This window comes from Pyrgilauda ruficollis, unplaced genomic scaffold (genome assembly GCF_017590135.1).
Source record: "Pyrgilauda ruficollis isolate IOZ18807 unplaced genomic scaffold, ASM1759013v1 scaffold2, whole genome shotgun sequence".
NCBI classification, from domain to species: Eukaryota; Metazoa; Chordata; class Aves; order Passeriformes; family Passeridae; genus Pyrgilauda; species Pyrgilauda ruficollis.
In genome coordinates, this window is record NW_024519206.1 from 32,095,113 (window position 1) to 32,219,291 (window position 124,179).

Consider the following 124,179-nt stretch of genomic DNA (forward strand, 5'->3'; position numbering starts at 1 on the left):
CTGTAACTTCTGCTGTTATTTAATTGCATTTTAATATTAGACTTTTCATTTTAGTGCTTGATTAAGATTTTGGGAGGTGGTTTTTGTTGAAGTTTTTAAAGCAGTTTTTCAGACTTAAAATTATTTTTATATGAATATCAGCATACGTGTGCCTACTTCCTTTTCATACTTCCCTGCTTTTATAAAGTACATACAACTCTTCTACTGTTTCAGTTACCAAGCAATAGACTGTAAAAAAGTCATGCAAAACTTCCACAAACAGGTAATTGCACAATTCTGAAGAGAAACATACTTTAGGGCAGTAAAAAACACTGAGATTACCAGATTTAAAACACACAATTTGTAAACTGATTCAGTAAAACTGCTGGGAGAGTTAAAAAAAAAAAAAAGAAATCTCAGTTTTCAGCTAGTTTAAAGCAGAATCCAAGGAGGTCAGCCCATCCTGGCTCCTTTGAAATCAATAGGAACATGCCAAGCTGGTGCGGCAATGACACTGAACAGCTACTAAGATGTTGACGTGGTTGCTTCCTTAAAAGTTTTCTATACATGTTTTTGAATTGAACTCACTTTAACTCTCAATTTATTTTAACTGACATCAAAGTAACATACTTCTATACAATCACATGACTTTTATAACACTTTGACTGAAATAAAGGAAATAAGGAACATAAAGAATTGAAAATAAAATACCTGTTATTGAACAGTACACTATGTGAGGAGCAATCTTTTTAATGTCTTCATAACCTAGACCCATTTCAGCCAGCTTCCCAGGGACAAAGTTTTCCACAAAAACATCAGATGCTGCTGCAAGCTTTAGAAAAGAAAAGGATGAGTAAAATCTGTTAATTAGCTCCCAAAAGTTGAATAAATTCCTATGTAATTTAATTTTAAAATCTTGCTAATCAAAATGGCTCTAGTCTTCATAAAAGAAAAGCCTATAGAGATATTTTTTGTCTGTCAGATTGTGCATTTCTGCAGACTACATATTAGAGATGCTGCATATCTAGAAAGAAGACTGTCAAAAATCCTAAAGTGATTAGACAAAACCATGGTATTATCAGTATCACATCAATTTCCTAAGGCTTGACAACTGTTTACAGAACAATCTTCATGAAAATTCTTTCTACCCCATTTTTCTTAAGAAAAATGAAGTGATATATCTCCATTATTCATGTTTTCTTCATAATAGAAATAATTCTTAAATTATTTTTCATTTTTAAGTCATTGATTAGAATTACCATAACAAGGCCATATATCCAACTTCCTATATGTAGAAATAGAATAGGGAGCCCAACAACACTTAAAATTTTAAAAATTAAAATTAAGATCTTAAAGTCACATTAAATACAATAGTGCTGTCAAGTTCTGCGATATTACTTTTTTCATTACTTTCAAATGAATGACCTAGTCCAAAAATCTATTGATGTTGAGATTAACATACAACCTTGATTTGCTTTAAATTCCATCCTTTCTTATAAAAATTAGAAGCAGATATACATTTGCAAATTTCACTAAGACTAACACAAGTTGACTCCTGAAGCATGAGAACTACATGTTAAAAGACAGATGTATGCCTTGATGTAGGCTTTCTGCCTGGTAAATTGTGTGAATGCACAGGAATTTAAGAAATGCTCCCTAACAGGTACACATGTTTGTGCACCCATTTTTAAGCATAATTGATATATCAATTGTTTAATGCTATTTGCAGCCAATCAAGGAGTCACAGTCTCTGAAACTGCCATGTCACAGTGTAATTAAATATACAGTGTCTTAAAAAAGCTCCTATAAACTAGTGTTATCATAACAGAAATCACAATGCCTGCATGGAAGATAAAGTTAAGGAAGTATAATTTTCTATTTCAATCCATCACAGTTTATACATAAATACTTTTCAAACTGGTAATGCTACAACTTTAGCCTAATTGACTTAAGAGATGAAATTGGTTACAACTTCTGTATTGCTTTCACTGTGATTTTATAATCTGTAAAAATTACAGTGATTGGATGGGCTAAAACAGTTGAAAGTTGTTGTCCATGTTATATTGAAGAACTATCATCTCCTACAAGCCACTGAGGAAGAAAGCATGACAGTACTGCAACATGAAAAGCACTATACTTCTGGACTGGGCAACATACGTGGAGTGACAAAAATGCTAAGTGAGGATATAATGACTTGGGCCCAGTTTAGCAGGGTATATGCTCTCAGAGAAAGGAGTCTGCAAGACACATTACAAGATTTGTGCCAGTTCTGCATCTAAAGTTTTCATTGGAAATAGTTTTTCATGTATAAAGTTGGCAGTCTACACGTAGCTCTGATGGTCACTGAACCAACAATTCTGCCATTGTGGAAAACTGGATACATAGTCTGATCCAAACTGATGCCTTAAATTTTAGCTTTCATATTTTCCAGATTCTGTACAGCATTAGCATATAACTCTGAACTTCATATAAAGTGTTAGCAAGTTCTCTTCACAGTATAGTTAGACAAAACAATCATTTTCCAGCCCAAGAACCAAAGACACCGTTGCAGCTTCAGGCCCAAAAACTAAAAACAAAGAATTGAAGAGAGCAATCTGGGAGGATGGGACTTCATAACCTGAAGCTGTAATTGGACAATTAACCCCATTATGTAAATGGACCAAAACTTATAAAAGTATTAAAATGTGTGACCTGTTTTCCATCTTGGGTGTAGCCACAGCTGGGCTCTTGTACTGCCCAAGGTGTATCCTTCAAAGGCCTTTTAATAAACGCCTACTTTAATCCTTTAACACTGTTTAGCCTCTGTGCTAGGCAGCCTCTCAAGGCATCAAAACAAACTGTGTTCTTAAAATACACAGAGATTTTCAGTCTTAATGGGGTCTTAAGTCCAATGTCAACTAAAATTTCATACTTCATGCCCTAAAATTCTCTAAACATCACTTGTATTTTAACACCTACTAACACAGCAATACAACACAGACCTGCCTTGGTCTATCTTAGAACTATCTGTTCCAGAGAGGACACTGATAGGCTCAATGTCTATGCCTCAGTAAATAATGAACAGCACAGTTCATGCCAAAGTAATCATTAAGCTGAATAACAAAGAATGATGCTACTAAGTTTATAAAGGAAACCATGCATGCCTTTTGGAAGTTTTGTTTGGTGTATTTTGGTTTGTTGTTTGTTTGGGGATTTTTTTGTGTTTTGTTTGCTTTGGTTTTTACAGGAAATCTACAGAGAAGAATCTGCACAACACACACATATATAAAAATACATTTAAACATATATGTGAGTAGCTTGCTTTATCAAGTAAGAGAGCAATGCATGGGACATATTAACCTTTCAGCTAAAAATAGTGGAAGAGAAGAAGTGCCATCGGCTCCCAGCCCATTAAGTCCCAAGTTCTTCATGAATAAAAAAATTTAAAAGTTCACTAGTTAAGGGTAAATAATTCACAAGAGAGAAGTATACTCAAGGTTCTTAAAATTAATTTCTGGCAATAACCAATAAATAATGTTCTAAAGAGATACTACAAAAAGATATCAGAGCATGGGACTGGCACATACAATCACTGAAGAGAAAAAATTAATTTTTATTCAGAAAGACAGACAAACATCTGGAATGCAAATTAACAGCCAGCCAAAAACACTAGAAGGGAAGAAAGGTCTATAAGTGACATAGAAAGAAATAAAGAAATCACAGGAATAATTTTGTGGAATTCAAGTCATCATGTATGAAAGAATAGATCCTTGAAAAAATGTTTTGTAGTGCTGTGCCAAAGGATGAAAAGCAGCCAGGACTCCTGATTAATAAATTTCTTCAGCTCACTTGATACTACTGACTAATTGTCAAGTCTGTGTTCTTGTCATCTACCTGAAGACTCTCTACTCCTGTTTTTCTAACATGATTCTAAATTGAGAATTGCCCTCTTCCAGCTGTACAAAATATATGTGGGAAATAAAACCTATTCTAACCATGATACCTTGCTTAATAAAGGTGAAAAATTTATAACATTGTTACATTTCTTTGTAGCTTTTACACTGGTGACACAACTCATATTTATGTAGGAGTAAGCAGTGTCACAAACTTCAATTTATACTTTTCATCAGCTACTTTAAAGACATGGACACTCCTTGTCATAGTACCAAATACAATGCTGAACAATGCTCAATTCCATACACATCTGTCCTGATGATAGCAGAAGACAACTGAAAACAAAAGCCTGTTATAAATATCTTCCCTTTACACATACTTTTTTACAAAACTCCAAACAGAAGTTTCATTTGAGATGAATAATGGAATGTCAAGACCTATGCACCAAATGCTTTCAAAATATATCATTCAAAATCAAGCAGAAGGATGAACAACTCCACAAGAAGCTTGATAAACAGAGCTTCATCAGTTTTCAATGTTGCTATATCACAGATAAGAATGGCATTGATTTAAGGAACAGAAAGCTATAGTGGTTATTAAAGCCACTTTTAAAAAGGATTGAAAATATAAGAAATTACTTTGTCACAGGCAGTCTCCTCATTTTTATAGCTAGTGTGGTAAATATTTAACAGATGATGCCACTTTTTCCTTCACCTCATCTTGGCTCATAGGCTCAGGCTTTTAATTCTTCAAGCACCTTCAGCCCACACATGTGGAATCAGTGGACACTCTGAGTAGTTTCTCTTTCACCATTTTTAAAGGTGAAATAATAGATTAATCTTCTTCCATGAGAGGAAAAATTTTTATAGCACTTAATTAGTAGGTAACCAAAAAGATGTCTGTGTTATACTGTGCAAAATTTTTCCAAATGAAAATTTTTGCTTCCAAATTTTTTAGAAGTTAAACATACAAATTAACAATAAACACCTCTGTTCTGCACTGTGGAATTATATCTATATATAATCTCCAGAGTATTTCTGTATGAAGCACCTTTGCATACCTAACATATCAAAAGCATCAGAAAACTTAATCTGTTTCCATTTTATGCAATATTCCCAACAAAAAGTACTACCAGACAAATTCCACCTACTGCATGACACACAGTGTCACTGTGAAAAAGGGATTGGAACTGATACTGAAACAAGCAGTAACAGAAGTCAGCTGCTACTACTGCAGGGCTTAAAACACAGCACTAGCAAGTAGCAGATCTTGCATTTCTCAACAAATAATAAATAAAAGGATAACAAAACTCAGGTTTGACGAAATGTGAGATTTGATGCTTTTACTATTTTTAGATAGAGAAATGGATCACCTTAAAAGATGTTGGAAGTCAAATACTGAAAAAGAAACAAACACTAAGTTTCACCTACAGGACAATGGTTTTCAGGAAGATGTACAGCAACTGAGCACTGTAACATTCAAAAAACTGCATTTACTGGAGCACAGCATCTCCTCCTAACTGCTCACTGACTTCATCCAATCAGTCCATCTTGAATTGTTCTACTGCAGTATTACAGCAAGATTAGTAGTAGTACAGCAGCAGCAACAGGAAAGGAATAGGCTATTAGACCATTTCCTCACAATATTTCATTTGAAGATTTTGATGACATTTTCATGTCATCATGTAAATCTAAAGTCATTACAAGTTACACTGAACACTGAGTCCAAAAGCACAGAGTACAGAAGTATATAGTGTAATTTACAAATTTTGCTGCATACACAGATTTTTTAAATTATCAAATTAATACTTGAAATGCACAGTTTAATCCTTATTACTTAGTGTCACTTGTGAATCACTTAGGATCACAACAATACAAAATAAGGACACCTCGCATGCTATTAAAACCTACCTCTTTGATTAGCTTTACTCCTTTTGAATCCTTCATGTTGATGGCTATACTCTGGGGATTAAAAATAAATACAACAGTAATTTATGTGGAAAAAATATGCAAAAGGTATTATTAGCCTATTCTAAACAAAACCAACAGTCAAATTGCACACTATGGCTAATTTGGGTAAATAAATTTTAACACATAGCCCATCTCCTCCTGCAAAAAAAAAAAAATTCTCTCAGCAAAACAAGCTGAACTATATCTCATTAATGAATCAGACATGCACCAAAACCAGACTGACAGATGGGCAGCCTAGTCACTATATATTTACACAGGACCCACTACTGCAAGTACACAGGCAGACACCAGAAACATTTGTTTCAATGGTAACAAGCCATTAAACAATTCAGGTATGTCATGAAACTTCACATTAAGTTTCAAAAGCTAGATTTAGCCACATGGTATAATGGCAGCACTCTTCCTGCCAGCTGACACAGGGCAACTGAGCTGACGCACCTGAAAAATACGATCACTCAAATAAAATACCCCTTGCTTTCAGCAGGTTTTTTTTTCAGTTAATTAGCACCAGCAACTGAAGACCATCAGGAGCATTCTTGCTTTTTCATTTTGCCTCAGCTGCCCACAGCACAGTACCAGAGATTTGCAACCTTTGTTGTTCTAAAAACGTATGGATTTTCTCCTGAAATTCATTCATCAGAACATTAGGTCAATATAAGTATTGCTCCATTATATATATTAAGAATCAAACTAAGAAGTGTTATATATTCAGTTATAATTACAGAAAACATAGGCTCATGTTCTGTTCCACACCTCATTTACCTTTTTATTTCTATTGACACTGAGAAAATAAACGCTTTCTGTCCCAGCAAAAGGTGGGCCCCAGGCTCTTGTGTCATCACCAGCTCCTGAAAGAAATTCCATCACATATTCATAGCTGCCAAATATCACACACCCAACAAATAAGAATAAAAAGCTTTTCTCCAATATCACATTAAAGTCACCTAAGCTTCATCTAGCAGGTAGAACAAATATTAGTTTAATATATTTATTTTAGGATATTTATATCAAAAAAACACCTAAAAGTTAATGCAATTAAGCAAAGTGAACAAAGTTTTTGCTGGTGTTGGGATTCCATTTAGTCTTGAAAATACTAATACAACCACACACCACTAGTGTATATGCAGGTTTTTTGATTGTTTTTCACTTGTGGGTTGGTATTTTGGTTGTTTTCTTGGGGGAGTCTGGGGAAAGGGGAATTGCAGTTCTTTTGGTAGTTTGTTTGTTTTAACTTAATATAGATCTACAGTGCAATGTTTTTAGTCAATCTTAAAGAATTTAGTAGAGTCTCTTGCCTGCACCAAGTCACACAGTTCATGTGGTCAGTAATCTATTCCTGAAACACGCCAGATATAACATCAAGATACCACTGACAGACAACAACTGATTAAGTCCCATGCTGCACAGCACCAACTAAAAGAAGTGCTTGTTATAGCTGGTGCAGGGCCCCACCTTCAGCTCTTCCAGAAATCCTGCCTTTAATGTGTTGCAAACACTGATATTACTGTATCATTTATGCTTAATTTCTATTTTTTAACCTTTCTTAAACATCATGAAGACTAGAAATCTATTTTAAATAGAATTAAAGCTAAATTCAACATCAGATAGAATCACTGTCCTGAGTGTTAGCAAGCATGTGCATTCCTGCATCTATTTCAATATCTAGATTTCATCTACTTGTTAACTTCACATAACTGAAACTTTCCTTAGTGAGGCAGCAGGGAAGACTGATACAGAAACACAGATACAAAAACAAGCTGAAGAACCTTAGGCGGCATATTACATAGCCACTGCCACAATAATGCTATACACTATGGTAACACAAAAGTCTACAGCCATCTAACATCTACAGATGCAAACATAAGTTGCTTACCAACATTTCTACTGTTTATTATCCCAAAAGACTATTTTGGTTCAAGCAGGATGCTTAGGAGGGCAGGGGTAATCTCTTCTCTGTGTACTTTAAGTGATTCAAAGCAAAACATTTCAGTAATACTTTCCCTATAGAGCACCAGTGGGGCTACTGTTCTTTCGGATTAATACTCCTGTGAAAGTAGACATCCTCTCACAGAAAGAGAGGATTGCTCACCTTCTAAAATATTTGAAATTTAGAATTCTGAAGCTGCCCTTCTTCTTTGATCACAAAAAAATGCAAAGCTCCAAAATCATTACTTCATGCTTAATTGTTGACATTACTCTGTTCCTACTACCTAGATGTTTGGAATACCATCAGTGTTGGTCAAATCTGATACTGCAAAATTGATGTACCTTTGCCTGGTTACAGAAGTGAAAACCTTTATAACAGTGGTCAGTAAATAAAGGATGACCCATAGACTGATGTGGCAAAACATTTGTCAAACATACATTGTTTCATTAAATGTCCAAACATTCGATATTTCCTATTACAAATAACATATAGAGAATGTAGTATGTTTAGTATCTCAATTTATAAATTATTATAAACACTTACATTATAAAATATAGGGAGTGTAATATTGTTTATTATTGCAACTATTTTCACCAACTAGTTTCAAGATAAGTAATACCAAAAGAGAGAAACATAAAATATGGAAATGTAAAGGAAAAAATACATTATAAAATGTGCAGCTGCTATGGTATAATTACACACCTCAAACGCGTAACGATGCATAAAACTTAGAGCCAAGTGAGGGGACTATTTCTAAAAAAGACCCAAATGCCATGCAATTTCTTATTCCTCTTATATGGTCTTCCAAACTAAAAAGTGTAGCTATACCGTAAGAATGAAGCATTTTTTTATCATTCCCCAATTCTTAGAAACTCTTTGGATAAGAAGAACATGTGCTGAGTGGAAGAAGAAAACCATAGTGTTAAGCTAAAAAATATGCAAAATTTAATTAGAAGCTAATTACCCAATGTCCTTACATTGTATATATATACACACACTTAATAGACAGTTTTTATTATATCTAAAATAAACAAATAAAAATCTTACCTGGTCTTTCCACTTTGATAACTTCAGCCCCTAGATCTCCCAAATTCATTGTGGCAAATGGTCCTGCAAGAACCCTTCAATACGAAAAAAACATATTGTTTTCTTAGTTTTTCCAATCAGAATATTTGCATTTAGACACACTTACAAATGATAGACAAAACACAAACCTTGTTAAATCAAGAATTTTGACACCATCCAATGGCTTTACATTACTAACACCTGACAAGAAACAAAAAACAGTGATTTCAATCTAAAAAAAACCAAACACATTGTTTTTAGAACACTCATCATTCTCCCTCATCTCCCTTCCCTAATAAGTGATAATAAAGCTTTCTGAACAAGCTGGTTATTAGGTGCATACTACATTAGTAATGCCTTTCAAAGTTGGAAAACCTTAAGTATGACATTTCAGAACCTATTCTAATTCCCTAGCAAGTGTCCAATAAAGCTACTTTATAGTGATAGTTTATGTGTGCCTTCCACAAACACTCAAACAGCTTTTAAAGGCTAATCTGAAGAGAGATACAACAAAAACAAGCAACATCAGAATGACATAACATCAGAATGACATAAAAGGACACCAGACCAATGGGAAGTATAGTAGAATTCACCAAGTGTTTTGACCTGTGTAGACCTAACCACTTGCATCACACACACAAAAAGAATATCCCCTTTACAAAACTTAAGGTAGAATACATGAGCCAAGGAAACAGCTTCAATGGCAGCTGCACACGCAAGATAATTATTAAGAAATCACAATGCTTTCTTCCTTTCCCTCACCCTTTCCAACCTGACCAGGTCTAAGGAACAAAGGTAATGGCAATAAACATCACGGACAGAGCAAGTAATCTCACAGTCTAGTCCACAGGTTGGCCAACTATTTCTTTGGTGGCATTAGGTTATCTTCTTCTCCCTCAGTCTTTAATTGAAGGAAACACAACACTTCATGACCCTGTGAGGACAGTCATTCTGAGTTACTGTTTGGAAGGTGGTCTCATATCACACACAAACCAAAGCACCTGGCCAGCCACACCACTAAAGTGATACATACCAGCTTGTGGCAAGTATCTCTCTTTGAAGCTTGTCCTTGTAAGAGAAACATGTAAAATGTAACATGTTGGGGGAGGGGGAATCAAACAAACCACATTCATTCAAAGTCTGCAGGGCAGTGTGGTGCATCTCCTATATAATGCAGCAGTGCATGCCTGTATTACCTGCTCCACATTCCCCCCATTAGACCTGAACCACCATTCAGTCACCCTCAAAACTCTCCTTCCTACATATGGGAAGAAGATTTATATCAAAAGAGAGATAAAAAAAAGCTATAGAGAAGCAGCTGTAGAAATTCAAGGTTTCTGCTAAAATATTTTCATTAACTGTACTGCCTTTAACCAGGACACTTGTATCCCATTGTTCATCTTTAAGAAATTTTCCTCCATTATTACCACTTAATCCAGAGAGATTTCCATTTAACAGGTTTTGTGCTTTAATACAATACGCAGACTAAGCAGCATGTTGAAAACACGTACATCTAGGAATGGCCATGTGTTTTGCACTGTCAAAGCCTTTAGGAAAATCACAGGTTGCTACTCCTCTTCAGTGCTCCACACCTCTATGATTCCAGATGTGGGAAAACAGTTGTGCCAGGTAAACACCACAGACCCTCCAGTATAACTTCAGTTTTATTGAAAGCACAACTGTAGGCCGTTAGACTTTGGTAACTTTACAAAAAGATCGGGCCTGGAACACGGCGTGCTATTAGCCAGGGCTGCCAGGAGAGCCGACACGCCCCGTGTCCCAAGCGGCGCTCTTGCCGGCGAAGTCCGAGCCCCATGGCTGTCCAGGGGCTGCGCCCAGCGCGGCACGGCCGCGCAGGGACCCCCTTGGCCAGCGCCTCGCAGGAACCTCCCGCAGCTGTTCCGCGCCCGCCTCCCCAGAGAAGCAGCACCGACTCAGAGCCCGGCGGGATCACACGGACAGAGGAGCCCGACGCGGCGAGAGGGAAAGCAAAGGAGGAAGAGGAGGAGGAAGGTGCGGCACGGCTCTGTACCTGCCGGGGGAGCGCCTCCGCTCCGCGCCCCGACGCCGCAGCCCGGAGAAGGGCAGGCAGAGGCAGCGCTGAGGGCTCTGGCACTGCCGCCGGCAGCTTCGGGGCAGGGGCTCCTCCAGAGCCCTCCGCAACATCGGCTCCTTCTTCCCAGCCCGGCGCGCAGCATCCTCGCCACTCGAGACAGCACCGACCGCTCGGCGCAGGCGCCGCCGCCGCCCCCTTTCCCTCCCGCTCCCGGGACAGCCTTGGAGCTGCCGGGACGGGGGGCGCGCAGGCGCGGGCGGCCTCGAGCCCAGCGCCGCTGTCGGCCGGCTGCCGCGCTGCGCTCTCCGCGGCACGGCGCGCCTCTCCTGTGCTAGGAACCACTCCCGCCTGCACTTCATAAGGCAGGCAGGCGTCCTGCAGATGTTCGCGGCGGGAATTCCGCTGTTTGATGGCTGGGAATTTGCCCTTCCAGCTCGGCTTACAGACCGTGACGTACAACATTGCCCAGGTGGAATAAAAGTAGAAACCCTCCCACCACCCCGAAGGGTTTTCCGCGCTTACCAAGGCAGGCAGCCGCACTGGAGCACTCAGCGGCACGAGGGAGATCCTTCCCCTCATTGAAGGTGCAATATCACGTACCCTGTAAGCTGTATCTTCAGCTGGGTGTACTTATGGAAGGGTTAGCTTGAACTGACCTTTGAGCAAGTCTTCCCTGAACGAAGTACCCTCAGGCTACTTTTAGTCTGTGTTAGGACAGAGCAGAAGGCTTGTTACAGGAACACCATGGTGTCGTGCCTCTCTAACAAGATAAAAAAGCCTGCACAGAGGTTCGGCATTTGTTTGTCAGAAATATGTGAGGATAAAACAACTCTTGTATCTCAAAAGCAGCCGAAACTTCTGACTGCTTGAAAATGAGCATGACGAACAGCACAGACTTAAGACATGTCACATGTCAGTCTGCCTAAATGCTGGGGAAGAACATAGAGAAAATCTACATGGCAGGTTTGTTGACTGGACATGCTGTGTGTAATCAAAAGTACTACGTGGATGCTTAAAGATTTGTCAACAAGAAGAAATGAATCAGCAGAATTACCCCAGTATAACTCAACATGTGCACAATGGTATGTATTTCTAATTCATGTGGTGTGAAAAGGATTTAAATTAAACTGCACATTTTTGGAATGAGACAGATAATTTGGTAACTTACATTGATAAACTTGTCTTGTGTAGACATGGCATTCTTTGTGTGCACAATAAAACAGATAGTCTTCCAGACTACAGGATTATCAAAAAATGTAAATGAGCAGGTTTAGTCTCTTTCCATTTTGGAATTTAAAAGATATTGCCTCATTTTGCACAGAGACATTGTATAACATAGTGGGGAGGTGAGTTCCCTGTGAATATAAACTTAGTGTTTGTTATTGTAAAAAAACAAACCAAAACCTGCTTAAAGCTAAAGAAAAACAAGACTGGTATATAAAGCACAGAAACTTTCTGCTTATTTTAATAGTTAACTTTTGTTAACTGCTGTTCTGAAAGCCCTTCTTAATTATCCTATGTTGCAATGTCCTAAAACCAAGTAGTGCTTTGTTGTACTAACAGAAATAAATAACAATAAAAAAATATTTACCATTTTTTACAGAGCTGTTGAGGATTTGCATTAATATGCAAAATGAGAACAGAGAACAGAGAACAATGGTAATAAATAACATTGTTAAATTGACTTTGTGCTAAATATTAAGTTCTCCTACAAAATAGCATTTTGCCACGAGTTTGTATGAGTAAGTCTTTGCCTGAGCTACCACTCACTCAATTGCTGACAGTTCAAACTGATTTTGAGGAAAATCCTTTCATTAATGTGCTCTTTAAATGTCACTCTGTTTTTTCAATCGGGACTGCCGCAACACATAGCATTTGCAGGCTCAGACTCCAGAACAAAGGCGCACAATGAGCATATGTGAAGTGAAAAGAAATGTGAGGTAAACACTCGCTTTGCTTTACAGCAGTTCATTTCGTTGTTTTTTAGCAGCTGTAGAACCGCGGGCATTACAGCCACGCTGAGCCCACGGACGCCGTGAGCCCCATCGTCTGAGTTACCAGGCATCTTCTGAGACTCCTACTCCAGATTACTCCTCTATAGCTGAAAGCGTGCAGAATCCCTCGGACTCGGCGCGCCGGGTCGCTGTGTGAGGCTGCCAGTCGCTCTCTCCCGCCCCCCGCTTCCAGGCGGGACGGGATGGACGGCGCCTCGCCCTCTCCGCCGCGGAACGTTTAGAGGCCGGAACCTTCCGCCCGCCTGGGGGGGGGAAGAGGCGGGGGAAGAGAAAAGAACGGACGCGGCGCCGCCGCCATTGCACAGGTTCCGCTCCCGCCGTCGCCGCCATTCCCGGCCATGTACCGGCCGGGATTCCGCGCACCGACACCTCCCTACGCTGGCGGCGGCTTCCGGAGCCCTCCCTCCGGTGGAGGACCCCTGCCGCCCTCTCCGCGGGGCTACGGGAGCCCCCACCACACGCCGCCCTACGGCCACCGGCCCGGGCCGTACGGCAGCGGCCTCTCGCCCCGAGGCCCCGGGTTCCACGGGCGCTTCGGGAGCCCCTCGCCGGGGGCGCAGACCCCGCGCAGGCCGCAGAGTGTCAGTCCCCGGTATCCGGCTCCGTACGGCCGCGCGTCCCCGGCCGGAGCGCCTCTGCACCCGCCGCCGCAGCACAAGCGCTCGCCCGGCGGCTTCCAGAGGCACTTCCAGGTATGGGGCAAGGCGAAGAGGGACACGGGGAGGAAGGAAAGAGGGAGGGAGGAAGCTGCTGCTGCTGCTTCGAAGCGAGGCCCGTAGCCCGCTGGGGGAAGGCACACCGGGGCCTCGTGCCAGCGCAGCATCCACCGGCCAACAGGATTTTCAGGGAAGAGCAAGGCTTGAACCTCACTAGGCAACATCAGCTTTTCCCCCGCCCATTCCCCCGCGGTAGAGAGGACGGACAGAGCGCAGGTAGCTGTGAGATGAGAAAGGGGAAGAGGGCCGTAGGCTGGCGGGTTGTGAAGACACAAAAGTGCAGCTTTTTTTTTTTCATATTCTGGCGTATGAAGGTAGAAAATTAAGCACCGGCCAAAACGACAGCAATCACCTCCCTGCCTCTCTCTGATCAGTTTTCTTTAATGCATTGGTGAAATGCAATTTACTTTGCCCGTGTTGTCATTCATCGTGGGAGCTGCCCTATCCACACCCTATTCACACGGAGTTTTCAGGGACACGACAGAGAAAAGGAGTGCTCTATTAAAGAGAATTAAGCTGAGGCTCCTTTAAGCATGTGTTGTGGTAATAGACTTTCATTTTAAAGTCTTTGCTTTGCACTGAAAACTTCCTACAAGCCAGCAACAGGTTCTATGAGTTAAGCTTTTTTTCAGCTGTGTTAGCTGTAGCATGTGACTGGCAATGCACACAGGGATGACAGTTCTCAGGATAACAGCTTTATGTATATAACTGGCTTTATGCAATATTAGAGAAGCCTTAAAAGTGTAACAAATGACATGTGCAGTACAATGATAAATTTTTTTTTGTGCTCTTATTGGTACTTGAAGGATTAAATATGATATTGAAGTTTCATCTTAATAGAGATAAGTAAAATCTTAATGTGCCTGCACTGCATTGTCAGGTGTCCATTGAGGACGAGTATTCTGTTATTTTCTTATGATGCAGTTAACTCAGAAATCTCATAGCTGGTGGAAGGGGGTCATTACAAAATTTATACATTTTCTTCAGCACAACAGCAGAGACTCTTCTGGTGTGGAAGCCAACAGATTGCATATCCTCAGTGCCTTTTGAAAAAGCCAGGCATGTGGCATTTCTGCTGCAGGTTACAGAGGGACAATTTATGTCATTGATGTCTAATTTCCCTTCAAAAGATCACTCTTTCGCTGTTTAATTAAGTGTTTTTTTTCAAAGCCTGCTTTAGAATTAATTGAGCAGAAGAATATGCAGGAATCCTTTTGTCTTTAGTTTTAGTCAGAACTGTTTCATGTCAGCCCCTGAGGATCGGACCCCTCCCATAGGCTCCATTCTTGATGTAAGAAACCTGACATAAAGTCAGGTTACATTCTGAGGTAAGAAATGCGACATAAAGAAATTACAAGTTTGAATCCAGTCCCAGACTGTCACAACATCTTCCCTTCTCCCTTTTCCTTCTTTAGACCTTGTGTGTAGTTTAGGAGCACTGGCCCAATGGCAACTCCTTCAGAGACTCAAGGGATATTGAATGTCTGTAGCTTTGCCCAGGACTGAAGAATGTGTGGGTCTGCACTTTGTGTGTACACATGAACTATTCTGCCTGGGAGGGCAGTAGAGGCAATCACAGAGGGAGTTAATATCATAAACCATGAGTCCTCATCTGCTTTGGTGTGGACAAGGATCTCTGCCCATGAGGCCATAAATAGATTCAGGTAGAAAACCTTTCTGCATTTTCTTGTGAGGTATATGTATTGTCCCCTCTCCTCTGTAGAGCCTGTTAAGTGAACTCCAGTGCCTTTGACATTTATGATGCTACAGTCACTTTTGAGATGAAAGTCTTAAGTGACCCTTTAAAATTGCATTGAAGAATCCAAAACACAGTTTATGTTTACTTTAGTGTTGTATTAATGTCATTAGTATTCTGTACTCATTTTGTGCTCAAAGACTTTCATTCTTTGAAACAAAGAGAAAACTTGAAGAAAAACATATTTGGCTTGTTTTTTTCTGAAATGGCTTACTCAACCTTTATGTGGCCAGTAGTTTACAGCACTTTCTGGTTTTTTCCACAGAGGTGCTTCTGCTTTATATTTTATGAAAACATGTTTCTGGAAACAAGGGCCTGTAGTGACAGGACAAGGGAGAATGCCTTTAAACTGTAAGAGAGTAAGTTTACATTGGATATTAGGGAGAAGCTCTTTACTGTGAGGGTGGTGAGGGACTGGAACAAGTTGCCCAGAGAAGTTGTGGATGCACCATCCCAGGCATTGTTCAAGGCCAGGCTGGATGGGGCTTTCAGCTGTCCGGACTAGTGGGGCGGTGTCTGTGCCATCAGGAGGAAAGTTGGAACTAGATGATCTTTAAGGTCCCTTCCAACCCAAACCATTCTGTGACTTGTCTTTGTTGCATTTCTCATCTCCACTTAGAATTCACTTAGTGGTAATGTTTTATTCTCTACACGTAGCAGCAACCAATGAACTAGCTGCTAGCAGCAGCTATGGAATGGTATGGATCAAAAATTGTTACAGAAAGTAAAAGAAACGCCACCCTTTTGAAATGGTACAGTTGTGGTTTTGTGGTTTGTGCATATGCCAGTAGCTGTAATCACATCAGGTGAAGCAAGCTGATAAAGGGAGTGACTGTCCCCAGTTTCAATGCAATATTACTCCACTCAGTAACTTTTTAATGAATGTCACTAAAAGCTGTTGTTTTCTACTCCAAAGAGAGATTTCTTATCTAGAGAAAAAGTACTGAGAATAGATTGACTGTTTTTTTAAGGAAAGTTCATTGAGAAAATGCTGTTGGCATTAGTGACAACTAATGCAAAGTTTTTTTAAGCTATCTTTGGTACCAGATAGTGCCTCTTGCACTGAATGGTTTCACTTGTACAGGTGGAGCTGATTTCCATTTCCACAGGTCTGTAATGTATAAATAATGACATTGTGGTTTTCTTCCCTAAAAAAAAAAAAATCAGAGGGGGAAAAAGCATATGATGACTAGTATTCTAAACTTAAATAATCTACATGCTTAAATTTAACATGTACTGAAGGCTGTCAGTCTTGCATTACAGAATAATAAATTTCCTATATTTCAAAAATGCTGGAATGTTAGTGTAATGTCAGTGTTACTGATGACCTGCATCACACTGAAGTGAAATTAAAGATTATTAAATAAATCCATACAAATGAGCCTTACCATTGAATTATTTTGCTTCTTCCCTGAATACTGCAGATCATTATATCAGCTCATGTTTCTTTTGCCTTCTGCAGATTAAACACAGCAATAAATGAGCTCCACATTCAATCTGTTTTATAATGTCAAAGTTAAAAGGTCTTCATTAAATGTGGTAGTTTAGGGATGGTGGGGTTTCGTGTTTATTTAGGACAATGCACTGGATACTGCTGTTTCACTACTAAATGTGAGTACTTAACATAAATGTCACTGTTGCTAGAGCATATCAGCTTATTCTAGGAAACTCCATGCCCCTTAGAGAATTTTTTGATGTATTCTGAGGTGATTCTCTGACCCTTATGGGTTTTGATACAGTATAGTACTTCACCACTTTTCAGAAATTCTTCTGTGTTGAGGTCATCCTCTTAGCTACATAAGCTAACTACAAAGAATCATTAGAAACAAGTTGTTGTGGGTTGACACTGGCACAGTGCCAATGCACCCATGAAAATATATTTTTCTCAAATGGCTGCTGTGAGATGTGAGCAGAAACTGCAGGCTCAAGCTTAGAAATAAAGGAAAAAAAACTTACGAACCTACACTATAATAAAAGGAACACACAAAATTCAGAATGAAAACCTTCCAAAACATTCCTCTTCCCCCCACGCAATTTCCACCAAAGCACAAAAGGGGAGACAAAACCTTGGATTCTCAGTCAAGTTAACACCTCTCAGATAATCAATTCTCACTTCATCAAGGGAGAGAGGAGTCTCTCTTGTACCACAGTCTACCACAGGAAACACAGTTGAAACCTCTTATGCTTCCATGTCACACATGGCACCACCTGGAGAAAATCTACCATTGTGACATACTCCTTCGATGTACAGTGCTCTCACCACTGTCCATGGACCAAAACTGCTTACAGGGTTCCTTTTAAGGATGCTTTGCTAAGTACCAAGAAACAACAATTTCTCATTTTGGGACAACAGTCGCCCCCATTTTCACCTACCCTGGGGCCGAGGGTCTTGAGAACAGAGATCTTCTCTGAAGATGGAGGGCACCACCACACCCTCCTCATCTTTCTCTGTTCACTTCACTCCTGCACATGGCATCACTGCAGCAAGTTCACTCTCTCTTGGCTCAAACCACTGCAGCCCTCTAAATACAGTCTCTGTGTTACAGGAAAATTGGTTCAGTCTATGGCTATACAACAAAAGTCCAGCCAAAGGCCACTCCATCATCTCTTCCCACCTAGGATTCTTTCTAATCTTCTTCTGACATCTCAGGTCCCAGGCTGTCTCTCTTCTCTTTCAGATCAAGGAGGATTAGTGTTTCACAAGGTTTTCTTTGTCTAAGAAAGGGTTAAAATCTCGGGCTTTGCTGCCCTCAGGGGCCCGGGACTCCCACGGTCGGGTGCCTTCCAGCTCCCCCCACCTACCACTTCTGTGGCTGGGCACGGGAGGTCTGAACTCTTCACTGCTGACTGGAACAAAAGAGAGAATGTTCCTCTGGGAGTTCTCTGCTTTTAACCCCTTGTGTTCTCAGAGGTGTATCCATGTCTTCAGTGGTTACACCAGGTGTCAGTATTCAAAACTGACCACTGATTGGTTTGGCTATAACTTCCTGAGAAAACTCACTTCCTTGTCAACCTATGACAGAAGTGCTCTAGAAATAAGACACGGATGTTCCCACATTTGATCATGTATCCATTATCATCAAACTTCAGGGGCTCCTGAAGAGTTCTTGCTGGGAACACAACAACATGTTCCTGCCACAGCATGTTAGCAGAAATAGGTTCAAGTTGTTTGAGTGAAATCTATTCTTCTGGCTAAACGTTGCGTCTTTCACTTCATGGCACCATTTCTCAAAAATTGTTTCATGTGATCTATTTACATAGATGTTGTTAGGGCTTACAATCAAATTCAAATACCATCACTGCTGATCCAAAAATTTAGGGGTGGCTGGGTTGTGGGGGAAAGCAGCCATTAATCAAGTGCTTTTACCGTTTTACAAAATCTGATAACCAGCCTCAAGGCATCCTGTTGCTCTTACCATACAGAATGCAATGGGCATGCTTGGCATACTGTGTATCTGTAGTATGGGTTGCTTAACTTTGGTTAAAACAATTTAAATAAATACAGATTTAGATAGAACTTCACCTTTTAGAGAAGTGAATCTGAGGAGAACAATGGATGATGCTAACAGGTGAAAATGATTATAGGAGCTTCTTTATGTCACAGCACTCTTTAAGCTGCAGACTTGTAGCAGCTTTACGGAAGCAATTGTTGTGATCCTTGATCATAAAAAAATCAAATATGAAAAAGCCCTGAAAAAGCCAATACTCACTAAATCACTGATTACTGCTGAGATTGTATATAAAATAGTCATCGGTTCTCAAATTTCACAGAACACTGGTTTGGTTAAAAGAGGATTTCTTTCCCCAATGAATTCTTTGTAGCTATTTGCATTATAGAATGTTGTGTTCAATCTGTAAGTTCTTAATATTTGACTTACGCTCTTCTTAATATTGCCAGCTCTTCCTCAGCCTCTAACTCCCTTTTTTGTTGTTCTGGTTTTTTTAGACATGTTGTTGACAGAGTATGAAAAATAGCATGAGCTGCTTTTCTGCAGCTATATACCATAGTGATGTAAACTGTGTAAACGAAAAAGTATTTGGGAGAAGACTGTGGGTGGTGCTTTTTTCTTATCCTGGTAAATCATCACTTATAAGTAAAATACATTAAAGTTAATATTTCCTGAGGAAGATGCAAGTGAGGTGTAGTAATTACTATTAATAATCAGCTTCAGAGCTCTACTACAGTAGAAGAAAACATTTTAAATTTTTGTTTTGTACATTTTTTTTTTCTTAGTTTGAATTAGACTATTAAATGTTTATTTACCTGATGGTTTTCTTCCAAAGGGATCACCCAGGACATCTACTCCATTTGGTACAGCGCATGGCAGAGAGAAAAGAGTGTCTAATGATGTGGAAAACTATTACAGACCTTCAATGCTTGAGGACCCATGGGCTGGCCTAGAGCCAGTGTCTGTTACAGACATAAACCAGCAATACAGCAGTGTGCAAACAACATGTACTGCTAAAAAAGGGAGGTATTTCAGCTAACACTTTTAAAGACCAAATAATTCCATCTTGTCAGGAAAACTTTGGGACAGAATCTTTACGCTTACACAAGATGAACAATAATCAAGACCTTAGATAATACTTTTATTTCATCACATGCCCACCCTTTTATCCTACCTTTTTTTTTTTGCATTGGGTATTTTTACGTATGGGAGGCAAAAGGAGTGGTAGAAAAACTTATATTTCTGGCTATGTGGAAGTGCCTACCAGCTCTGAAGAACAAAGTGTTCTTTAATCACCAGCGACTGATTTGTGACTGTTAAAACAAGTTTCCATATACTTACCTCTCCCACGCCAGATTGTTAGCCTTCTGTTGTAAAGTCTCTTAGGAAGTGGTATTTTTTATGTTTCAACATTTTTAGATTGAAATAACTTGGAAATAAAATAAAGTTTTGTAAATCGTTGTTTTGTAACATATAAAGAATATTTTAGGAGCTTTGTTAAGGTGAACACATTAACACAGCAATCCACAACACTGAAATTAGGTGACTTCTGTAAGTGTGCTTGTATGCTGTAGTTAACATCTGGTTTTGTGCATAATAATTTTTGTTAATTGCAGTGTAATGTGAAGTTGAAACATGACTTATAGCCATCTCAGGAAACAAATGTATTGGTTTTGAAAAGTTTAATTTGTTGAACAAACTTGAGTCGCAAACTTAATTCTGGAGTTATTTGCTTTTGTGTTTAAAAAAAAATATATATATGGATCAATATTAGAAATTTCTGGATTATAGGAACAAGTCTGTTCATTGACAATTTAAGTCAAGAGAACGCATAAAACATCAAGCTTAAGTAAATTAAAATGTTCATTCTGGATCCACCTGCTAGAATAGTACAGAATGAGTGATAGTTTTTGTTATACAGTTAACGTTAGTACATGCATAGCCTCTTTTTTTAATCCATTTTATATTTTTCATTTATTTTATATTTCATTGCCAGGAGAATTGTTTTGTGTGTGTACATGCTATATTTTTATACTGAAGAGGAAAGCAATGCTTTGGGTTTTTTTAGAGCTTGTCTTTACATGGAAGATCCATGCTTAAATCCAGGAGTGAGTATCATAATCTAGAATAAGAAAGACATAGTTCCAGCTGCAGGCATGTTCTTAACTTGCCATGTTAAGTCTGCAGTAGTTAGATAAATTTGTTATTGAACATACCACTGTTTGTTGATCTTGGCTTTTAAGCCAAGGCAGAGTGTAAAAACTTTGTTAAATAAAACCATTAGCTTAGTTTTCAAACTACATGTGTTCTTTTAAGCTTCTTATGTACTCAAAACATATTTTTGTAGTCCTGAGGCACGGTTAGGTAGAAAAGCACAGGAAATCCCATTAAACTGTTCTTAGTAACTTGTCTTTTGCTGAGGTAGAATAGTCCACTGTACTCTTTATCTGTTTCAGCATAAGATATGTTAGGTTAGTACTGCCTTCAGGAACAGCTTCAGACTGTAAGGGGAGGTTAATGTGTTCAAATGTGCTGAGTCTCTTGTACTCTTAGGACCACTGTCTAAAGTATGTCACTTGTGTCTTCCCCCAGTTCACACTATTATTTTAGTATTATATCCAAAAAGGCTGCCTCAAGAACTGAGAACATAATGCCTGCTGGATATCAAGAATGGTTAAATCTTCATCCCAGAATCCAAAAATGGTGCCTTAAATGGCAGCTATCAGTATTGTAATCTGTAATAGGTACCAGCTAAACTGAGATGACTTGACAAGTTGTAGAATTTATACATAAGTTATTCAACATCACTGTGAAAATTGAAGTGTAAAGTTTTCTTTCTTTTTTTTTTGTTTTTTAAACATTGTCAGGTGATTTTAAGCTTACAGAAAAAAAAAAAAAGTTTTAGTGTGCTTATTCAAGTGTCCTGTTTCATTGCTGTTTCCCATGTAATTAAAATGCAATTTATTTTTTGAAATATTTGGTGATGTTGGAGAAACAAGTATGATTTTATTTAAGAGAGTGAATTCATTATGTGTTCTCAGTTAGATGTGATAAGAGTCTGGGTTTGGAAGGGAGAAAGGAAAGGTAAGGGATTCCTGAGAGAAAAGAGACTGTTAGAGGTGGCACTTCTTACACAGTACCCAGTATGAGCTGCCCTTGCATATTGCAAAGATTAATTTTTCCACTTTGGCATTGCAGTTGACCCAGGTATCAAAGCCAGACTCCTCTGGTAATAACTCTTAACTTCTGGAACCAGGTGTCAGACATCAGTGAAAGTAAATGTTCCAGAAAGAGAACTGAGGAAATAATTATGAAACACTATTTAATCCATGCAGACCTTCCACAATGCCGTCTATTAAATTGCTGCTTCAGTGCACTTCAGGATATGACTCAACAGTTTTAAGTACATCATACTGCTAAAGGCTACAGTCATTTGGTCAAGAATCAGCACGAAAAACTTGAAAATTATTCACCTTTCTGGCTTCTGGGAGAAATTATGTAATTACAGTAAAATTTAAATATGTCATTGTTGGAGAGCTGTAAAATGCATGAACACGTGTTCAGAACTATAAATGTAATGTTCTTAAAGTTAATTTAAGCTTTGCCGTTTTTGCCATGATATCTGTGAAGCTTAAGAACATACCTCCTTACCAGGTTTTTTTTCTTTTTACCATTTGGCAAATATCTGATGGAGAGAGGATATATCACCTCCTCATTTGTTAATGAAGCCACTTCATAGTACCGGTATGACTCTGGAAATAGCATGTGATGATAAAATGTAAAATTTAAAATTTTACACAAAATACATCATTTTTTCATGAGGCTGTGAAACAAAATAGTGCTTATGTCTTTTTAATGAAAGGATTCCTCTGTAATGAACACACTGAATATATGGGCATTGCTCTTTCTTCAACAGGCTTCATAGATTTGAAGGTAAGTTAGCTTCTTTTTCAGAAGTTTGGGTTCATACACTTTACCATTCTGTTTTGTTTGCCTTGTGTTTGTCTATCAAGTCCATTTGACTTTCTCTTCAGTTTTTGTAAAGTGTAACTCATTACTAACTCTTCCAGCAAAAATTTAATTCACTTGTTGCTGTTTGCTCCTGTGTTTAAAATTGAATTGCATCACTACTACATTAACAGTAACAAGAACTTAAATCAGCTGAGAACCTGTGTAATGCAGCAATACACTGGGTGGGCACTATAATAGTTCAAACTTCAGGCTTGGGTTTTCATTCCAGCTTTATAATATGGAATATTCATTCTTCTGTGGCACTCAGTCGATGTTGCTAAATAATTTGGCGTATTAAAATTTAAATTAAAATGGGATTTTAAAAGTTAATGTTAAACTCCTCCTCTTTAGAATTTGAAGTAATGCATTGAGATGTAGCATTTTCCTAATGTCAAAGCTGGGAACATGTATCAGGTAAAATGTGTCTGGTCAGCAGAATGGATAACTACTTTTGCAGTCAGGTTGCTTGTCTTGTTAAGGACATCTTTATGTGCTCTTTATATAAATTATTTCAGTAGAAATCAAAGGGGGGAGCATTTGAAAAATACATTATATGGAAATTCTACAAGTAGCTGTTCACCTTCCTTCTAAAGAAAAGATTTCTTATAGTGTGTTTGGTTTTCAAGCTGTGCTCCTGAATAATCTCATTGAAGTCAGAGGATTTGCTCATGCAACTGGGATATGTAAGTATCTAATGTTACAGTTTGAAAATTCGGTCATCCATTTATCCATCAGTGCTTTTTACCAGCACTGCAGTTTATTCCTCTGCCTAGCAATTGCTCTGAATTCAAATATGGACTTTTATACATTACTATCTTGCAATGAATTAAACTCGTTCTTAGAATATTTTCCAAAATTCTCAAGAGTAAAGACTGTTCTCTTTTCCCCAAATCTTGGTGCTTGCCTTCCTTCTATCTTGGAACTGGCAGAGGAAAGGGAGAATTGCCTACACTGATGGGTGAAGAATCATGTAATGATTTTCATATCTCAAGCTTTCAGAAACTTGCATACCAATTGACATAGGGAACTAGATAAACTTTTTTGTCATTTGAGATGGTTCAAACAACTTTTTACAGCACAAGAAATGAAAGAAATCAAGTTTGTGTTTATGCTCAACAGTAACGCAGTTTCAGCATTCAGTCATTAATTCACAATCACATTTTTTTTGCCTAGAGTAACTTCTTATATGTCTTAAAAGGCACAAACTGTTTCAGTTTCATTCTCTGCCGTTTTCACTTAAATGTGTGTTTTACTGACTTAGAATTTAACAATAATTTCTCAATCTGAACTTCTGAATTTTCTTTTACAAAATTAATAACTCTTGAGTGTTAGACCTCAAATCTAGGCCTTCCCTTTAAACTATTTTAGATCTGGCAAAAAGGGCTTTATCTTATCCCCATAGTTTCCTTGATAATACTAAGAAACCTTTGCCTCCTGGGCTAGAGACAGCTGGGCAGATGTTTGGTGTGTGGCCACCCTTCCTGTCCTAGAGGTTACCCCTAGACTTTGGCCATTCCAGGAGCTGTTTTGAGACAAATAGTAATCCATTTTGTTTCACCAGCTTTATATGGAGTTCAACTGCATCAGGGGGTTGGTTAGTGCACATCCTGGATTTTAAATTCCATCAGCATCTTCTGCAGTAAAATCACAGGTGAATTCCACTGCCGTTTTTTACTTGTCTATAGCTGTTGCACATTAGTGTTCTGAACTAGTCATGTAAACATTTGTATACAAGAATGTAACTCCTGCAGCTAAAAGGGGTCATACCAGTACAGTTCCAGAGTGAAATTTTCAATGCTGCTGACAGTCCTGCTATTATAATCTGCACCAAAAGTCTGCATGTATTACTCTGCTTCTCTGTAGCAGTAACCATGCTGTTTGATGCTGTATTAAACTGCACGTAAACCTGGTATCCATATGTATTTTGCCACAGTCTAATGTCTGTGTATTCAAGGTAGTTAAAAGCTGTTACTGTAGAGTCAATGGGTTCAAATCCTTGCTGTATGCATGAGGAAATTCCTATGAGTTCAAACTGCTGAACATGATGTTGATGGAACTGTTAGTATACCAGTAAAGAGAAGAACAAAACTTCTTTCACACTGATGGCAAGTAATTCTCTTTTCAAGCATCACAGAGCTGCTGTTAAAACAAGGGCAGAGAAATCAATTGACAGCTTCTGTGGATGACTGCACAGCAGAAAGTACAAATAACAGGGCTGACATAAGCTTTAAAAAGCACTGATTGCCAGCTTGGGAGTAGTATCATCAATAATTGGATTGTAAGTAGCAATTGCAGTATTCTTAAATCAAACCACCACCTCCTCTGGCTTTAGGAAGATTTTTAGGTTAATGTAAAAGAGGGTTTTGAGCTATATTCCCTTAACACATGTTGGAAGTTAATGTTACTATTCCTACAGTTGAGTTTGCAGAAGAGACTCTTCATCACTTGTCTTCGAAGTTTAGTTTCTTTGCTTTTTTTTTTTTTTTTTTTTAGCTAAGAAAAAACAGGATTTGAAAATCTCAGGGATGCTAACAAAGATAAAAGGTAGAATTAACATGTGCAAATGGTCCAAGAGTACAACTTGAGTAAATAACTATAAGAAGGCACTGAGAATCTATTGATTACTTGGCATTGCACTTTCTTAAGGCTGTTTCCCTTGTCTGTAAATTTTTAATAGCCTCCTGATTCATGGAGGCAATTAAATTACAGTAAGGAAAATTACTGGGTTGTTATTTTCCACGTGTTGGAAAGCTGTTTGCACACTATGAGCAACAGGTTAAGAAACTGTGATAACTGTTTGCAAATGAATGAGCTGCCAAATTGTGTCTGTTGGAACTGAAGACAGCTTGCACTACCAGCAGTGTTCCTGTCCTTAAAATAGTGTCTAAAATAAAATACTGAGCACGTGGAAAGCTTGTGCAAAGAACCTTTGAATCTGTGTTTTCAAGATACCTGTGGCATCTGGTTGCATTTTCTGACAGTATTTCATTTCCTGTCACAACAATTGCTGCATGTTTTATACATTGGCTGTCCTGTAGCCTGTCATCCTCACTGCTGTGACATGAGGAAGAAATAGTTACTCTGTGTACTTTGTGAATGTGCTACTGGTAACAGCCTAGTTTAGTTTCCGCTGTTAGATCATCCCAGTACACATTAACCAAATCTCTATGGTCTTACAGCTTGCAAAGTAGATTCTAGTACATTATTAAACATATCCACAAGGCTTTGTGTACTTCATATTTCAAACAAACAGTTTAAAGGAACCTACCAAAAGTGTTTAACACACACAACCCCACCCAGCTTTATCCAGAGAAATAAGTTAGGCAGGTTTACCCTAATTTTTCCTCTCCAGAGAGTTTTCTATTGTCTCTTCCCTGCCTCCCCCCTTCCCCCCCTCCCCATTGGGTTTTTTTCAATATTGTCCATACAACAGCCATAAGTTAAGGCTCCTCTGCCTTGGTTTTCCATGGAAATAAGCATACCTTCCCTACCCTTTCCATTGGAATAGGCTCACTCCACCCTTCAGGGCTCTGCTGGAGGGTTTGATGGAATCGGTGTCATTCAACCACCCAGCACATTCAACCCCTACAGGTCCTGTTTACGTTGCTGGAGATGACAGAATTACGGCAACAAATAAAGTCACACAGATCCCTGCTGACTCATCTGAATGAGCCTGCATTGGTTGAGTGGTGGACTTTGTTGTCAGATGTGCAGTGAGAACTGTACAACACAGGCATGACCTTGCCATAGTGACCACCCTTTAGATTTAAAAAAAGCCACTACTGAACATGCAGACAAATGGTGTTCAAATCTGTGTTAAACATTGCAAATTTAGCAATAATAAACAGGTAAAGTCACACTAAAAAGACAACAGAAAAAGTGTGTAAGAAGAAGGTATGGAAAAGTGTTGCATTGATCCCAGTTCTTTCTGGTAGCTTCCCAACACAATCATCTCTTAAATACTTACATTTTCACTAAGGATAGCCTCATTGATAGTACACCAAGTTGGATGGAGGAATACTACCCCATGAAAGCATAAAATCAGGTATTCTTGCTCCAGCAGCCACAGGATATATTACTGTTTTTAAGTCCATGAATGACAAGAAAGCAGATATGCATTTTTGAGAGAAGTGAGTTTGGTGGACAGCAGAAATAAAAAGGTTGTCTGCCTAGGGACCTCTCCTATTCAATATACTTAATCATTTACTACCAGTTTGAAAAGATAGTTCAACTTCAGTCCAGCACTACTTACTTTAGTGCTAAATTCTACTTAGACCCTTTTCACCAGCCTGAAGATCTGCTACAGAACAACTGCTTTCAGTCTTGAAACCTTTCAATGAGCAGAAGGAAAAAGCAAGGTTCTGGTGTCATTCTAACTGTATTAATATATCAGACAAAAACAGCAGAAACACATCCAGTCAAAGCATATGGCTTTAACAGCAACTAATCTATTTCTAGGTAAGCATCCCAAAATAAATAATCCAGTCTCAGGCCTGGCAAGGATCGTCAGTTCAGCCGACGTGCCCCACCAGCACTTCCAGACGTGGAGACAATGCGGTGAAAGGGTCTTCAAAATCACACCACTTGCACGAATCATTCTCAGTCATTTGTAATACCACAAAGCGTCAGCACAGAACATGGGCAAGAGTCCAGAACATGTTAATAGTGTCCCCTTGAGGGACACAAAAGGGTAGAAAGCTGAAGAAAGGTAAGACCTGCATTCATTCCCTCACTCTGTTTCTTCACAGGCTCCACAACATTGTGGCCTGCATTTTCTCTGGAGTCACTTTCAACAAGTAATTCCCAATATTCTTTCTGTGGAGGACACTTCAATTGAACCAGATTCAGTTGAACTCTCTTAAAAGACTTCCACTCTTTTATGACTTAAGCCATGCATAATTTTTATTCTTAATGTATTGATTTATTATAAAATAAACATTTAATTTATGATTCAGAGCTATGAGTATCACAAGGAGATTTTTCAATTCTGAACTATCACTGTTCCCCTAGTTCTGACAAAGCAAATTAAGTGTTTTCAAATCATACAGATTAAGATTGAATAGTTTAAAATGTGTTTCAAACTAAGTTTGCTAATGGCTGGAACAAGAAAGTTAATTCCAGTGAGCTTTTCCAACAGTGAGTCTTAGAACGGGAGCTGCCTGTGACCATCTTTTTTATAATAATGTTGTTGTAGCAACATCAGTTGCAAAGCATTTTACAAAGGTACTCCAATCTGTAACATGTCTGCTACTTTTTCTGCCTGCAGTTTTCACTCCTGCTTCATTATTTTTGTCCTGAGGTCCTGTTGAATTTTTGTTTATTATTATTTCTTTTTATTAGTTGCAAGTTTTAAGGATCTTTCAAAATGGTAAAGAAAAATGGATTTTAAAGTTCCAAGTAGTATCTATACATATTGAGTCCCAAAGAGTACGTGAAATTGATAACTTGGATGATTCTCATTGTGACGAGGTATGGGATACAGACCTTTTCTGTATCCATAAACTAAAGCAGTAAGTGAAATACACTTTTTACTAAGAAATGCTACATAGATTTTAGTCAAAACCCAGATCTCACTGACCATCAGCTAGTGGTAGAAAGAATTATATCCTGTGAAATCCTGCACAATGTAATGTCTGAACCTCACCTGGCAACTCCCACGTAAAACCACTAGTTTTGTTTAAACTACAACAAGGACACTTAATATTTGAAGATTTGCCTTTGTGGTATGTCAGGCAGAAAGAGTTAAAACAATTCACAGCTTTTTCTTGGAATTTCCCTCTCCTCTCCGGAGAGGTCTATTCTGGAGTCATGTAAACACAGACATCTGGTTGCTGTCACTTCATCCTTATTTTGAATTCATAAGAATAGAAAGAATCCCAGAGGGAGTTCCAGAGCAAGTCACTTTCAGCCACCAGCCCTCCATGCCTTTATCCACTAAAAAGGCAGATGAACTGCGGGGGCTCATACATATTTCATTAACCTTCTGGCTATAAGTTTTGTTAAACTCTGAAGTTAATAGTACAACTCATTCTGTCTGAAAATAGTATCAAACCAAATTTATTTTTTGTATAAAAAGTGGACAAAACTTTTATATACCTAAGGTGTGTAAAGGAAATTGTGAAGTACAGTAAGCTTATTGTAAGAAAACCATTAAACTAGAGTTGCTGTCATTAAAAAAAAAAAAAGTTTTCTAGGCAAAGTCTGGTATTTTAGTGGAAGTCTCTCCATCTCATGTGCTTCTCTTTGGAGGTACAAACAACCTCTTTATATGTGATTTAGAAATCAGGGCTCATCTTTTAATTACTTTGATGCTCTGTTACTCCAGACAGGCAAGTGTGGAAGACCTGAGCAAATAGGAGAACAGTGATTCACAGTTGTAGAAAGAGCTTTAATCCCTATATCCTCCTAAACAGAAATTCACCTTACAGATGTAAACATTGCTTTTAATATAAAGTTAAACCAAGACATTATTTTTATTTCATTAAGCATCAAATCAGTCTTCAGAGGGGATAACACTATTAGTCCAACATTTTGCATATGGGAAAAAGAATGAATAGCAAGAGGAGATGTCTTGATTAAGCCTTATTGTTTAGTGGCAGAAGAGAACCTGGTGTTTTCTGCCCTCCCTATTGCATTCCCTAATCAATAACATTTTCAGATCAAGTTTCAAATGTATTGTCTTCCTGGGAGGAGAGATGCCTGTAGAAAATCAGCCATGCTTTCCAACACATGGTAAAGATATGTAGTAGCTGTTTAATTCTGTGAGAATCTCTCTCACTCTCTGCTATAACTGTTCATTAAATGTTCCAAATTCTAATAGAGCTCTGGAAAGAACTCCTTAATTTCCTCAAGCACCTTTCAAATCTACTGTAGAGAATAAATATAGACTCAGAAACATTGCTCTTAACAAAAGAATAAGCATTCAAGGACTTTGAATAGAAGAGAATTTCCATGATTTCTTTGACAACCTGCATGCTTGTGTGCTTCACAGCTCTCCAGGAGAGAGTCTTCCATGGCCAAAATATGTATACCAAATTATACATAATTTTTTTTAATGGAAGGTGGTTTTATTAAAAACCCCCAACATTAAAAGGGAAATTCTGACATTGGAGAATTAAATGGAAATCCCTGCTGAAGTTAACAGGGGTTCTGGTTTTCATTCTTAGTCTGAACTAAAATCTGCAATGACAGCAGGAACAATTGCAACCTAAGATAATAGTTTTAATTTTCATTCACAATACCATAGCAATGGAGGTTACAATCTCCTTAGAAAAGGAATATTTACTCTATTGAATTTCACTGCATATGGACATTATGCTGTAATCAGAAGCATAGCCCCTTCCAGTGGAAGATTCTCAAGCAATTATCATGGAGCAGACCAGTCTTTAGCTTACTAGGCATTAATTTAACAAGACCTTTTTTTTTTTTTAATGACCAGTATCTTCATAACTGATTGATGCTTAATGTGATGCAGCACCTGCTCTCTCAGTCTCCTGAGGTTCAGCTTTTCAGATTGAGTCAGTATCATTGTTACTGTATAACAGTACAATAGTACTGTTATCATTTATAACAGTATTATAAAATGTATTGTAATAAACTTTCCATGCTTCAGAACAGAAAAATAATCCACAAATTGATTTCCAGAGTTGAAGCTTCAGGTTGTGAAACTTTTTTTGGCTGGGGACTCTTTTTGGACAGGAGCTTTAAGTGACATCATCACTTGCTAAAGTATAGAACTGTCACCATAATTATAAGTCTTTTCATGCATTTTATTTTTTCAAAGCTACAGAAAATAGTCTAAAAATGTTAATGCATTTCTGGTAGTGGTCAAGCTGTGCAAATGCTGAATTTCTATTCCAGCAATATGTAATACTTCACATGACGTAGATGATGTTTTGCAAAACACAGGATGTATAAGTGTTACAAACCTGATTTCTTGCTTTTTATGACTACCTACATAGTGCTTAATGACAACTTGGGGCAGCTTTTGCCTTCCCATTTAGGCACAGTTTTAGAACTGCTCTGAAGAACAGTAGGAGCTGCCAGCTTCCCCTGTGCACTTTGGAGCATCCTACCAATAAGAAATCTAATTCCATTTGTTGGATCTGGTTGTGTGCTGATGAATTTAATAATGCTGCTGTGGATGTGTTCTCTTTCCTGTCCTGCGAAATCCTTCAGCCAAGTTACATGACTTGTCAAGGCATGACCCAAGCAAATGGTGGTTTCTTGGAAAGGGTGGAGCCCGTGTCCTGTTAAACACTCTGCACAGCAAAGCAAGTGCTTTTGTTTTTTTCATGTTGATATTGTCTTGTCAAGCTGTTGTCTCTGCATTGTGTAGAAACTTGGTCAGCTATCACTCTTTCCTATAGCAGGAGCTGTTTTAAATATCCATCACACTTAAAACACTACACATAGATTCCCTCATATTGAGTATCAGTGAAGAATCTGTATTTGATGTTCTTTCTATTCTGCATTTGAATCCTGACTTCTTCCTTTTAGCTTCAGCCTCTTATGTTGTCAGAAGAAGGTTTTAAACATTTTTGGATTTATTTACTCAATATAACTGATCCCTCTCATTCTCATAGCATTTTTCTTCCAGATTCTTTGTAGAAAATTGATAATTTCACCTAAATTTAAACTACCTGCTTCCTTATTATATTATGGACCGCAGTGGCCATATTTAGTTCTGTTGGATGCTCCTTACTCCCCTTCTGCTCTTGCCACCACAAATATGTCATATGGATTACATATTTAGACAGAAACATACTTTAGTCAAGACAGGAAGAAGCCTCATATTAGGAGTGCATCTCAAACAATCCAATACAATTTGATGGAAATACTTATTCAGTGCTTTGATTTACTGCTTCCCATAACGAAGGGCATTGTGTAATAGTTTTTACAATACAAAAGCTCCATAATGCTGAAATCTTAATACAGGACTGAGGAATGAAAAAGAAAAAAAGAAAAAAAAAAAAAAAACAACCAAAAAAAAACCAATGGAAGTGGTTGTAGGGTAGCAACAAATGACAGGCACTTAAATAAAGTATGCAGAATGTTTCCCTGAATATAAAGAAACAATTTGCATTCTAACAGTTGAGACTAGCAAGAAATATCCAAACCCAAACTGAACTGGAGCTTCCCAGGAGATCAGTTGAAAGAGGAGGTCATCTCCAATTCACCTGATGCTAAAAGCTGAAATAGGGTTAAATTTCTGACAGAACAGGTCTGAAAGTTCTCTTGAATTTGTTGGCTGTTTTATCATTATCCCCAAAAGGCAGCATTGTCATGGCAAGTATGGTTTGCAAATAAAAATTATTACTATTACCTGCATGTCATGTTTCACTGTCTTGTGTAACCATATGTGCTTGCTTGGAAGTCTCACAGCAGGATCTGTAATCCATAACAAGAAGCAGTCTGGGGAGAAAAATGTATATAGCTTCTAAAATCTGCCAGGTTTAGAGTAATACTTTCCTGATGTGGAATTGCCAAACCATCTGCAGATAAGTTTTGAACTATTATTTACTACTCCTCGTATACAGCATTAATAGATTCCTGTTCATTTCATAGTTCTCGGTCCATTCTCTACCCCCTCCCCATCACAAACAATTTTTAGAAAAAATGGGATTTAAAAATGCTCACAATTAATCTTTGTTCTGCAAAGAAAGCAGGAAAGTGCCTGTGCAGTCAGAAGGTCCACTGCCTTCCCTGTCCTGAGGGCAAGGATTCCAGCCCAGGGATGACATGAGTTTTCAAGAGTATTTGTGGGACAGGAAAGGTTACAGGACTGCGTGTGGATAACTTTGGCTGCTGTTTTTGTCTGCCATGCACATCATCCTTTGTTTTCCAGTGTGGGGATGTGTTTTAATTTTAGCTCCAGTGTAGGAAGGCTGGGAATGGCCTGCTCCTCTTCTGTAACTTCCATGTATTTTTTGATGCTGGGTTAGCTGCAAAGCCGAAGTCCTAGTTTCTCATCCTACATTGATTTGCAGGCAGTTTCTGACATCCAAACACTCTCTGAAGGGCAATACCAGTAAAGAAAACCAGAAAATTTAAAAAACCAAACCAAAACAAAAAAAACACCACCAAACCAGGTCTTACTTTGAAACCATTCCTGTAGATCCTTTTTGCAGTTGGTAAGGATGAAGGAGAATGAAAATAAATAAGTAATGAGCTCTCCTTGTTCAGGGAAAATCACCTCCTAAAGTCAGGCTTCTGTTCAGTTCTCTGTGCAGCCCATTCCTTTCTCAGGGTGACCTGGAGACAGAGCAAGGAGAGAAAGTGACACTGGCAGCTCTTAGAGCATTGATGCTCACAGAAGCTCCCAAAGGCAGGGCAAGCAGACATCAGTGCTTCCAGGCCACGGCCACATGGGCAAAACCAAGATTCTCAAAAGGCTGTAGAGAGTGTGTTGTTCCCCAGGATGGAACCTGCTGACATGCTTTACACATTTGTAAAACAGGTCTGAAAATAACTTACAGGAGGAAACAAAAAAGGCACCTGTGTTAAACATTGTTGTGCATTAAACACTTGCTTCCAGCTATGTCCTCTAGCAACTAATACCACAGGCTAGCATGCAGGAGGGAGTGCAGCAGAGAAACATCTGCACAAGTCAAATACTAGCCACTCATTCCCCCAAGTTACCTTAAGGGCAGCACACAGCTGTTAGATCTGCTTGTGAGTACAAGGCTGGTTTCTGTAACACTTACCCTCGGGTATTCCCCTTTCCAACCAGCTATGTCTCCTCTACAATGTATTTCCTAATAATGAAAAAAAAAAAATTCACAAAGCCTCTATGCAAGAAGTCCTATTAAAGGTATATTAACCATATTATGAGAATTTGCCATATCAATAGTACGCCCACAGTGCCCCCAGAGGAACTGCTGAAGAAAAATTGAAGCCGTGCTGTGTGAAGTGATCCAAGTATTGCCTATTGGCGAGGGCTGCTATAATTAAGAAAAAGAAAACATTACCATAAGGCTCAAAGTTCTTCTGACTGTGCCTTCTCTCCATAGGTAATAAAAAAAGCCAAAAATAAGCAGCCATAACAAGTAAACAACTTTAAAAGTAAAACCCTCAAGCTCCATCAAAGTGAATGCAGTTAGACTGGGAAAAGCAACAGTTACCCTATTTGTCAAATGAAGTTCTCTGCCCATGTTCACTGCAACTGCAAAGTGCTCCAACTTTCATTTTCTTTCACATGGTGGGGGAGTTTGGTAGCTCTAGTCCTATTCATCCAGATGGCCTGTCAGGTTTCATAGGCATTCCTTAAAAATAGAAGCAACCTAATCATGGTTCAGGTAATTTAAAAGAAATTTCTGCAAAACTGCATTGTTCTTCAAAGCTAGCAGGCAATAGTTCATGGTGTTGACAAGAGGACTGGTTTCCTCTCTTGCCACAAATTTCATAGACCCATTCCTTAATCTGTGTTGATACAGGCTGTTCTGCAGTTACTTGTGTATCTCCTCTTTCATTTGATGCTATTTTACTTGCAGCTGAGGATATCAACTGACATGCAGATCCCACTGGAATTATTACTGGTCCCTTATTGCACAGCTGGCTACCCATCTGGCAGTAAGAGCTCAATGACAGAGATGCCGCACCATTCTCAAACCATTTCAGGTTCATGCTCCAACATAAACCAGAGCCAACTTTGTCACAACTTTGTTATGAGTTGCAATAGCAGCTTTCATGAGAAAAATTGAGCAGACAACTAGAATTGGTTACACACAACTGCCAGATCTGCTACATGCAAGTCAACACCCTGTGAAATACAGTCTGAGCTTGTCGCCAGAACTGAAGGTCAGGCTTTAACTGTAGCTATCACCAAAATACGGTTTCCAGAGTGAGGTGTTTTGGGCTGCAGCTGCACATCTTGTCAGCCTAATGTCAAACGACACCTACGTAAGTGCTGCTGGCCCCTGTAACTTCCAACTGCATTTTCACTGCTTATCTATTGACCTTATCAATGACAAGTGATGAAGCAGCACTCTGCCCAACCTCAAGTTTAAGAGAACTGAAGATAACAGCAAGTGCCATATTTTTGGATGGAGGTATAACATTTATCAAAAGATTCAAAAGGTTTCATTAGATAACTAATACAGTAGGAAAAAAAGCAAGAAAAGCCTCAGGTATTCAAAGTACAGTTGCTTAAGCCAGGCTCAGTCACAGTGTCTCACTAGACACCGAAAATACCAGGCTCTTTGGGTTTGATTTCCCATTGCTTCTGACATGCACAGCATTCTTTTAAAAGAGACAGCAGTGGAGAATATTAACTGCACCTCTGCTTGGACACTGCAAAGAAAAAATGTCATGTTGTCTATCGCCCACCATCCTGAGCAGCTGACAGGTGCTGAAGCAGCAGCTTCTGAGCACTGCCAAAGCCCCTGTCCCACACCCACGTCCCAGCACTCTGCCTGCTCTTGGGGCACCATCGGTGCTTGAAGGGATGCTCTGCTGCACCTTTGCTCCCACATCATCCACGCTGCCAGCAAAGGCTCACAGTGCCAGTCCCTGCAGGGCTCCTTTGAAACAGGACTGGAGCAGTACATGGGTTTTATTAAAAACTTGCAGAATTTCAATACACTGAAAACATTCTCAGTTTAACCCAATGTTCTTTTGAAATGCCATTTGACAAGCAGAGAGGGAAAACAAGGAAATACTTCAATTTTCATGTATTTTATTTACAGGCTGCACAATACATTTTATATACAAATGGCTTAAAATAACAAAGAGTAAGCAAGCTGAAGCGTAACAATTTATTTTAAATTAAGTTGTCTCGAAATAACTCCTGCAATAAAGTTTCTTCACCCTGATAGGCAAGTTAATTTCATTTTAAGTGAACCCAAGGTAATTTTATTTTTAAATATAGAATTCAAATAAATTTTCTGGTGATTCCTTAATTTCAAGACACACTCTGCAAACACAGAACATCCCAAAACTCTCAAGAAGGGTAATAGCCAAAATTTCCTCATGTAAAAAACACTATAACAGAACAGACTGGAGAAATGTTGTATGTAAAACACTTGCATTGTTTATTAATGAGAAGAAGAATGCAAGTAGTACGTCTGACATTTTTCTCTCTCAGAAACAGAATTCACGGTCCAAGACCTAATTTGCCTGCAGACAAGAGGTATCCCATGTTACTTCAGTACTTCAGTTTTTACCACACAATTATCTACTAAACTCATCCGACTGTAAACTTCACCAAAACTGAAAGCAAAAGGAAAAGAGCACTCAAAACCGTAAGAACTTAAACGTGGCACTTAGTGCCTCTGCTTCTAGAAAGCACCTGACACTACTGTGGGATGAAGAAAATTTAAGAGAGACCACATTTTATGGAAACATGAGAAAATATAGAGGTTTGCCATTTTAAAATTATTTTTCCAAGCAACTAAAATAGCATTTAAGGATACACGTATTTTTATACCTCTTCCCTAGCACTGCTCATTTTGTTCAGGATAATGACAAGTAGAGATCCATAAAAATGGTTTCCTTTTCCTTTGGCTGAATTTAAGCATAATAATAGTCTCAAGTGTTTTAAGCCATGGTCATCAGCAGTTCAGTCATGTTCACTTTCCTCTTGGTATGGCTAAAGACGACTTAATATAAATAATGAAGTACTTGCTATTTGATATCCATTATTACAGTATTTCACTACGTTTATTTAGAAATGCAAACACACAACACTTACTTTTCAAAGTGGTATCCAGGTCTCTATAGCTCACTTTGGAATTGCAGCACAGAAAACACAAACCCAAAGGAATGAGGGAGGAAGTAATAAAAGCCACGACTCCACAGAAAAATAATACTGTTTTCAGAATGTCTACTACTGCATCAAAAATGCAAGAGCCACATGATGTAAAATGCCAGACTAGTACAGGCTCTGCTGAGTGGAGTTCACGCATAACGGTAAAACGCTGCCATAAGCACCTCATCATGTGATTTAATTCAAAAGAAGTGTTGACAGGTAATACACAGGTCTGGTATGAATGAATGTGGACCTACTGTTCTTAGATCCAGGCAGTTCCCTAGCTGCTAACCTGCACAGACACAGTTCCAGGCCAGGGGAGAGTGGCTGCAGGCACCAATCTTCCTGCCACATCCTCAAGGGCAGAGCTCCACACCTGCACCAGCCCAGGAGGAAAGGTGTCAGCAGAAGAGCCAAGAAGATTCCTTGGATTGCAGAGAAGACAATCTTTTTAGAGTTATCACATAGAGAAATACATGAACTTTCTCTAAATTATCCCAACATTGTTGTACCAGGCAAATATAGTGTTCAAAGTCACAGGGTAGTAATCCTTAAGCTGGGGAAATGTCATTGTACAGTATTCATCTGCTACAGTATGCCAGAGTTTTGTTTCTGTTCATCTGGAAACTTTTTGTACCTCCTCTCTCCTCACAGTCAGGATTACTTGTGCTGGGGCTGTTGGATTTTTTTTTTTTTTTTTAATGGCCAAAGACTGAGATCCATTTTGGTAGAACAATGTCTGAAAGTACTGCCAGCCCATAAACAAACTGCACACTCATCTACAGATGCAGAGGGGACCAACTTCTCTACATTGAATGAAGCTAACTAAATGACTTGAAAATTTATGTCCAAAAGGGAAGGTAGGAGACACAACTTATTCCTTGTATTTTTGTACTGGAAGTCAATTAATTTAGTTCTCTGAGATCTGTTTTCCATTTGAACTTACCTGTGTTTTTTAGCCAACTACTGCCTGCAGTTACATTTCAAGTGCAGGTGGGTAACCTCAGACTGCACACCTTTAGCGAAACTAAGTGTATATAAGCTTTGAAAGCTTGATTCTAGAAAAAAAAAATACCCAAAACAAGTAATCTGTGTGTATATTTGTGGGTCTGGTGTTTTTAAAGATTAGTAAACAAAGAGCCTTAGTTCACTGTCAGTATCTAAATAAGACTAATGGTTTTTGTCTTTAAAATTTTACTAGCAGAAAAATGCTATGGGGATGCCTTTACTCAAGGAAAAAAAAATGGTTCCGTGCACTGTCATTCCCATGAAGCTTTTGCCTTTCTTAAGCACAGGCTATTCAGGCTGTAGGTATTTGTTTCTGACCTGGCCACTTTTATTTTCAGATGGCAGGATTTTCTACTGTGTCTAGAGAAGGCAACTGCCAGACTTGGGGACAGTGTAAGCAGCAGGATTCTCTCCATTCCTCATCTGCCAGATCCTCAAACACTATATACAGAGTTAGCGAAGGGAGTTTCTCCATGCTCTACAGTGTGGGAATTAGCCATATATGAGTCAGGATTTTCAATTAAAACTAAACACCAACAGCTTTGGCTTCTATTCTGAAAATCCAAAAAGTCATTGACAAGACATTTATAATAGTGTAAGTAAAAATTTTACTTTTCAAAAAGTAGTTTTTAAACACTCAGTTACATAAGGTACCGATTTGTCAACTGGATAATCAGTTGGAAAATTGTTTCCAATATGGCCTTCAAGACATCCTTTTATGTACAGGCAAAACATAACCATACCTCCTCTCTGCAGGAGAGACTACTTGTTGTCAGAGGAAACAACAAAAAAAACATGCTGGAAATTGTAATTAGTATGAGGAGTGGCTCTTGGTAAAGACTTTTAACTATAATAATCCTAGTTGTTCCGAGACACTCAATTCCAATATTAAAATGTTCTGTGGATAGCAGATATAAAATCAATTAATTGGCACAATCACAAGTTTACAGCGAATTACAACTAGTGTCCAACATTTTGCCATTGCTTTAAATACTGGTCATTTTTCCTTTGGTTACTTCCTATAATGCAGTACTTGGGGTAAAAAGACAAACAGTGTCAGCTTTTCACACAAAGTAAAGAAATTACTGCTGTTGACATTTAAGAGAAAAAAACTATTTAATCACTTGGTGAGGACATATAAGGTATAGTTCATTTGGCAGAGGAACTAAAACACTTAATACAACTCCAACAGGGAGCTGAGGAAAAACTACACTCTTCATTCTTCTCCTCACTTTCAATGTTTCTCATTAAGTTCAATTTGGAAATTACAATTTTATCTAAGTAAAATCAGGTCTCTAAGTAACAGGCCCATGTGAAGTAAACATCACAAGATTATGACCTGCTTGAGTTTCTTATTATTATCTGAATTCTCTTTTTAATTACCCAGGTTTAGGCATTATGTTCATAGCGACCTATGAAGTACTTCCAAATTTTTGCAGACCTTAAGCTTACATGTTAAGGCACTTACCATTCAAGTAAAACAGTTTTTATATAAACAAGCGTGGGAGATGGAGAGAACATTTTACCAGAACACCCTTTTTTTTCTCTTGAAAAAAAAGTTGACCAAATATTTATAAAATTTTGCATCAAGAGAAAGGTTGTGTTTTATTATCTGAAATGAGCACGAAGTACACCTTCCACAATAACACTGAAAGCAGTGCAAAGACTGACAGTGACCTTTGACTAAAAGTAGTTCCGTAAAAAGAAAAATACCAAATAAATCAGTGCCCTGCTTTGATTGTTGTAAAATTTCATTCTTTTTACATAAAAGTTGGTCCAAACTTACAAAAAAAGCACAAATGTGCATAGTTCAGAAGATCTGAAAGAGTGCCATAAAAAGCTGATGTTCCTAAATTTAGCATCCACTTAAAACTGCCAAAATACAAAATAAAATAAAAGTCAGAACTAGAGTTTGTGAACATGTACAATCAAGTCATCTAGTTTTTAGACAGCATGAGTTGTAAGCATTTTTAAATTTTTTTCTACTGTATGCAAGACCCTTTTCCACATAAAAATAAAGCTGTTGAATTAACATTATTCAAGTCTGTTGAATTGCTGCTTTAAATTGCAGCTAGGGGAGAAAGAGAAGTTTTTCCAGATAAAAATGATGTGCCTGAGGAAAAACAGATACTCAATATGGTAATCCTCTGCCTCGCCCTCTCACTGCAGAGGTGCTAATGTGTCCCCTGTATCCTTGGGAATAGCCAGGTCCTTGGGCAGGAGAAGTCCAAGTCTGTCCATGCATGTGGCTGATGCCAGTGGGATTTTCCTGTAAATTACTTCCATAGCTATAGTTGTGCATCTTTGTGGGCAAAGAGTGTGCACTCTCTGGCCCTGTGGAAGCATCACTGCTGCTCCCCAAAACTGGGATTGGGCCGTGGCTGTATTCAAACCTATGGTCTTTATCTCCACTGAACAGCATGGGGCCAGCATTGAGGTAAATGTCTCCATAACCAGTTACTGAGCTGGGAAAGGATTCTGGAAAGGCTGATGGAGGAGGGGCAGCACCAGAGTGAGATGAAGCAGTACTGTAGTTATCCAAAGACTGAATATCTGAGTTTCCAAGGAAACTCCTCCTTTCTAATACTCCTGATGATCCGCTTCCTATTCCATCGCTAGTGCTGTAACAGGCAGATGAAAAGGACGATGATCCAAAGTTATCCTTGTAGTCTGGGCCTGTTACATAGGAGTCTCTAGCCTGATAATCCACGCTGGTTTGTACTGGCTCCTCCGTTGTTGCCTGAGCTTGATGCTGAGCCAGCAGCTGCAGAAGAGCTGCTTTCACTCCTGCATGAGGATCTGCTCCTGAAGAGTTACTTATAGGCAAATGCTGATTCTCTGTCCGATAATCAAGGTCTTCATCAGTGAGCGGTGGAGGCTCTGGTGGCTCGGGAGGACGCTGGTCTGGAGGCAAGATCCGAGGGCGCTCCTGCTCAGGTGTTCGGTTCAGATGCCTCATCTCAGACTGCCTTACCAAATCCTCTTGACCTAAGAAGATTAAAAAAAAAGCTCTGGAATAAAAGTATACAAGTAACAGGACCAGAAAGAAAAGGACTCCTTCCTGGAAAAACACAGAGGTTTGTTAACTTCAATTCTAATGAATTTATTAGTTAAATTTGTCAGTAATTATATTGAGTATTTTGGACAAAATTTGACAACAGCTCATTTGCCTCAGGAGCATGATGCAGGTTACTCCTTAAAGTAAGATTACCAAGCAGTCACTTAAAGAAAAACAGTACCCACAGCAAAAGCAAACAACCAGGACAAAAGGCAAGCAACACAAACACTAAAAATTCAAAGAAGGATCAAAAAAGATTCACAGATAAGGACAGAAGTCTCACAGGACACAGGGCCACCCTATCAAAGAGCAGCAAAACTCAAGGTTTAAAATAAACACAAACAAAAAAGCACACCTCTCAAAAAGCCCCCAAAACCCTCCAAGAACAGCCCCAAAGCACTTCAGAATATTTCTTTCAACAGCTGCAAACAACACAAAACAATATATAATAACCTGCCTTTGCAAGTCAAAAATATGAACTGAGTTCTAAACTGTGAGAATAATGACCATAATAATCCTGAATTTGCAAGCCAAAAATACGAACAGAGCTCTAAACTGTGAGAAGACTACAGAAGCCACTAATGTACCTCAGTGGAAACCTTTAGCCATGTGTGTGTGACAGTTAAGGGTAACCACTGAATTTGACACTAAGGAACTGCTCTAGTCAGCATTAGAACCCAAAATAAAATACTGTCTCACCAAAATAAGCTTTATCTAAACACACAGTAAAAACTGGCAAATTACATCTATTCATCTGCTAGAAAAGACTGTCTTCACCACCACACTCACCACTAAGAAAACCCCAACCCCCACAATAATGATCAGTGTTTCATCACTAATACCTGTGCACCTCTTAGGTTAGCTATTGCTTGCTCTGTCTGCATGGCACCTGTTAGACTAAGAGACAAATTCTCTGATCCAGACATAAAATGTGACCAAATCAATTTAATCTCCTATACTCACAGATAGTCATATGGCAAACATGTTAATTCTCTGCTCCCAAACTATTACATCTCCAGTGCTCCAGCTATTTGCTGGTTAGCAATAAAGGTCTTCAGTACCTGCAGACATATATAACGACTTGATCACATGTGGGTAGCCAGGTGCTGGAGATTCCACGTCGTCCCGGCTGACAGACACAGGAGTGGCGGGCTCTGGAGGCTGCCTGAGTTGTAACGACATTTCATTTCCTGATCCATTTTCCTTCTCCTCCAACACAAAATCTTTTTGTTTTGTTTGCTGAGCCTTTATTAACTGAGAAAACAGAACAGCAAATGCACTCTGCACAGCTGCCTGGGCAGCATCAGTCTCCACTTTAGGCTGACCCAGCTGAGCAGGTGGCACAGGGGGTTGCGTGACCATCGGCTGTTTTAGAGGCTCCTGCTCTGGAGGTGGTGGTGGAGGCGGCGGTGGTTGCTGCTGCTGCTGCTGTTCTGACTGTTTTTCACCTGCTGACAAAATTCCAGCAGGAAGATTTATTTTATTTAGTTGCTGTTGAGTCTCTGGGTTTACCTTAATATTCAATACTTGGGCAAACTGTGCCAAACTAACACTTGTTTTAGACTGTAGCAGGTTTAGCAGGATTGCCACTTCATTCTGGTTTAACTGCTGTCCAGTGCTTGTTTTTGCTAAAGACAAAAAAGGTGTTTTTAAGTATTATTTAGAACTGGCATATTTCAGAAACTCAAAAGAAGACTAATCTAGCATGGCTGACATGACTGGCAAAGCATGGGTTTGGACAACACAGAAATGGAATGCTTCTACATATTAACTGTCTTTGGGGAGCATCTATAGGAAATGGAACAGTAAGATCCAACATAACCAAAGTGACTTCCATGAGGTGCACACATGCACTTAGACAGATGGAAAAAGACCAAGCTAGAGCTCAATATTCCACAATATAACTAATTTGGGGCTTAAGGTCACCTGCTTTAGGCAGCTGTAAGACTTTCAATCCCCATAAAATTTCCTATCTTTGCCAAATCACAACCCTTTGTTAAAAAGTAGCCATCTGCAAAATCCATTTCCAGTCATATTCCAGCCCATTCTAATTCAGCATCTGGGTTTTAACACCTGCCCAAGTGACCTGGCTCTAGGTGGCATAGGAGCTCACAGCATAAATGCAAAAGGCAGTGCTGACTTTGAGGGAAAAGAAGTCAATCACTCAGTAGCAAGAAACATGTGACAATATACAGTTAATTCAATTAAATGGAGTTTGCCACAAATAAGAGCAGATTATGATGATGCAGGGGAATATGAATAAGGAAGTTTGAATATCAAAGTTGTTTTTCAGCTTCAAACACCATTGTGGTGATTTATTTTGAAAGAAGTAAATCAGCATGGATTGCAACATGGCCTATGAGCAAATGATTTAGATAAGAAAGAAGTTAAAAATTAGAAAATTAGTGTGTAAGCAGGCTAGCTGAGCTCTGAGTTTTTCTTAACTCAGGTCAGCACAAAAACATTCAGTCCTCTTCTATCCTTGCCATTATGCTCTCTTAGCAATATATTAATTCATGGCAGATTAGAAGCAATGCACAACATACAAAAGTATTAAGTACTTGCCTTGCAAGATTTAAGAACAGCACAGCTGGAAAGTGCTGCAAAACCCACAACCCTACTTGTGGATGTGCATCAGGATACAAGGACTTGGAAATGACTTAAGCGGAATCCAGAGACTTCAAAATTGTTTTGTATTCTATATGAATATAATCCATCTTCTATTTGGCAATACCAAAAAATAAATCACAATATCTTATGCCTTATGCTGACTCTCACTCAGATGTTGTGATTAACGGAAGACTTTGTCACATCTGAGGATGGTATACTCAACACTAAAAACTTCTCTCAGACTCTCAGTGAAAATTCATCAGAAAAATGCCAAACAGGGAAACTAATCTACCTGTTCCATACTCTTTGGTTAGCTTTAAGTTCATTCTAACAGGAAACTGTATTCTGGGAAATCTGTCATAACAAAATTATTGAGCTCTAAACAGCTCCTGTTAAACTGCAAAATGCAATAACCAGGGGTCCCACTCATGAATCAGAACATTAGCAATTGATACAATGTCTTTTTAACCTCTCCTTTTGGGGTGCTAAAAAACAAATGCAAGAGTTTTGGCTAAAGCATGTATTTGGTCATGGACTTATATAATGTGTCTTATTAATACTATTATCTAAGGTGCATTATGGCTTCCAGAAGTGTTTTGTTTAATAGAGGAAATGCCTCTATGCACCACTGAAAATTAAATTGTCTTCTTTTCTATCTAGACATATTTTTCTGTGTACATATGGGTAAACAGCAATATAGGTCAGAATGATTCCTTGTCTATTTGCTTCAGGTTTTTTGCATAGTCAGTGTTAATGACTAATAGTAGTCTCTCATCAGGCTGTTATGTTATGAAAGCACAAATAAGATCCTTTGGACTCTTTAAACTTCTAATATAGTTTCATTGATGGGAGAAAAAGTTACAGAAAGTCGTTCTTTAAAATGCTGCCAAAACTTTAGCCTAAACATATGGATTAGCAGAATCTTGCAGCTGGTTTACAATGAGAAACCAGATGAATGGAGCAAGAGTCAATAAATTGCAACAAAATATCATCAAAATAACTACTTTCAATGTATCTTTGCACAGAATATTTGGAGCTCTGCTCTACTGTTAAATTAAGGGTTGATTCAAGATGGTTAGTATATAGAATTGTCAGCTGCTATGAATGCATAAACTGTGTTTTTTAGCTGAACTCCTCTATCAGTGCCATAGGATTTATGCTTACTTTGCACAATCAAAAATGGTCAAACATTTAACTTACAGGTATCCATTTGGTGTTGTTACTCTTTGTATTTCTACATATTTTGTAAGAACTCTCATCTAACTGCTGAGTATCTCAAACGCTCTCTAAACTGGACCAATTACTTTGTTGTATTTGTAAAACTTGTCTCAAGCAAGATACTTTGTTAAAGTTTCAGAATTACTGGCAGTGCAATTCACAGAGGTAGATACTTCATGTTATACCAGCTTCTTGGGGGGGTGGTTTTGGTGGTTTTTTTTGTTGGTGGTGGTGGGGTTTTTTTTACAACTTGATTTAGCCACAACAACCTGGAAAGCTGAAGACTAACATAACATGCAGATGGAATCTGTTCCGTTTGAAATTACAATTGCTCTAAACTCTGCTTTCTGATCAGTTTATCAATACCAATAAAGCTCATCCAATCTATGGAGATTGTGAGAAACTTTGAACAGCTACTGGCTTGAGGAATTACTAAAGAATCACAGATGAGCAAGAGCTAAAATCCCCTCAAAACACAGAGCAAGCAAAGTTAGTTGCTCTGACCAGGCTGAAAAGTTAGGCAAAATTGGAAAGGAACACTTACATTTCCAAAAGCAAAGGCAAATCTTTTGTAACAAAGATTAAACTTACAATACTGTTCCTCCCTCAAGAATCCAGGAGACGCCAATACTCTGCAAATAACATCTAAAATTTCTAGAGGTGCAATCCAAGTAGTAGGTAATTATAAGAACTGAAAATATTACTGACCAAGTGCTACACTAGAGCTGCCCTGAGTTTTGAGTTGGGAAGAAGTTTGCATGCCTTGTGGGGTGTTGGTTCTGCTCTCATCCATGCCTAGAGACAGATCCTTCCTAGGGACTTTAGCAGCTGTAGAGTCATCAGTCATGCCCATCTGCTTCTGTCTTCTGCGTTTCTTACTCCACAGCTCATGGCAATCCTGCCACAAAGGAAGGCTGCAAAGAATGGTTGGAGATAATCAGTTTTATTGCTATTTTTAATTTTTTAAAATCATACTGGTAAAAACACTTAAAATTATACATAATGTAACTTCTGAAAGGTGAACCTACTGGAACCCAGAAATACATCAGGAAACATTCAAAAGCCAGCAAAATCTCAGACCTGCTTTTTCTAGCTGAAAACTCTGAGTGCCTCTTTCAGAAGCACATATCCTTCTGGCAGAAAAGGGGAAAAAGTATCTTAAAATGAGAATTATTTTCCTAATTATTTGTGCAATTCAAAACTTCAAAATCAATGCTGCACAGTTGCTATGAAGTATACAACTTGCATACTACAAATAACTAAATTATCAATATGAAAGCATTTTTTTCAGGGTACTTCTGTCTGCTTAAAAAAGCATTGCTGAGTCATTAGGTCACGTATTTGTCCACAGTAACAGACACGGCTATCTAGTATTTATAGTGTGCAGCTCAGGCAATCAAGAGAGTAGGGGGATAAAAAAGGAAAAAGCTGCAGAAATAAGATGCATGAATAAATATCACTTGACACTACCAAAGCTGGGATACCAGCAAGAACAAGGGGATATCCCATATAAGACATATGAATGCAGAGGCAAAATTCTCCTAAGAAACTCATCTGCCAACAATTCTGTCCTTCCATTACAGCTCCCTGCAGGCATCTCGATTCTGATTTCCTCAGGAACACAAAGACCCACAGAAATACTGAGATGGGCAGTAAAAATAGTGGTTTGTGTCTTCCTATTATGTATTAACTGTCTTAGCAGTTCTGTCACCCAGAAACATGGAAAAATTAGCTGACAAATTACAAGAGACACTGGAAAGGCAATTATGACAATTGTTTCCTTTATTCCCTCCCTCTACCTGCCAAGTATTTTCTGAAAAACAAGTGGAAGCAAGAACTCATTGTGAGAAATATCCTATGGTCCTGCCAATCAGCATGTCACTTTCTTTGGATGAACAGCTTCTCCTTCCCAAAACAGAACTTCAGTCTCTCAAGAGAAGAGTCAATACTTTCCTGTGGTGTGCCAGAAGTGAGTGTGGTTCCTCCTAATTTTTAAAAGGACACCAGTGACTAGTTTGTTTTGAATTTCCATATATCAGCTTCTAGAATGGATGCATTACCACATCCCTGGGGAAAAGATGATCTTCCCATTCACTTACTTTAAAATGCACACAAGCAACATGCTGTTCAAGTGGTTTTGAAACTTCAGCAAACAGCTTGAGATTGTTGATTTCTGATTTTCACACAGTGATATAGTCATATTCAGGCAACGAAACCTCTTCGGCTCATGTTTCAGAACATTAGTAATGTTTGCCCAGAGAGCGAAACATCAAAAACCATCTGGATGCAATCCTGTGCCAAGTGCTCTGAGATGACCCTGCTTGAGCAGAGGCTGGACCAGATGACTCACAGTGGTCCCTGCCCACCTCACCCATTCTGTGATTCTGTATAACAACCTTGTGTATATAACAGGTAAGTCTAGAAAGAATTTTAATAAAATCCTTAGATTAAAAAATCCTTAGATAAAAAGAAGTCAGTACAGGCTGCCTTGAAGGTTCAGTTCACTCAAACAATATCATAGATTCTGTGTTCTGGCAGCTATACCAAGGAAAGATTCTCTAGTACCTTTTCACTGTTTTCCTTAGGACATGCTCCAATATGATTTGTACTGATTAAAATGACTGCACAGTCACTGCAAAAATCCTACAGGACATTGCAATACACTTCCTGTAGAGAAACTGACAGGAACAACCCTGCACAATTTCACTTTTCCTGCTTGTAAAACCAAGGTTCTCCTCTGGCTCATGAAACGATTGTATTTCACTTTAACTCTCAGGTACCTGTGCAGAACTCTATACCCACTGTCATTCTGTCATCAAAGACAGCAATTCAGATTCATGGAGGATCTCAAAATCCCTGGAAAAAGTAGACACTGATAAACTGAGATAACAGGAAAATTATGCTTTTTAAATATTAGAAATGTTCATAAAAGAGTATTTTCTTTAAAGGTAGTAACTCAATAACTAGTTCTAGGAATGACAAATCAATTCTGTTATCTATTACATTAGTCACTTAGCTACACAAGCATTTTACTACAGAATCACCTTTCCACAACTATATACATCAGCATTTCTGCCACCATCTCCTTTACTGAACCACAATGAACTTAATGTAATCGGTGCATGTTCAAACTTCCTAGAGGTCAGCAGCATTACCAGCGGAAATTACTTACTCTGGAGGAGGCATTTTAGATGGTTCCACATCTCGCAGAAACTCACACTGAAGAGCTTGTTCAGCTGTGCAGCGCTTGCTGGGATCCAGGGCAAGCATATAATCGAATAAATCCAATGCAGCTGGCGGAATGCTACAAAAGTGCAAAACAGAGGAAAGCATTACATCTTTATTTTGTGTCACACACATCTGTGAAAAATTTTAATGAACACATCCCTTCCAAGATGATGAGTAAGTCCTCAGGTAACTTATATACTAACAAAACACACCCACAAACTGAGCTTGATAGTAGGAGGCAGAAATAAACTTCACCTTTTACTACCTGTGCTATTATATAACCCAAGCTTTCTTTGCCTTGTGTTGTTTCATTGCTTGAAACCTTGTACTTAGAAAAAACCACACCCACATTTTAAAACTCAGACTGTATCATTACATTTTGAAATTTACCACCAGACTTTCGATTGATTCACAGACAATAATTCTATTGCTTCAAAGACATTAGTCTCATTAGTATGAACAGGATGACTGTTTCTCTTGAAACCCGCTGCACCTGAAGGAGGGGAACAACCCCCTTAAAATAATCTAACAGCTGTTTTCCATACCATTCACTTGTGATATATGCACAAAACTAGTCCAATGGCAGTACTTTAGAACACACGGTTCAGGTAACTCCTCTGTGTTGAATGAGTTTATGACACAAAAGACTAATGTTAACCAGACTACATACTTAGCTGCAGCCAGTTTTACCAATAAAAAACAATTAAGTACTCTGAGCTGTTTTTTGGACAGGGCAACAAGCAGGTGTACCAAACAAATATTTCCTTAGGTGAAAGCTGACAGGTGGCTGAAATTTTAGGGCCTTCTTTCCTCTTCTTGATGCTCCTATTAAATAAGCGTCAATACAAGCTCTGTGGGTGTCATGGGAAGGACAAAAACCTAAAGCCATTTTTCTTTACACTTGATCTATGCTCGTTCTCTGGAAAATACTGGAGTTCATAAAGTCTCTGGGAGAACTTAATGCTATTACAGTTGACTAAACTAATTCTTCATCCTTACAAAGCAAACTCTTCTCTCAGTTTTCGACGATACTGCTTCTTTGGTTTCATTGTGTTGAAATAAGCTAATTTTATAACATCAGGCCACACTGCAGGACAAGGACTTCCGCAAATCCGGCTGTACCAAAAAGAAGGGAAAAAAGGGTATGAGATCCAAAACCAAAAGTGAGCACAGCTGTCATTTTTATTCTTGCAAGTACAGTGAAAACAAAAATAATTGTCATGTTCAGGTTATTTTTAGCTAAAATTTCTCCACTGTCAAATGCCCAACACCATTAAATAATGGTGAATTGTCTACAAAGGATGATCATCCCACACAGACTAAACTTACTGTTTCTGCCTCAGTCAAACCCAAATATCCTCCACACCAATGTTTTCAAAAATGTAACCAACTCCATCTGAAGAGTTCTCCAGGTATCTGACTAGAAAAACTGGATAGCCCACATATAGAGTAACTTTTATGTCTTTAGCTCCCAATGCCACTGAAGAAAGATATACCAAATAGGTGAAAAATCAGTTTTCACTGAGAATTTATTTAATGCTGATGACATAAGAGAAAAAACCCAAACAATTCAGTAAGTCCTAAAGGCAGAAACTACCAAACAGAGAAAACCTCTGTATCTTTTACTTCAGCTATGAGTTTTATGCCTCAAGCCTCATCTGCCTCCAGAAATGGAGCTGCCAATACTCTTATGACCCACATTCCATCCCCATCCTTTTTTCCAATATGTAACTACAAGTTGATCAATACCACACTTCTCAGCAGAAAAACTAATATGGTATTTCCATATATACAAGATTTCAAATTCCCATGCAGACGGTCATAAAAGGAGATTTTGCAAATACATTTCCCTAGTTCAGCCCTCCTTTTCATAAGATTTAAATGGTTAGTGTAAGAGATGTAATAATTTATGCCCCAGGTGCTATGCAAACCAATCTGACTTTACAGTGGTTGAGGTATGTAATTTTCAGGAGGGAGAATAAAAATAATGAATCTCTTACTATCAGAATGTACTTCAGCTCTATCTTTGATAAATTTTGAAAAGATAAATGTAGAATTTTTGACTGCAACATGATCACTGCAGAGATGTTCATAAAACTGACATATTATGTTCAAACAGCAAAAAATGCATAGCATCAGTGAAGACAAGAAATTAGCAACAAACAGAAGCTTCCAGCAGAAGGACATCAGAAAGTTTTAGTTTTGTACCAGAGGTAGAACATAAAGAAGAACTTCTAATTACTCATTCTCATGTGCTTCAATGCCATCTAGTGCTCAAAACCAAAAATTCCCAAACTCATGAATTTAATTCTTCTTATGCCAAAAATGACCACTGATCTGCTCTGCACCACCTAAAACCTTCATTTATTCAGGCCAGCTAATAACACATTACACAGAAGCATGCTACTGTTCAGTCTGTTTTGAAAAACATTTCAGTATATAACTTTGTAATATTTTTAGTAAGTTAATTTGACCATTTACTGTTCACTTTCTCACTGTTGTCTTTCTGTAGGACTCACCCCCTTTTCCCCTTCTTTCTAGGAAGGGCACCTCTCCTCATTTACAATGCCAATTATGATATCAGAGTCAAGAGCAGATTTTGCTTCCTGAATAAAGGGAAATAAAAATATGTTCTCTTTCCACTAAATTAAATACTTATCATTCTATGATTTATTGAGAACAAGGAAAGAAACAGAATTTTTATCTCCACCAAATGTCTGGCAGTTTGTAAAGGAACAGAAATATTCCCACAAAAGTAATAAAGCTAAGGTGTGTACATGGTAGGCTTGAAACAAGAGCTCATGGCTAACAGCATGCCAAATACCTGTTCCTCCCAAATCCTACTTGTCATTATTGCCCACGTTCTCATTCTGATTTGCTGCAAGCAAGTTGCAACATCATCTTAAAAATTACAGGCATTTTCATTACTCTCTCTTTACAATTTCAGTAATAGGCAACTCCAGCTACTCTACAAAAACCCATCTTACTCGTCAAGGATACATTGCTAGGAACACAGAACAGTCACAAAAAACCCTACACATCTGTGCCAAAGTCACTTGTGTTAAAATGCCCCTCAAAACCTCTAACATCTCGCTCAGGGCAGTAACTGACCACTTGCAAGTATTTGCACTGCATTATCTCAGATTTTAACACTAAGAAAATAAACCTGTCAGTTTATGAGGCACCTATGTAGCAGTGCTTGCTAGTTACCTTATGAGTTCCAGTTGAGCAAGTTCTTGATTTGCTTGAAATATTGGCTTTTTTGTAAAAAGTTCACCCAGGATACAGCTGTAAAACAGTTTTGCAAAATTCCATCATTATGGCTTTCAGTACAGAATGATAGAAACTTTAGAATTCATTTCTGGCTTGTTTTTACCCTTGCTAGGCTTCTACCCAAACTCTTACCCACAGCTCCAGACATCGATAGCTGGTGTGTATCTTTCTTCCCCAAGGAGAAGTTCAGGAGGCCGATACCATAACGTAATAACTTTGTTGGTATATGGTCGGCTGTTGGAAGGAGGAAAAAGGGAGAACTATAATTTTAGTATGATCACACTTCTAAAAAAATGATACCTTAAGGTCTTTACTTCTGTGATGCTGTTCAAGAACAGTACAATCTTCCACCCTCTTTTACTTTTAGTCCTGCAAAGCTGTAACTGCACAAAAGCAAACAGAATTACCTGATGAAGGCTACAAACAGTCAGATTGAAGATATAAATAATAATCATACAGCCACCTTGATGCTATGTGAATAGTGTATCTCCATTATTATTCAGAAAGTAATATTGTATATTTATTACATTGCTAGTCATCTCAGGAGCAGGACTTATTTAGATAAAACCAGTAGCTTCTATGCTATTGGCTATTACCATACTAAATATAGGACCTCTACAAGTACTTTAAAAAGAAGGAAAAAGTCACTTTTCCCTCATCAAGGAAGAGCGAAAGAGATAAGTCTTTTTCTGGAACTGCATCATTCACCAATTTTGATTCCAAAGCCTGTAATGCTTCTAGTATCTTCCTATATTTCACAACATCTTTAATTCTCCACAGCTCTAACCAGAAATTTTGGTCACTGTGAATAATCCTTTCCATCCTCCCACTAAAGCAAAGTGTCTACTAACACAGACACACATTTTTTTTTGTGCACAGGCTGAACTACAGCATCAACAGTTCAAAATAGAAAGCAGAAAATAGATGTTCGATTTTGGTTTTCTTTCAACCAGCGTGCTTTAAATGTGATTCCAGAATTCTTTCAGTTTTTTTCAGTTTTTCACTAGGTGAAACTTTTTTTTTCAGTTACCAACACAAGGTAACTCCAAACAGAAAGGGTAACAATAAGTATGAACAACCATAGAATGAAGGCTAACAAGCTCTTACAGTATTCTCAGTAGTACAGGTATCACTTCTGTAAAATCATCTGAGTCCTTATTTCATTAAGGCACATAACTCCAATTCCTTTTTAAAAGTAATCCTTGTTTCTGGAAACAATTCCATCATTTATCATATTTATCTCTGAAGCAAGCATTCCCTATGAAATGTTTACATGGTGTGGACTGGACTATCTCTACAGATACTTTGCTCATATGTATTAGTATGCGGTGGTTTTTATTTGAACACTTGTCTTGTCATGCAATCTGCCATACCTCCTACTCCAAACACATTAAGTCTACAAGAATAACATTTAAAGGAGCAACAACCAAATGGGAATTTACTTAAATTTTTATTTCCTCCCCATTATGCCCCTACTAAGTTCTGTACCTTTTCAAACAGTTTTAAATTCTAAACAACAATAAACCAAACACAACGTATATTAATTAAAAACAGCAGCTATTATACACTTGTTGATGTACATTAATTATATCTGTTACTGCAGGTCAGAAGGAAAATGAATGACAAAAGAATTGCCAAAAATCTACTGAGATTCTAATTACTGTCCCATGTTCCATTGGCAATTCTATTAGCTATCTTAATTAAATCATAATCTTGGTTTCATATAATGGCATAATAATGTTGCTGTTTCATGTACAGTAAAATGGGTTATTGGCATTATAAGGACACTGAATCTCTAATCCTTAATGAACAGTGAGTTTTACAAAGAAAATTTAAATTTAAATACAAACATTAAAAAGACCCAAGCAAAACATGGCAAACCAGAGGAAAAAACCCATTAGGCCAGTGTGGTGCATGTTAAAACAAGAAGGTAGGACAACATCCTTTTATTATTAAGTACATCCAAACCAAAAAATAATAAGCTAGCAGATGCTTAAGATTATTTCACTTTGCTATTACACTCAACAGATTTCATAACTGTACTTAAGCATATTTTCTTGAAATAAAAGTTCTGAGACAACAGCTCAGTGAAACTAATGCTAACATGTTTATCAACAACCTAAGAGCTGTGTAGAAAACAATAAACCCATAAAGCTAACAGTATGGATATTATTTCTCAAATTAGACATGCAGAAATCAAAGCAAGGTCAGGTATCCAACCATCTCTGTACCCAACTACCTCATGGACATATTACTGTAGTGAACATTCAGCCTGGATTTTGGAAAGTCAGTTCCACATGACAAATACTACATGAGACAAAGTAAATACTAAAGTTCTTAATCATAAAAAACTGTGCACCTGTTTCCTGGAGTATGAGCATAAAGAAGCCAAGAACAACAGAAGCACAAGTCACAAGGAGTTTCAGAATAACTTTTATTTAAACTTGTATCTCTGTTTCCAGCAGATTCAACAGCACTGACTGCCTAAAGAGTACAATGAACCTCTTGAAATGTAAAGTTAAATCATACACAAAAGTAATGCTTATTGAATAGGAACTGTATGATACTTTGTGTCAGAAAAAAAAATTGCTTTCCCTAAATAACATCTTTGGTATACCAACAGAAAAAATATACCTCAGGTTTACAGGACCAGAAACTTAGGACTGTAAGTTAATTTCCAATCAATATATGGCCAGTCTCTACCATTATGTATCCAAAACACCTGGAAATGCAATACACTCACACAAAGAGACTTTTGTGGTTTTATGCTGTGCAAGACAACATGTATTTCTTTCACTTTCCTAAGCAATTACTTGTATTACAGCACAGCAATATTTCCTCTGAACAAAAGAGTCTTCTCTCCCTCATAATAGTTACATAAAAAGATTAAACTTCTGAATGCTTTTTCACAGTGTAATTGTATCTTACCTCTCTTCTGAGTTGTACAGCCGAGCAAGCCCAAAATCAGCGAGCTTTATCTGCCCTCTGGTGGAAAAAGCAAAGAATTATTTAGTGGTTAATCCTGTTAAGCCTTCTTCCCCCAAAATCAGGTAAAGTTTAAGACTGCAACAGCTGCAACTGACCGTCCCCAAAGCACATTAATGAAGAGGCAATGCTCTGCTATCTCTTCCGTAAACAGTATGCTAACTCCCTGAATAGCAAAGACAAGTAAGCAAAATTAGGTATGTTTATCAAATGGCATTTACATTATTGGATGTAAGTAAAAATTTGTCTATACCATGAAATATTCCAGTCAGTAACTCTGCAGGAAAAAACTGAGGGAAGAAACTGCTATTTTCTCAGGCCTTACTGCTAGCATGAGCACTTGTATAGCAAACAATTATTAACAGTCATACTTCCTTCTAGGAAGCCATCAAAGTCCTGTTCTGCACTTCTACATGTTAAATACAGCCTTTACATCAGGATGACCAACGAGATAAGGGCTTCTATTTTTGTCAGCAGCCAACTTGCTGAATGACATAATCCCTAACGCATTCCTGAGTTTTTCCATATATGAGGGGAAGAGTAGAAGAAAGCTCTTGCCTGGCAGTTCCCACAGCTAAAAGGCACTGCTCTATGACCAGAAACTCCCACTACTTATAAAGTCTGGATGATTCAAACAGAAAGCTATCTGCAAGCTTCTCTAATACACGAAATGAATGTTGGACTCTTATATGTGGTTTTCCTTTTCTGTACTGATAAACTTAATAACTCTCATTACTTTCAAATACATGCTATTTTATCAAATTATGGCAAGATTTGCTGCTAGTATGACGATTTTATGGTAACAGCATGTACATGACCATTTTCTGATGATACCATATACAGGTTATAGTTTCCATCCACTTTCTCCTCAGACCTTTACTCTGATTTCTTGGAAAACACCCATAAACAAAGAAATGTTCCCCTCAAATTTACATGCTTATTTCTGAGAATGTATTTGTAGAAGATTATTTGTATGTGCTCAAAAATTCATTGAAGTTGCCTATGTAAAAGATGCATAATCCACATCTTTGGCTTCAGGCTGTAACTAGTAATAGGATTTTTGAAACACTGGCTTAAAAAATCATTCAAAGTTTTTCTGCTGCTGGTGGAAAAACCTAAGGATGCTCAGACACTGTTCTAGCGGGGGGAAACCCAACTCTGCAACTTGGATTGGAGATCACAGTAAAATAACAAGCTCCTCCTCTACCATAAGGCACTCTTCTCCACTTTCAGGTTACACCCAGCTTCTGAGTTCCCCGAAGGTGCACACAGCAACACTAACCCTGGAGATGAGCAGATAATAGGATTAGGTGTGTGGGCACAGTGAGTAATGGGGAGGAACATGTACATCTGTTTAAGAATCTGTATCATAATCTGGCAAGGCTGCAGTAGGATACTGAGTTGAAAGCAATCAAGTGTTCGTTCACTCTAAGGGAAAAAGGAGGAAGAAATAGCAAATTTAATTTGGAGAAAGCTAGGAGAAAACTAGGCCTATCAAAATAGACCCTTGGTCCATTTTGCCCAGAATTTCATCTCCAACAGCACCAGTAGATTTTTAGGAAGAATATATAAACACAATCCCTTTGCGGTTCATCTTCCTCATACTTAACCACTACCCACAATCATTGTGTTAAGAACACTAAAATGGGTCCCTGTCCATTCCCATCAGCATGTGTCAATCCTTGAATGTATCTCATCATTTTCTGAAACTCCTGACACTACCTAGAAAACTTCCTGTGACAACAAATCCCAGAAGCTGACTACCTACTATTTTTTCTTAACTATACCCTTTTTTGCTGCTATAAGCCTTGCTCCTCTGTTGCTCCCTGGATTTAGTACTCCAGGTTATGATGCACAACAGTTGGTAATGAAGTCATCCACTGTCCTCACACTGGCTTTTTATTTGTTGCTGCTGTTGCACACTGAAAACACCACACTTACTAATATGATTTGTAATTACCATGTGTTAAAGTAGTAAGAAACAAGTTATCCTCCCCCTTTGATGAGAGCAGTAACTGCAAGTTAAAGCATAATCAAATACTCTTTTAAAGCATTATCCTGACTGATGATGATGAGGTCCTCAGAACTGTCATGAAGAACCAGCCTAGCCATACTGCGATCTTGAAATGAGATGGCACAAAGAATACACTTCAAACACTTACATCCTACAATTCTGTTCTAATATATTTAAACTCAGATAATTTCCCCCCATACTCTGACTTAGCAGGATTAAAATTGAATCTTTTTAAACATAGATTAATATTAATACACAGCTGCAGGCTCCAGTGTTAAGCAGGAACATTGCTGGATTAGTATTTTGCAACTTATTTTAAAGAAACAAGGCAATTTAGAAAGTAAGTTTTGCTAATGACTTCAATCAGGTGAACTGTGAGGACTGAAATAACGATTTTAAGATGTTGTAAGCATACAATTTTTGTTATGTACTTTTAAGTAATATCCATACCTATTATTTAGTAGAATATTTGAACATTTGATATCTCTGTGCAAAAAGTTCTTCTTGTGGCAATAGGCCAAGCCCTCCATCAGCTGTCTCATAAAAGATTTAATATGATTTTCATTAAAATGAACCAAACCAGATTCCAGCAGTCCCATCAAGTCATGGTCCATATATTCAAATACCAGGTAAAATGCACCTACAAAAAGAAAGGGAAAGGGTAGGAGAAACAGACAGAAAAACTGATTTAACAGCAGTCCAAAGCATTGCTGTTGCCTACTTTTAAAAATCAGTAGCATTTTTCATACAGCTACTTAGATTTTCTGCAGTATTTATAGCTGTATCTCATGTCCAATGAAATATAATACAGTAAAAAGTTTTAATAAATTGCTGTTTGATATAAACCGTTATTCTAGTCAAACGTTTGTGAAAAGAAAAATAATGTTACTACATGGTGCTTTAGTCTAAATGAACATAAGCTCTCCCTACAGCACTCAATCTCCCTCCATTTTATTTCAAGAAAAATTAACTGTGTTAATATTACCTATGTTAAATTTGGAGAGGAAATCTAGAAACAAAATATGGACAAGCATTACTGTGCGTTATTGTTCATCTGTCATGACTCAGTGATTAATTTTTTTAAAGACTTCCATGCAACTGGGTCAGAAATAAGCTGGACCTTCTCAGACTAAAAATACCTATAGGACAGGATAAAATGAGAAAGCAGAACTACTAGTAACAGGAGCTCTGCAAAGACAGACTTCATGTTTTAAGTTGCCACACGCATACATTCAGCACAAGAGAATCTGGTCTTATCCCATATTGGCCTGTACAATGCTACCAATAAAGCCACTAAAGCCGAGGCTCTTTGATATGTATAAGCACTCTTCAAGAGGAAAAGTGTTGAGTAACTCAGAAGTAGCAATAATCAATCTCCAACACAACCATTCCCAGTACAATCTACTTTCTAGTACTTCATTCTTTTCCTTCCTCACCCTGGGACACACAGAACAGTGCAGTCCCTGCAGAGTGAAGGAAGCAATGCAGAAACCACACTCAAGTGGGTCTGTCTACCTTGCATTTCCAAAACCTCCTTACATCTTCCACTACAAATAGTTTCCACCCAACAAGAAGTCATTACATGTTCTTGTTCCTAAAAAACTTTAAATTCAAAAACTAGTGAAAGTCTTGGAGCAATAATGAGAAGACAGCTTGATAGAAGCTGTACACATACACAGCCACATTCTAATGAACTCCTTTTCTTGTTTAGTAGCTGAAAAGGGAAAAAAGAACGCTAGGTCCATCTGCTATTCAGGAAGAAGATTACTCATACACTAAGTGTTAAACTTGTAACAATGATTAGCATACATCAGCTAAAGCACAGGCCATTGCGTACCTCGTTGTTTCCGACTTAGGTCTTTTTGTCCTGCTGCGTATTATACAGAGAAAGCAAAATACTCATTATAAAATACCCCTGCTGTTGTGTACAGTGGGGGTGAAACAGGAGGTGAATCAATCAGATACAACACAATACCACTCATCACTTCAGAAGGAGAGAGGGAAGTATTAAAGTCTATAAAAGTATAAAAAGTCTGCTGTGTTACTATTTGCATAACTGAGTTCAGCAATCCAGTTCACCACTTTAACATGGAAAAGCACAGAGGCTCCTAATCTCGGTATTTTCAAATTAGATAGCTGGCAATCTACTGTTAGATCTACTTCAACAATGACTGAAGTATGAAACATGACATATTTTTAAATGCCTCAAAACAAAACACCTGATATTAGTGCTGCAGTGTAAGAAAAACCTAGATTATGTCCTTCAAAGGATGTCGGCTCAACAAAACTGAATGAACACCAGTGAATCTTGGTACCTTCTTGCTCTGGAGTACAAGAGAAAGTTAACTCTGTCATGGCAGCTGACTGCATGTGTGTATATGACAAGGAGAAAGACTGACTGTAGAACTGTTTAGTGAGAACAGCTGAACAGAGACCTTGTTTACATGCAAAGCAGGATCCATGCCTTGAGCAATTTCCTGCTCTGGCACTAACTCACAGGATTTTTTCACTGCTATTTATGCACTATAACCAGCAATCAGAATTGGTACCCCCATGCAAGAAGGACAGCTAACAACAATAGAGAAGATTCATAAACAAAGTTGAGCAGTACCTGAGAGGTGACACCTGATTATTTACATTCTCTGCAACTCTTATTAGAAAACATACACTAGAACAGGATAAATACTACACATTACTTCCTTATAAGATCAAGAGCAAATGTACAGATTCATTATACTCGTGCATTATTGCCTATTTCCTAACTACACATTATTAAAATTTGTTTTAAAAATAAGAACTGGTAATATCTTCATTTAGTATGAGAAAATATGAAAATTAGTCTATTAACCCTGGCAATCTTATCATTCAAGCCTGATTTTCAGTATTACTCAAGCTATCAAGCAAACTGAAGTGGAACTTGTGTTAATTTATTCCTAGACAAACATGGTGCCCTTTTCTGACAGAGATCTGCAGTTTTTGCCAACAAAATCCTTATGTTATTCCACCCGATAATTTCAAATTTTCATCGCTTTTCATCACACTGGGGCATTTGATCCTCCATAAAAGGGAATGCAGCTAGTCATTCAGGAAGAAGGAAACAGTCATGGAAGATATCACAAATGAACTATGCACAGGCGGTAGTGTGCTTACTAGAGCTTAGTCTGAGTTCAAGTTCACAGAATACTTTAGTTCTATCAAAATAAATGCCACACAAATATCCATTTCTCAAAAAAGGAAAACATAGCAGAAAAAATAAGTTACTTCTTTTATGAGGGCAAAACATTTTGTAACTTGTTACATTTCAAAATTATGTTTTGCTTGATGCCAGCTTTGCCCAGTTCTCATTTTGGGAAGCAGTGCCATAAAAACACCTAAAGCACTCTCACAGTAAAATGCATGCAATTCAAATGAACTCAGAATTACTTACTTGACTTTAAAGCTCCTCATGTTACTGCTGTCGTATTAAAGAACTGCACTTCCCACCTGTGGGGTGGGAGAAAGCCTACTCCATTTCCACATGCAGCAACAAAGCACTAACAGAAGGGTTGTGTCCTAGGCGGCCCATTTCTTTCACTAACACCATGAAGTTCATCTACTCTCCTTCATCTACTGAGATAATCAGAAATCCTAATGTCACTACATGTTGACAGAGCAGCAGCTGGAACAGCTGAACAGTAGGAACACTGCCTATTTCTGAATCTGGGATAAGAGAGTGCAGCTGAATCTATTAAGGAGGTACAGAATAAATAAAGAAGATTCACGTGGATGGAAATAATCCTCACCTTACTCCTGACTGCTCTTAGAAAAATATACCTTTCTGACTATTTTGTCAGTTAAGATGGATGGGGTTCAGCAAGTGATATATCAATTTAGACTAATTAAAAGATTACCATCTCCTCCTCTCCCTAATATGTTTCAGTTCATGGAGCTCTAACAGAAGCAGTTTCTTAACACCTAATAAGCTCAGGTATAATGCAGTAAAGGTTTGCACAAAAGAGAGCTAACTCAACAAAACATGGCACTAACAATGTGCAATAAACAGGGGATTTTCTGAGAGGCCAAAAAATACTAACAAAACATGTTTTGTGTTTTTGTGACACAGGCTCTGGATTTCTTTGGAGTGTCTTCAAATCACATAGATCCAACAAAACAGGACACCATTTGTTCCCAAAGATACAAGTGCTTCAGACTGGGAGGGGAGGGTGGTGGTGCAGGGGAGAATGAGCCAAAAGCCTCCACAGATGATGGCTTTTAAACAAGTATTTTCCAAATGTAATTCAGAGGAAAGGTGTTCAGTGTTTCTCAAAATATCTAATTAGATAGAAATCTGATGACCCAGGAGACCAGAAAGGCCTTATTACATGCAAATTTCAATCCAATTCTAGTATAAATGCATTACAATAGTATATTGAAATACAGAAATGCTTTAAAGAAACTCTAGTATCCCTGCCTAGTTCAGTGCATAGTACATACAATGCTGAGTTGTGAAACGTGTTTTCAACATTTGTTCTGTACTCAGTTTTCAAAATGAAAGTCCATCAGATTTCAATTCTGCTACTCAGCTTCCTCCAGCATCTTCTATGCAATACATAGATTATTCTTACTGTTGATTGATAAAATATAATTAGATTACATTTAGTATTTTATTTCCTTAGCATTTCTCTTCCAGAACTCATGATACCATTCCAAGAGTTTTATGCAGGATTTTATCAACTACAACCTGAAAACTAAAGAAGAAATTGCCCACCAATTCCTTAAAGTTCCTTACAATTAAATTCCTTAAAGGTCCTTACACTTAAATTCCTTAAAGGTCCTTCAATAGACAATCGTCTTTTTGTTTGACTTAGGTTTTATTAATCTATTTTCTGATTGCCAGAACAACAAATATAGCCATAGCTGCTGAATTAATCCCTTAAGACTTAAGAAAACATCGCTCTATGCTACTTTTTTACATTTTCACCCAATAGTAAGTTTCTATTTAATGACAGTGTTATTCTCCCCTTTCAAGTCCAACTGCACTTTCCTCTTGCAGGAACTCCACATATGTTCTGAAACAGGAACACAAGCCAAGAACATACAGAAGCCCTGGGAGTAAATACTCTCCTTGTTTTATCACATAATACAGGAAAATAAGGACAAAACCCCAAAAAACTAAACTAAAACCAAAAACTTAAAGCAGACAAAAATCTTTGATTAATAATTAGAGATTTTTCTCATTTTGACATGGAACAAGTTGAAAAGCCACACAATTAGGTCTGCACTTATTCCAGACCAAAGCCCAGTACCGCACACACAAATAGGAAGCACCACTCAAGCAGTCACACTATTCCTGATAACTTAGCTCTAGCACGAAAAGTATTTGGGGTAAATTTCTATCAGCTATTTTGGGAGCAGCAAGGCAAGCTGTAGAGCACTAGAGGTTTCTGAAATTCACACCTCTGCTTTTACTCAACTTCCTAGGAAACACAAACAAAACCAGCTACCATGTACAATTGACTACATGACTGCTGTCACAGACTCCTTCCAAACCACAAGATTTTGGAATAAGTACTTCTTGATGGCTGTGAGAAAGTAACCTGTCGGTCATATTACAACGTACTGCAGAGTCAGTGTCTGCCTGTACTACAATACTGTCAATATAAATACCAATTTCATGCCTAAAAAGTTTACTGATTTGTACTGCAAATCAATTCAAAATTTAAAGTAAACTTAGATCTTAAAATTAATTATATAAACACACATACATAAACAGGCAATTCACACACACACAAAAAAAAAAAAAAAAAAAAAAAAAAAAAAAAAAAAAAAAAAAAACAGAAAAAAAACCCCAGCAAAACAGAAAAAATCCCTTAAGCTGCAAAGTCAACCAGATCTTTTATTATTGGTCTCCATGCCAAGTTTTACATCCTCCCTCAGGTTAGCAAAAACACCTATCCCAGTCAAAAGGAGCAGGGGATGTCAGGCAGTACACTTACTGTGTTTACATTCACAGCAGCTGTAGCAAAAGCTAAGTCAGGCATTTTCCATTTGTTTAGTAAAAAGAGATCATGTCAATCCCATAGCTAGACTGTTGAGCACTTGAAAACATCTCCCAGCTGTTAGAGGCAACTGAGAACTGAAGAAGCATCTCAAGTGCCCAAAGCAAAAAAATATACACCAAAGTCATATAAATTATACACGCACAAAAAAAAATACCAAAACTGACAACAGCTCAAATTGAGAAAGCATTTTCTCAATAATTCCTTTTATAACTGATAAGGTGGCTCAACACACAAAAGACTGAATACAACCTCAGAGTCACAAGCTCCCATCATTAAGTTTGGGTGTTCACCCATCTCTTTCTGAGTGACAGGTGAGAAAAGCCTAAACAAGAAACATATAAAATGAATACTCCTTGTGGCCACACCCACAAGGAGTGTGGTGAACAACACTTCACTCTGAAAAGGACCAAACTTCTTCCTGCTTGCATTCATTCCCTGCACAGATGACAAAAGATATGTTTTATCTATTAGGATTGTGCCTGAGAATCAAGATGTTACATTACTAGTTAGCAATCAGTAATGCCATTCTTCAACTTTATCATCAAGCACATCTCATGTATAATGAAGACTGCAAAGTGAACAGCTTCTGATCCTCAGCAGACAGACCCATGTATCACCCACTCTGCTTTGTATATACCCAATCTATACAAACAATTATGCTGCCTAAGGTGCTGACTTCCACTGATGGAGGGAAATGCACTTAGAAAATTTGTAACACACGGCTCCAATGCGTTACACTTCTTTTGCTAACAGTTAGTAGAGAAAGAATAAACTCAAAACTGTCTATCAAAGCTGTTCGTGTCTTTAAATTTATAGTCCAAGCTGGCCAAGATAAAACTTGATGAAGTTTTCTTTGTTGAAAATATTGAGACAGACTTTAATACAGGGCATGAGTAATCCTCTCTTCCAGACTTTTGAGTGTGTCATTTAAAAGCACGTGATGCAGCTAAAAATATCAGGACGAAATTGTACAAGCCAAGCTATTGCTGGCTTGCAGTCCAATATTACTATCTTAAAAAGCATCCTTAAATCAAGTACTGTAAAGGAGGCCCAACACTTACATTATTATCAGAAAACTGAATGTACTGTATATTAAACTAGTGAGATCCAACAAAAAAAAACACCACACTGCCTTAAGTGAAAAAGCAGATGTCAGGATATGATACACAGCCTGAGAAACAAAATTAACTTCACTCATAATAACTAGAAAAACATGTGATAGAAAATATGTTCTTATTCCCTACTCTTCTAAGGGGGATATCAGCAAGGTTTTCCAAGTCATATTTCAAAGCTATGGTAAACATGTAACATACATTAAGCATAAGCATGCTCACCATACAGGCAAAACACCCTACTTTTACTGTAACCGCTGCCTGTTGTAAGATACCACTACTGCTTTTCTAATGGTTTCTTGTTAAGCAGCCTACTTTTGTATTTGCAACACTTTACGCTGAAAAGGACCAAACTTCTTCCCGCTTGCATTCATTCCCTGCGCAGACGACAATTTGGCCACAACTCAGCTATAGATCTCTATCTCACAATGAGCTACTCATTAGAGAAATACAGAATACAATGCCTGAAAAAAACCACAACTTCCATTTTTCCACAGAGAACTTGTAACAGCAGTCTCATTATTCTGCTGATGTTTTCAAGAAACTATCAGAACTATCAGAAATTAATTCTATTCTAGCAGAATAGAACAGAATTCTTCTCCAGAGAAACCCCTGCCCCTGTAAATTTCAGAAAATGTACTTGTTTTAATAAACTGTTAAAAAAGAACAAGAAATTAAATCAGAAGTAATATCAAAAGCATAAACACAGACTTGGACAAAAAAACCCCATTTGAAATTTACTATTCAATTCTAAACACGACACTAAACAGAAAGAAAATTCATTAATGACTCATGTATTAAGTCAAGACTCAGTGTGGTCTCATTAGCCAAGTAGGTTACACCTAATTAAAACTTAGTGCAAGACTCACATACAAAGACTAAACTTGCAGACTGTCAGGATTTTGAGTGAGGCCTGACCACTGAACCTGCACAACTCTCGAGAAACCCTTGCTAGATACTTCCCACTTTTAAGCATGTCAGTGCTGTGTATGCTTCAAGGTATTATACTCTCCAAAGGTGCTAGGAAAAAAACCAAACAAATTCCTGCTTCATATCCACCTTCTGAATGATCATATCATCTGGTGCTTCAGCTGGCCATGCAGTACACACAGCATTTTCCATCTGCACTACTGCTGGGCAGTAGTGAGACTCAGCGCAGTATAGAGACTCAGGGAGAGAGAGCAGGGAAGGACAGGTACCACATTCCACACTATGCAACAAATTGACCACAGGACACTAAAATACCTCCAAAATGATAGGTTTGTAACAGATCTAAAATGAAATGCCTCCAGGGGCAAAATACCACTCCAGTATCAGACGTACCAAGCAACAACACTGCAGGATTTTCACTCTGTTTGCTTGAATCTCTAGACTAAGGAGGTTGAAGCAATTCAAACAAGACAGTCTTAAAACTGAAGGAACCAAGAGTAGAAGTCTGCATGCCTTCTCTTTGGGGAAAAACACTACCACTGTACAAGTCTTGCTTTTCATACTTCTAATTTACTCTTCTTCTAGCCCACAAAACACATGTGCCTAATCATCAAAAAAGTAACTAAAGAGCAATTAATATAAAACCAAGGCCTAAAATGAAAAACATCTCTTCAACATTCAGCCTACTATACTCTAAATGGTGTGAGAAAGTACTAAAAAGATAAAAGGTTAAGAAAAGCTCACAATTAAGAGCTTCCTATTATTGCTGGCCTCCCTAATCCATGGGTGTCAAGGAGTCAAACATCTGTTCCTCTACAGCAAAACCACAATCAAGCAATACATTTTTTATCCCACAAAATATTGGCATAAAATGTTTCTATAAGCAAAATGCATAGCCAAGTTAAATAAACAACTTCCTATAGTATTTAAATTAAAATTAAAATCCCTCATCAGGCATCACAATTTGCAAATATATTTTTTAATGAAGTGTAACTTCAAATCCAGCATAGCAGTCTATCACATTAAAGAACAGGTCCAGAAAGAGCAACTCCTGTTAGCATACATACCTTTGTCCTTCTTGAAGTCTAAAGCATCTTCTTTATCTGTCACTATTTCCTTCATGTTGATAATGCTTTGATGATTAAGCTGTCGAAGAATCTTAATCTCTCGAATAGCTGTAATTGGAAACCCTTCCTTTTCATTATCCAGTCGTACTTTCTTCAGTGCTACCATTTCCCCTAAGAGAAAATTTAAATAAAAGCCATTAAGATTAAACCATGGGATTTAGTACTGATTTGCATGTTTGTTTTTCAAAACCCTGATGCCTGCACCAAGCACTGTGCTGAACAGAAATCAGCATCACACACAGAAGCAAAATTACAAATGAGAATTTTCAGTTACATACACTATGAGGGCTATCCTCCTTCCTCCTGCACAACTCACTCACATATGCCAATATTCCACACCATGTCTACCAGTAAAGAGTGATTATCAGCAGCAGCTTTAGAGACAGAGGCCTGTGACTGCTCTGGATTTCTTAATACTACATTACCACTGGTCAGAATGCATGTATCTAGCCAGAAATACTATGCAGCTCAAGACATGAGGCAGATGACTAAAGAGTCCTCAAATTCATCAGTATACCTTCTACAAGCACAAGTGGCACTGACATTTTTACAGTGAGGAGATTTTCCCTTACTATTTTACTGCAGGGTGGGCTGGATCAAACTAGAGTCTACAAAATGGCAGGAGCATGATCTGCTCATGATGGAGGATGTGTACAGACCATATGTTCTAGTTCAATAGTTTTGTTCTTGAAAGTTTGTTGCTGTGTCTGGGAAGTTTACTGACAGCCCAGGTATCTTCGTTAGCTCTAAAAAGTACTTAACCTACACTGACTTACCCGACACACTCACAACAGATCATATTCCAGCATGACACCACATCCACTTTCTCTGAAAGCCCATTGCACAGCATCTTCTAGGGTATCTTAAAGGCCATAATGCCACCCTCCACACAGGATTTGAATTCAAAGCTAACAGATTTGCTTGTGTATCTGTAGAGATGCCTTCAATGCAGAAAGCAACAACTTCTATGGAAGGGGAGGTTAAGAGATGACTGTGAGGCACAAATAACCTGAAGTTTGCCAAAAAGGCAATACGGTTATGACAGGATTAAAACGCAAATTTGCAAAGAAGAGTATCTCAGGAGATCCTAACAATGATTTGCAAAGGCTCTCAAGGTAGAGGCAAAAATCTGTGAGAGTTCAACTAGAACTAAAGTTTTCAGACTGAGACAAGGACAGGTAAAGAAAAAAAGAAGGAATTATAATCACACTGCTTGTTCTTCTGGTGATCAGAAAGAAAGAACCGAGGCTGGTATGTGCTCCTATGAGATTCAGTTACTTCTGAAGTAGAAAATGATCCAGCATTCAAAGCATGCACAAATAAGCCAGAAGGGGAAGCAATCATGGAAAGGTCCACTAACTAATCACAAAACAATCACATGGCATACAGCATATATAAGGAATTTGGATAATCTATTTAGACGTAGTGACAATATTATGTATCCTACTGAAGACTGCTCGCTCATTTCAGCAATATTTTAACATGAAATTAAAAAATAATATCACTATTGTAAAGTCAGTTATATTGCAAGAATACCCCATATGCAACTCTTCACAGCTGTGTTGCAGAGAAGCAGATTATTTTTCTACTATGAACTAGTGACTACTGGAGTACAAACAACCATGAGCAAGTTTTATGCATAGCTTCTTTCACAGTTACATCCCTTTACAAACTTCATGACAGTTTGCCAACCTGCCTACGGTGACACTTAGTTTCCCCAGGATATTTAGCCTCTGTTCTTTACTAGTTCAACTTTATACAGACCATCAAAACTCAAAAAATAAGAATTAGAATTTAGGACTACTCAGCTTCATTCAGCCACAGCTTTACAGAGAAATGGCTTTCCAATGCAGCAAACAGTAATTTCTAATTTAGACAAATGCTAAACTTAAAACTGAACACACCAACAACTAAAAAACTTCCAAACATAAGAGGGCAGAATACCACAAATTTTACTCAATATAAAACAAAAACCAAAACCATCCTGTTTATTTAAAATTGCAGGATTAAATTTACCTTTTTTGAACTTACCTGTATCTTTATCTCTGGCTTTGTAAACTTGCCCATAAGTGCCTTCACCAATAATACCAATGATATCAAATTTATCCACACAGCGCTTTCCCCAGTCTATTTCTTTTTCTTTCGTTTCACCATGTCGTGGTCCACATATTCTAGAAAGCAACAAATACTTTTAAGAATACAGCTAGTATATCTAGACATTGTCTTAACTTTGAAGACACCCTCAACACTATTTGAGACATTATTAGTTAACTAATATTATTAGTGTTATTATCATTAAGTGGCAATAAACCATGTAGTTTGAGTCAAGCCACATTAATATTAAAAATGTCAGAAAGCAGAACTCTTTTGACAAGAACATATTTTAAAGAAACTATTATTATTTCTACTTGCTTGATAAGCTTTTAAAAAAGTTTAATAAACATACTTTGGTCTTCTCTTGCTATGTAACTGAACTGCTGGTTTCTTTTCTTCAGGGCTTTTGGGTACCTCAGCTCCTCCAGGCAACTCAGGTGGAAGTGGCAAGTCTGCAAGTAGATGGCGAAGTTTCTTCTCTGTTTCTTTAACTGACTTCACTGAAAGATTTTCTCTCAAACTGCTAAAAAAACATAATTTTGCTAGTAAGTTGAACACAGTATAATATTAACATAAAAGCAAAACTTATTAGAATTATTTTTTAAAAAAAATATATTGTAGACTGTCAATGCACCAACACTGGAAATCTCTGCTTTTAAAATCTGGAGGACTTGGATAAATGACTCACAAATAGCTCTTTGTAAGATGCAGTTAACAACCACAATTCTACAGAACGGTGAAAGCAGACCTTTCTGGTGAAACCTGAGGTAAGATGACACAAGAAACCTTACCAGGCCAGACTTCTTCTGCCACGTAAGTTTCTTTCCAAGCTTATGGCCTAGACTACTACAAATATTTATAGCTCAGGTGCTGCCAGGCATCAAAAGTATAGTGGTAATATCTGTACTCTGACTTCTCATGTAAGAGACAAGACCTGATTAACTCAGTTCTCTCTAAAATTGGTCATCACAGCTAATGAGCTTCTTGATTACATTAACACTGCTGGGCATTACGAGGTTGTCCACATCACATCATTTACAAATTCTAATTGCATACATCTGCTGAAACACTCCCAGGTTCAACATATTTCTAGTGATCAGCATGCATATCAAGTGGGAAAAAAATCAGATATAAAAATGACAATGATTTTCTGACATGGGTTACTGATATCTGACTGATTTTTAACCAACCATAATTATATAACAGATTCTGTTCATCTCTGTCTTGAGAAAAATCCCCAAACACATGTACAGCATCTTTTAACAATTACACAATGATCTTAGAAAAGTTCTTACCATTCTAATGGGGAATCATAACTGCTGCAGGATTTTTTTTCTTAAGTACATGGCTCAATTTTACAAGAACTTCTTTAGTTTAGCTAGATTTGTTCAGCTACTGCATATCCAGTAATTTTAAAGCCATGACCATCTCTAAACTTTATATAATTACGTAATTGTTTCCCTCCTACAGGCCACTCACACAGTATTCACTCTTTTAACTTCCATCACCATATCAATAAAACTTAAGTCATGCTTTGAGGGGACATTTTCCAAGTTAGCTGCATTTGCCAAATGGCACTATTCATCTTTGTGAGTTTTTCTAAAACTTCTTACCTGCTTAGCTTCATAGATAAAGCAGGAATTTCTGTAAATGGAAACATACTGCCAACTCACATAATACAGAATGCATACATTTTTTCTTATTTTTCTTGTACCCTTATACATTTAAATACAGCATTCCAGAGTTTTGCATACGTCTATGCTTCTCTGTGAAAACTGAACACTTTTATGTCTTTTACCACTTCCTAAACTGCCACTGCCCCATTTTAAAGAAGCATCACAAGGAAGCATAGACTGCCCTCATCACAAATATAATTGCTAACACGCTATAAAGAATAAACCACCTTAGTGCAGTGCATGTAACTGTCATGACAATAAAACCTCTTATTTTTAAGTTTATATTAGTATTTCACTCATAATTTTTCCCCAAATTTTTCAATATGGGTGAAAGCCTAACATATGAAAGGTTCTGACAGAGATTTTAAAAGCAGCACATGAAAACAGAGGCAGCCAAGAGCAGCTTTTTTTTTCAGGTTTACTAAATCACATATCATTGATGACCAGGGCAATTTTCCCTTTCAGCTAACCTGAAAGGCTAAAGGGTACTGTGGGGTAGCAACACTGATGTTCCCTTTCGTCACTTATTTGTGGGTTTATGAGATTCTTACTGAAGGAACCAGACAGTTCCGCATAGCACTGAGCTCAAACTTTCTTTTTTGACACAATTTCTCCACAGTAACTCAGAGCCCAATTTAAATACTTTCCCCCCCCCATCATTAAAAACATTGATCTTCTTCCTGTGATGACTTGAGCTTTATCATGACTTATAATTTCTGATCCAAAGTTTATAACACCCTATAGGCAAAACTATGCAAAGCATAAAAGATATTCCATTACTTGTCATTAATCTTTCTAATGCAGAGCAGTAGGCTTTTCGTTTTGAAAGAAGAATGAGCCCAGTGCTGAAAGAACCACTGCTTAATTGTAGCTTAACTCCACAGTTTACCTAATTTAAAACAGATGATCCATTGAAATATAACAGTAATAATAATATCAGAAGCAATCATCCAGCTTCAATATGAAATCTCATTTCACGTTGTTGCAATTAATACTGCAATGCCAGCCATATTTAGTCAAACTACATAGACTAGTTTTTAGTTAAAACAGTAAATCTTGCTCACAGTATCAGGATTCTCGTTTACCTGGAGAGGATGGCTTTGTCACAAATGTAAATGCAATCATACATTCGCTACACCACTATTACATTTGCTAGAGTTCAATGCTGAAGGGCAAGAAACTATTTCTTTCTTACAACTGAAAAATAATATACAACTGTCTAATACTAAGTTAGGTTGCATTCATTTCCCAAGGCTTCTATGCACCCTTAATGTTTAATACAAACTTAAATTACTAGCAAACACAAGAGAAACATTTTCACCCCTAGCTAAAAATTTCTGGCTTACTTGTGAAGTGATTTCTTACATACTTATGAGAGGCATGTAGCACCTTCAGCAAAACCCCCCAAAAAAAAAACAAAAAAAAAAAAAAAAAAAAAAAAAAAAAAAAAAAAAAAAAAAAAAAAAAAAAAAAAAAAAAAAAAAAAAAAAAAAAAAAAAAAAAAAAAAAAAAAAAAACAAAAAAAACAAAAAAACAACACAAAACCACAAATCACAGCAGAGATTCTCTGTTAGAACTACGAACAGAATTAACATAATCTAAATTCATATGACACTTGGACACAAATTAAATTCTTCACTACAGACCAATTTTTACACTTCAAAATTAATACAAATGACAAACCATGAACCTCACTTCCACTATACATACTCAAAATGACACTAAATAACGCCCAGCTATAAAACAACTGCCTTTCAAAGAGAAGAGAATATTTTCTTCAAACTCCAGCTAAATAATTTTCCCATATTGCTACTGAATTCAACTTTTCCCCAGAAGTATATTTATGTTCACACCAAACTTGAAATCTTGAATCCTTGAATACATCCTTTCATTCATCCCAAAGCTATTATTATCAGCAATTTTTAAAACATTTCTTTAGTAGACTTTTTATAGAAAGATTCTTCTTAGACCAAACTCTTCTTTTTTCAAGAACTAAAATTATTTTTAAGATCAAATTCCTCCAGTTCACTAAGTCACCAGTCAAACAGCTGAAGAGCAAGAACAAATTAAATAATGCATTAGCCCCACCTGGCATATAGTTTTGTATTTATTTTCCAAAGGAAATAACAACAACCATTATAAAAAGGAACAAACAATCCCAAAAGCAAATCTGTCACAACTCACCTATCAGTTTCTTTATCTTCAGGCAGCGTGGGAGGCAAAGGCAAGGGTGGTAGCGTGGAGGTCGGTAGTGCAACAATTCGATCCTTCTCCTTGGCTACTACACTGGGTGTACTTGGTTTGCTTTTCTCTTTTACAGGGACCGGTTGCTGCTTCACAACAGTCAATTTATTCTCTTTTACTACTGCAGGCTTCTGTTTGGTAACTTTGTCTGCAATTAAATTATTTTCTGCTTTTGTTTCAGGAAGCGAGACCTTTGCTTTTGCCTTGTCATTTTTCAGATTTGCACCGCTGGTAGGAGAAGGTGTATGCTCAGTTTTGATTTTCTTCAGATCCTTAACATTGTTCACTTGAGGTGCGCTTACAGCAGTATCAGTGTTTCCCTTAGTAGGTGTTGAAGTATTGGAAGCTTTTGCACTAGCTTTGGCTGCCTCAGCAGCTCTTGCTTTTTTGTTTTTGTTCAGCTCAGCAGCCAGGCTACTCTTCAGAGTCAATGTACTAGGAGAAATACTTGAATGACGACTTCTGGATCTAGACAATCTGTGTCTGCTACGAGACCTGGAGTGCCTTGATGAATATGGACTTCTACTTCGAGATTTTGCTGATCTCCTGTTTCAAAAAAGTAAAGATTTACCCAGGTAAAATTAAGTCTAGCTGCTTTCTCAGCACATCTACTTTTTTGACAAATTACATTCTTTAAATCAACTATTATCACCATGCTCATAGAATAAATGGAACTCTATGAAATAGGAAAGACCATGCATTAAAAAAATAAAATTCTACAGTTAATCAATCAAGATTGTACACTTTCCTGTAAGAAAACATTAAAACTCTTATATGTAGTTTCTCCTCTCAAAGAACTGCAAAATACAATACTTATACAAGGCAAGAAATGTTCTGCTCTCCTCACTACTTAAGAGATATTTTTCTTCTTAAAAAAAACTTAACGTACGCAACTTGACAAACACCTTTAGCATACACAGTACTTGAGAAAAATTCAATTGACTACATAGTCAGAATTCAACAAAATGAAATTAAAATTACACAGGACAAGAGAAATCTAAACAACACTGTTTTTAATTGTAGGAACATCTGAATTTTCACTTCCATAAATATAATTAATATAAGTTAACTGAGAAAAAAAGGAACACTAAAGAAAAAAAATGGAGTACTAAAGGCTGCAATGTAGTCAACCGAAAGATAACTTTCCTTTTTTGAAATCTAATTGTACAACTTCAAAAAGAACCAAAATAAACAACCTCCCCCACTCCCAAAAAGTCCAAGTACCCTACATTTGTTACAGCTATTGACAAGCAAACATAACCCACAAATGGGCCTAAGCTATAAATGCAGACACTAACAGAAAAAAGGAAAAAAAATATCAAAGCAACCACATAGTCTGTTCCCGGGTCACATCTCACAGTAACCATTTTGGGGAATACACCTCTCATGGGGGCACTGGCACTGTGCCAGTGTCAATCCATGACACAATGTTATAAAATAAACTAAATGTAGGGGTTTTAATCTATTTTACCATACCAAGAATAATAAGTATATTGATCAGATTTACAAGTATTTTCTTGATTAAAGTTTAATGGAAATCTATTTTGCTTATTGTTTGGAGGAAAAAGCATACTCAGGATTAAAATTTCAGAGTTCAAAAGATAGCACACCAATGTATGGCGGTTGCTAAAACAAAAGGAAACAAAAAACCCAGACGAAACCAACAAAAAAAAGTAACCCAATAAATAAACAAAAAGAATGCCAACTACAATCCCTATGATCAGGACTACCCATCCCACACCAAATTTAATTTTACTGACAATTAAATTGATTCAGTTTTAATTATCAACACATGAAATTACATCACAATGCTTCAACTGAACAAATATTTAATCTAGTACCATAACGTTTCTTTTGTGTGCAATATTGCCTAATTTCTAAATATACTCTCTCCCTTTTATAATGCAAGAACTCTTACCCAATAAAAAGTCACTCAGATAAATCAAAAAGTGGCTGAAACAATGTGTATGCACACTATATAGTACAGCACAAGCTTCAAAATTCTACAAGTGAAATTGATCCAAATGCCTAAGAGACTCATGAAGGAAAAAAAAATCAAATCCCAGACGAAGATAACTCTTAGAAACTAGCACAGTCCAATTATATGCCAGGAAGCAGGTTTTATAGGATTTTCTAACACAGCAGGGTAACAATAACAGATAGCAATAATAATAATAATAATAATAATAATAATAATCCTGAAAGTTTTTTACACTTTATTTGAAAAAAGCCTCACAGTTCCTTCTAACAATTTTCAACCAAATGTTTGGTTTACTCAGTAAAGAGATATTAATATTCATGTCCAATAAACACCAAATAAAATCATCATATTGGGCACAAAAATTCCACAGAAAACTCTCTTCTTCATTATGAATCCTGTTGCTGAAGTAATGTTTCTCATTATTTTGAAGATCTAAGTACTAAATCCCACAGAATATTTTCAGAGGTTTGGCCAAACAGGAGTAAAATGAAAAAGGTACAAAGTTCCATTATACAGAGTTAAAACAATGTACCAGGAAGAAAAAGGGAGAAAATCTAGAAAATGCACACACTTCAGATGCTACACCAGAGCCCTCTTCACACTGCTGTCTCACTTTTGGAGAGAAATTACTGTAGATCTCGAACTGTGTTACTGCTGCAGATCTGCACCCGCCCTAGAATCAGCACCATTGCATTTCACCAGCATCAAGCACAAGCTAATAGTCCCCGTTAGTCCTAAACTGACTTCTATAAATGGTGCATCATTTGCAAGGATGTCACTGACCTGTCTTGGAAAAAATTTCCTTGCACATCTTGTTTATAAATCAGCTATTTCAGACTGACTTTCTCCAATTACCTGTAGAACACAACCTCCATCCCAAGTACATCACTGCAACCTGTACTAAATTTAAAACACGCCCTAAACATCTCAAAATGAGCCCTATTTCTTTCATAAGTACGATATGGGGCTTCTTGTTTGTTTTGATTGATACCTAACAAAGTAATCACATAACTAACAAATACAGACATAATTTCACATGCACTGGAAAAGAGAAGTAGCAGCTTAAAACAACACAGTTGGTGAGACACTGTGCCTGATTCTAAGACTGGTTCTGTTCTACTTTGGCACAGGTTCATTTGGCTCACTACTAAGAATAAAATGAAAAAGATCTGTTAAAAAAAAAAAAATCAGTGACAACTAATATCATCATCTGATTCAGCTACTATAACTCAGTGAGGTAGAGGCAGTTTTGAAAACCTAGGGCAAAAATAATCTAGACTTCTGTACTTCAAAAACAAATAAGAATTGACAGTGGATTGATGCCTGCACTTTACCAATACTAGTCAAGAGAGTTTGGGACATGAACATGAATTTATGCAAGCTCAGCTGAAAAAAAACCAAACCCAACCATCATCCATCATGGGTTTCACACTCCACATGACAACTGCACAACTGTTCCATGTCAGAACTGCATTCATGTGGGAGACAGCAGATGTGCATGCACACAAATAGCTGCATTTCAGTTCCAGTACCTATTACAGCCCTTAATAGTGGATCAAAATGATAGCAGTCTAGTTATGAAATATGCTGACTGATTATAACCTCTGGACTGGTTTACATTTTCCAAAAACTTTTCAATATTTATGTCAGAAAAAAACTACTATATTACCTATACACAGTTCCTTTAGCATCCCAAAAAACCTTAGCAAGAATCCCTTGCTGTGCCTGAACCACTGAGGTAGACCCTAGAGAATGCAATAAAAGCATTAACCATTAACCATAATGCAAAAGCACTTTCAACCAAACTGACAAATCCTGAATTTTAAGTAAAAAGCATATTTGTCAAAGTGCTAGTTATTCAAGTTTATTCAAGTTACAATGATAACACCTGCTGTTTTCATAAGCTTAATAGTCTTTCCAAACACTCAACTATCACTTTCTTCCATCTGTGTAGTTTAGAAGTCCCAAAAGACTAAACAACCGATGTACAAGTTTTCACCTATAAAAATGTGTCCAAAAATATGGACACATTTACAAGCTTTCCCTCAAATGCTTATACATCACTCAGAGTGGAATAATATTGCCTAATACATAACAAAACCAGCCAGCTCACTCTGTTCAGACCTAACATTTGGCATAAAAGATGAAGTCACAGTAGCATAGAAATGTGCTCACACAACAGCCAGTGTCTTCCAGTTAATGGGACACTGACTACCTAATGAGACCATGAAAAAACACCAGGAGAGACATCTGAAGTACACAGTCTAAATCTTCCAGCAGGTCTCTATTAAATGTGTGTGCATGCATACACATACATGTAAAATGCCTTTTCTGACATTTGACACCAACTGTTTCAGATGTAGTCAGCAGCCTGTTGTTAACACAGTAAAAAGGAACAAAAGAATGATGGCTGCAACTGTACAGACCTGCACTGCAAAAAGCAAATACATTGAATAACGCAATTCAAATTTCTCTTCCTGAAGTAAGGAGAGATCAGGAAGTCTACTAAACTAAAGGCCACATTTCACTCTCTTAAACTGAAGCACCAGCATGTGCTGTCAACACACAAGGGGAGAGGTTAATAAGAAGCCTAAGTTATTAAGAAGGTAACTTTGCTTCGATGCTTCTCCCTGTTTGCACCCAGTTCTGTCCCATTTTAGAGTACCTTTGCCACTTAAGCCATCAATAGTCTTCTTTCAGCATCCTGAATTCACTTCACACAAGTGCAAATCTCTACAGAGAGGACAACTTCCACACTTCATGACACTTGTAAAATCCCTTCTGAGCCAAATACACATCAGTGTGCTTTTATATATGGCAGTGATGACAAAAAGAAAACAGAAAACTGATGTGCCTGAAGACTATAAGCATGCACAACTAGACTAGCTGCAAAGGGACATGGAAGAATTACATTTTAGCTATAGCTATAAAATAAAAGGCAAAACCAACAAACAAGCAAAAAAGATATTATCTAAAAACCATATGGGAAAAGAGACAAATTTAAAGAAATTGATGGAGGAAGAAAGCACTAGTAAGGAAGCCACCCTGAAACCAAAACTCCACTTTTCAGGCTAAGAAAAATAGTGCCCTCAAAGACGGGGGGGGAAAAAAAAAAAAAAAAAAAAAAAAAAAAAAAAAAAAAAGAAAAAAGATAGGTTTAGATATCACAGTTCTTTCTTTTTAATTTTTTGGTTTTGCCTCATACCCAACATTTCTTAAAACAAACAGTCATTGTTTCTCTACTTCATACAATGTACTTAGTCACTTTAGAAAAAACTACTTAAGAGAGTAGTTTGAATTACAGGTTTCAAAACTGTTACAATCTTTCTCCTCCCTGACAGGCAATATTTTATTGCACTTCATTGGATCACTAATAAATTTACTGATTATTTTAACAAAGACAAAAGTCTACTGATATAATACCCCTTACACTCTCAAGCAGAAAATTAAAGAATTCCAAATAGTAGCTTAGAGTGCTATGTTTTACTGTCTTGATATTTGAAACCAGAGAGGAAAGAAAACTGTTACCTATATTAGGAATACGGGTAGTAATTCATGGGAATATATGGTGTATTAAATGGATATAAATAAAATAAACCGGGGAAGAGAAGAGGGGAGGGGGGTGGAATTCCTCTCATTCCCTTCAGGTTAGAAAATCCAGCCTGGAGACACACTACGAAACCAAGGCAGATAGACATTTACATCAGAAGAGAGCTGCAGCTGCAAAGAAGGGAAGTGGCCAACGACCCTACGCCCAAGGGATGGCGCCAGATAAGATACCTATCTTGGGACCCTTGACTCTGAATGCCCAAGTCCGGGAAACCAGGATGATGTCTCTTGGGGGACCATTGGCACCTCGGACCTGAATGCCAGGTTACAGGAACACAGGAAGACGACTATTCTACTCTTGGACAGGGTTTTTGTGCAGACCGAGACAGAGAAAAGAAACCAACTTGAATACGAAGGACTTTGAAAGAAACAAAGGACTACTAGCCGCGGGCAAATTAAACTGTATAAGAACTGCGTCTTTGAAGCCGTTCATGTGTACAGGGCGGATCTGGTACTACCGAGGCCAGTTCCCACGTTCACCCGCATCACTGCCCGGGAGTGATATGCTGTCAGTTTTTGGTGGCGGCTGTCAGACTGTTACTACGGTCGCGAAATAAATTTTATTTTTCATATTTTTATTAAGATTGGCTGACTCGCAATTTTCATTTATAACACGTCAGATTTCCAGGAATACATTCATTCACCTTACAAGGTTTCTTGCCACGCTACTTTTCTAGGTGTTTCTTTCTGCTCCCTTTCAGTACCCCCTTAATACCAAAAAAGTTACATTTTATTGACAAATCAGAAGGATAATGTCTTTTCATGTTTCTAAACTTGAAAATCTCTTTTCTTCTTTATTGTGGTGCACCAGTTTAGTTGTTCTCTTGCACTGGGTGATTGGGAATTTGCACAGAATAGTTTTATATTGCACAGAATAGCTTATGTTACATTACGTGGTTTGTTACCCCGTTTCCCCATCACATGGTCTTTCCCTCACCTGTCCCGGTACCACCTGATGGTCTCTCCCCTGGGTTACCCCTCCCCTAGCCACTCCTCTATGGTATCCCATTGTCTGTGGACCTCTCCTTCTGTCCCCATCCCGGGGGGTATAAAAGCTCCCTGCTGCCAGGGAACCCTCTTTTCTCCCATGGGTTTGTCCGCCTGATGTGTGTCTTGGAATAAAGGACAACGTTTTCCATGTGGAGGAGAGCGCCTCTCTAATGTTTTACCTTTGTCTATGAAGTATCGTGTGGGCAAGGGTCTATAGCTAGCCGGAGTGGACTCCGACAGCCCAGGAAACACGTTTCTTCAGGTGGCGCCCCACGTGTCTGCCTCCCACGTCTGAGACAGCACGAAGAAGCTGGTAATTCACTCATGTGGATTACTTTAGCTTTTGGGACTCTCATCTACCTCTGCTCCCTTCGTCACGTTCTAGTCAGCAAGGAAGCAGTAGGGTAGGATCAACAACTCGCCGTGCCCTGGGCAGATGGGCCCTGGACGAGGACTTCTTTATAAAGTAGCAGCCAACCAGTCCCCGGGCCGGGGCGACTATTCCCCGCCAGTGCTAGTGGGACCCCAGGGTGGCCCCCAGAGGCTTTGGGTGTGCTCCCGGTGCTAGAAAGGTTCGGTCCCGACTGTGCGGATTTGTGCGTCCGGTGTTTTTTTTTTTGAGTGCGTGCGGCGGTCCGAGCAGCGCGGAGTGGCGCGCGGGGGATTCGCCGCGGTGCGGCAGTTTGCGGCGGTGCGGGCGAGGTTCAGAGCGGCGGGACCGCGGGCGGCAGCAGGAGCCGCGGCTCGGGAGGTTCTTCTGCCGCAAGCGGACGCGCTCAGGCGGTGCCGACCCCATGCAGCGCCCACGTGGCTTGGAGCAGCTCGGCAGCAGCTGCCCGCCAATTTAAAAACCGCGCGGGTAGCACGCAAATAGTTTCGCCTTCCCCTCAGAGGGAGGGGAGGCAAGGCTGCCCAGATTCTTTCTCGGATTGGCTGCGAACACAGTGTTTTCAGTTTTTTCAGTGTAAAGAAGACAGATTTAAGTTGTGGTAGAAAACAAATAACATCACAATGGGGGCAAAGTTTTCTACAACACAGAGGCACATTTATACCTTAGTTTTAGATACCCTAAGTAGTGGAAATGTTAAAGTTTCCAAATCAGTTTTAAAACGGTTTGTTCAATGGATATCCTTTCATTTCCCTCACTTTACCCAGCAGAACGTTAACTCTCTCTCTGCCTGGGACAAAATTGGAGCGTTGTTAACAGCAAAAGCAGAACAGGGAGACGGGACAGTGTCTCCATTTTTCCCCTTGTTCCTTGTAATTCGGAAAGAAATACTTAAGAGGGATTTGAAAGGACAGCCAGAGCAAATGTCCCCTCCCATGGCTCCCCTTACCCCTCCTCCCAAACCCTCTGCCCCCGAACTGAGAGAGAGGAGTGAAGCTCCCCAGTATTCACAGGGTACCTGGCACTGCCACTGCTTCCCTGGCTTCCCACCTCCATCTCAGCACCCGAGTTCTGGCAGCTGTACGCAGCCTGCCAGGACGCCTTTCCTGCACCCCTCTAACCCAGTTGCTGTGTCCCCAAATTCGCGTACTAACCCCCCTTATTCCCAAAATAGCCATTCAACACACTGCTGACCGCTTGGTCAAGCCCCAAAATGGCAGCGGCCACGTGGCTGAGTCCTCAGCTTGTTCTTCCCTCCTTTCAATCCCTTTCTCCCACCTGTCCCCTCCCCCAACCCCTTCCGGTCTCACAACCCCTTCCTTCCCTTAGACACTCCTCCCCCTCCCTTCAGGTCCTTGCCCCCCATGATGTCATCCTGCAACCTCGCCGCCAGTTTACACGGTTGCCCCGCTCCCCTGCCTTTTCTTGTTTCCCATGCCCCCTTGCCCAGGTCCCAAGAGGGTGGGGCGGGCCGCTGCCTGGTTCCCACAGGAGTGAGGTGGGGGGAGGGGGTGATCCCCCTCTCAGTTACCAAAGTGAAGGTGCAGGGGAAAGGGGTATCCTGCCCGCCCCCCAAGGAGATGGTGAGGGAATGTGAAGCCCCTCCCATTCCCCAACAGGGTGGGGTACGGGGATCCCTTCCCAGTTCCCAGGTGGGTGGGGCTGGGGAAGGGCAGGGTTCACTTCCCAGTTCCCGTGAAGGTGGGGGAGCAAGTGGTGCTCCTGCCGGCTCCCAAGCGGGGAGTGACCCCTCTGCTGGGTCCTACGGCAGTGGGGCTGAAAGGGAGAACCCTGGGGTTCGAAACCAGGGGGAAGAACTTATTCCCTTGGTAGCTCCTGTCCAATACACTGGTGGTAAAAGTGGCCCTAGAAACTACAAACCCTTCTCCTATCAGACAAAACACAAGTTATGTAAAAGTCAAGACTGCCCCCAAAGCCAGCAACCAAAGAAGACCCCCTTCACACCAAAAAACTGGGACATGAGCGTGCAGCCGCCCAACATAAATGCGGCGTGCTTCCCTAAAGGGAAAACGTCCCTCGAAACAGAAAAGGGGAAGGGAAGGGAAGCAGGGTGTGGGAGAGCAAAATAAGGGTGTACAAAATAAAATCTGGTGGCCTCACAAGCGTTTCAAGCTTGTGACCACCAAAGCTTTCGTTTTCAGGTCTACCAGTGGACGGTCATTGGAGTGGACCTGCCAGGAGATTCACAGGACTTGACAAAAGATCGCACAAGATCCGATAGTGAGTACTTTGTTACTGGGGACACTGCACATGCACCCATGGAGATTGAGGTGGCTCCCATGACTATCAAGGGGGACATGCCTAACCTCATTCTCCTGGTGTGCTGTCCACAGCCACCCTTCTGTTTGGCCAAGGGGCAAATCATTGCTCAGGCCATCCCAATTCCAGCAGAAGTCTCAGAAGATAACGAGGCACCAGGTGTGCACTGGGCAGAAGTGGTTGGCGAGGACAAACCTATTATGGGATGCAACCTAAAGTGTGGAGCAGACCACCTCCACGTGGAAGGGTTGCTTGACACGGGGGCAGATGTGACAATCACACTGGAAAGGTTGTGGCCGTCACATTGGGAACTGCAACCCGTGGCTGGTAAATCCAAGGTGTAGGAGGAGTCACACTGGCAAAAATATCAAAAAGTGTAGTACAAATTGAGGGGTCGGATGGAAAATTAGCCAGTGTCCATCTGTTTGTCACTGATTACAAAGCTCCCTTGTGGGGGGAGAGACACCATGGCCCACTGGGGGGTCAAATTAGTCATCCCTAAAACACCCCAGGATTTTTAGAAGCGGCCACTGTGGAGCGCCCTGCCCACAAGTTAACGGGGCTGGATAATAATCCGGTCTGGGTAAATCAGTGGCCACTCAGTAAGGAAAAGTTGAAGGTGCTCGAGGACTTGTTGAAGAACAATTGGCTAAAGGACATATTGAAGAGACAACTAGCCCTTGGAATTCCCCGGTCTTTGTGATAAAAAAGCCAGGGAAGGATAAGTGGCAGCTCCTCCATGATTTAAGGGAAATAAATAAGGTAATTGAGGACATTTTAGAAAATAATAACATTACTTATGAACATCTATGCAGCGAGGGCGAGTGGTCTAAGCCAGAGGACCAGGCTCGAGTCTTATCAAAATTCATTCTAGATAAGATCTCAGAAGCTGCAAATAAGGCTTTTATTCGGCTACCAACTGTTGAAGCTACGGGTAGTTTCCTTAACATTAAACAGTCTCCTTCAGAAAGTTTCTTGCAGTTTGTCGACCGGCTCCGTGCACAGGTTGAGAAACAAGTACTGGACCCCAAGACACAAGTGGAGATAGTGAAAGAGATGGCACAGAGAAATGCCAATGATGTCTGCTGCAGGGTGCTCCTGGGACTGCCTCTCAACCCTCCACCTACCCTGGCAGAGATGATCGAAGCGTGTGCCAGGAAGGCAGAACTGTTTGCTGCACGGGAAGCATGGGTGGTGCCGGCAGACTCAGAGACTGTGACAGCTGTATCTCCAGGAGTGAGGAGGCAACAGATGTCACCAGAGCAGCTTCAACACATCATCTGCTTCATATGTAAAAAGCCAGGACACTTTGCCCAAGACTGCCCCCAAAGCCAGCAACCAAAGAAGACCCCCTTCACACCAAAAAACTGGGACATGAGCGTGCAGCCGCCCAACATAAATGCGGCGTGCTTCCCTAAAGGGAAAACGTCCCTCGAAACAGAAAAGGGGAAGGGAAGGGAAGCAGGGTGTGGGAGAGCAAAATAAGGGTGTACAAAATAAAATCTGGTGGCCTCACAAGCGTTTCAAGCTTGTGACCACCAAAGCTTTCGTTTTCAGGTCTACCAGTGGACGGTCATTGGAGTGGACCTGCCAGGAGATTCACAGGACTTGACAAAAGATCGCACAAGATCCGATAGTGAGTACTTTGTTACTGGGGACACTGCACATGCACCCATGGAGATTGAGGTGGCTCCCATGACTATCAAGGGGGACATGCCTAACCTCATTCTCCTGGTGTGCTGTCCACAGCCACCCTTCTGTTTGGCCAAGGGGCAAATCATTGCTCAGGCCATCCCAATTCCAGCAGAAGTCTCAGAAGATAACGAGGCACCAGGTGTGCACTGGGCAGAAGTGGTTGGCGAGGACAAACCTATTATGGGATGCAACCTAAAGTGTGGAGCAGACCACCTCCACGTGGAAGGGTTGCTTGACACGGGGGCAGATGTGACAATCACACTGGAAAGGTTGTGGCCGTCACATTGGGAACTGCAACCCGTGGCTGGTAAATCCAAGGTGTAGGAGGAGTCACACTGGCAAAAATATCAAAAAGTGTAGTACAAATTGAGGGGTCGGATGGAAAATTAGCCAGTGTCCATCTGTTTGTCACTGATTACAAAGCTCCCTTGTGGGGGGAGAGACACCATGGCCCACTGGGGGGTCAAATTAGTCATCCCTAAAACACCCCAGGATTTTTAGAAGCGGCCACTGTGGAGCGCCCTGCCCACAAGTTAACGGGGCTGGATAATAATCCGGTCTGGGTAAATCAGTGGCCACTCAGTAAGGAAAAGTTGAAGGTGCTCGAGGACTTGTTGAAGAACAATTGGCTAAAGGACATATTGAAGAGACAACTAGCCCTTGGAATTCCCCGGTCTTTGTGATAAAAAAGCCAGGGAAGGATAAGTGGCAGCTCCTCCATGATTTAAGGGAAATAAATAAGGTAATTGAGGACATGAGGTCTCTCCAACCAGGCACGCCCTCCCCAACCATGCTTCCCCAGAATTGGCAATTGGCTGTCCTGGACATCAAAAATTGTTTCTTTCATATTCGCCTACACCCAGAGGAAGCCACAGCGTCCACCAGTTCTCATTAAGGACCCAGAAACTTGGGAAACCAAGGGTCCTTATGAGCTTGTCACCTGGGGGCGTGGCTATGTGTGTGTGCCCACCCCCACAGGCCCTTGATGGATACCCCAAAAGTGGGTAAAACCTTTTGTCCCCAAAAATCCAGCTCCAGCAGACGGAGAGAAGCAAGCAGCTGTCGCTTCAAAGAGAAGACGCCGCCAGAAAGAGGAAGAATTTTCCTAAAAGCATCTGCATTCCAGCAGACCCCTGAACTTGAAACAGAGATAGTCCAACGCTTTTCCTTTAATTTTTTTAACAGAAAAGGGGGAGGTGTTGTGGTGCACCAGTTTAGTTGTTCTCTTGCGATTGGGAATTTGCACAGAATAGCTTATATTAGTTTTATATTGCACAGAATAGCTTATGTTACATTACGTGGTTATTTAATATAGTTTTATATTGCACAGAATAGCTTATGTTACATTACGTGGTTTGTTACCCCGTTTCCCCATCACATGGTCTTTCCCTCACCTGTCCCGGTACCACCTGATGGTCTCTCCCCTGGGTTACCCCTCCCCTAGCCACTCCTCTATGGTATCCCATTGTCTGTGGACCTCTCCTTCTAATCCAGCTCCAGCAGACGGAGAGAAGCAAGCAGCTGTCGCTTCAAAGAGAAGACGCCGCCAGAAAGAGGAAGAATTTTCCTAAAAGCATCTGCATTCCAGCAGACCCCTGAACTTGAAACAGAGATAGTCCAACGCTTTTCCTTTAATTTTTTTAACAGAAAAGGGGGAGGTGTTGTGGTGCACCAGTTTAGTTGTTCTCTTGCGATTGGGAATTTGCACAGAATAGCTTATATTAGTTTTATATTGCACAGAATAGCTTATGTTACATTACGTGGTTATTTAATATAGTTTTATATTGCACAGAATAGCTTATGTTACATTACGTGGTTTGTTACCCCGTTTCCCCATCACATGGTCTTTCCCTCACCTGTCCCGGTACCACCTGATGGTCTCTCCCCTGGGTTACCCCTCCCCTAGCCACTCCTCTATGGTATCCCATTGTCTGTGGACCTCTCCTTCTGTCCCCATCCCGGGGGTATAAAAGCTCCCTGCTGCCAGGGAACCCGCTTTTCTCCCTTTGTCCGCCTGATGTGTGTCTTGGAATAAAGGACAACGTTTCCCACGTGGAGGAGAGCGCTGCTCTAATCTTTTACCTTTGTCTATGAAGTATCGTGTGGGCAAGGGTCTATAGCTAGCCGGAGTGGACCCCAACAGCCCAGGAAACACGTTTCTTCACTTCTTAACTGCTTTAAGAACAAGCTTAATCCATCATGCTGGTGGCCAGCTATGTTACCTAAGTGCAAACAGTTTAGTAGTTGAAATATATAAGGGTCTGTGAGCTGAACATGGGAACCAACTTTGTCAGTAACTTTTAACAATGCATAATACAAAGGGATTTATGAGAACATGGAGGCAAAACCAAGAAACAGTCCAAAGGTTAAAACAATGACTGATGCCCAGCTCTTTCTTTAACCCACAGGTAATGCTGGACTACTGACTAAGAACTGCGATCCTTCCCTGCACAGCAAGTGTATTTGAGAAGAGAGACCTAAATTTAATCAACTGGCTTCACAACAGACCTTCCAAGACATTTACAATCCAATAACATAAACCACCTTGACAAAACATTTTAGCTCATAATATAGCTTTTCCATGTTGGTCTAGCAGGCAAACATATAGTTCATTTCTATGCAGCTCTGCAACCAACCTCCTACTCAGCTGCTTTGTGCACTATGACTACATAACCTGCCTTACTGATTGAAACTAAATGTAAGTCTTTAAAAGGGTCTCTAATACATACTGGAAAACTCTGAGCTAGGCTTTTATTTGTTTCTTGAACCTGTTTTAAACCCTCTATTTTCATATGAGAACTTGATCTACAAAGAAATCAACAAGCAAAAGGTCAAGTCAACTCAAAATCTGTGTTCGAACACATCTGAAGTTAAATTTTTTAAATGAAATTCTTTTTCTCAAACAAGGAAAGAAGCAGCAGCAACAAGGAAAAAGGAAAGGCACATGAGCAAAAGGCAAAGGCCAGCAATCTGCCCTGGAAAAAAATAGCTACTTGAAACAGTGAAAACCTAGAGTGGTCCATTTTAAATTCTGCAAAATACAGTTTTACTAACCAAAATTAGACAGCCTTAAATTATATTTCAAAAAATCAATTTTTACTAATCAAGGTGGGGAGGAAAATCAAACTCTCTCAATCCTTTAAATTAAAAAGTAGAAGAATTACAGGAGTTGAAGTAATTTTCATATCAGTGTATGACACTACAGCTTCTCCACTTACTAGCTGAATATGTATTTTACTGTTTTCCCTACACTTTTTGTGATTTTGCACATAAATGACCCATATTCTGCAGAGCTTCACTACTACAGGCTTGCTACCAATACAGACTGAGACTACTCTAGTGCCAAAGTAAAAATAAATCTTGTATCTTTCCTATAAGCAACATCTATGCACATAGTAGTACTATGCTAGTAGTGCCCCACCCACTTACTTTTATCTAAACAGATGGGTAGGTGTATCCAAATTTGGAAAAATGCAATTACTCATCTATACTGCGATCTGATTTAAATGTGTGATCACATAACATATGACCAGACTCAAGTTACACAAAGTTCTCTGGAAACTAGTTTAGCATGAAACTGTAGGAAGCAAGAGACTTCTTTTGTAAACCATGGGGTTTGGTTGAGAATTTTTTATTTTATCCAATCATTTTACCAGTAGAGAAATAAATACCTCATACTTTTGGAAGAATTTCCATTTTGAAAATATGCACGTGCTACTTTAGAACTGCTGTGTTACCCTATCCACAAGAAAATAAGAGTAATACGAATCCACCAGCAACAAGTAAAGAAGTTTTGTCCAACAAGTGAATACAGCTCAATCAGTTTATCCAAAACACAAACTTTCACGGCTATTATTACAATGGAAAAAGCAATTAGTCTATCCAGTGTCTTTGCTTCTCTTTAGAACCCACAGCCAAACAACAGCACCTAAAACCAGCTAAGTCAGTACTGCAATTCAAACCCCACAGCAACAACACACTGTTGCTGCTTCAAACTAGCAAAGCTGTCTTCACTTGTTTCTCTTCAGCTGTTTACTAGAAGTTTCTCCCTAAGCAGCTCAGACACCTAGATTAAAAAAATCACCATTAAACACACAGGGTTTCTAAGCATGCTAGAACTGCTTCGTAATAATTTTCTACATACCAAAATAACTGAGTAATTTACATAACATTAGAGAAGACACATATATGAGATATAAAACGAAATGAGCAAATTTGCAGGCTGAAATAGCCACATAAACAGTCCCTACTGTCTGGACATCATTACAGCTGGATACAAACCCAGAATTAAGCCTTTAAATCATCCAGATGAAGAACACAGGTGCTGTAAGAAGGTGTTGCCTTCATAAAACTGTAGTACTCTATCAAGTCTAAGGCCACTGTATCATTATCAAACAGGACAGCAAAATGTTCAGCATTTTGGTTGTAATGCTACAGAGTCAAGCAAAAAGTGATTATTACATAGTTTTCAATGGTTAAAAAAAAGTATAAACCCCTACCTTTCTATTTCCCTACTGCCATTGCAATATACATTATGATCAATAGCTGTATGGAAGGAAAAAACCACTGGCTTTCATTTCTCCACACACATCAACAATTTATCTTCACACTTTAGGTTTCTTTTGTTTTCTATGAAAGTGACATTTTTGCAATAAATGCCCCATTAGGACAGATCTCTCTTTCTACATATAGAAACCTCTCCTTTTCACTCAGCCATTCCAATTCCTCTCCTGAACACCTGACAGTCTGCATTAGTCTGTAAGCAGTTAAAAACTGAACACAAATTACAATTCAGCTGCAGGGAGGAAGAAAGGCAGGAAGTCACAAAGTCAACTTCTAGAAACAGATCTGCAGGCTCAAGAAAGCTTTACTCACTGCAGAGTGAATACCAAAATCAGGAGATTTAAACTTTTGTGCTTCCAATCACAGGCCCACTACCAACAGAAAAAGAACACTCCTACAAAACTCTACTACAACCCAATTAGTCAATGCATACAGAACCCTGAACTTAACTGGGCTGTTAATCTGGCTATCCCTAAATGCAAACCTCAAATGCATAATTCTGTGCATCATTATTAGCTGTCTTATTCCAGGATATAAGCAACCACAGAAAATAATCTAATTCCTAGGGCATTGAAATCAAACTATGCACATAATATTCCTGTTATGCTATTACTCAAATAATTTTGAAAGTGTATTTTAACCACTTGTAACACTCTCACAGAAGAACAGCATGATGTTTTCAGAGCAATAACAGTGTTTTCTTCATTAAACACCCTACTGCTTACAAAGTTATTCCATACAACCACACCTTTAGACAATCGCTGTTCTTATCCCGGCGCTTTGGCTCTATCTCGCTGAACAAAGTAGGACACAGCTTTGTTACTTTGCTCTTTAAACAGTATCTGATGCACACCCAGGACAGCACACTCTACCAAGAGCCCAACAAACACAGAACAGTTTTATCACTTTCCCTGGATACACTACAGCACACCCCAAATGGTGATCAACACAAAGTGCTTATTAAAAACATCAGAGAACAGTTCTCAGACAATCCACCAGGTAATGCCTTGTAAACAATATTCTTGCCAGTGGATACCTTTAAAACCGAAGTCCAGACATGAATTTAAGCAGGTCTACAAACAACGAGGCAACTACATGCAACGAGTAAGATTCCAATATAGGAAATAAAAATCTTCAGTTATAAACACATACTAAGGAAATATGTCTAAATTTCCAGTGTACTTTTCTGCAGGTTAAAATATTGTGAAGAGCTTTAATTCCACAACACGATTTGCATCTGATTAGAAAGATACAGCCCACACTCCTCTCCACAAAAAATTCAAAATCTCATGCAATGCTGACCTTTACAACCTGAGTTCCCACTAATACTGAAGAAAAAATTACCTGCAAGCATGCATTAATTATATACACGTGCATAACCTTACCAGGTAAAGAGCTTATGTTTTTCATAGCTTATGTAAAGTACCAAGACAATTTATCAAAACATGACACTGACTCAATTTCCTAGCAAAACAGAAGGCCCAAGTCCTTCTATAGACCTCCAAAAAGAAAAAGAAAACACTTGTAAACAGAAATTGTCTGTCAGCTAATTTTCCCTTTAGATTAGCAGAAATTAAACCAAACCCAGATATATTCGACATGCATCCTATTTTACCCAAGAACAGAATACATAAAAATGTACCAGGACGTCTATACTTTATAAGCAAAGATTTAAAAATCAAAATTGGTCCTTTAGGAAACCTGTCCTCAAAGGAGCATCTTACTTCAGTCACTCTCATTTGAAAACGTTCTCCATACCCTTTAACATTTAAAAGCCACGGAAGTGTTACAGGCATCCACGTCTCCCTTTCTCCCCCAAGAGACAGGACAGGAAGATCTTTGTACTTCTCCCTCTCCCCTGCCCCTCACCCCAGCTTTCTAGCAGCAAAAGAGCAAGAGGGAGGAATTGCTGCCGGATGCAAACATCTCTGGCCTCTCCTGCATTCCTACCCCAGTCACTACTCCCCTCCTCCATGGAGCGGGCCCCCCATCCCATTCTACCTTCGCCCCCGGGTCCGGACTTACCGGATAACGGGGCTGTAGGGGCTTCGAGACCGGCGCCAGCTGCTGTAGGGGCTGGGCGACACATCCCCGCCGCGTTCGTACGAGCTGTGCCGGCTGTAGCTGGGGGATCGGCGTCGGCTGTAGGGGCTGAGTGGCGAGCGGGCGCCCACCGGGCTGAGCGACTTGCGGCTGCGTTGGCTCTGCGAGGAGCGGTGCAGAGGAGGACTGTCATCCCGGCCAGGGCTGGGCGACGAGCGCTGCCGCCGGTACGCCTTGGGCTCGAGCTTGTCGTCCCGGTAAGCTTTCGGAGGGTCTTTGTACGCTGACGGTGGCTCTTTAGCCGTTTTAGTTCGGCTCCGGTGCGATTTGCTCTCCCGGTCTTTCCTGCTACTGCTGGGCGAGGAAAGGGAGCCCTTCCTGCGGCCGTCGCTGCCACCGCCGCTGCTGCTGCTCTTGAGTCCCTCCCGGTCTTGGCTCCCAGTGTGGTTGTGGCGGCTGCGAGATTTGGAGGACGAAGAGGGCTCGGATGCCCCGCGGCCCGGTGCAGCAGTCCCCTCCTGCTGCGCCTTTTCCTCTCCCCGTCGGCGATGCTCTCGGTGCCGCTCCTTGGAGCGCCCGCTGCTGCCGCGGTGCTCCCGACGCGACCGGCCGCTTCGCTCCGCCTCGCCCCGCTGCCGCTGGGTCCCACCGCCCGAGGAGGAGCCCGGGCTGCCCCCGCCGCTGCCCCCGCCTGCCGCGCCGCTGCCCAACAGTCCCTCGGACTGGGAGCTCACGTCGTCGTATTCCTCCACCAGCGTGCTCAACCCGCCGGTACCGCGCCGCTTCTCCGCTTCCTGGGTACCCCCGCCGCCGCCGCCGCGGCCCCGCCGCCGCTTGTGCCGGGAGCCCGACCGCCGCTTGCCTCGCGGCCGCTTCCGCTCTCCGCCATCCCCACAACAGGAGGAGGCGCCGGTGGCCGCCAGGAAGAGCAGGGACTGTGGCGGCAGCGGCGGCTGCAGCAGCGGGGGCTGCAGAAGCGGCGGCTGCAGCAACGGGAACAGCAGCGGGTGCGGGGCCGGCGGCGGCGGCTGGGGCTGGGCCGCGAAGCGCTTCCGTCTCCGGTGGTGCAGCCGCTTCTTGTCGGCAGCCGCCTCCACCGCCGTGCTGCCGCCACCGCCGCTGCCCCAGCCCCGGCTGCCCCCGCTCCCGCCGGCCGCCGCGTCCGAGGTGCTCGGCATCGAGCTCGCTCACGGCCGAGGGCGCGGCCCAGGGAACCCGCCGCCACCGTCGCGCTCAGGGCGCCATGGGGACCCGGCGGCGCCGCGCACACGTACCGGGAGGGACACCCGCGGGCCGCGCCGGGGCCTCGCTCGCTCCCGCACCGCCCGCCTCACATGGGGCCGCACCAATACATACGGGGTCGGGCTGAGCGCGCTGCCCGATGCGGCGGAGCGGCACCGGCAGCGTCCGACAGGCCGGCGCGGCCTCTCCCGCAAAACGGAAGTGTCTCCTGGCGGCGGCGGCTCCTCCTCACTTCATTCTGGGCCGCGGGCGCCGCCGCGCAGGGACACGGGCACAGGGCGCGGGCCTCCTCCACTTCTTCCCTCAGCCGCTCCCGGCAGGGCGGCTGGGTCAGGCCGGGCCGGGCCGCCTCCGGGCGAAGTATCCGGGGTCCTCCGCGGCTCCGATCCCGGTTCTCCTGCCCGGCGGGTCCGCACGTATCGGGGCCGCTCCCGCGCCGCCGGTGCCCAGGAGCGCTCTCGCGGCCTCAGCGCCGCCTCGCGCGGGTGACACACGCACCGGGGGGGGGTACACGGACACGGCCCGGCGGCGAGCGGCGCATGCGCGGCCCCGAAGCGGGCGGGGGAGGGGGAACACTCCCCACCAATCGGGCGCGGCGCTGCCGCTTTCGCCCGCATGCCCGAGAGCCGCTCGCTCTCGCGAGACTTCACCCGGCCCTCCCCCCGTCCCCGGTGCCTCTCGCGGTAACTGTCCTTCTCGCGGTAACTGCGCCTCGGGTCCCGCAGGCGGTGATCGTTGCGTGCCAGGGGAGCAAAGATGGCGCCCGGCGAGGTACGGGGAGCAGGAGCGAGCCCCGACCTAGAGGTGCGTCGCCCGCCGGGCACCCTCCTCGTCTCTCTCTCTGTGCTCTGTGGAGGCAACGAGCAGAAACAGAAAATTCCACCTGAATATGAGGAAGAAGTTTTTTACTGTGTGGGGGACCGAGCACCAAATAGGCCGCCCAGAGAGGGTGTTGAGTGTCCCTCACTGGAGGTGCTCCCGAACCGTCTGGACGCATTCCTGTGTCAGGTGCTCTGAGATGACCCTACTTGGGCAGGGAGGTTGGACCAGGTGACCCACTGTAGTACCTGCCCACCTCACCCGTTCTGTGAGCTGCAGCAGTGCGGGCGCCGCGTCAGGCTGTGGGAGGTGCTGTAGGAAAATCGCCGGTACCCAGATGGTTTTCCCTGCTTTTATTGTATATAGACCTTGGTTATCGACTGGAGGGCGTGAGAGAAAACCTCTTCAGATAAAACGCTTGTGTTACTCTGAAAGAGTGAAGCCACTTCTCTGCTTCATGGAAAGTACTTTTTTTAAACTATCTTACACTACTGAAACTAAGTACAATTTAGGAAACTTTGGCTATTTTAAGTTTCCCTCCAAACTTTCCGATTTAAAAGCAGAATCTATTTTCTTTCCTTAGGGATTTAATAGTTTTCTGGCCACCTTTACTATCTGTTGTTAGCTAGCTTATATACACACTGGTTACATTTGTTTGTAAAACACACAAAAAAGACCAAAACAAAGGAACCCACCTGTTTTTCCCTGTTGTATTTCAGCTCCTTAAAATCACTCTTTCTTCTCATTTTCTAAACCCAAATAAAAATATTCTGCCTGTCCAGGTCCTGTGTGTCATCTGCTGTCCAGCAAATCTTTTCACAAGTATGTTCAGTAATTCACCTTTCACCTCTCTGTTCCAACTTACATTTCTTCCAAACATCATCAAAGCATTCATTACATAATTCTCTAGTTGTACACACACACACAGAGGCACCTGCACTTTCCCTCAGGCTTCCTCTTAAGTGTGAATTACTTGGAGAACAACCAAGTTGCTTGTTTTCTATTTTCTAACTATGTGCCATAGGATGGTGAAGGAAAAAGCCTGATGTGCTGGCCCACCTGCCATTTCAGGAGAGAGGGTCCCTGTGCAAGAAGGATTACTCTAAGCTAGGCAGTGACTGCATTCATACTTTGTGAAAATGCAGGTTTTTATCAGCATGCTGTGCCTTGTGAAAATATTGTGCATCTCCCTGCTGTTGGGGAATAGCTTATCTTTCCATAGTGGTCTGGAAACTGCTCTCAGCTTTGCTGACATCCTTTTCTGCTTACCTTGTATGTGAATATTCAGCAATTATGAAGAGGTTCTCCAGGACTGTTGCAGCACACTCAGCAAAGCCAGTGTGCCGTCAGGCCTCTAGCACATTGGCAAAAAAAAACAAAAGCAAAACCCAGAAAGCCAACAACCCTACATCACAGAGCAGCTGTAGAAACTGTGGATAATTACACCGGGCAGATCTGGACAAAGCAACACAGGATGCAATTTATAATTTATTCCCAAGTATTACCTGGCATTTCTGGATGAGGGATATGTTATTTGAAAGAGCTGTGTCATTAGCAGTAGAGTGCTGGTGTTTCTGCACCTGGAGCAAGCCTCATGACTTGTCAGAGAAGCTTAACTAGAAGCTAAGCTGCTAATGACAGCAAGTTTGCTCTTCCTGGAAATGAGCGACACCAGGTTGTAGGGGGATGTGCCAACAGCAATCATGTCAGCTGTCAGCTGACAGGTGATGGCAGCATAGGATTTGACAGTGGAAACCTATCCATAGATTCCTGACATGACAAAGCAGACCTGGAACAGATTCCTTACAGAGAATAAAATCCTTCAGAAGCATTGAAGACATTGATGGCGTAGTGCCAATTGCTGGATTCACAAAGAGCCAGAAAATTCAAGATGCATTACAGCTTATTTCCACAAGGCTTAGTGTGGAACAGCAAATAGTAGGGAGAGCAGTTCCAGATTAGGTTTTAGCAGTGGCACCTGCAGTGGTGTGAGAACCAGTACTCTCTAAAGATGGTTGTTCCACAACAAACTGAAATTTTGTGCCATAGGAATGTTGGTTGCAGGGATCTCATACCTTGCAAGGTATTACTATATCGTCAGCAGGTGAAAACAGTGGTAAACACTAGAGAAAAACACACCTGGACAGTTGCAGCCAAAATAATATCATCTCCAAAAGTATTTTCATGCCAGCTCTAGAAACTGAGCCTTTGGAAAAGCACTTCCCTATCAAGCATCCCATGGAGGAAACTTGAACTAACACTTAGGTAATTTAACTTTATTTAAGGAAAAAAACCCAAAAAACCAAAACCTCAATTCATATTCTGTTTTTCATTCAATTATTTTGTTCTATCTGCACATTAAGCACATAAGTCTGTTCTGACTGTTCTGTTCTGTTCCCACCTGTTCACCATCTTTAGTGTAACAAAATTGGTACAAATAGATGCTGGTCATGGGTAAGGAGGAGGCTACATCTCACAGACAATGGTGCCACTTCTTTTTTTTTGTTAAGGCTTTTGTTGTACTTTCTTCTTTATTTATAAAATGTTTCTGTGTCCTGTCTGTGCCACCATGTATAATAAGTCCTTAGCAATATTCTGATGTAGAACAAACTGTCAATCCATCAAGAGAAAAGGAGATAAAGTCTTCAGCAGTTTGAAGATCTTTTTCAGCAGAATATCTCAGGACTTGTTTGTTGACTTGGTAAGCATTTTTTCTTAAGGATGGTTTTGGTTGGTTGGGGTTCTTTTTTTTTTCTTTTTTTTTCTTTTTTTTTTTTTTTTTTTTTTTTTTTGGGGGGGGGGGGGTGTTGTTTTTTTTTTTTTTTTTTTTGAGGGGGGAAGGTGTCTGGTTTTCTCTTTCTCCCAAGCAGTAACATGTACCTAGAGTTCTTTGAAGTTTTGTTTTCAATCTTCCAGCATCAATCTGTTTTTTATCCTAAAAGAACAATTTCTCCCAAGCCACAGAGGAATTCAAATTTCTAGCTTGGTTTTTTTGGTTTGGTTTGGTTTGGTTTGGTTTGTTTTTTTTTCTGTTGTTTAGTTGGTTTTTTTAGATAAATATGGAAGTCTTAGAAGACATTTTTACTCTCTGACATACTGTATGCTTTCATATGTCTTCTAACCATTTTAGAAAAATAGTCTGGTGTCTACATACATGTCTTGTGTAGTCTGCTGTAGTTTTTGTTACTACCTCTGCTACTTCTTTGCTGCAACTGTATTTGTATTTTGTCCTAAGATTGTTTATTGACTAGAGTGCAATAATTCATGTTTCCCAAGGCCCTGTGGAAAAACTGACTAGATTAACTATATCCATGTTTGTTCTTCTCAACAAGAAGAATGTTGCAATGATCTGGGAACTCAGCTGTTGAAAAAAAACAGAGAAGGATAAAGACTTTTGTATTGGCTGGTCGGGACACAAGTGGACTTACCAGTGAAATGCCAAATACAATCCATACACTTGAGGAGCTGAGAAAGATTAATGCTGTTAGACCACTGAGTCTCTGTGTGTTGTGATCAATCTTATTCATAGAAAAATGAATTCACAACAGGAGCAGAAAAAGCTATAAAGATCATCAGTGAACCGAAATTTCAGTTTCAGAGGAGACTGGCAGAGCGTGACTTGTCTAGCATAGCAAAGACAGGAAATCACAGTGTTCTGTGAACTTAGTTAGAGACTAGGAAAGGTGTCCCTGCCCATGGGGGGCAGGCTGGAACTACATGATCTTTAAGTTTCCTTCCAAGCCAGGCCACTCTGTGATTCTATGAAAGGAGATAAACACCTAGAAGGAAGGACTATTTGCCCTAAGAGACAGAGTTAGTGCAGGCAGTTACAAACAAACAGTCGATCAAGGCTTTTTGGCTTTTAAGCCCAGTCTCTTTTGAAACAGGTTAATTGCCTGTTGATGAGAGACTGTTGCCACTCACCCCAGTTCCTTTGTGAAAGAAATCTATTTATGCTTCCCAAAGCCAACAGGCTAGAATTTAAGTGGATGAATTGTTTAGCAATTTGATCCATCGCTGAAGCAGTTTTAGCCATGGATGGAAAGGTGTATGCAGCCCTGAAAAAACTCAGAGCACAGAGGACTTTCCAGATTTTTAACTACCAAGTTCACAAATATTCAGAGCAATCACCTTGTTTCTTAACTCAGTATGCATTTCCTCTGCTGACTGAGCCCTGCTTAAGTGTACCAAGACCTCTACTCACACAAGCATGCTGGAACCACCTTAGGGAGCAGCTTCATGTGAGGGCCTACTTTGGATTGACACCAAATGCCTGGTCCCTAGAAAAAGGTCTGTGACTTGATTGAAGCCACTATAGCTCCCTACACAAATGCTCTGGCAAACTGTTTTGCAAAAAAGTTTCCCTAGAGGTCAGCATACCAAAGAAGATAAAACAAGGAACTGAATTCACGCTGCTTCTACTGCAAGAAATCTGTCATCCTCCAACTGCCCTCATAGCTGCTGCTGTTGGGGCAGCTGTTAACTCTAAAAGTAAACTAAGATCATCCATGCCATTGCCCACTCAAACTTTGGGGTAAAAGCTAACATTTTTCTCAACTTGAAACTGCCTGGGAAGATGATACCATAACCCTAGACCTAAAGTAGAGAATTCTGCCTCAGAAATTATGGGGGTTAACTTTTCAGGAGTGTCAAACATTCAGAGCAGACAGCCTGTATGATGTACAACAGACTGCCTCACTGCTTTATCTCTGTTTTTCCAATAAGTGCATGAAACATAATTTTTCACATGAGCAGGGGCCATTAAAAAACAAACAACAAAACAACACCCCTTCCCTTCCCTTCCCTTCCCTTCCCTTCCCTTCCTCCTTCTTTTCTGTGTCTCATCTTTCCCTACCAGTACACACTGGGGAGATCTCTGAAGACAATTCTTCCCAGCCCTGCACTAGCAGAAGGCACTGAATACCCATAACCATCTCTCAGCCTAGGCACTGCCTCTGTCACCTTGTGGGAAGGAGGTGTGTATCTTCTGAAAGGGATCAGGGCTGTGGATCATCTCAAGATAAAGGGACCATCTGCACAAATTTGCAAAAGGCAAGTGGTTTTTTTAAACTCATCAGTGTTCAACTGAGATAGGTTTTTACAGGATGGCAAACCACCACATCACTGACACTAGCGAGGCTCAAAGGTCAAGCCTTCAGTCTGGTGTAGGATGTGCTTCTCATCTAAATGGTTGCAAACCACTGGGAGGTGAGCAACACCTATTCATTTCCCCATGAATATTCTTTTTTTCTCCTTGTACTCCTTTTTAGAAATGTCTGGTCTGTCTTCTATGGAAGAACATGCTAAAACACAAGAGCCTGAGGGCAGCAGCATTCCCTCAGAGGGAAGGTCCATCTGGCCCAATATGCTGTCTCCAAAGTGTCCAGCCACCAGTGTCTGAAGAAGAGCACTGAAGTCTAGTCCTGACAGGGTCCTGGTGGTGCTCACAGGCCTCAGTGGCTGGGACTGGCCTGCCCTGGGACCCCCAGCCCCACCACCTCCTGCCAAGGGCCCAGGGGACGTGTCCCACCTCTGCCTGGGACCTTCAGTCCCTGCCTGAGCCCTGCTGTGGGTGTGCCCATCTCTGCCTCTGTCTCCTGGGTGGACCTGGGACCTGCACTGCAGAGCTGCTTTCTGGGGTGGAGCCCTCAGACCTGGTCAGACCTTGTCATGTAGAGCTCTGGGTTTAACACAGCCTAACTACTCTGTTCTATTCTATTAGCTGCATTCACCATGAGTCAAATAATGGTGAGACTGTTATTTGTGTGAAGTTCCAAGGAGTTTCTGATCCAAAAACACATTCATGAACACATGACACACAGGTTACAACTGGAAATAGGATATTATTTTAATTTTTGTTTGTCTGAATCAGTTTCAGAGCTGATGCTCACAACCATTACCACAATGTGCATGTGTAGCCAGGAACAGACTGTGTTCTTCAGTTTAGCTTGAAAAATCCTCTGTAGTATGGCAAAGGCAAGTGACAGAGTTACAGAATGTAGCAGCAGGCATACAGGCCCAGCAGATCCTGTTTCCTGAAGGTTCAGAACATGAAGAATGAGAATCAGAAGAAACAACACAAGAGGTGTGTACTATCTTGGGCATATTCCAAAGTGTAACGCATATCAATGACAAACACACTTTTTGCCTTCCAAGATTTGCTTCATTGCTGTGCTCCCAGGCCAAGAATGCATGAAAAGAACTCTTGTGTTTGTCCTGTGCTTGCAGGCAGGAGAACTGAGAAGTGGCATCTCTGGATGGATGCAAGAATCCCACAGGAAATGGAGCCAAGGGAAGAGCAGAGCTCAGTCCCACTCCAAGCTTGCAATGGGCAAAAGAGCCAGAGAAAGCCGAGGCACAAGTGGTGCCTTGGAGGTGTGAGGGCAGCAGGCAAGTATGGAGTCGTATGGGCCCAGAGGAGCCCTGACAGGGGGCTGTGCCCAGTGCTACAGGAGGACAAGAAGCAGGCCCCAGGCCACCCTTGGGGCCCACCCTGGGATTCTGGAAAGCTTCTTGCCCACAGCTGCAGGGCATGACAGGCCATCTTCATGGGGCATGAGCAGCAGGCAGCAACCGAGCCAAAAGGGACTGAAGTAGCGGTGAACAGTGATCATGCTCAGTGCTGCAGAGGAGGTCAGAACTCCCTGGGAACCAGTGCCAATCTGCCCTGGGGGAAGATTCCTTCTTGACCCAGGTGCTACTGATTGGCCATCCTGAAAATGAACTCTGGAATTAATGGACCCCATGGAAACACAAATCTCCTTAGAGAACCACATCCCATCCTGCTTGTTAGCCAGAGACAGCTGGACAGGACAACCCAGGGTCAGCCAGGCCAAGTGCCAGTGGCACAACAGATAGAGTCTCCAAGGATGCTCAGGTAAGTCTTATCCAAAGAGATAGATCATTGGTTGGGTTTTTTTACTCTTTCCCTCTCATAATAAACCAAAACTCTTCAAGGGATCTTTAGAAGATCCTGCCCTTAAAAATGACAACAGGCTGGGCACAGGGAGGGGCCAGGTGAGAATTTGGTGCTGCCCTCACCAGTGAAGGGGGTCAGTGCAGGGAAAGAGACAAGAAAAATCTCAGACCGACACACACATCTGCCTTCCTCCAACAGAGAACCCTGGATACTGGGCTCATTCATCAAAGCAGCAGGAACTTTTAGAAGTTTTACTTCACACCGAACATGAACTAAACTCCTGCTCAGCTGGCACTGATTGAGGTTTGTTGTGGTTCAATTTGTGGGGGGGGCACCCCGGGGTGTCCTCGGAGGGTCCCCTAGGCTGTGAGTTGGCTGGCAGCAGCAGGCAGGCAAGGAGACTCCACACGGCTTCTGAGGGTGCTGATTAGATGGGAGTTTATTGGGGGTCCCATCCCTGGGAACAGCATGGTTACTGGGGGGGAAGGGGGAAGGAGGGGGAGCCTAGGGGAGGGAAGGGGCAAGAGAAGGGGAAGGCTAGAAGAGCAGAAGGGCTAAGAGGAGAGGAAAAGGCTAAGAGAGGGACTGATTTCGCTAGCACAGCTTAAGAGAGGAATTGAAGTGGGCGCAGAATCAGACTTGGGCCAATGGGATTACAGATACATGATGGTTCAGGGTAGGACCACAGGCTTAGGATATACCATACATTTTGGAGGGGTGAGACAGGGCATACCATTTAAATAAAATGCAATACTACAGAGGTTATGTATTTTTAGGGTTCAAGGTGGTAGGGATGATCCTGTGATGTGCCTAGGACTTTTTCACTAGAAGATATTCCTGAGAAGATGAGGCAGGAAAACTCCTCTAAAAATCCTCTTCTCTACCAGGCTGGTTTCAAGCTGTAACTCACTTGATAACTTCCCAGTAGTTTTAGTAAAACATCCTAAGGAGAAGGAAAATGCCCAGCTGCAAGCCTGGCTGGAGTGATTTACAGCTCCCTGAAAGCTGCAAGCAAAGCAGCTTGGGAAGCAAAGCAAGAACAGGCAGACCTGCCCTTGCTTGGGTAACCCAATCTGTGGCAAGCCCTACCACAAGGGAGAGAGATTAAAACTCAGTGAAGTATAGATTTTCTCCACATTTTTGACTGGTTTGCCCAAAATTGTGCTTGATGCTTATTTTTCAGTTATCTATCAATTTTCAACTTTATTTTTGAATGGGATGAGAGGAACAGAGGGTTTTAATGGTCACTGAGCTAATGACCACACCATTGTGCCCGTCAACCCCAATCCAATGGGGCTGTAGAAAAGAAAAAAAATCTAAATTAAAAAACAACCTGGCAAGAAGTTTGCACAGACACTGGCATGAAATGTCAGGATGTCCTTACCTCTCTGAGTGGTGCAGGCAAGCAGCATTGAGAACAGAGAATATGGGCTGTCATCTCACCAGATTTAAATAGGCCAGCCCATGTGCCTGATGTACACAGCACCCTCTCATCACAAAAACGTAAAACTAGCAGGTAACGTGCTTCTAAAGGAGCAGCACTTGGACTAAGACTCAAAATGATTGTAAAAGTCAGAGGCACGAACAAATAATGGCACAGCATGGCCCACACACCCCATTTTTTCTCCTGATGTCATGTACCTGCAGGGGAGAAAGGTCTGCTATGGCAGATTTGGAAGGCAGTCAAGGTTGCCAGTACAGAACAGCCGACTGTAACATCAGCAGTCCACAGACTCCATGGATGGCAACCTGAGTGAGCAATGCACTGTGATGTCACATCCCTCACTGCTTATGCTTGGGCATGGGCAGAGCCTGGCTCAGACTCACTCGTGCCTGGACTCCTGGCAAGCGTGCTTGGGAGGACTGGAAGCCCGTGAGGTCATTGGGTGCTGCTGTCAGCAACTCTCAGCTCTCATTCACAAGACTTTGTTTCCTCAGCCCTACCTGGTTCAGGAAGCTGAGTACTGTGGGTGGTGCTTGCAGCAGCACAGGTGAGTGGCTCAGGAAACATACCTACAGGGTGGCCCTGGGGTGGGTGATGGTGTTTGGGGAGCTGTGAGTGTGTTCTTCTTGAGGGGCCTGGGCATTTCTTCTACCTGCCCATCTCCCTGGGACAGCAAGTGACTATTTTTCAGTGTCACGCCAACAAGAGAGAGCAGCTGCTGTCCCCAGCTCTGCTGCAACATGCAAACATGGCCACGGAGACAGAGTGGAACTGCCCCATCTGCCGTGACATTCCAGGTGAAATCGCTTCTGTAACACCCTGTGTCCACCTGTTCTGCCTGGGCTGCATCGTGCGGTGGGCCAAGAGGAAACCATCTTGCCCCCTGTGCAGGCAGGCTATCAACAGCATCATTTACTCTGTTCGGTCAGAGGAAGACTTTCTGGAGATAGTTCTTCCAAGCCCCTCGGACTCATCCACTGCTCACCACCAGGATGAGCAGGGGGCTGCAGAGCTGATGCCCAGGGCTTTTGTAGCTGGCTTCCCACCTCAGGTCTGGGCAGATTTTTTCCAGGACTGCTCAGAAATCCTCGAGCCCTTGCTGCCCTGGCTGAACCAGGAGCTATTGGAGCTGCTCAGGACCCGCTGGTGGGAAGTGGCTCTGGCACAGAGTGCCATCGTAGCCAATTTGTGCCGCTATGGGCTGAGTGAGGAGGCCTTGGTCCGGGAGCTGCACCCCTTGCTGCAGGAGCAGACGGTGGCATTTGTGCGCCGGCTCATCGACGTTGCGGCTGACAGGTGCAGTGATGAGATCCTGCGGCAGATGAACCTCCTGAACTCCCATGCTGAGGAGGAGGAGGAGGAGCAGGAGGGTCCCACAGCTATCCCTGGCCCCTCTGCATCCCCCCAGGGGACTCGCCCTCCCACCCTGGCCTCCTCCTGCAGCCCTGTAGTCTCCAGTGTGGAAGTGGACGTTGGAACGTTGGAAGCCACCCTCCGCGGGGGGCCCGGGCGCTCTCCATCCGCGCCCGTCCCTGCAGAGCGGGAGCAGCCCCCGGAGGAGCCCGGCAGCCGGGCAGCAGCAATAGCAAGCCCCGCTGCCCAGGGCTACAGCCGGAGCACTTCCGCTGCTGGCCGGGACAGGGACTGCTTGCCCGAGGGGCTCCGGCGCCCAGCAAAGAGGAGGGCCTCTGGCCCTCAGGACTCTCCCCAGCCCCCGAAGAGGCCGTCCCGCCGCCGGCGGCACAAGCCAAGAACGCTTGATAGTAGAAAAAGGAAATAAATAGTTGTTTGTTTGACACAGTCTCTGTGGCTTGCTTTCTCCCCCTTCTCTTGCTGTCTTTTCCCTCTCCCCTCACATCCCACTGTGCATGGCAACTGCCTACTTTTGGGCACGGCCATGGGCCTCCGGAGCCGCAAGGCTGCATCCGCGGCATCTTCACCTGCAACAAATCCCGATGCAGCCGCGGGCGGAGCAGGCAGCAGGGACAGCAGGCTTATCAGAAGAACCACGGCCTCAGCCTGCACCCAGTTCTCCTCCCTGTCCACCTGTCCACTGGCACTTTCTGCTCTGCTTTCTCGACGTCAGCCAGGGCACCCTCGCTCCTCGGAAGGCTGTCAGGGAGGCACAGAAAATGAGCAGGGACACAAGAGCTAGAGACAAGACTTGGAGTAATAGGATGTGGGGGAAAGGGAAGGGAAGGGAGGGGAAGGGAAGGGAAGGGGATAGGTGGCTGAATGGGGCTGCTGGCAGTGCAAAGATCTAGAGCATGAAGAGGTACCCAAGGCTCTCAGGCCTTTATCTGCTGGAGAGCACTGGCAAGACCAAGAGGATCCCTTCAGAAAGACCACTGCAGAGCTTTCTGTTCTCATGCACTGCAGAGATGGGGCAGTAGCTTTAAGATATAGGGTGCAGAGATGTTGCAAGGGATTCCATTGCTTTGGAGCACCCACTGGTGTCCTGCCAGACACGGAAAGGAATGTTGTCTCCAAGAGCCATTAGGCTGGGAGCATGTGGTTACCCTCACAAGCCCCTGAGATGAGATGTTGAGTCAGAATATGTCTTGGACTTCTGAGTGGTTTACCACCCTATGTGACAAGGAGATGAAAGGTCTCATTCAAGTGCTCAGGGAATAGCTGGTCGCCAGCACTGAGGTCAGGAAGGAATTTTTCTCCTGGGACAGGTTGATGATGGTACCTGAGGTTATTTTACCTTCCTCTGCTGCACTGAGCATGACCACTGCTTAGGGCTTCTTCAGTCTCTTTTGTCTGAGATGCTGCCTGCTGCTCATGCCCCATGAAGATGGCCTGTCATGCCCTGCAGCTTGGGAGAGAATGGTTTGGTTTTTTGGGTTTTTTTTTGGTTGGGTTTTTTTTTTTTTTTTTTCCATGGTAGATTGTAAAGTGTCCTCAGGTGTTTTTTTACCTTCTTCTGCAGCACTGAGCAATGGCCTGTTGTCAGGGCTTCTTTGGGCCATTTTGGCCAGGTACTGCTGCTCATGCTCCACAAAGTGGCCTTTGTGGCCCACATCTTGGGGAAAGAAGCTTTCCAGACTTCCTAGGTGGGCCCCAAAAGTGGCCGTACCAGTCTACCCTGCCCATCTTTCCCAACTCTCAACACTGTTCTAAATCAGTCCAGCTCAACAGCAAGGGGTGGCCAGGGATGGTGCTGTGCAGGGTTTAGAAAGAGCTCTGTGGCAGCTCCCCAGGGCCCCCCCAGCAAGTTCTGCCACTTGGCACCAGGGCAGTCTTCTGTGCATATTCTTGGGTCTCTAAGGGCATTGTTCCCCATGGGGATGATGCACCAGAGGGAGCCCATCACCAATGCCAGCACTAGCTGTCTCTTCTGGGCCATAAATAAGTCCTTGTAGACTGTGTTTCCCAGAGAAAGGGGAACCAAGTCATACCAATTCCTGCCTTTGTGGGTTTATCTGTGCTTTTTGTCTTTACCATTATAGGTCCCTGGCTGAACCTCTGTGACTCCTGGGCTCCCACATCTGATATCTACTGAAACAAAAAGGTCTTTTCTCCGTGTTTTATTTTCTCAATACTGGTCCTCTTTATGAAACTTTTGGAAGGCCACCATGTCAAGAAATTGGAGACCAGTACACACAGAGAAATTTCCCCTGATGACAATTCTTCCCAGCTTGGGACTAGCAGAAGGCACTAAATACCCATAACCATCTCTCAGTCTAGGCATTGGCTCTGTCACTTTGTGGGAAGAAGGCATGTACCTTCTGAGGGGGGTGAGAGCTGTGGATCATCTCAAGATAATGCAACCATCTGCACAAATTTGCAAAAGGTGTTTTAAAATTTTGCTGGATTTATCCAGTTTTGCTGTGTTTCCACAGGACAACAAACCCCCACATCTCTGACATTATCAAGGCTAAAAGGTCAAGCCCTCAGTCTGATCCAGGATGTGCTCCTCAACTACACAGTATCTAGCTAGCACCTACCTCCCCAAGCCAGCTCTGACATTCACAGGATTTACAACCACCCATAGCAAAGTTCTATCTGTAGACACAGTACATTATTTTTAACCCTTCTTTTGACACTTCCCCTATCTATTTCAGTAGGCATTTTGACAGTTATCAAATAAAACAGAAGGATTACTGTTTTAGACACATGCTTTAGAGATGACTAATATTTAACACATTAGTCTGGCAACATTTTAGCTAACAGGTCTGCTTTGTTGTACTGATAAAACCCCAGCCCTATCTAATAAGTTTTCCTTCATAGAAGAAGCAAAAAGGAAAAAGAACTCTAACAGAAGCATACCAAGCATGCTGAGCTCAGTTGAAGGTAAACCTCAACTCATTACTTTCAGTACCTTGTCTAGTGTCTAAAATATAGCATTTAAACTGCTGATTATCATCATGCTTCCACTCTTAGCCAGGACATTCATGAAGCACAAACTCAATCTTACCAGATCCTCTCCTTTGTGCCTAGGATACTGACAAACAGTAAGCTGTCACAGCATCAATAAAGAACAAAAGGGTGAAAAATGCACAACCCATAAGAAGCACAGAGAGAAGGATAACACTACACTACCTCAAGGTCCCAGATCCTCCTTCAGACTTTCCATGGAAAAAGAGTCTAAGGGTGCTATCACAGCTGTGGTCATGGCTGCAGTGAGTCTGCGGACAAAGCTTCTTCCTACCTGCCTTCAACCTCTTTTTACTCTATGCTCACAGCACAAGCACAGGCAGCAACATTAACCAGATCAGTGGCTCACACACTGTAACCATTTACAGCTTACTCCCTTTCTGAGAGGAACGAGAGTGAGGTCTGTGAAGAGGACAGCAGAGGGGTAGAGCAAATGTAGGTCTAACACTGCTGCAGGTGCTATCTCACCTGTTACTCAGATAACAAGAAAATACCTGAAAATCAGTACGGATGCTGCCAGGAAGAGGAAACAAAAAGAAGGCACGTATCCAGTTTGCAGTTTGGCACTGTCAGCCTCATGGGCCTCACAGGCTATATTTCCACCTTGCTGTTGGCACCAGGAGAATGCCAGTGCTTTGTGCCTATCCCTGGTGTGCACAGTTTTAGTTCCTGATCCTCATCTTACCTCCCAAAACATTGCAAAGACCTACTGAGCTTTCATCTGAGTTCTGTACACTTCCTGATTTCTCCCTTTGCCCACCCTGTGCTGTCACAGCTGTCCATGGATGATGGCCACTTGCTCTCAGGTCATGCAGAAATCAGATTCCTCACTCCTCTCCTTGCTCTTCTGCAAAAAAAAACATGGCCAAATCAAATAGAAATTAACTAGGAAAAAAATGTAATTGCTACCAAGTTAATTAAGTGAATCGATGCATATTTTTAAATCAACATTCTGCACAGCATGTTTAAGATAAACTATGGGGTGGAGCCTGAGAAATGAGCTACCTCCCCTTTTGTTCTAACTGCTCACCTTTCACCAATAAGGAGAGATGAATGGGAGAAGGTGCAAGTAAAAAAAAATAACAGTTTACTAAAAAGCAAAATAGCCACAACTTAGGTAACAGTAATAATCACAAGGTACAAAGGTACTGAATCCTATGGACTCCCCAGGAACAAAGAAAACAAGGGAGAGGAGAAGCCCCATCCCAATATGGTGGCCTCCAAAGAAGATCACATGACCCAGGGGACAAAGACAAGATGGCAGAGAAGCCCGACTTGGCTCAGCCTTCCCCTTGAAGTGTCAGTTCCCTGGGACTGGCACTGCCTGGGACTGGCACTGCCTGGGACAGCAGCTGGCACTGCTGACTGCAGTGTCAGCTCCTCTGCTTCTTTTTGGCTGGCCAGACCCAGTTGGTTTGGTCACTGCAGTTTCGAGCGCTGCTGCTTTGTGGAGAAAGAAAACCAGCTCACTGGGCACCGAAACCCACAGCCCTGAACCCAGTGGCTCCAGCTCAGCACTGCAGCTGTGTATTGTGAAATTCCTCCTGAAATAGTTTTGGATTGAAAAAAATGCAGTTTCTTGGAGACCTATGCCAGGCAACTTCCCTGGCATCTGAGCAAGAAAAGAGAGAGGACTCTGTGTACCTGTTCCCAGTCTCTTAAAGGAAACCCTTGAACCTCCCACCCCCTGACAGAACGTACCCCTCTATGTTAAAACATTCCAGGTCCACGTCTGGCCCCCAGGTCTTAAAGAGACATTAACACAAATTGCATGGATTGATGGGGAGGAAAAATGGAACACAACACACATTTTTTGGGTTGCCCAGGACAAGCTGAAAAAAAGAAAATATCTTAGAGCACACACGAACCAAATTATATCCAAAATGGATTGTACCAGTTAAACAGATGGTTAGATCTACTCAGGGTCTCTTGAAAATGGGAAGAGCCTTGGCATATGTCCAATCCCAGGCAGATCTCAAATGGTATGCATTTCAGCATTTTTTTGACAATGAAGCTTCAACCAAAATATCCCAGTCTGCTCCACGTCTTTAGACAAAGATTAACATGTGCTTCAGTAATAGCAACACTGGCACACTTCCTACCACTCAGTTTTAGTAACAAGCTGAAGTTACAACAAAAATATGCAAGAAGCTTCTTTCATAATTCAGTTCTTTAAAACATACCCATTTATTTAAAATAATTACAGTCAAAAATTGGTAGGAGTGAATTTGGAAAGAAATATTTTATGCACGTGACTGACTGTGCATCCACATGGATGTAAGAGCCAACATATCTAACAACGAGGAAGTTTAGAAATTAAGGTGTGCTATTAGTTTTTCCTCTTCAATTCTCAGTTGTCATAGGCTCAGTCTCACCTTCTCATCCAGTTCTGACACAACTAAATGTATTGTATACGCACTTGTGATACCAGTCACTGCTCTGCTGCTTCATGTTTTGCATTGAACTATAATCAAGTAGAGGACACCTCCCCTCTGGAGGAAGACCTCATTGTACTCTTCACCATCCTCATGAGGTAAAGCAGAGGGGAGGTACTGTGTCTTCTTTCATGAGCACTGACTGGACCCGAGGAAATGGCATGAAGTTGTGTTGGGGAGGTGTAGCTTGGATATTAGAAAACATCTTCATGGAGAGAGCGATTGGGCACTGGAACAGGCTCCCCAGGGAAGTGGTCACAGCACCAAGCCCAGCAGAGTTCAAGATATGTTTGGACAACACACATGATGTGACTTGGGATGTCCTGTGCAGGGCCAGGAGTAGGAGTCGATTATCCTTATGAGTCCTTTTCCAACTCAGAATATTCTGATTCTGTAGTTTCATAGAGGCACTGAAAACTTTGGTGTCCCAAAATGGAGCCCAGGATTTTGAGCAAGCCCATTTCACATATAAATAGATAAAAGACTTAGTTCCTACTGTTAGGAATGTAATTAGTAATTCGTGGAAATAAATGCTGTATAAAATATAAGTGTAGAAAATAAACTGCGGAGACGGGGGAAGAATCCGTTTTTCCTTCAGGTTGGGAATTCTTGGCCAGATGACCCACGGCCGATGGATATCACGCATTTGCATCCAAAGAGGACTCCAGCTGCACCAAGGACGAACACTCAACAGCACCTACGCCCAAAGACGCCAACTCGCAATTTTCATTTATAACACTACCTATGACTATAGTGAGCACAAGTCTCAGATATGAAGTGTATTTTATTGCATTACAGTTGCTACTGGAATTGCCAGAAGGGTCATTCTGCACGCTACTGTGATGTTAACAAGGTCTCTATAAATGGAGACTTCCTGCATACCCTCACACTATTGTGAAATAGTCAAAGAAAACTGCTAGACACTGTAATTGTTAAGCTACTGTATATTCAAGTGGGAGGCTACAGAAATTACCAAATACACCACAGATTTCTTAGCCAACATTTTTGAAAGTCAATTGAGTTTCTAAAGCTATGAAAAGCTACAGAATAAAATAGTTAGATAAAAATTCAACATTGGTTTCATACATAACAGAACACTCAACTTTATAGCTTTTTACAAATTAAGGCATCTCTCTCTTCTGCAGATTTACCATACATTGCATTTCACAAAAGTGAGCAACAGTACTGCCAGCATTAGGCTAACTTGGAGGGAACTACCATGGAAAGCTTTGATCTTGCCAGAGAAGAAAGTGTCTTGAGCTTCTTCAAGAAATAGGGGATAAAAAGTGCCCTCAGGCACAGAAACATGCAGAGCAGCTAGACTTAGGAATTTCAGACACTCGAGCAGGCTAAACAAAACACTCCTCTATGATGCAAATGTAACACTCACTTTGGATGACTCTCTCATGATATACGCAAATCCTGGGATACATGATGCAAGCTATATTTCCAGCAAGTTGAGAAAGCATACTTCGTTTCTTCTTGAGTGTGCCAAAAGAAAATTACTTAGAATGCATTTTTATTTTATTAAAAGTTATGTAGATTGTCCATTTTTTGATTTAGGGTTTTGTTTGTTTTTAGTTGTTGCTGTTGTTGTTTGTTTTTTAAATCTCACATTCCATTCTTATAGAAAAGTAATTTTGGAACAAGCTTACCTCAGTTTGTTGCCCATTTTCAGATAGTCTTGTAGCATCTAAGCAAATTACCTATGGATAGAAGGTAGCACATACATAGCTTTTAAAAAGTGGCTTTTTACCAGACTAATTTTGTTTAATGAACAATTTTCTTTATGCACATAAACCAGTCTTCTAGAGTACTTAGGTTTAACTGCTTGACAGTTGGCATTGGCTATAGCAATGTTTATGAGTAATACAGTTATCAATTAACACTGCACAAGTATTTTAGAAAAATGGAAGTTTATTTATCTTTCAATGGCTCAAATAGCAAATAAAAGGACAAGATAAGGCATCAGCCAAGACAAGTTTTGTGTGTCCAGTGGCTTCATAACACCTCAGTTCCCAGTATACAGGTTCCAAAGCAGTCACAATGTTAGTGGTTAGACTCCCTGGCTAAATAGACCCAAACAAGTACACAGTAAGATGAAGACTGGCTTGTATTTGCCAGATACATGAGTAACTTTTATTCTGCATTTGGCAGTCTACTAAATGCACATACAAAATTCCTACTGATAAATATTGAACATGACAAATGTAACTCCTAAGACTTGAGTCCCTAAAACATCTGTTAGCATGAAAGTTAAATATTTGTTACCTAGTTTTCTTGAGCACATTTTAAACTGTCAGTTATAGGCTTATACATGTATAAAAAGTATAACAGTTTGTGGAATTGATCTAGCCTGTCTCACCCCAGAGGAGTCCAAAACCCTCAAACATTCTGGTATATTTTTAGTTAAGTTGTAGCACACTGACCATGTGCTAGTATTCTTCTTGTTCTGAAGCAACTGAGGCAGTATGCTTTGTTTGGGGATTTTGGATGTGCACATTAAAGATTTCTGTATTGCAAAGCACATTTGATTGTTTGATATCAACATTAACTAGAAAAAGTAACTACACTGTTCCCCATTTGAAAATCAACATAGACTAAACAGTACAAAACCTGCAAAGAGCTTCAGCATAACACACCATGTTCCAATAGCTAAGTATTAGGAACATAAAAGAAATTAACCAGAATTTCCCAGACAACATCTTAACTCAAAACACATAAGCGCTACTAGATCAGCCCCACTCCACCCAATTCCAGGGAGTTAAAACCCAAGGAACATCTAGACAAAAATCTATGTGCAAAAGGGAATTTTCAAGGTACCAGCATGTTAAATTTTAAACAACAATTCCAGGCTTATATGTGCCATAGGCTTATGACTTCAGTCTTATGTGTATTCTGACCTTTTAGTTTTAAGATACCATACTGTCTACCAAGTTAAAGATGACAGAATATGCTCTGTATTATTCACATTACCAGAGGATGGCACACATTTAAAGAACAGACACTGCTAGCAGACAGCTAGTGAGTGAAATCATCCAAGTAACTGCACTCCACAGAGAGGGCAGTCTTGCACTGATGCACAGGGACAGTCTCCATGCAACAGAGTTGAAAATACACCCTTGATTAAGCAACCTGCTATGTTTGGGTTTTAAAATTAAGGCATATTCAAATGTTTCAATGTAAAAGATTACATTGCTCTTCTAAGTTAATCAGGTAATGCAGAACCACATATAGTTTTCCTCAACATAGCTGTTCACATACACATTATTCTTCTTGAATTTGCATAACTCCATGGCAAAACAGCTGCATACTGCTTTGTTAGTTATCATGTTCACAATTGTAATTTTCAAGGCAACAAAAGACAAAATGAATTGACAAATAGCAGTGATAAAAAAGTATGCTTTATAAGAACCCACAAAGTAATACTTTGCCCCTCTTGTTCACTATTAAAGAAAAGACTACCTATGAAACACTACATTCAGAAGAAATGTGAGAAGGTAGGCAATTATGAAATGGACTGAACTTTGCTTCTCTTGAAGCCACATAATTTGTTTTCAGTGAATTTGACTTTCAGTGCCGCTCCAAATCATGCTTTTAGTGGTACATTACATTTTCCAACATGTTAGGGTAATTTCAGTCACTTCAGCCTTCAATGGCATGCTTATAAATTATGGTTTTTATTAGTATGGTCAGGGTAGGAAAGGAATCCAAGCTTTTGATTATAAAATGCAACATCTTTCTCTGATCCTCTTAGCTAGGCTTTTTCTTTTCTTCTTCCCATTCTTTTCTTTGCTGTCTTCCATTTTTCTGGCTCTAATTTCTCTCATTAAATCAAAAAACACCTGAAAAAGATACAAGAAGATAAATGCAAAAATAAATCACAGACATGAGTTAATTTAAGCTATCACTGACATCCACTTCAGTTGTTTCGAACAGAATCAATTACATGCAATCAGTTTGAGCAAACAAATATTAATTCAACAGATCTGTCACTGCTTTTGAAGGTCAAGTTGATATAAGTTGATATGATGCAATTCTGCTTGTTTCACAGCACCATAATGTTCCCTTGTCTTCTGATATTTGCTTATGAATCCTTCAGGCTATTTTCAACAAGAATTGAAAGAAGGGCCCCATCACCAGCCAAGATTTGCAGACGTTGTATGTACATACTACTGAGGAAATTTAAGGAAATCAGTTTACCTTTTGAGTATTTTAAGTCATGAGCTGCAAAGGTTGAAAAACATCCAATTTTAGCAACTTATTAATGGAGCAGTAGCATGGACTGAAATGCATGTATGGTATATTGTATGGTATGTTCCATCATGCAAGTCTAAGCACAAAGTGACTAGAGAAAAAAACCAAACTCGGCATTTCCTTTAAAGGAAAGTCTTTAATCATACAACTACATAAACAATTTCTTACATCAGGTAATCTCAGGTGCAGCTACCATATTACAGTCTTAAAGTACACATGAAGTTCACTTTCATCAAATGGTTTAGGACAAAGTTGGGGAGGTACACCACTGACTCAGGTAAGAGAGATCCTATTGACAGACAGTTAAGGCTTTATGAATGGATTGTGTAAAGCTACTTTACTACAAGCAGATCTTGACTTGACTTACAGAAGGTTACAGCAAACAGTATGTATACATCTTTATAATTTTACTGTAGGAAATCAGCTGAGCATTTCTAAAACTTTTCTCTCAGGAGAGAGTCTTTAGATACCCTATCACCCTGAGAATGCTAAATCTCATCTGATCTTGGAAGCTATATAGGATCAGGCCTGGTTAGTACTTGAATAGGAATACCTGCCTGGGAATACCAGGTGCTCTAGCCTTCCTTTTTCAGCCCTGAGATGAACTCAGTTGGTCAGAGCATGATGTTAATAACACCAAGGTCATGGGTTTGATCCCTATATGGGTCATTCACCTAAGAGTTGCACTCAATGATCTTTGTGGGTCCCTTCCAACTCAGAATATTCTGTGATACTTTGAAATATCTACTAAGCAATACATCTGTGTCAAGGGATTTGATCCATTTCTGTGAAACATGGACAGTGCAGGGGCTGAAAAGCTCCTCTACAGAGCTCAGTAGGTTTTTATTATACTAATCTCATATTGACTGCAGGAAAAGTATCAACCTTCATCACATCAAATCCAAAGAAAATCAATGGAACTAAACATTTCCATCAAGAAATGAGATTGCCTTTAGATTTTTAAATGTGCGCTAAGTTGCTTGTATTTAAACCTGTGCTAATGGCAAGATTCAACTGTCAGCTTGCTTAAGTACTGATAACTGTACAACAGTATTTAGCTGTCTGGGATACATAACCTTCTGAGAAAATGTTTAGTGGGTCAGTTTTGCCAAAATGAGTGGAGGCTGGCTGTGTTTTTTCAAGTGAGTAAAATGTCTATTCTGGAATTCAGAGAGACCATATTACAATAGTAACCCAAGTTTGTGTAGCAAACTCCAAAACTTCATATGCTTCAAGCAACTAAGAATACACAGTATTCACTTGTGCCAACAAGGTCTCATTTGTGGCCTGTCAAAACATAAATCTGTATGACACATGCTAATCTGGATCATTATGCCATCAGCTCCAGGTATATGCAAAGGCTATTGATCCAAGAGCTATTGAAAAAAATATATTATATGCACTTTTTTCCCCAGCGGCTAAACAATAATGAAATGGATTTGAAGAGCTGAATTTTTACAACTGTAATAGATGGCTGTTAACTGCAGTTATATACCAAAACTAAAAGATGTGTTAGTTTTCATAACAACAACAACAAAAAATCAGGGCTTTATTCAACAATGAGGATGAGTTCTGCTGTACTTGATTAAGAACTCTTTGCTGTTCTGTAGGGTAAAACACTATAGTACTGAACAATCACTTTCTTCAGTAAGATAACTGACAGAACACAACCAACAGTTATTGTAAAAGAGAATTTGCATTACAGCTCTGCATTACAGTGCTGCAATTGACAGCTCATACATATGGATTTACATTAGAGAATTTTTCACCAAATGCGAGATGCAGCATCTGGATCAGGGCAAACCCAGACATCAGTACAGACTGGGAGATAAACTTACTGAGAGCAGACCTATAGACAAGGACTTGCAGGCTTTCGTGGATGAAAAGCTGGACATGACCTGGCAATGTGCACTCACAGCCCAGCAGGCCAGTGGTATCCTGGGCTGCAGCAAAAGAGGATTGGCCAACAAGTCAAGGAAGGTGATTGTCCCCTTCTACTCTGCTCTCATGAAACCCCACCTGCAGTGCTGTGCCTAGGTCTGGGGTCCTCAGCACAAGAAAAAACATGGACCTGTTGGAGTGGGTCCAGAGGATGTCACAAAGATGCTCAGAGGGTTGGAGCAGCTCCACTATGAAGGCAAGCTAAGAAAGCTGGTGTTGTTCATACTGAAGAAGAGAATGCTCCAGGGAGACGTTACTGCAGCCTTTCAGTTCTTAAAGAAGGTGTATAAAAAAAGACAGAAAACATCTTTTTATATGGGCATCTTGTGGTAAGATGCTTGCAGGAACAATTTTGAACTAAAAGGGAAGAGATTTAAATTATTAATTTAAAAAAAATTCTTTACTGTGAGGGCAGTGAGGCACTGGAAAGGGTTGCCCAGAGAAGTCGTGGATGCCCTAACTCTGGAAGTGTTCAAGGCTTGCTTGGACGGGGCTCTGGGTAACCCGATCAAATGGCTGGTATCCCTGCCCATGGCAGGGCAGTTGGAACTAGATGATCTTTAAGGTTCCTTGCAACACAAACCTGTGATTCAATGTGGGATCAATTTTGTCAACAACTCTGAAAGGCTGGCACATCCTACTAAACCTACTTATTTCTTTTGCAACACAAGTGTGACTCCAACAGTCTACAAGGCTGACAGTTATTCTGAATTGCAAGACCTCACATTCTTGCTGAAGCACTTAAAGCAGCATTTTCTTTTCTTGGAGACAAATATTCTCTTTAACTTATGAGGTTCTGAACCAGGTTTTATCTCTGAAAACTCATGAGGCACTTTTGGACTTTTATAGCTTTTTGGGTTCATCCATTCTTCATCAAAACAACATACAAAGAGGCAGATGGTTAAATGAGGGTAGGGAAGGCTTAAATCCCTCCCTTATTTGCTTTTATAATAAGGATCAGAAAGTATTCACTGTTCAGAAGCAGACTCTCCTCTAGTTACAGAAAACGCAGTATGAAGTCTAGGCCAAAAGAGCAGACCCAAGAAAATTTTATAAGGTCTTGTGTCACATCTTGGATAACAATGATTCCTTGCCGTTTAGAATGGGATAAATGTGTTATGCCTAACATTTTCACTGTTCTACAAGGAGTCACCTAGTCATGCACTCCTGGCAAGCTAAGGAAGAAAAGTATTTGATTAAAATTCCACAAAATTATTGCTAAAATTAAGAACATAAGGAGTATGACCCATGAAAAAGAGGAATAAAATAAAAACTTATGAGCAGATTGTTTAAGAGGCCAGTTATTACCTTGTCAACATTAGCTCGTGTTTTTGCAGAAGTTTCCACATAATTAACATTCCACTGATCAGCTCTGTTTTTTGCTTCCTCTACAGAAACTTGCCTTTTATCTTCCAAATCTGATTTATTACCAACTAGCAAAAAAGGAACATTCTCATCTTCTTTTACTCTTAAGATTTGCTCCCTGGAGGAGAAGGAAAAAGAAAATTAAGCTTTGCATAGAGTACCATTCTTCAAACACATAAAGAAGAATTCAGACTAAATACTTTCACATCTTACAGTGAAAAGCCATTTATTCCTCTTATGTAGTTTATATAACAGGAATGTCTTAAACCTCATTATGATATTATACAAAATGAAGACAGAGACAGACAGCTAGTCCTCGAGGAAGGAAGCAGTTGAGTCAGTAAGAAATGAAAAAAATTGAACAGGACTAGTTTAGGTGAGAATTTATATTAACAATTCATTTCCTTTAACAGTGTTATTTGAAAGCATCTACCATTGTCTTTACATTACTGGTTTTGATGGTCATTTTTAAGCTATCCAAGTTTCAGATTAACAGCTGATTCTTTCCTAACAAAATGTGACATTTTAAAGCTGATAAAATGGTCCATAGCATATCAAGAAAAAATCTCTTCCTTTCAGGAATCTTTCTCAAGTCAATTATATTCAGTTTCTCCAGAGATCTTAATTTAAATGCATACCTGTATACAGACACAAGCTGTATATGCATCAGATTTTTAAGGACAGAGTCTTCTACTGTTTTAACTGCTAGGATGAAAGGTTTAAAACTATACATAAAACTCAATACTACAAATAGTTTGGTACACAAGTCTTCAACACTTAAAAAAATAATGAATGTTTTCTTCTAACTGAAGATGCATTAATACTATCAGGAAGAAGAGTTGTCTCAGAAGAAGAATATTCTGTATTTTGTCTATGAAAAAAGGAATATAAATTAGTTGTGAAATGTAGCCCTTTATCATGGAGCAATTCCTGAAATACTGACAAAAATCACAGAGAAATTTCTTTTGATGGCTGAGGTGAGACCAAATTTAAAGTTGAAGGGAGAGAAGCTGAAAACACTTAAGTAATCGATATTCTAAAGGGCCTTGATTTGGTATACGGTAGGATGCTCACATTACAAAAAGCTCTGAATAGCATCAGTCTTGTGGAGGAAGCCTACTCACTGAGCTGAGAAACTGCAGATAGTCCATAACTTTTTTTTTAAAACTGTGCATTTGAGGCAGACTGTGACACCACATTTATGTATGAGGTATAATTAAAAAGCAACATTTCTCCTCTTCCACACAAATACCAGTGCAAATGTTTTAACAGAGTCTGCAACTATCCAAAAGTAGCTTGAATAGCCAGGGGATTAGGAAGGTGGCCAGAAAAAAGTCAGCGCATCATGGCAGCCCCTGTGTAAATAAGACTTCTGGTACAAACTAGTAGCTTTCAACACTGGTTATCCAGGCAACACTATACTGGGTTAGCATGACAAGGTTTTGTTAGTGCTGCGTCTATAGACGTGGCTTCTGTGAAGCCAGAAGCTTACCCAATGTCCATTACTGGCAGAGCCAATGCCAGCTGGCTCTGGGACAGACTCACTGCTGGCCAAGACCAAGCCAATGGTAGGTAGTAACACCTCTGTAATAACTTATTTAAAAGTAATACTGCACAGGTACAATTGCACTCAGAGAGGACAGGAGCGAGAATATGTGAGAGGAACAACTATATAGATACTAAGCTCAGTGAAGAAGGGGGAGGAAGTGCTCCAGGCACCAGAGCTGGGATTCCTCTGCAGTTCATGGAGGACACCCATGCTGGGGTATGCTCCTGGCAAGAATCTGTGGGCCCCTGGACAGAGGGATCCATGCTAAAGTAGGTTTACTGGCAGGAATTGTGGGGGACCTAGGCTGGAGCATTCTGTTCCTGAAGGACTGCAGCCCATGGTAAGGGACCCATGCTAGAGTAGTTAGTGAGCTGCAGCTTGTGGGAAGGACTCACACTGGAAAAGTTGATGAAGAACTGTCTAACATGGGAAAGACTCCCCACTGGAGCAGGGGAAGGACTCCTCTCCCCGAGGAAGATGCAACAGCAGGAACAATGTGTGATGAACTGATCGGAACCCCAATTTCCTGTCTCTCTGTGCCACTGGGAAGGAGAAGGTAGAGCCAAGGAAGGAGGGAGGGGTGGAGTGGAAGGCATTTTTAAGGCCAGTTTTGCTTCTCATTATTCTGCTCTGACTTTGATTGGCAATAAATTCAATTCCTTTCTGCAAGCAGTGTCTGTTTCGCCTGTGCTGGTAATCAGTAAGTCTTCCTCTCCTAATCAGAATTCTTCCTGTCCTAAACTCATCAGCCTTTCATTGTATTTTCTCTTCCCTGTCCAGCTGAGCATGGAAGAGATAGAGGGGCTTTGGTGGGTACCTGGGATAGATGCCAGGTCAAACCACCACAGATGCCAAACAAACTTTTACATTTTTACAAAAATGTAAAAAGTTAACCTAACAGCAATTAAGATGATGATATTCATATTCTCCTTTGAGCGCCTTCTGAAGGCTAGACAAGAAATATCTAATTAATGACATGCCAGCTTGAAATAGAGAACTTAAAAAAAATCCACGCTATGACAGCCAGAACAATTCTGCTCAAAGCAAGCCCAAATTTTAACAAACAACCTTTCAAGTATTTAAAAGTATTTCAATTGCAGGTCTGTATTCTATTGAAAAAAGTCACTTGGAACAATAGCATTTCAAAGCATACCAGGAACCCCATTGAATTGCAGTAAAAAGCTCTCCTGTTGGAGGTCTGCCATTCCAGCAGAACAAAATGAAAATAAACATCCAAGTTCTTCTTGTCACTTTCCTTAATATTTGGCTTAAGTAGTTGTCTTTGGTCACAATATAAGTTGCAACCAGAAGTATGTATTCTACCACCATCTTTGTAAGCCGTTAACAACAGATGGGGTAGTGTTCCTTATTTCTTCCATGACTCATCCCTAATAACTCTCTCCGGGGACGATCTTCTGCTAATGGGCCATCAAGTCTCACTGCTTGACTCAAAATTACATCATCGCATTGGGAGATGCTCTGCCCAGGGTGAGGAATCAAGCATTCCTACCTGGATATAATCTGAGGTTTGTAATACCACAGGCAACCCTACCTACTGAATTTCCAGACAAGAGCTACATAACCACCACTGGACCTTCAGAGGAAGAGCAGACCCTTCTACAGGATCACTGCTTAAACAGAACCCCATCCATCATTCCTAAAGGACTGCAGCCACCATTTAATCAGACTGCTACCACCACCCTGAGCAACAGGGTATCAGGTATCCTGACTGTCAGTTTAAGCCAGTATTTTCAGCCTTTATTTTAATTTTCCCATTAAATTGTAGTTCTGACTAGGTTTCTCTTATTGGTTTGCTTTCAGACTATTAGAGTAGTATGCTCTCAGATTACCTAGCAGTGCCAAAGGTATTTTAACTGTACCTTCAAGATATACAGAATACTTTTACACAGAGTAGAAAAGAATATTTTTCTGAGTTACATTTTAGCATTTAGTCTTCTATGGTTCACTTTCATATTTGGATTGGGGAGAATCTTAATATCTTTACTTAAAGGTATTTTTTCTTTCATTTTCCCTGTATCAACAGGAAAATTGCTACTGTTTCTAACTACTGTTAACTCTCAGCTTTACTGGAAAGTAGGACTTTTTCTAAGGCCAAAGATCATATACTTTGAAGCATTGGCATGATTTTAAACAGAGTTCAATAGGTGATTTTGTACTCTAGGGGAACTGAACTACACTAAACTGTCCTCCATGATTGACAGAAGCCCAGCATAAGAATACAAACAAAAAAGGCCTGCTCTTCCCTCTCTCAAAATATATAAATACAGATATATAGAAATACAAATAAATTAAAAACACCAGAAGATGAAAAATTTACTTTTTCCCCTCTCCATACTTCTTCCTCCTCCCTTAGAGATATTAAACACATGCTGCTACTTAGTGCTAAATAAGTTGAACTGTGACAGCATCTCCAAGAAGACTGATTTCAATGGGATGCAGACAACTCCTTTTTATACTTGTTTCCGTAATTTTCTTTCAAATAGTCTGGCTTTTCCTATTTCACTACACTTTGAACTGGTAAAACTGTTTTCTGATATATTTTGTTCTTTTTTTAAGATGCAGTAATGAGTTATTTAAATGTTTTCTCTCTCAATTGAAATTAAAAACCTGCAATATACTCCTACCTGTATAATATTCTATTACTATCATAAGAATTTTAATATAATGCAGTCTGTGGTTGAGACCATGGTCAGGCAGCTGTCTTCTGAATGTTGCTGTGTATCTGCTCTGTGGCAATAGCCTTTCTGGTATTCCGAAACACAGCAGCTAAGACACCTGAAGTTCTACAGGTAGCAAAGGCCTGGCTAGGTGTCTGTTCGAAACATTATGTGACAACAGTAAGAGCTGCCATCCAGTCTGGACCACCAAAAGGAAATTACGAAACACACACATAAAAAAGTAATTTTCAATCATCTCAGAGTAATTAGAATGATTATCTTGCCTTCTAACTTACCTGAAGTCTGCAGTCGCTGCAAAGGATTCCAGCTCTGTAATAGAGAAGACGCAAAGAAAACCTTCTCCACTTCGGAAGTAGTTGTCTCTAATTGCAGCATAGTCCTCCTGCCCTGCTGTATCCAATATATCAATTTGGACTTCTTCCCCATCCAGAACCACCTTTTTCCGGTAGCTATCTGCTTTGGTGGGCTCATAGTCTTCAACAAACTAGAAAAAAAAACCCTTCATGATGTAAAATCATGCCTGTACAAGACAATTGCTTCTGTTTGCACATAAGGATATAGCAAACATTAAATGGGTACTGTAACTAATAACTACGCATTGTGCATTTAGGCCCTGTGAAGTACTCAAACAACTCGTAGTTAAAGCAGACTCTTCATCAGCCCAAATAGTTTTTAGGTTTTTGATTTCCTCAAACATTATAAGGAAATGTAGAGGTAATTTCAAAACATCAGTGTGTGCACTACCCAAACTTCTTCTGGTTAAAGCACATCTGTCTGCATTCCATTATGAAATCAGGTAGTCTTGACTTTAGATATATTTAGTATCTACTTTTAAAGTACACTGAATGCTAAGCTTCTGACTTTTAATAAAAAGGCATGATTTTCACTGGGAAAAAGGGAAAAGAGAAACTGATTTTCTTTCCTGTCCCCAACACCAGCACAAAAAACATGGAAGAAATTGGCTGTTTCAGGTGTCATGCAACTCAACTAAGTGAAGAAGCTTTGAACTATAATAACCAAGTTCTAAGTCTAGTGATCAATGCAAAAATATTCCAGTAATATGACAGAGTATCTAATTGCTGAAAAGTCTGAAAAAGACCAAATTTTACCTTCATAGGTACCTTTAGAGAGCAAATCAGTAATCTCAAAACATGTTTTTTGTTACACTTAACTGCTGAATTTCATACCACGTCACATACATTTAGACCCTTTCAGAAAATAATTCTACAAACGTAACTTAAACAACATTTAAACACCTCCTGAGGTAATTTCTGACAGACTCTTACCTCATCATACATAAACTGTAGTGTTAAAGCAGATTTTCCTACACCACCACTTCCCACCATGATGACTTTATGCAAAGCCAATGAATTCTGTCCTTTAGGTTTATTTGCTGCCATCTTTGGATTGCAGAAAATTCACAGATATCAAATGGAAAAATCTAGAAGAAAAATATTTAATTAGTTTTCTTTTCCTTCTCCCACATGAACTGATTAAATGGATTTTTCTCAAATTCCTTCACATTTAATGACTTAATTTCAGGTCTGTTTTAGTGAAAGCTACCTGCTCTTTCACTGGAAACCACTCCACAAGTTATTTTGAGCTCATATCTTTTTTTTTTTTTTAATTAAGGAAAGAAATTCTTCACCATTTAGAAGCAGCATGTTAATATGTAGTATTTTCTTTTAGAGGCACAGTAGGTGTCAAGAATTCTTGATAGTTTACTTCACAAGAATTGAAAAAGGAAGCCACAGTGAGTCAACACCATATAAGAAAACATGATATGACAGCTGGAGGGGAAGGAAACAGACTTTTGAAGGGATTTCCAGTTTAAATGGCAAGCACTAAGACACAGCAGCAAGGATTAGCTAGAGTACTTACACAGGAAAACCAAGCAAACTTGAGATCTAAAAATACCCGGTTTCAGTAAGTCAGAAACCAAAATAACAATCTAGTTTAGACAGAGTGGAAAGATTCAACTTGCCCACAAATACAATTATTTGAAGCAGTTGTCTCAGTCCTGTGACTGCTTGTTTAAACACAAATCTCTGCATCTCACCAACACCAAAGGGCTCTATGATAGCTAATTCACATAGTTTAATGTATGCCTGCACAAGCACAAAAAGTAGCAATTCCATTAACTTAAAAAAAAATCATGCATACTAGTTTTAGTGGATCTCTACTTTCCCACACTTTTGTTTCATTCTCTACCTATCCCAATAGTAATAAAACTGTATTTGTGAATGCTTGCACAATTCTTAAAACACAGGGAGTCCCTGTACAGTGACAGAATGTGCTCTCCTCCAGAGACTTCAGGTCAAAACAAGGTCTGAACTCCAGAAGAGACAATGACATCTACATTATATATATAAATACAAGAAAGATTTATGGTAGCAATTGAAAACCAAATCTAACTTTTATTTTTTTAATTTAAAGCTCAAAAAGAGTACATACACATGGTTAAGTTATATAACTACCAGATAATAACACAGCATAGTAACTTATCATGATTACCTTGTTACCTTTAGCCATCATGATTATTTGACAATGTCACACTAAAATTATATCCTACTGCATAATGAATTATCCTTCTGTGCAGCTTAAACAATCAGAATGTGAAATACAACAGCTTTCTTAAAACTTGTATCAAAAACCCTAGCTGAGGTCATGCACTAAGGCTTTGTTAGCAGTGATGCAGGTAGTATAAAAGCATGATGACTAAAGCTTCATCAGAGATTAAGCCAATCCTTCATGGAAGTAAAATAAACACATGCCGTCAAGGTTCTCACACTCCCATGCCAGCAAGCAGGCTGGGGATGAGCAAACAGCTAGGAGAGCTATGGCTGGACCACCTGACCAAAGGGATATCACCATGCCACAGCCTAGCAATAAAAGTTGGCAGAGAGGTTTGAAGTTTGCCAGCATTGCCGTTGCTCAGGAACTGCTGGGCATTGGTCACCTGGCAGTGAACAAATTTTCTTTTAATAACTTTTCTTGGGTTTGTTTTCCCTTAAAAAAAATATTTATTAAGTTATCATTATCTTAACCCACAAGTTTTCTTACTTTTACCCTTTCAATTCTCTCCTCCCTCCCACCAGTGGCAGGGGAAGCAAGCAAGCAGTGGGACTTATCTGCCTACCAAGCTAAACCCACAAACTATGTGAAAAACTCTTGAGATCACACCAGCACAGCCACCCATTCTACTGTCATAGAATTCTGAAAATGCAACTGAAAAGTAAGTCAAATTATTTTCCCTGGAAAGATTATCTAAGCAAAATGAGCACAAGTAAGGTGCTATACTCAGTACAGAGATATAGCAGAGAAATACAACTAATATTATGCTACAAGTTCTTTTAAAAAGGAGATGGAAAACAGCAAACATTTCTGTTTTGACTTTAAAAGAACCATTTCTTTCTTTTTACTCAAGAGGGAGTCCAAGAACACCAAAATAGTTCCAAGTCATGTGCATGCTTTCAATCTACTACACTGTTTTGTCCTTTTGCACTTTTCTCTTAAAAGGAAAAACACATCCTGAAAATCATGCTTCTTAGTATGTATGTCAGACAAGTAAGAAAGAAAATTCATCTGAATCTCACCATCAATTAACAACAGTTCAGTTTGCAAATGTTAGATTACAATATCCACCTGGATGTGACCTACTCTAAGCTTACTGAGCAAGAAAACAGACTACTCTTCTATAACTACTCCAGTACTGCAACAAGTCCAAATGAACCCAGCAGGACCTCACTCAGGTGAGTTTGGCCTAACAATACTACAGTCTGAAAAAAATTTAAATGCACAGTAGCAATATTTCACTGTAGTATTTGTTGTAAATTAATCTCCAGTCTTTAAGTAGATTGAGCAATATGAAAATTCATATTGTACTTCAACTTACAATTCAACACGTAGTGTCCCAGTGTGACAAACAAGTTGCTGCTTTTTGTGCTCTCTGCAGCAGCTGACCCATAAAAAACCCAAAACATTTCCATTTCCACGTTGAACTTGACAAATAATTGTCAGTAAACAACATTCCATTAAGATACTGCAAACAGCAAAACTTCACACTACTGCAGACTACAGATCTTCAAGATAAGCTTGTCATAAACACTATGCCACATTTTAGAGTAGGAGGGTGGCTCAGGGATGTCAACTTATTCCCAAATTCTTCACAAGCCAATAAAGATAAAATGCTGACAAAAGCTCAAGTCTGCTGAGTAGTAGATAATGTGGAAAGAGAAATAAGTTACAAACAATGCAAATACAATATTGCGCAAACAAGACTTAATCCAAAGAGACTGCTTCAGAGCAAATATTGTGCCAGAGAGAAGAAAGACCTTGAAAGTGGTAAGTTCTAAGCTATTGACACGATTCTACCTGTTTCAGTGTGCTTTGAAAAACAAAGAAGAACCTAGATTCCAATTTTAACAGTAAAGCACCTGAGATGAAGTTTCATGCAAAGTCTTTCCGCCTGTAATATATGTAGCCTGACTTATTTTCATAAAAAGTATTAATTTGGGTCATATCTAGTTACCAAACTGTCCTACTTTATAATTATGATAAAACAGACACAGACTATGGCAAGAACCCTGTTGTATGAAGCTCAAAAAAGCATCCTACCTCATTAAGCATACTATGGGGTTTATTATTACTTTAATCTTCACAGTGCAAAATTACTTGCAGGTCAGAAGATAAACACAGGATTATCCTACAGTCAAATCCTACGTCACCTACAGAATAAGATATTCACAAAGAGCCAAGCACGGTGTTGTCAATAGCTATATTATCCATTTATACAAGTCAGCTTTTTATCACACCCATTGGAAATCCCATCACATCAATTCAGACAGTAACATATACAAAAGTTTATTCTTAAACAGTTCTTCGTGTGGTTCAACAAGTTGGAAGGGAAGCAAAAGCTTAACTGGCTCAGCAATGTACTGCAGTGTCTTCATTCAGAAGGGCAAGAACATTGTCTAACCACCATGGTATGGATCAGTCCTCACCTCTACTGCAGATAAACTCCTAGGAAGTTGCCCTTTTCCAACATATTTGAGCAGATAAAGACACAAACAAATTAATCTCTGACTGCTCAGACAAAGTAAGCAGTTCTCAAAGCTCCTACAGCTTTTTTATTGCCTGCTTGCAGATAAACACACCCATGATTCTTTGTTCCATTTAACGGCAGGCTTCCAGTTGGAGCTAGGGTTTTTTAATTTTTTTTTTTTTTTTTTTTTTTTTTTTTTTTTTTTTAGCCAGGCTAGCAAGCAATTAGATTAACTAAGAACTGCTGGGGTAGGAATTATAATTCATGTTAGCATCATTGGACAAGACACTGTCTTGTCCAACAATCTAGAAATCTGATCAAAGGAAAGAAGAGTAGGTAGCTAAATAACTTTTAAAATTATTTTTACGTTATTAAGATCATCAAGGAACTTCCATCTGGAGTTGTAAAGCTGTTGCTTGTCTTGAGTGATTGGCTTCTACCTGTATCAATACTTCTGGGCAGTTTTTCTACATTACAGCCTGCAAAAATCCTCTGCACAAAAAACACAATGTTACCTTTAGTCCCCCATGGATTTAACACAACATGCAGCTCCACCCACTAGAGGAGTGAGCTGGATAGTGTAACACAACTTAGACACAGTATCATGTTAACTTCTGCATAAAGTCTTGAAACACAGAATGGTTACCTCCAGATCCAGAAGAGTAGGAGGGATAATCAGGCGCCAGCTCAAAAAGTAGTTTTGATCTCCAGGGTCAATATATTCAGGGAGAAATCTTGCAAATACAAGTCAGGAAAGAAAAAAAAAAAACCAAAACAAAACAAAAAGCAGGAATCCTTGATCTCTATTAGTGTTTATTTTGTCCTCCTATTTACTATTTCCGCCAAATAAACGGAGATAAAAATATGCTCATCCTTATGGGTTTTATCCCTCACTCATCTTAACTGAGATGACTCTTCTTAAGCTGTCCTATTCCTCAGCTGGCTTTTTCTTACAGAATAATTTGCTTCAAACCAAGCAAAGCATGTTTCCTTACATAACCATTCAATTTGTCCTCTACATCCCTCTCCAGTACAATAACCCCAAGGTTCACACACTAAGGGAGAGCAAAAAAGTGGCCAACAAAACAGCTGTGTACCATCCAAAAAGGGCAATGACACCCAATTTAGATTGCTTCCTTTCCTTCACAGGAAACACTGTGGGTCACAGGGTACAGAATTCCCCATATTTAGCCAGCACCGAAATTGAAGAAATTCATAGAAACAATCATATCCAAGACACCTACATCTCTGTCAAAATGCACCTAAAACAGGCCAAGAGGTCAAAAACTAACAAAGAACAGAGCATACGATCAGTCTCATTGTCTTAGTGTCCTGGTTTAGGGCAAGTTTG

General features: G+C 40.2%; 5 protein-coding genes across 14 annotated transcripts in view; 2 read left to right on the forward strand and 3 right to left on the reverse strand.

Moving 5' to 3' along the window:
• The window catches only part of SUGCT (succinyl-CoA:glutarate-CoA transferase), a 316,450-nt gene extending 305,421 nt beyond the window's left edge, over positions 1-11,029 (reverse strand). For 2 of the 3 annotated variants that reach the window (XM_041466797.1, XM_041466795.1), the window contains exons 1-6: positions 10,847-11,029; positions 8,964-9,015; positions 8,797-8,870; positions 6,585-6,670; positions 5,763-5,813; positions 691-811 (exon numbers count right to left, since the gene is read on the reverse strand). In XM_041466797.1, the coding sequence (XP_041322731.1) occupies positions 691-811; positions 5,763-5,813; positions 6,585-6,670; positions 8,797-8,870; positions 8,964-9,015; positions 10,847-11,012 (550 nt within the window). In that variant the 5' untranslated portion in view covers positions 11,013-11,029. The remainder of the gene's footprint in view (positions 1-690; positions 812-5,762; positions 5,814-6,584; positions 6,671-8,796; positions 8,871-8,963; positions 9,016-10,846) is intronic. The other variant, XM_041466798.1, reaches the window with a different exon arrangement.
• Positions 11,030-13,031: 2,002 nt separating this feature from the next.
• LOC121353008 (M-phase specific PLK1 interacting protein) lies at positions 13,032-22,399 on the forward strand. Its single transcript, XM_041466494.1, has 2 exons — positions 13,032-13,577; positions 19,642-22,399. The coding sequence occupies exons 1-2, from the start codon at positions 13,224-13,226 to the stop codon at positions 19,843-19,845; spliced, it is 558 nt and encodes a 185-aa protein (XP_041322428.1). The 5' UTR covers positions 13,032-13,223; the 3' UTR covers positions 19,846-22,399.
• A 13,074-nt stretch (positions 22,400-35,473) lies between these two features.
• On the reverse strand, positions 35,474-90,051 carry CDK13 (cyclin dependent kinase 13). Of its 8 annotated transcripts, none has more exons than XM_041466687.1 (14): positions 88,714-90,051; positions 71,123-71,728; positions 67,615-67,782; positions 67,200-67,339; positions 65,109-65,279; positions 56,409-56,598; positions 53,888-53,944; positions 51,092-51,193; positions 50,897-50,974; positions 48,686-48,802; positions 47,631-47,762; positions 45,167-45,372; positions 41,692-42,078; positions 35,474-40,560 (listed from the first exon to the last, which is right to left on the reverse strand). In XM_041466687.1, exons 1-14 carry the CDS (start codon positions 89,907-89,909, stop codon positions 39,704-39,706), a joined length of 4,407 nt encoding a protein of 1,468 aa, XP_041322621.1. In that variant the 5' UTR covers positions 89,910-90,051; the 3' UTR covers positions 35,474-39,703. The 8 variants fall into 8 exon arrangements, with proteins under 8 accessions (XP_041322621.1, XP_041322617.1, XP_041322622.1 ...); XM_041466683.1 differs by having other exon boundaries at positions 41,692-42,258; XM_041466688.1 differs by having other exon boundaries at positions 45,221-45,372; positions 67,615-67,785.
• Positions 90,052-97,026: 6,975 nt separating this feature from the next.
• LOC121353021 lies at positions 97,027-100,935 on the forward strand. Its single transcript, XM_041466512.1, has 4 exons — positions 97,027-97,669; positions 97,910-98,014; positions 99,359-99,702; positions 99,847-100,935. The coding sequence occupies exon 4, from the start codon at positions 99,904-99,906 to the stop codon at positions 100,933-100,935; it is 1,032 nt and encodes a 343-aa protein (XP_041322446.1). The 5' UTR covers positions 97,027-97,669; positions 97,910-98,014; positions 99,359-99,702; positions 99,847-99,903.
• Positions 100,936-107,870: 6,935 nt separating this feature from the next.
• RALA (RAS like proto-oncogene A) lies at positions 107,871-119,225 on the reverse strand. Its single transcript, XM_041466483.1, has 4 exons — positions 119,071-119,225; positions 118,060-118,268; positions 113,480-113,654; positions 107,871-109,818 (listed from the first exon to the last, which is right to left on the reverse strand). The coding sequence occupies exons 1-4, from the start codon at positions 119,182-119,184 to the stop codon at positions 109,696-109,698; spliced, it is 621 nt and encodes a 206-aa protein (XP_041322417.1). The 5' UTR covers positions 119,185-119,225; the 3' UTR covers positions 107,871-109,695.
• Between the last annotated feature and the right edge of the window lie 4,954 nt (positions 119,226-124,179).

Bases quoted from the DNA above. Each gene is read 5' to 3' on its own strand.
- LOC121353008 (XM_041466494.1), top strand. From the start codon at position 13,224: ATGTACCGGCCGGGATTCCGCGCACCGACACCTCCCTACGCTGGCGGC. The intron at 13,578-19,641 runs GTATGGGGCAAG...TTTCTTCCAAAG, and splicing joins GCTTCCAGAGGCACTTCCAG to GGATCACCCAGGACATCTAC.
- CDK13 (XM_041466682.1), bottom strand. From the start codon at position 89,909: ATGCCGAGCACCTCGGACGCGGCGGCCGGCGGGAGCGGGGGCAGCCGG. The intron at 48,803-50,896 runs GTAACTAGCAAG...TTTTTGGTACAG, and splicing joins GCTCAACTGGAACTCATAAG to CCGGATTTGCGGAAGTCCTT. The intron at 40,561-41,691 runs GTACTGAAGACC...TAATCTTCTTAG, and splicing joins GTCGTTATATATGTCTGCAG to GTCAAGAGGATTTGGTAAGG.
- LOC121353021 (XM_041466512.1), top strand. From the start codon at position 99,904: ATGGCCACGGAGACAGAGTGGAACTGCCCCATCTGCCGTGACATTCCA.
- RALA (XM_041466483.1), bottom strand. From the start codon at position 119,184: ATGGCAGCAAATAAACCTAAAGGACAGAATTCATTGGCTTTGCATAAA. The intron at 118,269-119,070 runs GTAAGAGTCTGT...TTTTTTTTCTAG, and splicing joins TACAGTTTATGTATGATGAG to TTTGTTGAAGACTATGAGCC. The intron at 109,819-113,479 runs GTAATAACTGGC...TATCTTTTTCAG, and splicing joins CACGAGCTAATGTTGACAAG to GTGTTTTTTGATTTAATGAG.